Below are 144,179 nucleotides of genomic sequence, written 5' to 3'. Positions count from 1 at the left end.
TCGTGCGTGTGCGTTGAGCTGGTGGTGAGTCAGACGGCTGTTGGTAACGGCAGACCTCGACGTGTAGGCTACTCATTGTTGGCGTGCTAGTGTAGTTTTCGTTTACAAGTGTGTAGTGCATATGGCTTTCTGCGTACTTTTCTGTAAACCTGTAAGTATATAAACACAATAATTAACCAATCCAATGTAAAAATATGGCCGCAACAAAAACTTTTGGATACTAATTAAATTATTCTGTTATAAATCATCGCTTTAACGTTTTGAGTATCATCTTAACATTATCAAGTAATTTCTTTATAATGCATGTTAGTAAACTGTATGTAAAGTACTTAATGAATTCTGATGCCAAGAAACCTAGAAGTAGGTCAGTAGGTGGTTCACGGTTACGATGGACTAAGCCCAGGTTACGTATTTATAAAATAACATTTTGCACAGTGAAACAAATGTATTGTTAGGAGTTTAGAATTTTAAAACATTCAGTTTGGCATTGCACAAGTACTACCATCTTGGGCTTGGTCAAACAAAAGTATTTCGCGCAATTATAAATTGCCGGAATTAAAATGATGACTATTAATGCCCCTGATTACAACCAAATCGTTTAACAATAGATAGTGATACTATGAATTATGTTTTTTTATATGTGCTGTTCATATTTAGTGTTTTTAGGTAGTACATGGTGATATTTTGACAGCCTAAAAGAGTGTTTTATTTTTTTTTGTAGAAAAGTGTTTTCTCTCTTTTAGCTACTTCTTAAGTTTTGTCACCCCCAAAATTTTGCCACCCTGCTCATTTATCCACTTCTTTCTGAAAAGTAAAAATCAGTCAAAATGTGTGTGGATGCTGTGCGTGTTAGATTGATATTCTTCACATAATGCTGTTTTAATTAATAGTTTATACTGCCAGTCAGTACCAGACTATCTCCATTAAGAGTTACCTCTTTTGTTTTAGTGACTTCGACATGAAAAGAACAATAGACTCCTATTTTAATGTCGCAGCAGGGCCCAGTCGAAAACCGCGAACTGAAGCAGGCCCATCACCATCAGTCCAGCTGACTGAACAGAAATGCTTTGAAAATGAAAGTGCAGAATTATCCAGTCCGCATCCAGCGAAATCATCCGAAAAAGTTTAACGTCACTACAACAAAAATTGGGAACAGAAATACAGTTGGCTGATCTACAATGAAGAAAAAGGAGGTGCATTTTGTAAACTATGTGAAAACTTCATGAAAAATGATGCAAAGGTTCTGCAAAAAACAGGCGGAGTGTTTATTACTACTCCATTTACATCTTTCAGAAAAGCTTTAGGAAAGAATGGAAAATTAGAGAAGCATGAACATTCTGCAGCTCACTCAATAAGTGTAGAAATGGAGAACCTCAGAAGACATGCTACGAGGAAACCTATTCATACTCAAATGATTCAACAGAGTGAAAATGAAAGAGACATAAATAGAAAAGGCTTAAAAACTCTCTTGCGCGGCTTGTACTTTTTAGTAAAGAAAGAAATAGCTCACACTACTACATATAACAGCTTGATTGAAGGTCTTCTCGACAAACCGAATGAAGATTTTAGTAAATGGAGAAATTCTCTAAGTGACAGATCGAATTATAGCAGCAAGGACACCGCCTGCGAGCTTTTGGTCTGTATGGGCGAAATTTTGAGAGAAGAATTAAAGGCAACATTAAAACACAAGAAATTCTCTGTTCTAGCTGATGAAAGTACTTCACTACGAAATGAAATGGAGCTCAGCATTATGTTTAGAGTTGTGGAAGATAAAGTACCAGTGGAAAAGTTCTTAGCAATAGTCAAAATCCCAAATGGAAAGGCAGAAACTATTGCAGATGCAATTGACAAGGAACTTGCTGCTCTTGATTTAAATTATGAAAATATTATTGCCTTTGGATTTGATGGTGCTTCTAATATGGCTGGAAACATTGGAGGTGTAAGAAGGAAGCTTTCAGAGAAGGCGAACAAGGAAGTTATTTACATACACTGTAGAGCACACATCTTGTCCCTGGCAGCAGCTTCCTGCAGGAATAAAAATCAGAAAGTCAAAAGGTTTTTCCATGTTTTGAAAGACATTTATAAGCTGTTTAGTAAGTCACCAAAAAAAGAAAACATTTTGCATGAAATTCAAGCAGTAGTAAATGATCCAGTTCTCAAGATTCCAGAATGTATTGAAGTGAGATGGTTGTCCCACTACAAGGTAGTGAATACTGTCTTAAGATGCTTGAAGTCTATTTTGATGGCTTGTGAGCACATTCATAAAGAAGGAGCAGACCTCGCGTCATTAGCTGGGGGAATTTTGCTGGAAATCAGAAATGAGAGTTTTCTCATAACTTGTCATGTGATGAATGAACTCCTCAGTGCACTCTCTTACCTGAGTAATGCTTTGCAGAGAAAGTATTTGAGTTTGATCAAAGTCATTCCTCTAATTACTACAACAAAACTTCACTTACGAGATATTGCAGACCAGTGTGGAGACATCAACAGCGACTTGCAAAAAAATGTCCGAAGCGAAATAACAGAGAAGTTTGGATCTGAGGTGTGCCTAGTTGCTGATGAAGATTCAAAAAAAACATTCAAGGGTATGAAAGAATACAGTGAAAGTATCCTCCAAGAAATTGAAGACAGGTTCAACGACAAATCGATAGATATCCTGGTATTTTCAAGCCACTTTGACACATTTAAATCATTATTAGAATTAAAAGACAATGATGCAAGTAAGTTTTGCGCACACTTTCCTATGCTCGATGTCGAAGGTGTACTTGCAGACTTAAAATCCTTCCAATTTTTTATACGATCCATGATTCATAGCGGGCAATTCAAATTGGACGAGAGTCCAGTGATAAAACTCCTTGAGGCTGATGTAGGCTACTGCGAGTTACAAAAACTTTGCGAAATTATTCTTACCATTCCTGTGACTACAGCTTCGGTGGAAAGATCTTTCAGTACAATGAACAGAATTTTGAATAAGACAAGATCTAGAATGCTACCGGGAACCCTATTTCATTGCATGATGATAAGTATCGAGGCTCGTGAGATTCCGACTGAGGAGTTTCTTGAAAAAACAGTTGATTTGTATGCAAGGAAAAAAGGTCGTCGGATATGATTTCTGTAAAAAAACAATCAAAGTAGGCTTTAGCATTTAAATATTTAGTTTGTTTATTAACGTTCATTATTTTGTAATATGGTAAATTTTTTTACATGAAATTGAAGTTTAAAGGTCTAATAATAATTGCTTGACCTAACAGACAAAATTTTTCTTCTCATTCCTTCCCCATCTCCCCCCCCCCCCCCGAAACTTTTAACTGCCACCCCGGGGGAAAATGTCTGAAAGAAAGCCTGCTCGAAACCTCATGGCTCGTAGTCTCGTAGACATTATGTATTGGAGCCTCGTAGACTTGAAGCTACGTAAGCAAGTAGACTTGTAATCTTATAACATAATGAAGATGAAGCAGTTGGAACAAAAGAGAAAATTCCGCCGAAGACAGATACGGCAACTGGAGCCTTGTAGACGAGTAGCTTCGTAGTCATGCAGACTTGTAGTCCTGTATCCTCGCAGTCACGTAAACTTGTGTACTAGAAGCTTCGTAGCTCTAGCCTCGCAAGCCATGTATAACTCGTAATCAGCTAGATCATTTTAGACTCGTAGCCATGTGGCCTCATAGTCTCTTAGACTCGAAGAATTCTAGTCAAATATATTTGGAGCCAAAAGACTTTTGGAACCAAAAGATTGTTGGTGTCAATGACTGATGGAGCCAATGAATATTGAAGCTAATGAATATTGGAGCCAATGAATATTGGAGCCTGTGATCATTCCGTTTCCTGCGTGTACGTCCCGTTTCCTGTGTGTACGTTCCGTTTCCTGTGTGTACGTTCCGTTTCCTGTGTGTACGTTCCATTTTCCTGCGTATACATTCCGTTTTCCTGTGTGTAAATTCCGTTTTCCTGCGTGGACATTCCGTTTTCCTGCGTGAACATTCCATTTTCCTGCGTGTACGTTCCGTTTTCCTGCGTGTACATTCCGTTTTTCTGCGTGTACGTTCCGTTTTCCTGCGTGTACATTCCGTTTTTCCTGCATGTACATTCCGTTTTTCCTGCGTGTACGTTCCGTTTTACTGCGTGTACGTTCCGTTTTCCTGCGTGTACGTTCCGTTTTCCTGCGTATACATTCCGTTTTCCTGCGTGTACGTTCCGTTTTCCTGCGTGTACATTCCGTTTTCCTGAGTGTAAATTCCGTTTTCCTGTGTGTATATTCCGTTTTCCTGCGTGTACATTCCGTTTTCCTTTATGTACATTCCATTTTACTGTATGTACGTTCCGTTTTCCTGCGTGTACATTCCTTTTTCCTGTGTGTACTCAGTTCATGGTCTATATGTCTGATATTGATATGACCCGGTCTTGCGGTCCGTGCCTTTTCGTTGACGGTGCTTCCAAATGTGCTGCCTTTTCGATGGCGGTGCTTCCAAATGAGCTGCCTTTTCGTTGGCGGTGCTGCCTTTTCGTTGTCGGTGCTTCCAAATGTGCTGTCTTTTCGTTGTCGGTGCTGCCTTTTCGTTGTCGGTGCTTCCAAATGTGCTGTCTTTTCGTTGGAGGTGCTGCCTTTTCGTTCTCGGTGCTTCCAAATGAGATGCCTTTTCGTTGGTGGTGCTGTCTTTTCGTTGTCAGTGCTTCTTTTTGTTGATTGCGCGTAGTACAAAATGTAGTGATTGAATATTTACTAATTTAAAACCTCTTGGTGTTACTAAAATATTTTTCAAGGTCACTTGGTCCTTTAGTATGTATAAAAAATGTCACGATGGATTAATAGAATATAATTAGATATCGACGAAGGTCATGCGGTCCTGAAATGACTAGCCTATACGTCTGATAATGTCATGACTCGGTCTCATGGACTGAAGACAATTGATCTATATGTGTGGCTTTGTACATGAACGGCTTATAGGTTATTCAGATTATTGAAAAATTAGACTTTCATAATAGACTAATCGGCACTGTATTAATTCGTTGGTCAGGTATATTGACTTGAGTTGTTTTTCGTAGAGCGAATGATTAATAAACTCCGCGAAAGGTAATGGAAAACAGAATCTAAAATTTATTTAATAATTAGTTACAACTGTCACTGGTCAGGAATCTAACCGTGGACAGGAATCCATCGATTCAATTTGTAAATTAATAATTGATTTTTTCGGAGACTTTTGGAATTCTCCCCGCATTTCTAGCTAAATAATTACAAGATTTCAAGATAGCGGCCAAATTTCAAAATGGCGGGCACCTCAGTAATAATAAATGATTATTGCACTGTAGCAGGTTATAATAAAACTAGCCTGATGGTAAGACGAGTACACACAAGATGTTGTCCTCCCGAACAGTGGCGTAGCGTGGGTGGGGCGGAGGGGGCGGCCCGCCCCGGGCGGCAGCCCGCGGGGGCGGGTCGCCGGTGAAGCGGGTTGAGATCTGATCTATGATTCATTCATTACATGTGTCAGACACACTATAATGTCACATTTTTATCTAAAATTTTGCGCACCAACTATTTTTTAATATTTATTTAAAAGAAAAACTGCGAAATCACTGACAGAGCTCTTTATAACGTTTGTTTGTTTACATACGAACGGCAACATCGCATCACGCCGCGCCGCCCGGCGCGCGCGAGCCGAGTTCAGCGGCACTCCTTATTATGTTCATTACTCATACAAAATCTTTTGTTTCACGCGTCGGCCCGTGTCGATGCCTCTCTTTCGCACTCATTGAATTTAGTACTACGCATTGTACTGTAAAGTTTGACCTTAACCCAGGGCAAACCAAACAACTTCCGCAAACCGGGACACAGTAAAACTCCTATATTGCCCCGTACCGCGAGCGCAGGTAAACCCAAAAAAAATATTAAAACCCAAACTATTAGCAGGCTTAAAAAATACTAATAAGGTTGCGAACAGTGAGAGGAGGCAGCAAGCTAAAAAGACGCATAATTTATATGACAAAATTTAATAAATAAATAAAAATATATATCATAAAATCGTTTCATCACAAATCGGCGCATCCATCATAAAATACATACCCTATTACTACTTATAAAAAAATAGCTATATAATAATACTAAAAAAATACTTTAACATTTCCCCCCAAAAATTATAATTTGATCATATACTTCGGAGCTCCGAAAATTAAATATAATTACCAACAAGGCATTAAAAATATATAAGAACATATTAATACAAATACAAATACAAATACAAATATAGATACGCACCGGGCGTATCACCGCTGTAAATACCAATTAACATAGTCGAAATATAGCAAAAAATTGACACACCTTAACATGCAAATAAATATACCAAAAATTTAGCAAATTACAAATTATGGGTTTACAAGCCCTTCTCAGTTAAGTCATTTTCTAACGGTCGACGCCTTTTTTCTTCTAGGTCTGGCAGGGATTGGGTGAAACACGCTGAACGTAAAATCCCAGTTTCAGATTTATTAGTCCGTTAATTTAAATCCCAAAAATCCACAAATTATAGTTTCGCACCAGGGGTCAAAGGGGTCAACGGGGCAGTGGCACGGCTGGCACTTACTTACTTAACATAAATTACATTGAGTTAAGGTACATCTTTTTAAGTTTACGACTGAATTTTGTCCTGCTACTTGAATATAAAACTTCAATAGGGGATGTTTTGTAAATCTTGTAGTAGTCTATGAATATTTTTTTGTTTTGTTTTTGGATAACTTGATTATTTATGGTACCTGTCATACAAAGAAAACATAATTTTTCATTTAGCTCAAAAAATGGCGCCAACGATTTTTCTCAAATTTCTCGTCATTTTATCTTTTAATAACATCTATAACATGGCTTAGTCAGTTTTTACCGGGAAACTCTAAAAAAGGTAGCTGCCATACAAAATTAATTTTGTTTGTAAATTTTCCTATAAGCCCGGCAAACCGCGCCGTCACCAAAACCACTTTTTTTTTGTGATAGATAAAATACTTATTTGAAATTCGAACGTGTCCTCCGGCCAATATTCATGGGAATACATAACTTATTTTACAGGTACAAGAAGAAGACGTACCTGCCGTCGCAGTTGGAAGTAGTTCTGGTCCCACCACAGAGCAGGGTCAAGACGAAGTCGACTCATCAAAAGTACCTCAAGCATCTAGTCATAAGCCTGCAGAAAAAGTGAATGTTGCCAAAGAAGACATAATTGAAATCGTGCCTTCTGCTCCTGCCAAAATCAAAGATGTGAATCTCGACGATGTAGGTTGCTGGCTTTCTCCTATGCTTCTAGTACGTCGCGGATCTGACTCAGTACAGCACATCGATTCCAAATTTGCCGATGTTGTTCGCTCAGGGACTTCAACGAAAGGCGGTACCCGAAAACTAACCAAAGAGGTTCTACAAACCATTATCTAACGGCGAAAAGGTTCTCCGAACATGGATGGTGTACTCGCCTTTGAAGCAATCCTTGTATTGTTTTTCTTGCAAGCTGTTTGGCGATTCCGGCTCTAACTTCGCATCTGAAGAAGGATTCAACAAATGGTGGAAGCTAAATCCAAGAATAGGAGACCATGAAAATAGCCTGGGCCATGAACAGAGCTTCTTGAAATGGAAGGAGTTGGAAGTTCGCCTGAACTGTAAAGCAACCATCGATCAGAAACAACAAGAAGTTTTCGAAAGTAAGGAGAAGAAGTGGAGGGATGTACTGTACAGGTTGCTGAATATTATCCAGTTCTTAGCCAAACAGAATCTGGCCTTCAGAGGACATCGAGAAGACATTCGAGGAGATGATAGTGGCAATCGCAAGAACTTTCTGGAGTTAGTGCACCTCCTAGCTAAATACGACCATCTTCTAATGGAACACCTGACAAAGATAAAGCTGGGACAAGAGTCTCAGTTTCGTATCTATCTCCAGAAACCCAGAATGAATTTATAAACTTACTGGGACAGCAAGTTCGATCCACCATCATCCGTCGTATTCAAGAAGCTAAATATTATTGTGTAATCTTCGACAGTACACCAGACATCTCCCACAATGACCAAATGAGCCAAGTTCTGCGATACGTACATATCGAAGGAGAAAAAGTCGCCGTGGTAGAATCTTTCATTGACTTCTTCGAACCAAAAGGAAATAATACAGAAGATCTCAGCAACGATATAATCGCGAAGATAACATCAGACGGACTGGACATACAGAATCTGAGAGGACAGGCTTATGACAATGCTGCCACAATGTCAGGGATCCACAATGGAGTTCAAGCCCGGATTAAAGCACTGAATCCGAAAGCTATATTCGTTGCATGCACAAACCACTCACTAAACTTGGCTGGGGTACACGCCGATTCTGAATCAGTGGATTCCGTGACGTTTTTTGGAACTCTGGAGAAGCTGTTTGCTTTCTTTTCCGCATCAACTGTTCGATGGAACGCTTTGGTTGCCGTCATAGGTCAAGCAGTAAAACGAGACACTGAAACGCGCTGGAGCACTAGACATGTAGCTGTCAAGATGCTTAAAAATAAGTTTGAGGTAGTTCTTGAGGTACTGGAACAATTAACAGATTCATCTCAAACTTCCGAAACAAGATCGGGAGCCAGTTTTCTCCTGACAGTCATGCAGTCATTTAACTTCCTAACTTTTCTTGGCTTTTGAGCTGCAGTGCTACCTGAAGTAGATGACGCACAGATTTACCTGCAGCAACGAGGACCAAGTGTGGATAAGTGTGCTCAGAAACTCTGCGCTTTGAAAACCCTCTTAGTGGAAAGTAGAGACCGTTTCGTGCAAGAAGCAATTGACTTTGCTAAGACTCTCTGCGAAAAACTCGGAATCGAACTCAAAACGAGAAGAATTCGCAGGAAAAAACGCATGCATGGCGATGAATCTTCTGAAGATGCAGCTTTGTCTCACGAACAGGAAATCCGTCGAAAGATTATCGCATCATTCGACAAGATCATTCAAGAAATGACGACTCGATTCCAGCAAATTCAAAAAATATCGGACAAGTTCGGATTTTTGATGCCAGCGAAACTTTTGGACAGCAAGTTCGAGTGTGATCGTTCCCATGTATTAGAAGACATCGACAAGGACGAGTTTCAGATGGAGCGGAAGCGTCTTCAGCAGTTTGTTGTTGTTGCCTGTTCTGAATCAGAGGAAGATATAAGTGGTTTGGACCACTGGAGCTCCTCCAGTTCATTCAAAAACTGAATCTCGGAATTTCGGTTCCAAATATAGTCATCTTGATTCGTATATATTTGACTTTGGCGATTAGTGTTGCAAGTTGTGAGAGAAGTTTTTCGAAGTTGAAGCTAATAAAAAATTACATCAGATCTACTATGAGCTCCGCTAGACTATCAAACTTGGCTATATTGTCGATTGAACAAGAATTGGCTGCTAATATTGATTTTGACAAAGTTATTTCTGACTTCGCTGCTCATAAGGCCCGTAGAATCCGCTTGTAAAACCGCTCATCCTATTTTAACTTCAATAAAAGGTACTTGATTGCATGTGAAATTTAATTTTAATGAAGCACCTATGGAATGGGGGCGGCAAAATGGGTCTCCCGCCCCAGGCGCCGAGATGGCACGCTACGCCACTGCTCCCGAAGACGAAAACATGATGGTGGCAATGACCACTAGCATGTGGTAGCTCCTGGTAGCATTTACTGAACATACAATGATGGATACATGACGTATGTCAAGATCAAAGTCAAAAATCAAGGTCATGGTCAAATTTCAAGGTCATGGTCAAAGTTCAAGGTCAAGGTCAAATGTCAAGGTCAAAGTTCAAGGTCAAGGTCAAAGTTCAAGGTCAAGGTTAAAGGTCAATGTCAAAGTTAAAGGTTAAAGTCAAAGGTCAAGGTCAAAGTTTAAGGTCAAGGTCAAGGTCAAAGTTTAAGGTCAAGGTCAAAGTTCAAGGTCAAGGTCAAAGTTCAAGGTCAAGGTCAAAGTTCAAGGTCAAAGTTCAAGGTCAAGGTAAAAGTTCAATTTCAATATACAAGGATAAAGTTATGGTGAACAGAACATTATACTAACATGTCGCCAGCACACTCTAGCAGACGAAAACAAGATGGCGGCCTCCAGCGGACGAAGACAAGATGGCGGACATGACGTCATACCAGCTGATGGTAAATACCTTGTTATTGGTGGTGGTAGGTCAGTTTGTAGGTGGCTTCTGTGGAGGAAGGATCTGATGTGTTTTATTTATTTTTTGCCCTGACTGGTTTCTAACCTAGGACGTAAATCGATATAATCAATCAGAATTCTATTAAGTTAATTTTATGATGAATTTTGACATTTTTCCCGATTTTCTAACATAAAAATTATGGATTTCCAAGATGGCATCTAAATTTCAAAATGGCGACCATAACAGTTATTGCAACATTAATAGGATCCAATATGATGGTCGTAATATAAAATGTAACGATGACATAGTACTCAACCAAGATGACGGGTGTAACGAAATATGCAGCATTTATATAATTCAAGATGGCGACCGTAACGATAAGTCCAACCGTGATTTTTAAGATTTTTATTATTTATTCGATTAAATAATTGTTTTAATGATTTTTAAATATTTTCCCGATATTCTAACATAAAAATTACGGAATTACAAGATGGCGGACATGACGTCATACTACCTAATGATATATAAGCATGGTAAAAAGTGGTGGGGGTCAGTCTGCCTGCAGCCACCATTGAGGAAGGAACCTGTCGCCATTTTTAATTTTTTTGACCTCGTCGGGTTTGAACCGAGGACTCCGAGCTCCGTGTCGAAAAAGTAATTTTTTTATTATTTTTCATTAAAATTTTGTTAAATGATTTTTTTATAAATTTTAAAAAATTTTCATTAAAATCGGATAATAAATAAAAAAGTTAAAGATGCGGGCATAACGGAAATTGCAACGGTGACGTCATAATTCAAAATGGTGGAAAACGAAATGGCGGAATGTTCGAGAAAAGGTAATGACGTCATCCAAGACGGCGGATCCAAGATGGCGGATTCAAAATGGCCGCCTGGGTCAAGGTCAAAGGTCAAGGTCATTCAAGATGGCCGCCGTGATCTACATGTCCTGTTACACTGTGTCCTGTTACGCTCATCCAAGATGGCCACCGTGATGTCACAATCCAAGATGGCGGCTCCGACACACACACCGCTACCTGAATCCTGTTTCCGGAGGAACTATTATATACTACTAATATTAAAACCTGTAAAGACTTCTCTGGGTTCTGTGCCATTTTAAGGTGTAGCGAGATTCATGAGTGCAGACAATAATATAAACTGTTTTTCTTGTAGGGATGTCGCAGCTCGAATTTTGTTGAAGTGTGGTTTGAGTTGTGCGATGAGCTGTGTAAAGTTGCAGAGTTTAAGAATTTCTGCCAGCACGAACATGTCACTAAAGGTGTTACCTTCAATTCTGTTTTGTGCTGGGGTGTGCGTGTTAAGTGTGGGTCCAGCCAGTGTTTCCGAGAAAGTCTACCTGGTGTGCACGAGCTCGGTTTTTGTCTGCTGGCGCTGCTGTGGCTTGTTTGTTGTTTGTGCACGTGGTTGCACGTGCGCGGGGCGGGAGGGGGGAAATCCGCCTGACTGAGAGTGGGTGCCGCCTGTCTGGGTGTCTGCGGTGTGCTGGATTGTCTCTGTTCCCTGCTTGCCACGAGTTTCAGGAACACGGGGCACTGCTTCCATGCTGCAGTGTGGCCTTGAGTGTTGCAGTTAAAGCAGAACTTGTCTGCATGGTCGTCCTTATTGCAGTCCCCCTCGCGTGTTTTTCCCCGCACCTAACGCATTTTAGTGGGTTATTGCAGCGGGCCTGTGTGTGGTCGAATTCACCACAGTGTTTGCATTGTGCGATGTCTTGAGGGCGGGATTTATATTTCTGCACAACTACAGAGGTGTAGTACAGAGTTTTGAGCGACGTGATGTTCTTCGCGGGGGCCGCGAGTGTCACGCAGAAAGTCCCGGATCGGATTCGTTTCGGTGTTCCTGTGGCATCGGGCCGGCTAATTTCGAAGTTTCGCACATTGATAACTGTGAACCCCTTATCTGATAGTTCGCGTTCGATTTCGGCTTCCTCTACTACGGGGTACAAACCCTTAATTACCTTTTTGGTGTTTCGCTCTTCTGGATGTGTGAAAGTGTGATGGTGGATGTTGCTGTCTTTCAGGAAATTTAGGGCTTTTGCATTACCTTCCATGTTTTCAAAACTGAGCCGGAGCTCCAGCCTGCGTGTGATGGTGTTTTTGAACGGGACTCTGTGTAGGTACAGAAACGTCGCGATTTCTTTTAATTTGTGTGTCTCTCTGACCATAATAGGCACGCCTTTACACCTAATCGGAGTTGCGCAGTGTTGTGAAGTTGTTTGTGATGGTGTTGTATTTTCCGGCTGTGGGTTTGCCAGGGGGGCGTACCTGTTTGCCATACTGACCGTGGCTGTGACTGAGCCGTCTGCGCTCTTGTTGTAGTGCACGCTTTCATTATTGTTCAGCGAGACTTTCCTGCTCCCCCTTCCTCTGTCGAGTGAGCTGCATCGCGGAGCTCGCTTCCCTCCGGCCTGCTTGAAGTCGTGTTCGTCGTCGTCCGCTCAGTCGCGTTTGAGTTTCGCACTCTGTGCCTCCATTGGTGTGTGTGTCTGGTGTCCCTTGCCCTGTGCGTCCGCCATTTCCCTGTCGCCAGGGCCGGTGCAAGGAGTTTTTTCGGCACATGCGAGATCTGGATTTGGCGCCAATATATATATATATATATATATATATATATATATATATACACACACACACATATTAGTGACTTCATATATTGGTGCAAACGCACATATATATATATATACTTATACACACTAGCCTACTGTAGTAATAAAAACGAAGGAAATAAAGACTAAAAATTTATGATACAACTATCTTATTTTATTTACAGTTTCTTGAAAAGTCAATAACAAAACAATTAATAAGGTCATCATCATCAACATACTCATAACTTCCTAACTACACTCGTTCATCAGCAGTGTTCTACTTCAGAAAACCTTTCTTTCTTGATTTAGCTTTTGCAAAATCCTTTAAAATCGTATCTGTATCTATTGTGTTCAATATTTCATTTTCAATGGCCAATGTGGCAAGACCACTAAGACGTTCTTGTGAAATGCTAGATCGAAGGTAGTTTTTTATTCTTTTTAGTTTTGAGAAGCTCCTTTCTCCACTGGCCACTGATATTGGTAATGTTAGTAGAATCCTCAACGCGATGAAAACATTTGGAAATATGTCTATTAATCTGTTTGTTGTGAGATAGCTCAGTGTTGTGTGAGGGGAGCTCTCTTCTTGTGACAACATTGGAATTAATATTGATATTTCCTTAAAAAGATCTTCTGCGTTAATGTCTCTTTCATCACCTGCTGTCAGTACTTCGCTCAAACGTTGACAATTTCCTTTGATAGTTTTTTCTTCACCATTTTCTAATTTTTTCAAGTCATAAAGAAATTGGAAATGTTGGCTATGGTTGTGCATAAGATCAAATCTCTCGGACAATGAACTGATGGCTGTATCGAGAATCACAAAAAAGAAATTTATTTTGAAAGAATCTTTTCCTGTCTCTGTCTTAATTGGTTCGTCGACACCTTCATACAAAAATTGACGTTTAACCTTTCTTGCCCTTACTACCGTTTCATTAGGAAACTCAGAGCTGATTCCGAGTTTATCAGCCAACTCCTTTGCGTCTGTAACAACATTATTAAATCCATTTTCTGTTCTCATTTTGATCAAAAACGACTTTACGCTTTCAATTAGGGTCATGGCACTCTGCAGGTTGACTTCTTTTGCCTGAAGGGTTTTGCTTACCAAATTTATTTTGAACAAAACCTCATACCATGTGATCAAGCAACAAAGGAACCGAAAATCTGTTATTTTTTTGGCAATACCAGTGGCTGTATTTTTTCCAAAAACATCAATCTTGGCATCAGTAGAGGCTGCGTAAACAGCGTCGTATATTTCATCAATATGGTAGCGCAGAGGTTCAAGAGCGTCAATCCTACTTTCCCATCGGGTTTCACTTAAAGGTTTTACTGTTAAATTTGTTACGTGATGTTTCAATATGTCCCATCTATGGATGGATGCCGAAAAATAGTTATAAATCTCTTGAACGTTACTGAAAAAGTTCACGGCTACAGTACAGGAAAGAGCAGCGTCGTTTACTACTAGGTTTAGTGAGTGACTTCCACAAGGGACAAAGAAGGCTCTTGGGTTGAGGTCTAGGATCCTTTTTTGAACCCCAACATGTTTTCCCTTCATGTTAGACCCGTTATCATACCCCTGGCCTCGCATGTTGTTTAAAGATATTCCTCTTTTTGACAACTCATCCAACAAAAGAGCTGTTAGTCCTTTTCCAGATGTATCAAACGCTTGCAGAAACCCAAGGAAGTATTCTTTGATTATTGCGTTTTCTCCTGGTATAGCGTGAACAAATCTGACTACTAGAGTCATCTGTTCTTGGTGGCTAACGTCAGGTGTACAGTCAAGAATGATGGAATAGTAGGTAGCTTTATGCAATTCACTTAAGATGAATTCATTAACTTTACGAGCAAGTACATCTATGAACTCATTTTGTATCTCTTTGCTTAAATAGTGTACATGAGTTTCTTTCGAAGTTATCCTGCGAAGATGTTCAGAGAGAACAGCGTCAAATCTGGAAATGTGCTCCACTAGTTTCAAAAAGTTTCCGTTATTTTCTTGGAAAATCTTATCATCAGTGCCACGAAAAGCTAATCCTTGAGCTCCAAGGAACTGCACTATAGTAAGAAGTCGCTTCAAAACTTCATACCAATGCTCTGTTTCTGATTTAATGATGCGTTGGTTTTCGTCGTCAATGGTTTTCCCTGACTTCAATCTCTGGGAAAGTTCTCGATAAGAAATGGCAGCTGTTATATGATGAGGTGACTTTTCGTGTTGGCGTAAGAATGTTGACATGTTTTGCCAATCAGAGTAACCCTCTGTTCCAGAAACAGATATAACTTCATTACTGAAGAGTTTACAAAAGAAACAAAATACTGAATTTTTCGATTTTGAGTACACGAGCCATTCTCTGTCGATTTCTTCTCCATTTGACAATTTTTGTTTATAATTGGCAACTGTGAAGCGTCTGCCAGATTTATGGTCAACAGGAAATTTAAAATGTTTAACCTGCACAGGGCCTTTCTCGACGAGAACTTGACGGGTGTCATCGGTGATTTTAGCCGGCCATTCTCCACAGTCGTCAAGATCGTTCCTGTTTTCCTTGAGATGAAAATCCTGAAAACACATCAACACAGTGGTTAATTTCAGTGGGAACGCAACATAACGGCGTTCCCTTACCTCCCAAGAGTGCCGGAACGCAAGGGAACGCACGTAATTCGTAACTTGTAAAACTACAAATAAAAAAAAGTATATGGTTAGGATCAATTTTAGGCTTTGCTCGCGATCAGGGAGGGAAGTCAGTCATCTCGCCCGCGCTACACAATAACAAAACAAAAACCCCCGCCACTCTATTAAAACAGCTGTTTGTAAATGTTTGTTAGAAGTCTAGTCGGAAACCGAGAGGGTCAAAATCAGCACTTTAAGTATGTGTAATAATATAAAAATTGTTGTGATTTTTTTACATCGTTTTTTGATTTGGATTAACATTAATAATAAAGTTAAAAACGAATTTTTAAAAAAATAATTTTTGTTCATCCTCCCTTAATTGTGTGCTATAAGCTACGATTTCATGATCGGCTACTTACCAAATATAGAAACAATTGAACAAAAAGCACCTAAAATATATTCAAATTTACCTGCAGTGGATGTTGTTCGATGTTCTCAGATTCAATTTGAACAGTTGGTCTAGATGATTTGGGTAATGGAATAACCAAAGTTTCCTCGGAATCATAATCCTGAAACACATGTAACAAATGTTGGATACTAAATCATCCCATAGAAAATGCACAACAAAAGTTGAGAAAATTTGTAAGTAAGATGGAGAAAACTTAATTTTTCGTTTAGTTTAAAAGTACAGATAAATATAATAATTGCTCTCTTACCTGCATTGTTTGTTGTTCTGCGGTGTCGTTCTTATGAGACTCAGACTCTACGGAAGAGCCAACTTCAGATCTAACAAAAAATTTACTCATTGATTTCGCCTGTTTTTCGTTTTCTCTTTCCATGTCCTTTTTTCTTTTTCTATAAAAAGTACCCGTAGGTTTCTTCTTGTCCGCCATGATACCACCACAATAATAATATCAAACTGGACAGTGGCGTGTGCATGCACTTGTCGAGTTGACAGATAGCACTAGCACTGAGACTGAGCGGTGCAGTGAGCAGGCACTTACCAGGGGTCGGGGGCAGCGGGAGGAGGGTGGGGAGGGCTTCACGTTGTGACAGGAAAGCAGGGAAGCACCGCGCGGCGCGCACCACCACCACATGTCATCGCCATCGCATCACCACCGATGTTATCTTTAAAAGATTTGTGCAATGGGAGTGCATGACTTGATGTAAGTTTTTGGACATACGCCATTGCTGAGAACTTTTTCTGTTGAAGAAAAACTAATAAATAAAATAAATAAAAATACACAGGAAAGACAAAAAACACACAAAATTAAGCAAACAATTGCTGTTGTCAACAAGAATATAAACACCACAAAATATTCCGAAACAGAAATATGGTCAACAAACAAAGAAAAAACAAAGAAAAAAGTATTAAGTGAACAAAAAAACACACAAATGATGACAACACAAAAATATTGAAACCAAAATAATTCAGCACAACAGTTAAAACGAGACAAAAACACGACAAAACGAAAAGACAAAAAAAAATAAAAAATAAAAATATATATATATATATATATATATATATATATATTTGTCTTTTCGTTTTGTCGTGTTTTTGTCTCGTTTTAACTGTTGTGCTGAATTATTTTGGTTTCAATATTTTTGTGTTGTCATCATTTGTGAGATTTTTTGTTCACTTAGTACTTTTTTCTTTGTTTTTTCTTTGTTTGTTGACCATATTTCTGTTTCGGAATATTTTGTGGTGTTTATATTCTTGTTGACAACAGCAATTGTTTGCTTAATTTTGTGTGTTTTTTGTCTTTCTTGTGTATTTTTATTTATTTTATTTATTAGTTTTTCTTCAACAGAAAAAGTTCTCAGCAATGGCGTATGTCCAAAAACTTACATCAAGTCATCACCACCGATGCTCGCATATTGCTGTATTAGCAAACAGAAACACTCTATCTTTTATAAAATTATAATCATGTTCATGGCGTTTATTTATTTATAAAACTATTTTGCTCAAATAAATTAAATTTTTTTGTATTTTTTTTCCCGATAGCTCCGTTGGCGCCACTGCCCGCGTGGCGCCACATGCGGCCGCATGTGCCGCATGGGCCTGGCGCCGGCCCTGCCTGTCGCGATACGCAGGCTATCCGACCCGCAGGTCGCCTAGTACCCAAAAACAGCGATGGCTGTCCAACACTCGCTGATGAGAGTGGCTAGGCCTTAGGGAGGCTGTCCTCCCTGCACCGCTGCCTGGTGAAAAGTGTAGAAAATGATTGATTGAAGTTGTTATTTTTACATAAAAATATATTTTGCACCACCCAGGGATTAAAACAAGGACAGAAGTCGATCGAATCAACCAGTATATTAATTGTAGATTTTTTTATGAATTTTGGAATTTTCTCTAATTTCTAGCATAAAAATTATTGTTTTTCAAGATGGTGGTCGAATGTCAAGATGGCGGCGCCACAGAAATATTAAATAACTACTACACTCTAGCGGACAAAAATTAAACTTAGCCTATATGTTGGCAATACATACTAGCAGATGGCATGTGTACTATGTGATACTAGCGCTCCTAGTAACTAGTATTGAAAACAAGATGGCAGCAGCACTCTCTAGCAGACACCATGTGCTCCTGGTAGCAAGTACTGAAAACGAGATGCTATTATTACTTCAAATTAAAAACAAATTATAAGTCCGTACATGTGTGTTATTTTTATATACCTTATTGTTACGATTTACCTGCGGGTTCGTAAAGGATAGCCCAATTAAAGATTTTATTTCACACACACAGTTTTATTTATTACCACTACTTGTCACTTACAAATAATCTTCTAAATTGGCAGATATTTAATTACACGTAAAAAAAGGCCAATTCCCCAGTCACTCGTTTCACACACCTCGCTGGACCGCACTTCCGGTGCAACTCTCGCCGCAGCACCCCTCGTGGGTCTCCGCCGCGGGACTCCGTCGCCACACTCCGCCGCCGTTACACCCTTCGCCGAGATCCCACACGACGACTCACTCGCAACTTCGCCCGGGACTCCGCCGCGCCCGCGACTCTATCGCCCGGAACCTCCCGACTCCACTGAACTCACTCACTCCCTGCCCTGGAACCTTCGTCCAGGGACTTCGCCACTCTGCCGCACCCGCGGCACTATCGTCCGGAAACTCCGCCGCGGGAGAACTCCCCACTGAACTCCTCAGACTCTGCCCTGGAACCTTCGTCCAAGGACTTCGCCACTCTGCCGCACCCGCGGCACTATCGCCCGGAAACTCCGCCGCGGGAGAACTCCCGACTCCACTCACTCAGACTCTGACTGACTCGAAGGTCGGCCCAACCGCTTTATATAGCCCTTGGGTTCCCGTCCAGAACAATCGGACATATCTCCGAGATATCGCGCGACCTTCGCCGTCGAAATGCCCAGAAACGCGTCGTGAGTCCTCGAAGGACGCGGCGGCTGCTCAAAGAACGCCGATAAACGCAACAAACATCGGGTTCCCACAAAACGCGCCGATAAACATGTCTGAATCCTTTTATTCCGCAGTGCGGCCTCTTTTAAGTAACTCGATCTGAGGCAGGTGCGCGCTGCGACGGTCAGGATGTTGCGAGACAGTATGACACGAGATACCAGGGAGAGGATGCGGGTGGATGGGAGCGCAGACAGGCCGAACGAGTGCGGGGATGCCAACCACTGCAGCCAAGCGCGATCGTAACATTATAAATTGTAGATTTTTTTATGAATTTTGGAATTTTCTCTAATTTCTAGCATAAAAATTATTGTTTTTCAAGATGGTGGTCGAATGTCAAGATGGCGGCGCCACAGAAATATTAAATAACTACTACACTCTAGCGGACAAAAATTAAAATTAGCCTATATGTTGGCAATACATACTAGCAGATGGCATGTGTACTATGTGATACTAGCGCTCCTAGTAACTAGTATTGAAAACAAGATGGCAGCAGCACTCTCTAGCAGACACCATGTGCTCCTGGTAGCAAGTACTGAAAACGAGATGCTATTATTACTTCAAATTAAAAACAAATTATAAGTCCGTACATGTGTGTTATTTTTATATATCTTATTTAATTCACAGTCTAGTAAATGTCTAGATGGTCGTGCAATTAAAGGCGTATGTTTTCCAACTTAGAGGTCATAGCTGTGATAGTTCGAATCACAGCACTTCCATTGGAGGCCTATTTTGCATAAAAAATTTAATTTAATATGTCGATAAGGACCATAATAGCTCTGGTAGGTAATAGAACATCAAGCTTATGTGATTAGACAGACCGACGCAGCCGCTCTCTAGGAGTAAACGGCAGAAACAAAGACTTCGGTATCCAAGGTGGTGGCCTCCAGCAGAACAGAAAAAACTAAGATGGCGGGTGTATCGTCATCCAAGATGGCAGCCTCCAACAGATGAAAACCAGATGGCAGACATTTCGTCACAATCGAAAAAATGGCTGTGAAATCAAATCCAAGATGGCGGGCATGTTGTTGGAATTCCAGAGGGTGGCTGTAATGAAAATTGCAATGTACTTGAATCTAATATGGCATCCGTAACGAAAAGTGCAATGTTCTTGCATACAAGATGGCGTGCATAACGAAATGTGCTGCACTAGTGAGTCGGGTGCTCGATTTAAAGATGGCAGATAAAAAATTATGGATCTAAGATGGTGGATCCAAGATTGCCACCAGGGTCAAGGTCATCCAAGATCGCCTTCGTGACATCACGATCCAATATGGCAGACCTCTGCACCGGCACCACAAGCTTGAAGCCAGGCACCGGAGGAACTATTATACACTATATATAACCCTTGGCTGAATAATTTAGGCCAGTATTCCAAGACACAAAAATAAGTATTTAGGCATTGAATTTGCCTTAAAATTTACTCTAACCGTACTCCTAGTGCATGATATGATATTGCCAGTCCCTTATTTTTACGGAATGGATTTCTGTGTCTCACATGTTGCCGAAATTCTGCGCAAACGCAGAGCTCACCTTTTTAATTGATTTCATCCAGATGGTGTATCCGTGTCTGGACTATCAATGCGTATATATTCAATACTGTGAAAATTTGGGGATGAACCATGCATGTTGGTGTGTAAGATTAAACTTTATTGTGGGAAAACTATTCTAGAATACATTTGGTACCTACACTTTAATTATCATAACAAGAAATAATTGCCACTTAAAAAGTATGTGAGAAAAATTAGAATTACACTATTTAATTCATGCGATGTTGCTGCTATCTCTAGGATTTTTCCATAACAATTGTATCGACAGTTACATTGAAAACAGTTTCTAGCTTCGCGCAGAGGACCATTTATTAAAACTTTTGCCGATTTGAATCCTTACTGGGGTTTGGTTTGTACATGTTATGCAATACAGGCAGCGAGTTAGGTTACATTTGTATCCCAGTAAGGCAGTGCTTATTCACTGCCTTACCCAAACATCTTGGAATACCACTCTTGGTCCTGTCTGACCTGGCCATAAGAGATTATCCCCCCACCACCCTGTTGATCAAAGCCATATCCAGGCTGATTATCATATGTGGCATGAGTAGATGAACATTGGTAAAATCACCTCCCCAGTCTGATCTTGCCACTTTAGATCATCCACCACTGCCTGGTTGATCTAAGCTATGTCCACGCTGATTATAGTATGTGGTATGAATACAGGAACACCGGATAAATTTTCATAGTAGTTCTGTCCGGGCTGTTATGAATCAATGGCAATGATATGCTGATTATCATATATGGCATGAGTATAGAAACTTCAGCCAAAATCAGCGCATGTAAGCTCTTCTGTAAAACTAATAATGGAAAGAATATTCTAGGCATTTTGGCATCATTTATGACATACAATTGGCTGGAAGCTGTACACGAAAATCATTAATACAATTGCCCTAACAAAATGATAAAATTTCATGTAAGGTGAAATTAACTTATCAAAAGCAATGTATCAGTAAGTTGGGTTGTTTAACTAGGTATTTAAAATAATTTCTACTCTACACCATAATGTCAAACCTCGCTGTTAGATAAAAACTTTGCCATCTAGACATGTTGAATGCGTAAGGACAATATAGAATTCAATTGTTTAGAATTCACCAATTTTCCATACAGCAGTGGGACATTAAAATAAATAGGTGTTGATCAAATCACTGCAAATTAGAATTGTCACAAATTATAAAATGGTTAAAACCAGATACTACTTTATTTTTGGCAATATTAAAAAGTCGTTCCATTATCACCAAATATCTAGGTAAACAGTCCTATAGAATTAAAAATTATATTTTATGTGAGAATGATGTATAAAATTTCTAATCGCATGTTTTTTTTTCTTCTGACGATGGTAATTCACACACATTTCTTGCTTTTCCACATTCAATTCTGGTTGCCACCTTGTAGTACCAACATATAGACCTAACTTTTAAAAGCACATGGACTTGCTATGCAGCAGGTGATTAGGCCAAAAGTAAGTAAGCCAATTTACATCGCTCAATGTCAACAAAATGTTTCTAAAGCTATTAATTTAAGTAGGTAATAGCTTTGACATGTGTCACATATCCAACTACTTAAAGGTGTCAATTCCCTTGCTCCCCCATCTTATCCACTTTCTTTACAGCCCCAGCACTGGCTGCCCATCTATATTAGTGCTTAGGTACGGGCTGCTGTATGGTTACTATCCCAATAAATGCTTGACTCAGAACCTTGAACCACCGAGACTCGCCTGGGAGGCTAATCAACATGTACCACCAATCACCATAGTGCTCATTATCCCTCATCCCAACCAGATATGCCATAAAAGAGGTATTAGAAGATGTTATTCTAACTGCCTACTCAGCTCGATGTTCGATTCCTCGACTCGTCTATCCTATACCCATCGGAACTGCCTGCACTTCAAGACCAGCGACCTTCAGCTATGAAAGACTGCCCACAGCTACTACCCAGTGTTACTAACTCATGGACACACAATCCCCACCAAATGGTACTTGAAAAACCCTCAGATGAGGCAAAAAAATAAAAAATTTAATTTAAGGAAAAACGTTACAAGAACTAAACACTTCAACGGTTTTATCAACTAAACACCATACACACATGTAGGCAAATCACCTCACCTGTATAATGTAGTCCTATTTTCGTTTGCAATTTTTTTATGCAAACACACAGACTAAGTCACTTCGAAACATTTTTAGCACTCAGTTAACCAAGAGTCCCAGGCCATCGGGTCCAGATTGTCTGAATCATCTTCATTCAGTAGCAGAGTCAAGTAATCAGTTCTAGTTGATTTTTCCACACTAGGTGGTTCTTTTGATGAACTTCCCTGTGAAGCTGGAGGGTCATCACCATACGCTGCCATTGTTCCAATTTTTTCCAGCACATCAGTTGGGAATGTGTAATCTTTGCAGCATTTCTTTTTACGTCTGAGTCCAGCACGAACACACAAAATCGCATTTAGCATACCAATTTCCATCTTGTTTCTTTGGCGGTTTTTAACCAAATTCATTTGGCTGAAAACTCTCTCTACCTCGCCATTGGACCACAGAAAAGCAAGGAACTGAATTGCCAACTCTGCAAGATTCTGAAATGGATTAATTCCAGATGCATCCCTGTAGCCTAGAATCTCTGCCCACAGTGCTGTAGTACTTGATATATTCTGCCATTCCACAAAGTTGACTTTATTCCATTGATTTTCTATTAGTGTTATTTCTGCATTAGATTTTTTCATCAGTGTTGCTAGTGGAACTATGGGTTGTTTAATGGTTCTCAAGCATTTTTCAGGAGCAAAAATAGATACTTTAGTAAGAATATCCACGTTTTCTGGCAGTCTCTGTTGAAGTTGGGTGACTAAAGTAATCAGAAATTCTTTACATCGCCCCCTGATTCCAGTTTCTTCATCAACTTTCAGTACTCCTTGTTTTCGAGCTTCCCTCATCTTAACTTCAGCAGCATATCCTAAGTTAACAGTATTGGGGCTCAAATAATCATTAACATTAACTTTTAGGAGGTCAGGAGCATTGTATCCTTGCAGTAAAACTCTTTTTCCAAGACTCTGAATCAACAGTACAAGATCATTCAAAAGCTTGCTGGGATCTGCTGTATTTGACTGGAATGATTGGTTCACATGCTGTGCCTCTTGTAGAATAGGCTGAAGGAATGACAGGTATATTTCATTGCATATGTCAGAAAACATCTGAAATAGTATTTCTGCTGTATAACAATTTTCACTGACTCTTCATATTTCAAAATGCTTTTTCAATTCAAGCCACTGTTGCAGTATACGCGATACAGACAACCACCTTGTTTTTGCTGCCTTTACAATTTTGAGAGGGTTTGCACAATCATTAATGGCATTGTACAGTAATTTGTAAGAGAGCTGACGTCCTGAAGACCTTGAAAACCATGCGTAGGTATTGCTCAGAAGAAATTCAAAGTTCCTGGGCATACAGTCAGAAACTGCCTTCGATACAGCTAGTTGTACTGAATGACAAACACATTTTATTAAAATAAGATGAGGTACAACCGATTTAATTTTCACATACAGTCCAGAATTTATACCAGTCATTGTAGTTGCATTATCGGTCCCCAGTCCACATAACTTCTGCATATCTAAATTTAATTCTTCTATGACTGCCTGAAGAGCAATAAACAAACTTTCAGCATCACCTGCATCCAGCAAAGAAATCTTTAAGAGAGTTGACACCACAATATTTTCCTTTTTTTGAGAAATAAATTACGCAAACTCCAAGCTGCTTATCAACACTTAAGTCTGTTGACTCGTCAACTAGTATGCTATAGTAGCTGTCCGCAATATCATATTTCAGGTCATCAATGAAATGGGAATAAATAATATTTTTAATCACACCACTACATTTTGTGCGATGAATTTTCACCAGTTCAGCATTGGTAGCACTAGTAAATATGCGTTTATTTAGTTCACCAAGATGATTAATAGATCTGGTAGAACAGTGACAGATGGTAAACAAACACATACCAGCTTCCGCAGCGGCAGTTACAAGGTTTAGCGTTTTCTTAACAGGCTGAAAAGTTAGCTTGCCTTGTCTCGAACAAGAAAATGGTTCTGCGGCCTTTTTATGTTTTCCGGTTTTAGCATGGGCAGATAAATAATTTTTTTGTGCCTTCAGAATACACATGCAGAACTTACATTTAACCTCGCTCGGCTGTCCTGTAACTTCCTGAATCCAGTCCTTTAGTTCATTATCAGAAAACCACTCTGGCCTGAATCACTGCAAATAATTATGATCAACTTTTTTGTTCGGCATAATAAAGGCTAGATTTACCTACAAAATTACATCACAAAAGACTGATTTTAGTTTTTGTTCACTTGCAGAATTCAGAAGAACACTGTAAGATTACTATATAAATCATAAATAATGCAGAATTGTTGAACAACACAATAACAACAGTTTAGGAAACATGCAAACATACAGCCAACTTCAGAAATAAACATACATAAATATACATGTAATTCCCCCAAATTTCCCCCGAGATATGCGGAAAACCCCCAAAATTCCCCCTAGCCCCCAGATGTAAAATTTTGCCCGCATAAGCAACCAAAAAACCCCAAATCTGGGGGAATACCCCTTAGTTGGCAACACTGCTACTACCACAAACTGCCTGTAACCGATTATAACAACCTTTACGTGTGCCCCGTCACAAAGGGTAAAGGTTGTCTGATTCTGCTTGGGTCGTGCCTGTAATTGAAAGGAAACAGCTGCCGATCGTCTATTTCCAGACATGTCCAAACTGTTTGTCTACAGATGCCTCTTTGTGGTATTTTGTGGCTCGTGCAGCAAGAAGACTACAAGATCGTCACAGGCAGTTCCACTTCCCATCAGTTATGAGTCATTAATCATTTGATACTATATTTGCAGCTGTCAGTCAGCTAGAGGCTCAGATTCAGTGAATTGTGTTGGGTACAATAAACAGCCTTGCAGCGGAAATTGTCTCAAAGAGTCATTTACCGAGTATAACCTTGTGAATGCTCTAAATAGGAACCCCTGCAAGTTACTGGTTCATGCCTCTGGCGCCACCCGCGCCTCTTGCAAATCGACCACCTTGTGGCAGAGTGGCAGTAAAGAACTCAACAAGATCTTAACCTTTCGTTGCCCCCTTCCCGAGGAAGGGAGCTCCAGAGCAGAGAGGCCAGTGTCGGGGAAGGTTACACGTCTCAAGTTTGGCATCCAATGTGGGACCCAAAGCCACGCCTTCGAGGCGTCACCGAAACCCCGTGGCACCCAAGAACTACACAAATAACAACCCCAAGATAGCAGACAGCGAGCTACCATTCAACAATGAGAACCAATTCGAACACTGAACCTGCACTGTTGCAGATTGCCAGGGCGAAGGAAACATCTTAGATTGCACCCATTTCAAACAGATGTATCACTTCTTGTGATTGGGTTGGCCATACGAGCCGAGAAACACAGCTAACCTTGAGTTTCACTGCGCTGATTTCAACAAACAGGATGTCCAGGCCGAGGAGTGCATCGGATCGTGTGCGACGACTGCCAAGGAATATTTCATGATGTTTGCCTTGGCTGGGTGGACCTTTATAGCTACACTCAAAATCACCTTGAGTGGTGTGAAGTATGCATCCTCCTCATGGCTCAATTTCACCCCCGAGTGCATCTTGAAGGCACTGAGACAGACTGGATCAGTCCCATCATCAGCCTGTTGAGGCCCTACATATGCTCGTTCTTCAGTGCAACAATCAATCAATCAAATGGTCGGTTGAGAGGACATGATGAGTGGAACAGGGCCTCATAAGGCCTGTTAGCAAACTGCACACTTTAAACCAGATTCCTATCAGCAGCATTATGGAACCAGACAGAATTCACTCACATCAAACACAGCTTCACAGGCAATGTTGCATTCTGCCTCTTCACCACAGTCCTGGTACTGCCCAGGACACCACTTACATCGCCACTGTCATTTCTACAATGAAAAATTGGTGGTGAAGGGAACAACTCCCAGAGTCTCAGGGAAGAAAGAAAAGGTGCCAGCCGAGGGAAACTCGACAATAAAGAAGTCCAGCAACCCTAATCATACAGAAGTAAATGTTCACCTGATTCAGGATGCAACCCTAAAGATCAGCCATTCATTGTCCCCAAGGATAACAGTCACCCTAGTACGTCACAGAGTACAGGCGATCCTCGACACTGCTGCACAAGAGCCTCCTCTCTGACGAGCAACTACAATAACTGGACTCCTCCAGTGATAGCATCCATCCAGATCGAGTCGACAACAACATCTCATTGAGTACCTAGGGCTCGATTTTGAAATGCACACTGCCAGTAAGTGGCAGACACCCAGAGTGCTTTCTACAACCAGAGTGCAATATTTCAAGATCCCTTGATGCGAGGCTATGTTCATTCATGACAGTGCCTGTGGATGGTTCAATTTCAGCTTTTCATTCATTTGTCAAATGATTGTAAACTCTTGCACAGGAGCTAGGAAATTGACAATATGTTGTCATGAGCAACGAGTTATGGTTGAACTCCTGCCTGTGGTTTGTCATTAGTATTTGAAAATACCACAATGAATCTCACAGGCGATAGAACCCATCATCGCCACTGCTGAACCGAAGTTTTCAACATGGCAGATCCAGAAACAAGTGCAGGAGGCTGCATAAACAACGATTTCGCCCCATCCTGTGGTCAGCGAGGGGGTGAGGATCTCACAAGAACATGCTGTGGGCAAGAATCCACCCAGTAACGCCTCGCTGGGGGACCCAGAGGACCATGCGCCGACACCCATCAGCTGCAACTTTTTTCAGCACCCAGCAGCAGCAGCGGAGATAGGGGTCCCTGCACAGCCGCAGCGAGTGTGCTTACATCCGGGATACCTGGCATTGTAGCACACAGGTAGCATCCCAGGGGCCGCGTCCGGCAATGCCGCAATTAGGTGCCCACTGCGGGACAACCTGTCACCAGGATGCAGGTCATATAAGCAGCGGCCAACACAAGCGATTCAGGTGTGGAGGTGGTGCCCGTCATGAGTGTGCGATCACACTGCGGGGAACCGATCGCACCGCGGGAACCGGTCGCTGGGCAAGACCGGACTTCTTGAAAAGGGGGGGGGGCATTCGATGTAGCTCCTATGATAGTAAAACGTGGTCTTCACCCTGCTAGTACTAGAACTCGCTGGCCGAACACAACTTTGCATCACGTCCTTACGAGCCAAGTTAGTGATTGTGTCCGCAAAATAGTATGTGGTTCGTGTCGTGTGTTAGCCACCTGTATGATTACCAGTGTATTTTAATAACTTAAAATTTATGTAAAGTAATAATATTCACAAGACATAGTGCATTGTTTAGTATGCATGTGGACACTTAAGAGTACCTGGTTTTACGAAGGCCTTAATATATTTTGCGGCTCCAGGCGAGATTTAATATGTAGTGCTCACTGAGTGAATTTAGTCTGGCTCTAGGTAATGTAGTAGCCCACAAGCAACGAACAATTTCCAGTTTGACTGGTGTTTTTCAAGTAAAAAACAAATTGGTTGTCTGTAAAGTCGGTTTACGGACGATAGTTTAACGCGACAACATCATAACAAAACATTGATGAAATGATTGCATACTTTTATGAATAAAATTGAAATTTTTTTATTGAATTATCACTATTTGGTATGGATACAAAGAAGGAGTGAAATGAAATCTACAATTTAATTGATAAATTTACTTTTATTTGCATTCATTAATTCAAATATGTTTATTACTTCAACGAAGAGATTTTTTTAAACTATAACTTTCATAAATGTTTGCTATTTAACTTCTTTCAATATGTGTTATTCTGTTAAGGATAGAACGATAATAGGAAAAGTAGGAAACGAATGGGAGTGTTTCAAGTTTAATGTGCCTCGAAAAAGTCAAATCGATGGTTGTTCCAATCGAGTGGAAGAGAGATAGATGCAGCGCAAGCGTACAATGAGTGTAACGGCACACAGCATAATGGGACAATGTGTGTAACGGGACACTTTTTCGTGCGTGCAGCTGGCGTTCATCGATTTATTAGATGTCACATCAAAATTATATAATCATTACACACATATTTAGACCGTCTACCCGTCGTTTCCCTCATGGGGAAATTAACTAAGAAAATTTAAGATGTTATATGTTAAGTTTTACATAAAACATTTATTAGTGCTTTATGGATGTAGCATGTGATGTTCCTTCACTTTCCCCCTCCTAAATATGGCGGCAGTGTTTAAGGGTTCGCAGGTAAGGCGAATGTGACCGTCATATATGGAAGCTGCAATGTTTACATCACTAAGATCTGCGTGCCAGTAAATCTTATTAATCAACCTTAATCTTCGGTTCTTAATTACCACGAATACCTTGACCAGTTTGCGGAAAAGGGTGTGACCCTCTTGCCATAGCTTCTCCTTTGCCATGCGATTGCACCATGGAGTTCGAAAAGAGTACAGGGCAGACTAATTTGGATTGCAATCTTTCCAAAGCAGGACAGCCACCAGAGGACGTAGTTGAGCAATGTGAAGTGCATAATGTGTTTTCAGTGTTTACAGTGTAATTTGTAACAACCCACTCGGGCTTAGAACCTGTCCATCGCATCTATGACCAAACCGGTGCCAGGCAAGACAGCACGGTCATGTTGTACCAGCTGGGGAGGGAGAACTCAGAGTGGTTGAGTACACCAGCGCTAAAATTGGGCCTTGTGAGTGCCTCTATTATGTAAAGGAACAGGAGTGCATGTCAGTCATTTGTCAGTGCACCGATACCAGCACCATCTGGAGGGATGTCTTTTCACCTTGTGGACTACCAGCTAGTGGTTGGACTCAGTGTGGAATCGCGAGTCAAAGTTCACCAGGTGGCACTCACCTTACAGAACTTCGACTTTGCAATAGAGCATGTACTAGGATGGGAGAACCAACTGGCGGACGAGCTGCCCCACCACCCCGACCCAGCAATCACATAATATAATGATAATGACCGAGATGATTTGTTACCACCACCAGGTAAACACTGTCATAATGCACACAATTTACAGAGGTGCCATAAACTCTTCGCCAGTCTGGTCGCACATGTATGCTAGCCTTGTTCTGAGAGTGCGCCAGTCACAGCTGACGAATGAGACTACACAAGCCGAAGTGGAAGCCTGCGGGGTGCAAGTACAGGCATTCAATCACTGTGTAAATGGGGTACTTCAGACTCGGGTCCCAGGACATGGAGGCCTCGCACACCCACGTGATAACGGACTTCGGCCCGAGGTACTCGGATTTTATCACAACTATACCTTCCTGGCCACCTAGGGACCGAAAAGATGCTGGAGGAGCTCCACTGTACATTCCACTGGCCGGGAGTCACCTTGGATGTCTGAGACTATGTCCGTCAGTTGCGGTGGTCAGATAGGGTGGAGCAACAATGCCATGGATAACCTCGCGAACCATTCTACATGACATCCATAGATATCATGGGACCCTACCCCCGAACCTCGAGGGGAAAGTGGTTCCTGGTTGTAATAATGTACTTTTACACAGGGTATGTAAAGGCATTCGGAATGTCAAATGTCCATGCCAGGATGATGGCAGCAGTAATGAACAGTGAGATTTTCCCCTTTTATGGACTTTCCTGGGTGCTCTTGATGGACAATGGCTGAAAAATCGACGGGAAGCATTTGCGAGCAGACTGTCGCCGATGGGGCCTGGAACACCACGCCACGCCCACTTACCATCCTCAAGCCAAACCTACAGAGTAGATGAACCAGAGGAACCAGGAGATAAAGATCCAACTCCAACTTACATTGGGGAATGACTATTCGAATTGGGATATACATTTGCCCAAGCTTTTGTACTGTCTGAGGCGATGGAAAAAGTATGTCACAGGACACAAACCCGCCGAACTACTGCTTGGGCAGACTCTAGCCTTTCGAAGCGAAGATCCGACCAGTCATCTAGAAGATGTAGGAACAGGCCAGGCAACAGAAGGCGACATTTCTGTCGGAACACACCCTACAAACCAAATGCTCCCCTACCCCACTCCAACCAGGAGCCGACAATGGATGGATCATTTCTGTACATGTTTGCAGTACTTTAATAACATCAATCGCAAGTTTTCCACTGGTAGTGGTACTAACTCCTATATGTGGTAAAAGTTCAATTTTGTGTATCAAAGTAATATTCCTTAACGCCAGCCGATAGTGCGCCTCTTAGTCGCACAGGCCGCGATGCCTCTCCGACGCCTCTCAAAGCTGTGTGCCACGAACACACCCGCGCGTGCAACATGGTGCAACGAGTGTGAGTGCACCGAACGACCCGTAGCTAGCACCACTACCGGCCACCTCGGCGGAAGCACTCCGCCGGGTGTGGCAATGTGCTTCCGCCGGACTATAGCATTCAAGGGCACATGTTTTCTCTCACAGACATAAACTATGTAATTTATAATTCATCAAACTTTTTATTTATTAATGCAATTGTTCAATGTGTGAATATGTCCTAAACTTGGCCGCGTCTGTTCCCCGCGTGCTGCGCTTCTGGCGCGCAATTAGCAGGCCTGATGTAGCACCATGCTACACGAGCAAGTCAGTATCCAATGGGAGCTCGGAGAGGCTGGTTGTATTCGCTAAATGTTGAGAGGCCACCTTCGCGCCAGTTCCGCAACCTCATCTAGAGCGTGAGTTATGACCCACACTGGCCATGCATCACTGTGCAGGTCTTAGCAGCCGTCGCGCGCCTAGCGCCATAACAGCAGCAACGTCCGCCACGTACTGTTCTCTTCAAACTCCCCCTCTCACCATCATAAGCGGGGTCATCACCTTACAGCCATACACGCGCAGAGCTCACTAGCCCCGAACAGTCGCGGCCAGGGGATGGATAGCACCATGTAAAGGTTGATATGTAATAAAAACCACACTTTACGTAGCGGAGTGTATCATTTGTAGTGTAAGGCATCTTGGGTGGCCTAAACAGCCCAAGGATCACCTCTACGGATACATTCCTGCCTCCCGCCACATGGCCAAACCCAAACCCCGAGACCCATTCCGCAAAAACTTGATAGCTTTGATGGGGAGGCAGCCGGACCGGTGTCAAAATAGCGCATAACTAGTGTGGCGACCAAAGTTCGGACTAATTTTACAAATTTAACGACATCAGAAACGGGAAATCTAGCAAAAATTCAGCTGCGGGAGACGCACAACGCAAATCGGCGAGAAAACGTGGGCGAGAACGGCATAACTCGCAAAGAAAAAAAGGACTTCGGGCGCGCGTCATTGGACGGGCCAGCGCGGGGTAACGGGACGCGCCAGCTAAACCAGGTCAAGCCACCCCCACCCCTCCAGCAACGCACTCCGAGCAGCCAAGCTCAGTATCAGTGCTTAATGAAGCACCCCCCCAGCAGACTCTCGTCTGACTGATCAGGGGATAACATCATCGCCAGTGAGGGCCGCGGGGCCCGAATGCCGCAACTTGGCATCGAACCCCGCGACCCTTTAGGAGTACCAGGTCGCTTACTGCCACCCCTAACCTCCTGTTTTGTCTAATGTGAATTAAGTTTTGACTTTTCTGTTAACTGATTTCTACTAAGCTGCGAAGCTGTGTTATATTGCAAATGGCCTGTAATAATCTACTTTAATTTCGTGTGTTGATTCTACTCTAAACTCGTGTGTTTTCCAGCCCTCCCTTTTAGTTTAAAAATTTAAATTCAAAGGGGGGGGGGAAGGGGGGTGAATAATATTTGAAGCTGAGCAGTTGGCCTTGGCTGCTCAGTTTGTTTTGATTATTATTTTGTTATTTAAAACGTGTTGATTTATTTATTGCGTGTGGGCAAAGGCTGGACTAATTTACTGTGTTTGCTAAGTGTGTTGTCTGTGTGGCGAGATTCCTAGACCGTGGGCTGCTGACCCCCTCCCTTTAACGGGAGAAGGGGCTAGGCCGGCGGAGAGGACGAGTCCCCTCTGCCCACGGCTGGCTCGGTGTGTACCTAGCGCGGCTCAGCACCGCAGTTAACATTTCTGCCAACTGCAGCACTGCGCCGCGCGGAGTAGACTGCAGCTCGGTGCGGCCCCAGGCCCTGGGAAGCTGCGGTCTGGTATTAGCTGGTTCAGCTGCAAGCTGGGCGCCCTTGGTGGCTAGGCCGGCCTCCAGGAGTCGAGTGGCTTCTTCGGGTGTAGCAAAAGCCACTCGGTGCAGGCCGGTGGGGCGCCCTGTTGCCTTGCTGCGTATGCGCCAGCACTTGGTCGGTTTGTGGCCGGCCTCGCGCAGTGCAGACTCCACTTCTTCGGTCGGTACCCCAGCCCCTCCGCCGCCCCGAAGGACGACAAAGTGCCAGGGCACTCTCTTCAGATGCGGAGGCTGCTGGCGATGTTCTGCAGCAGGCTGCAGTCTTGGTTCCCGCGCAGCAGTGGCGGCCGCCTCCCTCTTCTTGGCTGGGGCGGCCGGCGTCACTGGGCGGTCTCGAGGCATGTGCAGCTGTTGTTGATCTGGTGCTGGTGCTGTGGTTGCAGTGCTGGTACCTTTCTCTGCCGTAAAAACAGCGGTTTGGGTGCCAGAGTGTTTCCACTTGGCTGGGGCGGGCGTCTGACACGCGATGTGTCGTATTCCCGCTTGCTGGTCTGTCTGGGTGCTGCTGTGACACAGCCTTGGGGCAGGTGGGGCTGTCGAGGACTGCGTCCAGCCATCCCTCGTCTGCCATGGTGCTTCTTGCGGTGGGCTCCCTGGGGACTGCAGCCCAGTGTCCGCCTCAACTGCCAGCATCTTCTCGTAGGTATCCCACGATACATACTGGACAGGACGCGAGCAAATGCGGACTGCAATCTCTTCGACTTGTAGCATGTTCAGTTTTTCTTGAATGAAGTTCCGGACGCTGCGCATCTGTTGCGAGGTCCGCACCCAAATTCTCACCCCGCGCATGTTCTCCGGGCAGGGCAAGAGGCTGACCCCACACAGTGTGTTGTGCTCCTTGAACTCCACCCTTATGTCCATTGGAATGGCTCTCAACATGAGCAATTCCACAGCGAACACTGGGCCCTCGTAGCTCTTGTCGATTCCGCTTTCGTAGCGAGCCTCAAAGATAAGTCGCTTAGGCTTGGGCATGGTTCTGAGGATCGCAGGACAGGTCAGCATCCGTCAGAAACTAGGGCAGGAATGCCGAGCAGCCAAGCGCGCACCGACCCCCCACCCCCCTAAATACACAAGCGCGACCAATAGCAGCCTCGGCCGAGCATCACCGCACGAGCCGAGCCGACATTAGCCGAAGAAAATTAGTCAGGCACACCGAGCGGCCACGTGAACGCCAGGGAACACGTGCGCGGGGCCATCGGGTCGTATCACCACTTCAACCCGGCACACGGGCCGGACAGCCGCGACCCGCGATCGCGATGCAAGCCAACTAGCCCAGGAATTTAAGGTTGTTACCTCGAAAAAAATAAGGTAAATCTGAAATTTTGGTCATTGATACTAAACACCTTGCTGAACAACATACTGAAATTCCCCTATTTTCCCATGTCAGCGTCATAATTTTTTTTGTGCAATAATGTTGTAAGGACACAAATGTACATCTGAAAACTATTTGCATCAACTGACATCCACGGGGATCGATTCAAATTAACCACTGGACTCAGGGCCGCAACTAAGGGGGGGCAAGCGGGGCATACGCCCCGGGCGCAAAGCTGTGGGGGCGCCGAAATCGCTTGCATTGTAATTCCTACTACAACTGGTAACTGGTAAAAAGTTTTTTAACTTGCACGCCAGGAATGTCTAATCTGATTTACATTATAACGTCTCAACATAGTTACAGTAGCACAGAAACTGTTACATGTAGGTATGGAAAATGCTTAAATAGCACCATTTTTCCGTGGGAGGGCCCCCAGACCACCCGCTTTATTGGTGTAGTATGTGCAAAAAAAGAGGGGGGGGGGGGGGCGCATGAATCCATTCATGCCCCGGGTGCCAGAGACTCTAGTTGCGGCCCTGACTGGACTACACCAATGTTATATATAAACAGACACAGGAAAAAAATATACTTTAAGTAAAAATATTATAGATCGAACATTGACAATCCTCCGAAAATCATAGAATTTATGAAAAAAACTATCCATAGGTTAAAAAGTACCGCAAATAACAAAAAATAAGTTGCACAAAATCAATTCCTTAAGATTTTAGCTTTTCAATGGTGTATCTCACACTGCTCTGTGACCAACAGTTACCGAGATGGTGGCTCAAGTACCAGCGTGCGCCATCAGATATGACTCGGACGGAAGGCGGGATAAAATTTACACCCGTCAATATTCTGCTTTTGGTGCTTCTAACGAGCCATTGCTCTAGTAAGGTATAAACAGCTTTGTAATACTGTGTAAGTAATTTTACATATGATTTAATTATTTACTACATTTATGATATTAAAATTATGCTCCTGCTTCTCAATAAAACATCTAGTACGGTTGTTATAGTGCATGACATTACAAAGAAAAACCCGAATTAAATTTTTTTTTCCTAACCTAAATTAAAACTAAGTGTGTTTGGGAGGGGTCTGGATTAGGGACAGACTCTAAGTGCATCTCAGGCCGAAGCCTATACGCTCTAATCATGCAGGGGTTAGCCATGCGGGAGAGGGTGCATGCATCGTGTGCTAGGAGGGGGATTGGCCAGCCATGGCAGCGATTGACGCCATGACTAACTCCCCTCACTGACTATTCTAGACTAAAACTAGATAAGTTGGGCCCAGGTAAAACCTGCATAGACACAGGGAAAACCCTGGGCACTTACATGCGGGATGCAAAATTTCATGCATTAATTACATGCGGGTTGGCTACGGGAATAGAAGGATGGCTCAGGAAGAAGAGTTGGAAGAGTAGAAAATATCTACTAAGCAAGGGCGGGCACTTGGACATTTTTGTCCGCATTTGGGGGTTTGGGCATGACTGGTTTTTAGGGGGCGACTTTCGTCGTTTCCCGCCAGGCTGCCAGCCAGCCAGGTGAGCTGAAAGAAAAGAAAAGGTACATCTTACAACTATAAGTTATATGGCCGCAGCACCCAGGTTGCCCCAGTTACCACGGCCATGTATGCCCGACACATTGTGCTGCCAGCCTGGGCATGTCAATCATTGGCTAGTCCAATGTTGATTATTTGCACCGCAGGACGTGGTCAGGCACATGGTCGGACACCTATTCATCGATAGTGAGTCTGCTCACTTAATAATTAAGAAATAAACATTCCTATAAGAATGGGGAATTTGTGTGTTGGTGTATTTATTAGAGCCCCGCTGGGCCAAAAATTCATTAGAGCCCCGCTGGGCCAAATCGCTGGTGTGTCTGGGTGGTGCGGGAGGATTTAATTCTGTCACAATGTGCTGCCAGTCTGAGCATGTCAATCATTGGCTAGTCCAATGTTGCGTATTTGCACTGCAGGACGTGGTCAGGCACATGTTCAGTATTCTATTACTTAATGCTAATATTAGGACTTAAAGTTATGTCTTAAAAAATAAAATACTTAATACTAAGTCTGGAGCTGCCAGAAATACGAGTGTAGAAACTGCGCGATTCTTAAGCAGAATTTTCTCGCCAGTCCGCAACCGCGCTGTTGGGGTCGGGCCTCGGCTGAGCGCAGGTGCGCTGTGATTGGCCGGAGCTTCCAGCCAATCACGGGCCACTACGGTGGTCGGTGCGCCAGGATGGATTTCGGGCGTTTGTATTTTTGTGTTTCGTCGGGATCATAATTTCCGAGTGAGGAAATATGCGGATTTAAACTATTTACGCATTTATCGTAAAAAGTTTGTGTTGTACGAGTGCAAAAGTCTTGCAAAGTCTCCGACTCGGTTTCACGATGCAATGCTTCTACAGGGCAGTATCGTGGGGCGTCTGTGGCGATTCGAATGCACCTATTCTGAATCCGCTGTAGTTTTATTAGGTGTGTGGGGGCAGCTGTTGCCCAGACTGGGGCTGCATACGTAATTATTGGGCGTATTAGAGCATTGTACAGCAGTAGGCCGGTTTTAACCTTGCTGCCGCATCGTCTACTCATTACTGGGTAGAGTGCACTGATCCTAGCCTGCGCTTGCGCTCGCCTAGTGTCAATGTGATTGCGCCAGAGTAGTTTCCTATCCATGTGAACACCTAGATATTTCACTACATCCTTATGCGGTATTTGTTCGTCAAACAAACGTATTTGCGGCCTGTGTTCTACAGGCGGGAGATTTTTACGAGTAAATACAATAACCTCTGATTTCGTTGTATTTACTTTTATACGCCAAGTCGTGCACCATTGTTCGAACTCAGTGAGCGCGACTTGCAGTCTGTTGGTAGCTAGCCGGAGGTTGTGGGACCTGCTATACAGCACTGTGTCATCTGCATAACAGCCCAGCTTTACTAGTCGGTGTGCGGGGCGTGGCATGTCACTGACATATATATTAAAGAGTACAGGGCCTAAGATGCTTCCCTGCGGTACACCTGCTCTTATTTGTTTTATGTCTTATAGAGCTCCTTCAGTAGATACTCTAAAGGTTCTGTCTGCTAAATAGGACGCGACTAGTTTAATATAACAGTCTGTAATTCCTGTTTGGTAGAGTTTGTAGATTATCCCCGCATGGAATACTCTGTCGAAGGCTTTCTCTACATCTATAAACGTAGCGACTACGTAATCCTGTACGTTAAATGCACTTGTGATTTCTTCAGTCAGGCGCACGAGCTGATGTACTGTCGAGTGTGTACTGCGAAAGCCGAATTGTTCATTCGGCAGTATGTTATTCTCGTGAATGTGTACATTAAGGGCCATATTCCAATACACAAAAATAAGGGTTTAGGTATTGAATATGCAATACCTGTACTCTAACCATATTCCAAGTGCACGATAGGACACGGCCAGTCCCTTATTTTTAGGGCACTGATTTTTGGTGTCCTATCTGTTGCCGATTTGATCCAAACTGTATATATATTTTTTCCCCTTTTAATGAACTTTAACGGAACTTTTACGATTACAATTTCCCCCCTTAATATCTTAAAAAACAGCAAACATAAATACGGCCAAAAATTCATCGTTTATTCTTGTACAACCAAAATTAAATATTTTATTTCACATTATAATTCCATAGTTTTAAAAAATAAGCTAAAATAACGATGGCTTCCACGAAGTACAACTGTTTATAGCCTCGCACATGTCCTCGTTTATTAAAACGGCTGCCGATCTGATACCTACAGGGGTTCAGTTAGGACACGTTTTGGAATATGACCCGAGAGTTAGGGTATGGCATTTGCCCAACAAGGCAGTGCATATTCGCTACCTTACTGAAATGTCTTGGAATACCGCCCTAAGTCTGTGTAGTATAATACTCTCCACGACTTTAGACACAGTACTTAGCAGACTGATAGGTCTGTAATTCTGTGGCAGTGTTTTATTTTTACCTGGCTTTTGGAAGACTATAACTCTAGCCTCTTTCCACTGTGAGGGAAAAATATTCAACCAAAACATTGCATTTATGCACTCGGCTAGATATTCGAGTGTTTCGTACGGGAGTTGTTTGAGAACAACAGCCTGTATGCCGTCATTCCCGGGAGCTTTTCGCGGCTTCATTTTTTTGATCGCGCGCTTTATTTCTTGCGCTTGTGTAAGTAATGGCTCAGAGGTTGTGGGCAGTCGCAATTTAACACGGAGTTCGTGGTAAATTTGCGCCGCAAATATCCTATCGCAAGGCTGCATGTTGGGCTGGAATGCTGCTTCCAGTTTGTCGGCGAAAGCGTGTGCCTTATCACGGGGCTGAAAAACGACGCCATTGTTTGTTTCAAGGGGCGGGATTTTGTCCGATTTATTTAAAATCCGCTTCGTCATTGTCCAGGCACTTCCGTCCTTGGTGTCGAGTCGCGCGATTTTAGTTTCCCACTGGCTGCCTCGCCAGAGTGAGATTTCGTCTGAAATGATTGTTTGTACTTAGTTCGTTTATTCGGCGTTTCGTCTCTTGTGTACGACGCCGTGTGTATTCACGCCGCAGTCGATTTTTTTTGTGAAATCAAGCTGCGGATGTATTCTGGCAGCTCGTCGTGTGCTAACCTAACCTCCTTTTCTGGGATGCACTGGCTAATACCATCCTGGATTTTTTCTGTTAGTTCTAATATCGCGGAATTTAAATTATCGCTGTTTTCAACGATTATTTCGGCCGCGTCGGGGAGATTTATTGTTAAGTAAATTTTAAATTGTTGCCAGTCCGCATTTTTATAGTCCCTGATTTTTCGTGGCTGGTTGGAGTCTATATTTGCGTCATCGAATATTAAATGAACAGGGAAATGATCCGATGACATGTCGTGTACAACCTCGAGTTCGAATCCCGTGTTGACACGTTTGTTCAGGGCGATATCTAAAATATCCGGCATGTCGTTCAGTCGACCAGAGTCATGTGTGGGCTCTGAGGGAGCATGTACAGTGTAGTTTTTGTTGAGTTGGTGAGTGTAGAGTAGTCTGCCGTTCGCTGTAGTGCGCCTGCAGTTCCACTCTATGTGTTTGGCATTTATATCGCCTACAGCAAGGAAGCTCGGGGCCGCTCCATATAAAGTATCCAGATCTGCCTCGCTGAGGGACCTGCCTGGTGGGGCGTCCATTGCAATTAATTTAATTTGTTGCCGATTTATGTTTAAATTAATTCCTATAGCCTCCAGTTGTTGGAAATCAGGGAGCTGGCAAGCAGTGTGTTGTACACTAGTGTGTACAGCAAGGGCTACTCCGCCGCCTCGTGCGTCTCGGTCGCGCCTATGTATGACATAATTTAATATTGTCAGCCTGTCTGTCGGTTTTAAATGGGTTTCATTGATCGCAGCTATTTTTATTTTATGTTTATCCAGGTGGTTAATAAGTTCCGGTAATTTATTTTTAAGGCCGCGTGCATTCCAGAATAGGAGGGAATGTAACTTATGTCTAGTGGCCAGGGTTGTGTTGCAACTCGGGGCCGAGTTAAGGCTGGTCATTTATGACGCCAGCAAGCGCATACACGCAAACCATGGTGGCTCGTATTTTGTCGGCCATGGATTTGGATGTATCCAGCCAGATGACCAGAAGCTGGCACAGAGGGCCGATGGCGCTCTGCAGTCGGGCGACTCCACGAATGGCTTCGTGGGAGTAGATGACCGCCTGGATGTACCCGAGCTGCGGCGCCGGTGCGCTGGTGGGGGGTGTCGGCTGGGCAGTGGGCAGCTCTGGCGCTGCGTCAACAGCCATGGCAGCCTCAGGTGCGGCCTGCGGCTGTGCGGGAGCTGGCGTCCTCTTCGCCGGTGTTGGAGCTGGCTTGCTGGCTGCCAGCTTGTCCTGGGCAGGCTGTCATGGCCTGTCCTGGGCGGGGCGCGGGGGCTTTCATTGGCCATTTTTGTGGCCCGTGGGGTTCTTTTTGAACCCCTTCTTCCTCTGCCATGGGTTGTTGGCAAGCACTGGGTAGTCCAGCTCATTGTGGCTGGGCTCCCAGTGCTGCTGCAGGGGCGCAAACTGGATCCCACTGGCCTGCGCCAGATAGTCGCCGAAGCACGGCGGCGGTGGGCCCCACCAGGGGTTGTTTCACGGGGGGGGGGGGGGTGGCGCCCCTGTGGTGCCCGCTGTTGAGGTGGCTGGGGCTGGTCCGTGGCGCGCATGTTGTCGCGCATATCGCGGCGGGACTGCTGCTCCCGCTTCTTACGCTCTTGGGGGGGAAGGTGCCTCCGCGTCTCCTTCTTGTAGGCACTGCACCCTTTGAAGTTAGCGCAGTGCTGCTCGGTACAGTGGGCACACTTCTTGTGCTCTTGTTTGCCCCCGTTCGGGCAGTCGGTGGTACTGTGCAGGCCGCTGCACCATCGGCAGACTGGTGCTGCACTGCAGCCCTTGCCAACGTGATTAAAACGCTGGCAGTTGCTGCACTGCGCCGGGCCCTTCGGACGTCGGTAGTCGTCTATGCGAATCCGCATTCCTGCGAACTCATGCAGAGCCTGTATGCGAGCCGTATCGCACGATTGAGGGACCTCGATGACGAGGGCGTCGCACTTTTCCCGCCGCTGCCTGTTTTCCAGGAACCAGTGGTTCTGGACAGGCAGGTTTAGTGCGGCGAACTCCTCCTGCAGGAAGTCCGTCGGCGTGTGTCGGTGGACGCCGCGCAGCAAGAATTTCTTCGGCACTTCGTGCTGTTGCAAGAGCACCGAATGCTGTGCCCCAATGGCCTGAAGGGCCTTAATCGCGCGTGCGTAGTCTGCGATGGAGGCGGTGTGCACCATGAGTTCGTCTTTGCCGCGGTTGGTACATGTAAAACGCTCGGTGAGAGCGTTTAGGACTACACAGAGTTTAACATCGTGCTAGATGTTTTTTTAGAAGAAGGAGCATAATTTTGATATCGTAAATGTAGTAAATAATTAAATCATATGTAAAATTACTTACACAGTATTACAAAGATGTTTATATCTTACTAGAGCAATGGCTCGTTAGAAGCACCAAAAGCAGAATATTGACGGGTGTAAATTTTATCCCGCCTTCCGTCCGAGTCATATCTGATGGCGCACGCTGGTACTTGAGCCACCGTATCTCAGTAACTGTTTGTCATAGAGCAGTGTGAGATTCACCGTTGAAAAGCTCAAATATTAAGTAATTGATTTTGTGCAGCTTATTTTTTGTTATTTGCGGTACTTTTTAACCTATGGATAGTTTTTTTCATAAATTCCATGATTTTCGGAGGATTGTCAATGTTCGATCTAAATTATTTCTACTTTAAGTATATTTTTTTCCTGTATCTGCTTATATATAACATTGGTGTAGTTCAGTGGTTAATTTGAATCGATCCCTGTGGATGTCAGTTGATGCAAATAGTTTTCGGATGTACATTTGTGTCCTTGTGCCATTTAGGAGCACTTACAACATTATTGCACGAAAAAAGTTATGACGCCGATATGGGAAAATAGGGGAATTTCAGTATGTTGTTCAGAAAGGTGTTTAGTATCAAAGTCCAAAATTTCAGATTTATCTTATTTTTTTTTAACTTTCTTTAAATATTAACCTAAAACTCCTGGGCTCAACAAGGACATATCCATTGACATGGGAGATCTGTGCGACAAGTCCTCCCGACCGCGTACACTGGTCAACAACGCGGGCGCGTGCGCGATGTACATGTGTGGCATGGGCATAAAGACTGAACCAGAAGAAAGGAAGGGCACAACGGGAGCACATAAATGCAGGGCGAAAAGATGCCACAGGCAACTGGACGAAGATGCGTATTGTCACCATTGCGGCACAATGAAACACCGCAGATGTACAGAAGCACGGGAATTTCTTAACTTCAGAGACGGTCTGTTTATGTATTCTGCGTGCGAGAACATATTTCACGCGGACTTGCCGCGATCGTCTGACCCGGTTCGCAGTGCCGCTCAACGAGTGGACCGAACGAGTCAGCAAGCGGTTGCGGGGGAGCGCACTCGACTGGTGGAGAATGATTCGTGAATTTGAGATGGAGTGGGACGACTTCATGGTCCGATTCGAAGGGCGCTTCGACGGCGCACGCGCACGCCCGCAGTGTCAGCGCCAACTATTCTGCTATCCGCAGGCCGCCGATGAGGACGTGGAGACGTTTATACGCAACAAAGTCCGATTGCACAGGCAACTGGTCCTAGGGGGCCACATCGGCGCAGCTTTGGGTGTAGTCGTGGAGTTAATGGTCCCCGAACTATGGCTGTTCCTGCGGAGCACCACCGGCCGGGGTCAGATGACTTCGTACAACTGGTAAAAGAGGTAGATCATGACCTGCGCAGCCTGCGCCGACCAAGGAGCTCCCCGGTGCAGCGACAAGGGACATACACCGCGGAACTGACGACACCTGAGGATGCACTTGCAGTAGTCTCCTATGAAGTGCTGGCACAGTAAATGGGCCCACTCAGGCAAACAAAAGGAGCGCGGGAGCGCGGCAACCCATTACAGAGCAGTCAGAACTACGACAACCAAGTACTGCCGGACAGAAGAGTACCACTGGCATGTCGTCTGCAGGACCGAAGAATCTACGGCAAGAAATACAAACTGAGGTACCAAAGCACCCAGTCAGGATGGACGGGGGCGACCATCGCCACCCATCAGCGGCCCGCACCAGGTCGCTGGCGAGGTACACCAGCCACCGGGTGCCTCCAGCAACCCCGGCAGCACCTGCGGTGCCTCTTATTGCACCGGTGTACCCCATCAGGAGGGACGGGGGTGACCAGCGCCACACGTCAACGGCCCACACCAGGTCGCCGGCGAGCTACACCAGCCACCAGGTGCTCCTGACGATGTCGGCAACGCTCCTGGAGCAGTTGGGTGAGTCGCCCCACATGGGACAGCTGGGACCTGAGGCTGGGTACCTACTAAGGATACCAGTGGTCATGAATGGGCAACCTGTGCATGCATTAGTGGACATGGCTGCCAGTCATTCCTACATGTCAGCTCAACTCATACCCGAGGGGGACCGATCCCAGAGCGTGAGAACCTACATGTACATAGGTTCACACCTCTTAAAACATTGATACTCCCCAGGCAACTGATCCCGTTAGGGCATAATCCTGGTTAGAAGAATGATGGGTCTTTTACATGCCAGACACTGTTACCAGTGCCTAACATGGGTTCCGAGAACCTGGAAATAGATTCACCATTTCCAATCGCGGCATGTTACTGGAGAGCGCCCGGCTAAGTTGAGAGGTTGAGGACACCCATCCCAACTTCGGCCCCACCGACCCACCCCCAGCTCCGCCGTTCACCCCCGGACCTCCTACAGAGCCAGCCCCCTCTGTGGGATCTGAGTAGCTACAACACGGAACCATACCTCTCACATTCTTGGGACCCCTCGGTCGGTGAGAACCTACATGTTTTCGCAAGATCTATTAGCTGCACTCATCTGTGGTTCTGTGCCTGCACCTCAAAGGTAGTATCAGAATAAGCCAGGGGATGGATCTGTTTTACATGGTAGTGAAGCTGCCATGGGCCCCAATGGACCTGGAATATTTACGATATTCAGGCGCGGCACGGTTCTGGAGAACCCACGGCTACGCACAGTGGTTGAGGAGACCCATCTCAATGTTACGCCACCGCAGACCTCCAGCCGCCGAATACCCCAGGTCACCACCAGTGCAAGCCCCCCCACTGTGGGCCTGGTAAATACCGACACGGCCCGTACTTTTCACATCACTGGGACCCCTCGGTCACCCAGATGCTCGTGATCCAGCCGAGGATTATCCAACCTCTGCTAGCTTTGCAGGCTAGTGCCCGAGCATTAAAGTAGCTCACGACTGCCACTCGTCATCAGAGCGGGGACTCCTCTGAGTGTGCTCCAAGCGATCGGTGAGAACCTACAATTAGCCACCGAGGGGGCGAAGGCACTTACGGTCGCCCGCACCCAAATCACCATTGCCATTAGAGATCACACCAGTCAAACCACCATCCTCGTGATGGATGGGCTCAGGGACCAGTTGATTTTATGGTTGCCATGGTTAGCCCAGCAGGATGCTTCCATAGAAGTGTGGGTGGGGAGTGTGCACGATGGCAAGCAGGGGAGGCGTACTGTGTATAGCCTGGGTCAGCGGCTTCCACCTCGGTGAGAGAACCCCATCACCCTAGATGAATTGCAAAATGGCGTCCCACCCGAGCAGATAGACCTAATTAACCGGGTATGTGCCCAGCAACCGCATGTGTTTGCCGCTACTGATATGCTACGACGCTCCACAGTCACTGAGCACTCCATTCCGACCAGGCCACATGTACCCCGGTTCGTCAAACCGTTCGGGTTCGCTCCCAAGGAGAACGAGGTCATCCAGACGCAGATGGCTGAAATGTTGCGCGATGGTGTCATTGAACCAAGTGAGTCCTGTTACAATTGTTTGATTGTGATGGCCAGTAAGAAGGACGGCTCAATGCGCTTTTGCGTTAACTTCAAGCCAATTAACGCAGTCACCATACCTGTCCCCCTCCCCTCATGAACATCACGGACGCCTTGGCGGGGCTGGGCGACGCATGCATCTTTACCTCGCTCGAACTAAAGTCAGGATATTGGCAGGTGCCGGTACACCCAGAGGACCGGCACAAAACAGCTTTCACGGCGCCTGATGGGAGGCGATCCAGTTCTGTGCCATGACGTTCGGACTGATGGATGCCACTGCGACCTTTCAGGCCATAATGGTCCGCGTCTTGGATGGCTACACCGGCGAGTTTGCTGCAGCGTACCTAGACGACGTGATCATCTGGTCGCAGTCATGGGAGGACCACGCACGCCACCTAGGCCTGGTCTTTGAGCAGCTGGCCAGACAAGGACTCACGTGCGCCCCCCACAAATGCCACAAGGGTGCGCGAGTGATTGAGTACCTGGGGCACCTTGTGGATGCCGAAGGCTGTCGACCGCTGCCCAAACACCTGAACCTCATTGAATCCAAACCTGCACCCAGCACCCGTAAGCAGCTACAAAAACTCCTAGGTCTCTTGAACTGGCTAATATCCTTTGTACCCCACTTTGCCAGCATAGTTGCCCCTATGGACGACCTGTTGTCACCGAATACCCAGTTTCGGTGGACAGAGGAGGCAAATCATGCACTGGCCACCATCAAGCACGAGTTCCGGGAGTGCCACCGACTAGCCCACTTGCGGCCCGACTTCCCCGCTGTACTTGCAGACAGATGCAAGCCAAGAGGGGATTGGAGCCATCCTATACCAGGTAGGGGAAAACGAGGAACGCCGGGTAGTGTGCCGTCGTCCCGGTAACGTAGGCTGCGTTAGGGGGTGAGCATAGTAGGGAAGTCGGTTGGTATACTGTTCGGTCCGGATGGGCGCCAGGCTAGCTTGCAGCTAGGCCACGGTGGGTGTGGGTCGTCAGCCCCTGTGCAGCTCACTAGGCTCGCCGGCGGTGCGGAGTTCGTGTCCGGAAAACACTCACATATATCACTCCTCACGTCTCACGTCTCGCGGTCTCACATCTACCGGGGTCTCACAGGGTCACACGTCCATCCTGGGTCGCGCTTAGGTGAAGAATGGCTAGCGATGGTGACTGCAGGGTGGAGGGGTGTGAGGGTGCATTCCGCCAACGGCAGCTGGTGCTGGCAGGGTGGGGACCGGGCTTTACTGCCCATGGAGGTACAAAGTCAAATGCCCCCCCCCCCCCGGAAAAGCGTTTTCTTACCATGCACTCGGGCCCCTGCGGCGTGTTCGCACCCTCACTGCTGGCAGCAGGTCCAGGTGGTAGACGCCTGTGAGAGCCGCCGCTGGTAGGGTCTATGCTCTGCTTCCCCCTGTGTCCCTCGTGGTGTACCTGGGGGCGGCGTCTCCAGACGAGGGCCCCTGGGATGTTTCCCATGTGGTATGACTCCAGGTACATTGGTGGCCGTTGTACTCGGCGGGGGTGGTCAGGTCGACCGTCTCCTGCCCGACTCCCCAGAGGCTGTGGGCTGTCATTGGTCTTTACGGTGGTTACCCCATATTCGGGTTGCCCCCACTTTTGTTGCAGTTGGCATGTACCCCTTTCCTGCTCTAGGCTTCCTACCGAGGGGCCCATCCATGGGTCCATTGATGCAGCTGTTTCTCCGGGCCGATTTGGACTGACGATGACCAGTAGGGCACCCTCTCCCGCTCAGGGATACCTGGTGACATGTCTGCATTGTTGGTTTTTAGCAGCCTAATAGCACTGGGGACTCCCTGTTTGGCCAACGTTCGCGAGCCTCGGGCCTCGCCATGGGCAGCTCGGGTTTTGGCCTCTTGGTCCGGGTGTTGTGGGCCGGTCTCCTGCATAGTCTTTTCACAAATTGGGGGGGGGGGGTGGTGGTGCGGTGACTGTCGGTGTGGTCCGATGGGTGGTTCTTCCTCCGGGTCGCTCACATACATTGTGAAGGTGGCTCCTTCTACGGGCGCAAGGTGGCCCCAGGCACCGCGAGTTGGCGACTACAGTGTTTCTGGGACTAGCTCCTCCGGCTCAGTCACGACCGGTAGGGTGGGCGGCGTGCCATCAGCTTCGGGATCAGATTCCTCTGAGACATCTGTGATGCTGAATTGCCCCAGGTTTTCTTGTTGAGACTGCGGTCGGCAAGGGGTATGTACATCGGGTAGTTCGCTATTCCTCCCAGCGGAGGGTGTTTGCGGTTAATCAGGTTCCCCCTGTGACCTCGTGTCGACGGATGGGCAGTTGGGAGTCGGTGTCCCCGGGAGCCTGTCTTCTGGGAGTGGGGCGAGTTGTAGGTCATCCGGGTATACTTTCTTCACTCTGTGCCCGCCTAGGCATACCTGGTATGTCGTCCGGGCGAGCCGTTTCTTAACGGTGTAGGGCTAGCCCCTTCGCGGGGCTAACCCCGCGCAGTAATTGCGAGGGGCAGCTGACAACGGGTGGACCCGGACATAGACTTGATCCCCGGCCCGCACCCCAGGAGGGGGTTGATTTGTTATAGGTGTGATCTCCTGTGCGTATGCCCATTGCCTCTGGCGTGCGCCCTCGTGTGTGAGGTTGCGATGCTGGGCCCGTTCCTCCAAATTTTCCGCTGTGTGCGGAACCCCATGAGTGGTCCACTCCCAGGGCAGTGGTAGGTTGCACCCCTGGACCATCTCGGTGGGTGTCATACTGGTGGCAGCGTTCGTCCGGCGCCGGACACAAATGAGTGCGTCTGTGAGGTGTTGGTCCCACTGGGCATGGTCCTGGCCCAAACAGATGCGGAATTGCACTTTCAGCTCCTGGTTCCTGCCTTCCGTGGGGTTGGCCAGCGGGTGGTAGGCAGGTGTAGCGTGGTGCCAGATTTGTTGCTCTCCACACCAGGCCTTCCAACACCGGCCCAGGAACTGACTGCCGTTGTCAGTGAGAACCGACTGTGGGTAGCCCCAGCGTGGCAGGAACTCTGTGCTCAAGATCTTGGTGATTGTGGCCGCCCGCACATTCCGACATGGGTAGGCCTCCGTCTAGCGTGTAAAGAGGTCGGTTACTACGAAGATGAAGCGGTGTCCTCTAGGAGTTCGTGGGTAGGGGCCCATCACGTCGAGCACTAGTGTTTGGAATGCCGCGATGGGCTCGCGGGGCTGCTGTTGTTCCTCCCCGTCTCGTCTTCGAGCCTTCTGCGAGTGGCATATATCACACTCACGCATGTAATCTCGTACATCGCGGGTGACTCCAGGCCAGTGAAAGAACTGACCCACTGCCCGTCAGGTTTGGTCAGTACCTGGGTGGCCAGCCAAGTCATGGTCATGGTGGAAACGTAGCACAGCCTCTCGTGCCTCGGGTGGTACATATGTTTTCAACTCGACCTTTTCCCTGGGTTCTCGGTTCATCAATATCCCGTCCTGGGTACTCCAGGTCTTCTGATTTCCTTCGGTCACCTGCTGGCGCCGATGGGCAGCTTCTAGTGAGACTTCTTGTGCCTCTAGTACCCGTAGGTGGGCGTCGTTATACGTACACGGAGGATTGCCCTCTTCCAGTGTGTCGGCTGTGATCCGAGTGCAAGTCGCATCTGGGTGAGGTAGCCTGTCTCGGCTGTTGGGGGGCAACATGTCTTCCCACTCTTCTGGGTCGACCAGCTCATTGCACTCGTCCGGCTCACGGGACAGCAGGTCGGGCAGCTAGTTGTCTGCTCCGAGGACGTGTTCGACGTTGAAGTCGAAGGATTGTAAGAACAACGCCGACCAGATCAGTTTGCCATTCCTTCCCTGCATTGTATGCAACCAGGTTAGGCACTGGTTGTCTGTGCGAAGTGTGAAGGACTTCCCTTCCAAGTGTGGGCGGTACTACTTTATCGCCCACACAACAGCCAGGCACTCCTGCTTGTTACTATGATAACGACGTTCTGCCGAGCCGAACTTCGCGCTGGCATAATCTGTAACTTGCCGATCCCATGCTGGTCCAGGTGGAACAGCACGGCAACTACCCCCAGGGTACAGGCGTCGGTCTGCAAGTACAAATGATGCTCTGGGTCGACCCGTGCCAGAGTATGGCATTGTGTGAACACAATTTTGACCTGGCTGAATGCTTTCTGAGCAATTGCATCCCACCGGTAGCGGTGTTGTGGGGACAGGTGGTCAGTCAGGGGGGCAATGACGTGAGAGAAGTTCGGCACATAACTCCTCAGCCAGTTGACAAGGCCGATGAACCTCTGCAATTGCTTGCGGGTCCGGGGAACCTCGGCCTCTGCGATTTTCCGCAGGTAGATGGGCTGTGGGCGGTTGCCCGCTGCGTCCACGATGTGTCCCAGGAACTCGACTTCTGAAGCGCCGATGTGGCATTCGAGCGGGGCTACCGTTAAGTGGTGAGTGGCCAGCCACTCCAGGATGAGTGCTAGGTGTTGGAAATGGTCTTCCCATGTCTCAGAAAAAACAATGACGTCGTCCAGGTAGGCCATGGCAAACTGCCGCAAATAGCCCTCCAGCACTCGTGTCATCATTTCCTGGAATGTTGCAGGCCGAAAGGCGTGACTCTAAACCTGAAGCGCCGCCCATCCGGGACGGTGAAGGCCGTCTTTTCCCTGTCCCCGTGCTGTATGGGCACCTGCCAATAGCCGGCCTTCAGGTCAAGGGTTCTGAACGCCTTGGCCCGTCCTAGCCCAGCTAAGGCGGCCTCGACACTGATCTGAGGGGGGGGGGGAGCACTGACTGTGATGGCGTTCAAGGGCTGGAAGTCGACGCAAAACCGTATTGAGCCATCCTTTTTGGGGGCCAACACCACACAGGAATTGTAGTGACTACTGGATGGCTCGATGACACCATCTTGCAGCATTTCCGACACCTGCTCCCGGATGGCACGCTGCTCCCTGAAGCCATAGCCCCTAGGTGGCTGGTGGATAGGTCGATCATGGGTGGTCGCTCGCTCCGCTGGAATGTTGCGAGGATGGGGAGGGGTGCTCTTTGTTCACTGCGCTGGTCGCGCCGGCCTGTCTGACCCTAATCATGTCGCGCGAACGAAATAGCCATTTCCCCCATACCGCTCAGCTTGGATGTTGAAAAGTTGCTGTAGAACACTGATATTTTCTTGATTTTTGCCAAACGCAGGGGCGCCAAATGCCGTTGTCCCGGTAACGGAGGCTGCGTTAGCGGGTGAGCATAGTAGCGAAGTCGGCTGGTATACTGTTCGGTCCAGATGGGCGCCAGGCTAACTTGCAGCTAGCCCACGGTGGGTGTGGGTTGTCAGCCCCTGTGCAGCTCACTAGGCTCGCCGGCGGTGCGAAGTTCGCGTCCGGAAAACACTCACATATATCACTACTCATGTCTCACGTCTCGCGGTCTCACGTCTCCCGGCATCTCACAGGGTCACACGTCCATCCTGGGTCGCGCACGGGTGAAGACTGGCTAGTGATGGTGACTGAACGGAGGAGTGTGAGGGTGCGTTCCACCAGCGGGGGCTGGTGTTGGCAGGGTGAGGACCAGCTTTACTGCCCACGGAGGTACGATGTCAAGTGGAGTACGCAAGCGCCAAAACCGGGCAGCCCGAGCAGCAGTACCATGTGAACAAACAGGAGTGCATGGCCGTCGTTTGGGCGATGCGGCGGTACCGACACCACCTGGAGGGCCGGCGTTTCACGTTGAGGACAGATAGTGTCTAAGCTGGCTGGATTCTGCCCAATGCCGCAAGTTGAAGTTCACGCAGTGGGCACTCATGCTCCAGAGTTTCGACTTTGCGGTCGAGCATGTGAAGGGGCAGGACAACCAGCTCGCTGACGAGTTGTCACATCACCCCGACCCTAGGTCCACTTTCCAGGACGACCACAGCTGGGAGGGGCTGCTACCCCCACCAGGTACCCTACCTGACACCGCCGGGGAGGAGACACCAGCGGTGTTGTGCACCATGACCACGCCCCCGGACATTGCCCCAATCCAGGTGTTCGAGACCCTCACCGCCCTAGTGGCGGCCGTGCAGCACACCCAGCAGACGGACGAGGCCACTCAGACCGGGCGACATGGAGGCATGGCGTCTCTACGTACCCGGAGGTGCACGAGCTGGCGTGCTACATTTTCACCACGACCATGACTTGGCTGGCCACCCCAGGGCAGACCAGACACAGACGGACATCCGCAAAACATTTCATTGGCCAGGCATCACCCGCGACGTTAGGGGTTATGTGCGACAGTGTCAGCGCTGCCAACAGCAGAAGGCACGGTGGACGGAGTGGAGCCACAGCGCCCCTGTCGACCCTGTGACCCGTTCCACACGCTGGCACTCGACATCATGGGGCCATATCCCCGGACCACTTGGGGCAAAAGATTGTTAGTGGTCATCACGGATATCTTCATCCAATGTGCGAGCTGGGACCATAGCGGCTCTACTGGACCGGGAATTTTTCCCGCGCTATGGCTTCGCGAGGGTACTACTGATAAACAATGGGTGCCAATTGAGTGGGAAGCGCTGGCGAGCTGACTGTCCTCGGTGGGGCCTAGACCACCACACCACTTCCGTCTATCACCCCCAGGCTAAACCGACCGAGCATCGGAACCAAGAAGTAAAAGCACAGTTAAGATTGCGCCTGGGGGACGACCATTCTAAATGGGATATACATATACCCAAGTAACTGTATTGTCTTAGGCGCCGTACGAATACCGTCACAGGCCACAGCCCGGCCAAGCTGCTGTATGGACAGAACCTCGCCCTACCAGGGGAGTGCTGGGTGGCGGCGGCCATCACGGACACTCTAATCCGTCCGGAGATCGAGGAAGGGAGGGAACAGGCCAGGCAACAGCAAAACCAATTCCTATCGGAGCACACACCACAGACCAGTCATCCCCAACGCCCCTACAACCTGGACAGTGGGTGTACGTGAGGCAGCACCATCTGTCATCGGTAGCTCGCAATTTCTGTGCGGGACTGGCCCCCAAGTGGTCGGAGCCAAGGGAAGTGCTCTGGAAATTCAGACCCCCTGGGGACGTCCTGCCAAGGTCCACAGGGATGACCTGCGGCTGGTAGCACCCGGGGCTCAACTCGAGGGTGCCTCAATCAGAGGGCCAGCAGGTAATGAACCAGCAGGTTCTGCCAAAGGGCACCGCCCCACCATCTGATGTTAACACAGGACTTGAGCCCATACATATTGCCCCCCCCCCCCCCCGAACAGGAAATCCCAACCGCTGGTACACTGAGCCCTCCGATCGAAACCGCGGGCGGCACCCATCAGGACTCCCCGATATGGCAACAGAACGACGAGGAGACAGAGGAATGGGATGAGCTATCATGGATGCTGAACATGAGTTTGGCAGATGCCAACACCCAGATGTCTGTCGACGAGTCAGGTAATGAGTCAGAAGGGGGGAGTAACGAACTGACATTTGAGGAAGGTACCCATCACGCACACGGCGGGCTCCGGTCCGGACGTGCTGTCTAGACGAACATGAGTCCATGAATATCATGCCCCTGGACGAGCCCGGGAAATACATAATTGAGGATGTCACACCCCTCCCCCCCGGACGAGCCTGAGAGAGACCAAGTTAGCCATGCCTACACCCTGGCCGAACCTGGGAAACACGTAATTGAGGATGTCATCCCCCCTCCCCCCCCTGCACGGACGAGCCTGAGAAAGACCAGGTTAGCCATGCCTACACCCTGGCCGAGCCTGGGAAATACATTATTGAGGATATCACTCCCTTGGACGAGACTGAGGACAATACCTCGGACAAGTTCTTGCCCCTGGAGGGGTGCCTCCCGCCGGACATCACACCCGAGCATCAGCAGCCCCATCCCCACCAATTCGACCACAGAGGACCCGCAGGGCTCCGGTTCACCTGGCTGAGTACGAATGGACCAATCATCAGGGCCAGGCCAGGGACCCTACAGTGCCACCACAGTGCAACTCAATGGAGCTAAACCACATCAAAACATCATTGCCCCTGAGGGGGAACGAACATAGTGAGGGAGGCACACAGTCATTTTCTTGTTTGAAGAGGGATGCTCGCGGCAGTCAGGGCCTAGAATCTCACCCCAGGCATAGTACACCACCCCAGTGAAGTGCTTCGAGTGCATCACTCCTATGCGATCATTGTGAGGCGTCGGTGCACATAGCGGCCTGAGCCGATAGTGCGCCTCTTAGTCGCACAGGCCGCGATGCCTCTCCGACGCCTCTCAAAGCTGTGTGCCATGAACACGCCCGCGCATGCAACATGGAGCAATGAGTGTGAGTGCACCGAACGACCCGCAGCTAGCACCACTACCGGCCACCTCGGCGGAAGCACTCCGCCGGGTATGGCAATGTGCTTCCGCCGTACTATAGCATTCAAGGGCAAATGTTTTCTCTCACAGACATAAACTAAGTAATGTATAATTCATCAAACGTTTTTATTTATTAATGCAATTGTTCAACGTGCGAATACGTCCTAAACTTGGCCGCGTCTGTTCCCCGCGTGCTGCACTTCTGGTGCGCAATTAGCAGGCCTGCTGTAGCGCCGTGCTACACAAGCGAGTCAGTATCCACTGGGAGCTCGGAGAGGCTGGTCATCTTCGCGCTGCGCTTCTGGCGCGCAATTAGCAGGCCTGCTGTAGCACCGTGCTACACGTGCGAATCAGTATCCACCGGGAGCTCGGATAGGCTGGTCGTCTTCGCGCAATGTTGAGAGGCCACCTTCACGCCAATTCCGCAACCTCATCTAGAGCGTGAGTTAAGGACCCCCACTGGCCTTGCATCACCACGCAGGCCTTAGCAGCCGTTGCGCGCCTAGTGCCATAACAGCAGCAACGTCCGCCATGTTCTGTTCTCTTCAAACTCCCCCTCACCATCACAAGCGGGGTCATCACCTTACAGCCGTACACGCGCAGAGCTCACTAGCCCCGAACAGTCGCGGCCAGGGGATGGATAGCACCATGTAAAGGTTGATATGTAATAAAAACCACACTTCACGTAGCGGAGTGTATCATTTGTAGTGTAAGGCGTCTTGGGTGGCCTAAACAGCCCAAGGATCACCTCTACGGACACGTCCCTGCCTCCCGCCACTTGGCCGAACCCATTCCGCAAAAACTTGATAGCTTTGACGGGGAGGCAGCCGGACCGGTGTCATCCTTTCATCTGGTGGCATGATACTGAAGATGTTGATCCTTTGGTACAAGAACACCACTATCCTTCAAAATTTCCCATAAATACATATATCTAACAAATCCATCCATCTACACTATTTCTATAGGCCTTACTAGTATAAAATACCAAAATAAATGGGCAGAAATATGTATAAAATTTATTACAGAAATTAGAGAAATAATATATCAGTTAAATTTTGCATAATGTACAGCTTATATAATGCAATAATGAGGTATACAAAAATTAAAACATGAAATACAATTACAGGATTTGAACCACATGTTAGGTAGGCTCTTTACTGTTGCGTTACAGGCACACACAACCTAAATCATTGAGACATTACATTCTGAATGTAATAACGTTAGTTTAATCATGAATTATTAGTGTTGTAATTATTCATTATTAAATTATTTAAGTTCACAAAATATATTTCAGGTAGTTTTACAATAAAGTTTCATTTGACATACTAATATTTGTGGCACATATCCCGATGTCCACAAATGCGAACACATATGGATGCAGGCTGACATGCGAGTCCGCCACATTGACAACTTTGGCTCATGGGAAAAGCAGAAAAGAGTGCAAGTTCCTAGCATTCAACAGTAGTAATTTCTTCCTAGTTGGCAACACTTGGAGGCTACAAGTAGGCAGGAGTCTTAATGTTGCCCACCCATGTTTTGAAATTGAGAATACGGATACTGTTGGAAGGTGGGTAGTTGTGAGCTGTAATTATGACAAGGGGAACCCTGTGATGAACAGTAACAGGAGAGACCCAGCTTCGTGCCATTTCCAAGTATCCAGCCAAACCTTGTGGAGCATAGCTGTTTCACCTGCCATGGCAACAACTCTCAGAGGGACACAGCTCCATGATGTGTCTACAATACCAGCATCCAGTGTGGCCCAGCTACATGCCACAGCCCATGAAATGGTCAAGCTGTGTGCCACGGCAGCAACCTGCAGAGCCGACTCTGCAATAACAGCCTCTGGTGTGGCCTACCTGTCAGCCACCTCCACAAGCTATTCAGCAGCCACCTGCCACATCCCAAGCCGCTCAGTTCTGTGCTGTTAAAACCTGCCAGCCAACCAGGTGATCCAGATTGCCAGTTCTATCAGCCAACCAAGCGATCAAGATTCCCAGTCTACCAGCCAGCTGACGGATCCAGTACCAGCTCTGAGCAGGACCAAGTAAGGATCCTGCGACCTAGTGCCTACCCAGCAGGCGCAAAAAAAAATTCCATTTACATATTGACTACCCTTCTTACATCTTCAGTGACTAACATTTGAACTTTTATGTCATAATCAGTCCTTCTGCCATACTGTGCTTGTCACAATTACCTCTAGCTTTACCTCTTGACCTGTAATCTTTTACCAACCATGATCTGGCCTGAGAAACTTCAAGATATTAGAAAGTGCACCACCCGAGCCCCTTCAACTATGGGAGGAGACCGACCTCAGGTCTGAGGTAATTGACATCACCAAGTCGGGGGAAACTTGATGCATATCACATATGCAACTACAGACAGACTACTCTTCATGGTTGCGGCACCACCTGCTCATCTTTATTAGCACCCGGTTATGGACTGCTGCATGGTCACCATTCCAATACACACCCAGCCCAGTACTACTGTGTGACCTTGAACCACCGAGACTTGTCTGGGTAGGGAGGCAGAAAAACTTCCCCAATTTCAACATGCACCTCCAATCAGCAGCACACTTCTGGTAAATATGCAATAAAAGAGGCCACGGAAGCTGTGATTACCAATCTCTTGAGTCGTCGACTCGCCTCGATGCTTGACGCCTCTGCTCATTTATCCTGTACCCATCAGAGCTGCCTGTGACCTTCAGCTACAGGAGACTACCCACTGCTGCTGCCGCCACACGCTTGTCTTTACGGGTGCCCTGTCTCAAAAGATAAAGGTTCTTGATGTCCGTTTCTGGACATTGAAAGGGAACTGTTGGCCATCGATCTTTTCTGGATGCATCCAGCCTGATTGTCTACAGAAGCTTCCTTGCTGCATTGTGTAGCCAGCACGGCATAAATAGTACAAGGTGTTCCGTCTCCCGTCAGTTGTGTGTCCTTAAACCAGTTGGCACTAGGGGGTAGCTGACAGTGTGTATCAAGGGGGTCAGATTCTGTGATTTGTGTTTGGTACAATAAACATTTGGAGCAGCGATTGATCTGATCTCTGTTTTATATAACCTAAAATATTGAGATTAAAATAAATGTCGGGGTCACTCCTTTAAAATTAACCTTAAGTTTTATTGACAGTTTTATAGAGGCTGTATCAAAATTCATGTTACAATGCTTGAGGGTAAAAAGCTCTTATTATATGCAACCATTTTTGCCAATAAACATGTTGCCGGAAATGCACAGTTAAGCCCCCGTAGCCCCAGAAAGAGTCAGCGTAGGCAACCCGTTGTAGAGTGTTATGTTGTGGATGTGCGGGCGTTCGAGTAGAGAAATAACCCTTTTAATCGTGGCACAGATTTTAATTTCACTCTGAAATCAATCACAGCTTCGGCTTTGTTTCACAACATAGAAAAAGTTGCATACATTTTAACAACGTGACAGCCTAAAGCAAAGGCTCAAAAACACGCCCACCTTGAGCGACACAGAGGTGGCAACGGCGAAACATGTTTTCACGAATACGCTGGAGCATGTGTGGAGTCGACATTATGATTTCGAACGCTTCAATGATTCGCTGTGTAAGCTCTTCTACCGTTTCTACTGGCATAGCATTGATAAGCCCTTTTACGTAACCCCACAGAAAGAAATTTAACGGGGTTAGGTCCGGTGACCTTGGCGGCCATGCGACAGGGCCCGCTTGACCAATCCCACGGTTTGGAAATGTTTGGTTTAAATACTCTTGCACTTGCAGGGAAAAATTAGGTGGTGCCCAGTCATGTTGGTACCACATCACACGTCGGACATGCAATGGAACCTCTTTAAGAAGACCTGGTAGTTCGTTCTGAAGGAAGTGGAGGTATCCGGCGCTGGTAAGTCGTGGCGGACGAAAAAAAGGCCCTATGAGTACGCCGTCAACAATACCGGCCCACACATTAAGTGAAAAATGTTCCTGGCGAGCTGTAACACACGTTGCATGCGGATTGATATCATTCCAAACATGACTGTTGTGCTAATTGAGAATAGCGTCTTGAGTGAACTTGGCTTCATCGCTGAATAAAACCGCTAACTCGGGGTTCCTCAATACTCTTCGAATGTACCAACGAGAAAAGGTCATGCGAAGAGGATAGTCCGCCGGACCCATGTGTTGCACTTTTTGAAGGTGGTACGGGTACAAGAGTTGCTCATGAAGAACTCGCCAAACAGCCATGTTGTCAGCGTCCATATCGGAACCTTCTGCCCTTGGCTTGTATCCGGACTCTCCTCAAATCTCTGAAGTACATCTTCTTCAAAACTGGGAGTACGAACCCTGCGTGGAGCACCAGCATTTGGTCTTGTGACGGCACATGTACCAGTATCAAGCATTCGCTGAGTAAGTCTTGCAAACATGGTGTGAGCTGGAATCCTACGACCCGGATATCGTTCTTCGTACAGACGACGGGCGGCTCGTCCATTTTGTCTAGCTTCCCCGTAAACAAGCAGCATGTCCGTGTACACACTAAACGTGTACTCCATTGAGCTCCACTAACACGTTGCCCTTTTCAGAACCACAGCGAAAGAAATGACGCCACGAGTTTGCTTGTACGACAGAACATTCAACGACAGACCACCAGTGATATCAAAACACACTGCGACACTGGATGTCACGCTGCGCAGTGCTATGGCACGGCACGAACGGAAGAAAAGAGGTGAGGGCGCCACGAACGGAAGTAAAAAAGGGGCAGGAGTCAGCATTCAACATCGTACAGTCCTCTCGAGCGCTGCCCGGCGTCGTAAACACGTAATTCACCACAGCATCGTCTGTCTCGCACAAAGCCCAACGGGTTGCCTACGCTGACTCTTTCTGGGGCTACAGGGGCTTTACGCGTTTCTGGCAACATGTTTATTGGCAAAAATGGTTGCAAATAATAAGAGCTTTCTACCCTCAAGCGTTGTAACATGAATTTTGATACATCCTGTATATAGAACCAAATCCCATAAAGGTACGTATCTACCAATAGGAATTTAGGATTCTGGCATCTTAACCGCCATTCTCATACAATTACTTAAATCAGCAATAGCTATCTCTGCTTATAACCCAATTGTTTGAACTAAAATTATCTTAACGAGTCATTTACCGACCGAAACTATGTGCATGCATTGGCAGGGAACCTTGCCAAATTAATGACCCTGAAAGACATTTGGTTATACCTCTTGCGCCTTGGCTGTGCCTTCTGCAAACCAGCTGGCTTGTGGCGAGTTAGCCACCGAAACCCCAATGACCGTCTCGACCGTCGCTGCACCATTTCCGAGGAAGGGGGCTCAAGTTAAGAGGGTCCAACGTTGGGGAAGGCAACACATCTCAACTTATTCATCAAAAATACAACACTACAACATGAATTTAAAATAAAAGAAATGTTTAAGATACAGTTCAAGAGCAAGAGAAAAGTAAGGTACATAGTAAATGATAAATGATTATTTTTTAAAACTATTTTTAATCTAAATTAGAAAAAAAATTATTAGGATTTTCAAAAATTGCAGAATATTATTTACAATTCCCACACATTTAAAAACAAAAATTCATGTACAGAAAGCATTATGTCAAAACATCACAATCTGCTTCAGTCTTGAGGTGCTTTGCAGCACTAAGTCCATCTTCGTCTTCACTGGGAAGGCTCTTCCTCTTCTCTGTGCTTGGAGCAGCAGCAGCATCACTGAACTATCAAAGGAAAGTAATCATGTTATTTGGAATAGGTTTGGAGGTTCAGGATAAATAATAGTAACAACTGATTATGGATAAATATTTCAACAATATAGCTGCAAATCAAATCTACAAAAATCTATAACATTCGTAACAAGTGAATTTTGCAACATTATTTTCACAATTGGGCCAATGTTTGTTTATTTGGAAGCCATGGCCATTAGCCATGTGAATATATAGATATTTTTTAGTTTTATTCGAACACACTACCAAATTATTCTCAAATACAAATCCACATACTACTATACAAATACAATACACTACTATTTTAGTAAAATACTAAAATTAAATTTAAAAAGTAAGAATGAGAATCATTGTAATGCTGCTTAGTTTTTTTATTTCACTTTGACAAATTCGTAAAGGAAATGGTAAATATATCGAGTAGCGGGCGGCTTCTGGAAAATAACTGAAGTAAATGTTTGGTTAAGTTAAGTCAGTTACAGTAGTAATATGTTAATATACTGTATTCACCCAAACAAGCAGCACCCCTCCATAAGTCTTGCGCACGTAACATTTAGACCATAACAAAAAAATTTTGGGTAAGAATAAGCCTTACACCAAAATTTTAAAAACAGAACTTAAGACCAAATTTCAAGTTTCCATTTAATGGTTATTCTTTATTCTGGACTTGGGTAAATACTCAAAATTAGAAATTCCCATTAAGATTTTCTGTTAACAGATAGCATTCTTGGTACAGATGTTGATGTCTACTCGTTTTTTCTTTCGTTCTCTTTATTCTTGCCACAAAATTGTATCAATATGTATAAATCATTAAGTACCTACATCTAAAGATATCTGACAGTATTTATTTTTTAAATTTATGTATTAAGTGATAATGATAACATGTTTAGCCTACTTAGGAGCAAGGAAAAAGTGATATGCAAGTAAAATGGCTATCAACTGCAACGGTTTTGCTTCCTGCAGTGGAGCACCTTTAACATCTCAGCAAGGAATATCCAAATCCAATGCTATTTTACAAAGATTATATACAAAATAAATTGGAATATTGCTGAAGATGAACACAAAAAACTTTCTAACCTTTCAAAAAAAATCTATTGCAATACCACTATCACTCAAAAACAATTTTTTTTCCAGTCATGTATAGAACTTTCCATGACAACAAACTTACTTTTTGGATCACAATTTTCCATTTCCTAAGCATTTTAAATAATTTAATGTTTTTCAGCAATAATAGATAATCACAACCACAAACCTTTGATAATCATAACGTCTTTCTCAAAGAAACAAACACAAACTACGTGCAAGATGTCCGTTGTCCACTAAGCAATAGCAGGTGAACCAACCTCAGAGCCTGAAGGAACTTACCCTATGGAGTATTGCCATGCAGAATTGACAAGTTTTGAATAAGTTGGGTATCATGCATATTTAAACACACATTATATGAAAAACTGTGTGCAGTTTGGTAAAGTATATGAAGCCAAAAAAACATTTAAAAAATTTCTTTAGTTATTATTTGTGTACCCAGAATCCGCTACTCTACATACTGATCCAGGCAATATTCGCAGACCACAAAATACCACAATTACTAAACAATAGGCTATAATGAGAAAAACTTTGGGGGAAAAAAAGCTCTATTTGCTATACAAATTCACACTTACATTTTAAACCCCACTTATTCACCCGTTTTCATTGTTAACGACAACCAGGTAAAACTGTATTTTAGTTCAGGAAAATTACAAACACATTTTCTGCCAACTTTCTTTGGAAACCAGAACCATAATTTAAGTTTGTTAACTTGGTTTTTGAATTTCAAGATCTGTTTTATTATAGATAAATACAGCATGTAGCTGTTACTGTGTCCTATGGTGGTAGAGTAATTATGTTTTAACTTTTTTTAGTGGCCATCCCAACTGTCTGTATTTTATATTGTATACCATGTTTGAAGATGTTTATTTATTTCTTCTCACTGCTGGAATGCAAGTATTTTACCTGCAGAAGGGTCACCTCTGCATATGCATATTAATTTTGCGCAAAAAAATCCAACATTGTTACAGCAAGGATCGCTCCATGTCTAGCTTATTGTTGCGTACAAACTACAGCCCTGTTGTTGATCCGCGATTCTTCTTTGTCTGTTAATTATGGGAGAATGTGAAGCAGCCCACTTCTCTCTTCACCCCCTTCCCCGGCATATTTATGACCCATCCAATTTCTGCACTACCTAACAAAAAGACAAAGGAGAAGACTGGTATTTGTTAATCACTTGTTTCTTTTTCCTCCATTGCATTTTATTATTTTGCCCATCCCTTTGCCGCGGACAGAGAAGAGGCGGCAAGCTACTCTTTGTCAATTACCTTCTACAAAAACTAGCACTCATGTTACCGGGAGACTGAATGAATATAAAAGATAAAAGGTGCACTTTGGCAAAAAATGTTCAGATGAAAGGGTGGGAAATCTCATGCACAAAGGATATTGTTTGGTCACAGTTGCATCATAAACCCTTGTCAAGATAGACATGTTAATTGTGTGGGTGCCAGTTCATAGAACATTTACAATGATAAGGATAGGGAGAACCATCAACACGGCTACATGGTCTCACACAGACCCATACACACATGCACACACACACACAGTGCAATATTATTATTATTATTTTTTACCCAAAGTCAAGTCCAGCATGTGGACAGCACTACATTTAATTACACTAAAAATCAGCATAAAATGTGCTACCCATACGTGGTTAAATACTGTAGTTTGTTTTCAAATTTAAAATCTTAAAAATAGTCTGGGGATTCAATTGTCCACACATAATACATATAATAATAGTCTGCGAGACCATAACGAATTAACTTTGAATACTCGAGTGTTTAAAATGCTAACTATAGTTCATGTTTTTGAATATGCTGCCCCATAAAAACATATAAACTTAGTATTTCTATCACTAAAATGACTTAAATTGAACAGTGAACAATTTATATATGAAGAACACACAAGGTATAATATGTCAAATATCCATAATCAAATTAATATATGTTATTTGAAAGTTGGATCAAATAAACTAATTATAATTGAAAATTTTAATATTTGCACAGGCCTAATGGCCATAGACTGCAATAACACGTCAACACAGCAAAACTATGTTATCTTCTGTGAGCAATAAATCAATTGCTGTGGAAAGATGAGTTTCACAGACATGGTGTTGTCAGTGATTCTAGCTGTACATTTGATGTAGCATGCATGTGGCATGTCTTACAATTCCAACATACGAAAAATCAATGATGTTTATGTTGCTACAGAGAGCATGAGTGGGTTAAGGTTAATTCAACTACATATCTGGAACATATGGTTTATTTTTGGCATACTAAAAAGTTTCCTCAATTCACATTCCCTTGCTTTTTTTTAATGTAAATTTACTAACCATACATGTGGAATGTTTAAAGTAGTTTGAAATAATACCAACTTAAAATTTAAGGTTAGTCAAGGAAGGTGAATTAGTACTCACAAATCAAGGCTGAATGCCAACTCCTTAAATTCACACCCATAATAGTCTAATACCACAACTTATAAAGGAAAAAAAAATATTTTTTTTTTTCAGTTCTTTTAATTAATGTAATTAATATGCAATTATTCTTTAAAAGCAGAAACAAACATTATTTCTTAGATATCTATGTGTCAACAATCTGCTGAAAATACACTTCCTGTCTCAATCACTGAAACTACGTATTTATTGGTCATTTATAATAATCTCATTTCCCAAAACTGTCAATGATGACCATCCGGGCAACATGAAACATCATTATTTTCAAGATATTTTATAATGTGATCAATACCTTTCCAGTGTCACAATCAGTAGTGTTTGTGGCTTTCTGAACAGCATATTTTATAGTCCACTCCCTCGCCTTTCGCTCATATTCTGCTCTATTGTAGCGATACTCTTCTGCCTGAAAAAGTCACAATTCTTTATTCTAACACAGCAATTGTATCCATTAGCAATTAACAGAAAATGGTTTGACATGGTGCTGCATGTAAACTTTATATATTCAAGTTTTTTTTTTTTCCAGAACTACAGTGAAACTTGTTTTAAACACTCCCGCACAATAAATTTCCCATCTCATAAGATCAAATGTTTCAGTCCTGCCATTTTCTCCATACCTATGTTGTGGGTTATTATTTTCTAAGAAGTTCCTTATAAAATTAGTTTCCTGTACAAAAATTTTTTTTGTAATGTATTATTCTTTAGGAAATTACAATTTTCTTCTTTAATTAACAACACTGACATGTAAAATCTCTTTAGGACAAGTTTTCAAACGTTACGATCTTGATTTGTTCTATGTCCGCCCTTGATGTACATACAGCTCATATAAATGTAGCCAGCGCTGGTTGACATTCTGCTAGTTAGGTTGATGCCTGTACAGAGTGCGTGCAGAAGTCGATTATTGGTATATTGATAGCTCGCTGCTGTGCAGCGGTGGTTAGCATCATGTTTGGTTAGGTTGATAAGTGCGTGCACGTAGTTGACTATCGTTATGGGTAACTCGCCAATTGCTGCACCACACACACTTTGCCTTTTGCATAGTAGTATTATTTTACCGCCCATTACGTTAATGCCATCTTGCACTGGTGTTATGGATTTTGTTAATTTAAAGACAAATTAAAATACGGTTTTTGTTTCGTAATAATGGTGTTAACTAAGAATGTGATTAAACACAAAGCGTTTTCATTAAAAGAAAAGGTGGACATTATAAACAAAGTTAATTCCAACCCCAAGGTTCCACGAATGGGAATGCCACCATCAACACTGACTACTACGGTTGCCAAACAAGATGAAATATGTTCAGAGGCCGGCAATATTTCATCGACATTTAAGAAAAGGAAGAGTAGAAGATATGAAGAGATTAAAAAACCATCGAGTGACATGATTAAAGAAACAGCACAACAGATAGCTTTGACACCTAAGGGGTCGTCCATTAATCACGTGATTTTTTTAGCAAATTTTTAACCCCACCTCCCCCCCCCCTAGTGATATGTGGTGAGGTTTTAGACTACACCCCCCCCCCCCCCCCCAATAAATCACGTGTATTTTTTTGGTACAAAATATTTATAAGAATTTCAGAATATTATCTTTAAATATATGTATGATCTAATTTAATTCTGGAAAATTAAGCACAGCATGTATTCGGCACCAAAATAACAGTCTTACTGGCGACTGGCAAGCCGAGCCGGGTGGTTCATGTTGCGGCAGGCGGGGATATTGTTGCCTGGCTACGGCGAGTCAAGGTCACGCATCGCTTTTCGGTTTAGTAGAAATCACGCGAAAAAAATAAATACGCGTGAAATCTCTCTACAACCCCCTGATTTTTCCCGACCCCCTCCCACCCCCTTTCGAGCCTCACGTGATTAATGGACGATCCCTAACGTTGAATTTAAAGCATCAAATGGCTTGACCGATTTAAGAATAGGACTGGCATTGTGTACCGAGTAATAAGTGGAGAATCTGAAAGTGTGAGTGGAGAATCAATAGATGCAAGGAAAGTATTATTGCCTAAAATTCTATCTGAGTACGAACAGAAGGACATTTTCAATGTTGATGAGTTTGGCCTCTTTTTCCAAATGGTGGCTGATAAGACATTTGTTTTAAAAGGAGAGACTTGCCATGGAAATATGCAAAGCAAGGAGAGGCTGACTGTTCTTGTGGGGGCCAACATGGATGGGTCCAAGAAGCTTTCACTTTTTGTAATTGGGAAGGCCAAAAATCCATGCAGATTTTAAAATGTGACAACTTTACCATGTAGGTACTAGGGGTCTGCGAATATTCAAAATCGAAAAAATATTCGCAAATAATTTATTATTCGATTCGAGATCTCAAATCAAATTTTTTTTGGAAAAAAAAAAATAAAAAAAAATAAAAAATAATAAAAAAAAGATACTTGTTACTTTTTATCTTGTACATTTTTGATTGGCCGATATTAGTAGGACGTAAATATTAAAATCCCGTTAATCTTACAATAAGAATTTAGTTACATCTATTATGAACCGCGTTTTTAACTTTCGACGCACGCAGCCAAAACGAAAATAAGCAGAAAATTACGTATTGTTTGTTTACTTCATTCATAAGTAGATTCTGCCAATGGTTGAAAATTATTATCGAACGCGTGATTGTCACACAAGAATCGACTTAGTATGATGTCACGCATGCTTCACAAAATCTTTAAAAACAGTGTGTAAATATTGTGTTTTATTTGGGAATTCTCCAAATTTGGCATATTTTTAGTGAACTAAAATGGCAGACAAAGCAAAACGTAATAGAAGTGGTTTGTGGTTATATTTTGAGCAAGATGACGGCGAAGCAATTTGCTTGAACTGCAACAAACGGTTAAAGACGCCGACAGGTTCGTTAGGCCAGCGTACATTGGTGTTTAATAATGGGTCAATGTAATTGGGTCGTGTCCTAAATATCAGATTTAAAAAAAAAAAATTATTATGTGACGTGATATTGTGTACAGATTTATGTCATGCTGTGCTGTATTTATCAATTCGTACGTCCAGTTTTGTATGTAGTGGATTTTTTTTTTTTTGGGAATAAACCACGCCATATTGTTAACCTTCAAAACACATGTATGGCGGTAAAATAAACGTGTTCAGGAGTAAACCGTTGTTTGTCTTGTTCTTAAAACTTGATAATAATTAAGTTTTGTAACTTGTATACCATGTTGCTATTATTTTCTTAAAAATTATTGCGGTAAATGTATCATTTTCAAAAGTAGACATTTTTGGATTTAGGTGTCAAATTATTATTATTATAATTAGTGCTACGACAAGTGCTAAAGAGTGACTGTCAAAATACATCAAAATAAAAAAACAAACATAAATACCGTGTTTTACGCATAATCGTCGCACATTTTATACTAAATCAAGTTTGAAAAGTAAAGGTGTGACTTTTGTGCAAAAAAAAATTTTGTTGGGTAAAGTTAATCATAAAACCTATTCACGTAAATTACGTTCATTTAAAAATTAGGGTATACAAACTCACGCTAAAAAATTTTAATTAATAAGTTGTGCAACCAAAACATTTTGTTTAACTTTAAATAGAAAAACGAAAACCATGAGCAGCAACGAACGCTAAACTTTTGTCGTAGTACGCACGGACCAAGAGTGTAGAATGTAGTTAACTCGGCACTCAACAGAGCGCGCGCGTTGCATGCATTCGGCGAGCTATCAATATCGATCTTCGGCTACATGCGCGTGCTCTATACGGGAATCAACATAACTAAACATGAATGACGCCAACTAGCGTTGACTGCATTATAAGAATGGGGGAGAAACTCTAATTACCGAGACTGAGATTTAGTTTTTTGAAGTAGTTATGGGCCCATCTGCTAGATTGTAGTTTTCATATTATATTGCTGACATAACTACATTTATTTATTAGGAGAAGTAATGTATAAGCTATTATCAGGCAAACAAACCAGTGAAAATTCACTCTATTTAGGTAGCCACTAATTTTGTGGTGTGTAATACAATGAGTTTTTGCACCTCCTACTCCTTTATTTATTACATGATGGTTTATTACAAAACAGCATTAAGTATTTTCGCATCGATTAAATTAGTTTTGTGCCACCAAGGAGATAACTTAATATAACCAAAAAAAGTATTAACTAAAAAAACTTTGTATGAGAACCTCTATTCCGATTTTTTATTTGCTGGTAGATATGGGCCCGGCCAACAGATAGCGACACATGTTGCGTGAAACATGGTTTCAGTTTCCACTGTAAGAGTCGCACTTCTTTATTTCCCTCCATGTTCTGTGATTATAAGCGGTACCCAGCTGTGATGAAAACGGAACACACAAAGTGCATAACTTTTGAAGTTTTTAAAAGAAAATTTACACGTCAGACAACTTCGTATATAATTAATTCAATTAGTAAGCTGTAATATCCGAATTAATATTAAATTTAAACTTTAAAATACTAGGTTTTAGACGAGAAACCTACCTACACAAAGCGCTCGGAATCTAACAGCGGGACCAAAAACATTATGCGACGTTTATGCGAGAATTTTTTTCTTCACATTTTGATGGCCTAAAATTTTGGTGCAACGATTATGCGATAAAACACGGTACTCATAACGAATCGGACACGACCTAAATCTACGTTCACTTAATCTGGGGGTCCACAATTACCCTTTTTCCTCTTTAAAATCAATTGAGGTGTGTAAGAGAGAGGTAGTAGGTACAATTGCATATATACTTTTTTCTAGGAACAACCACCCAAGAGTCATTTTTCCCAGGCATCATCTAATAGTTTATGAAGAGTACATTAAATCACTAGCAAACCCAGAACCAGAGTCAGTTTTACCTACAAGTACAATCACATTGAAACAACAGACAGTGTCACATTTTATCCAAGAAAAACAACCTCTTCCATCCCAAGGAAAAGAAGCAAAAGCTATTTAAGATAAAATTGCAAGAATGTTGGCATTGTGCCATCTGCCGTACACTTTTGTGGAGGAAAACAGTTTCAAAGATCTGATGAAACACTTGAAACCCAACTACAAATACCTGTTAGACTACATTTTCACGGAACATTATTCCAGAACTTTACAAAACTGAACACAAAAAGCTGGAGGACATGCTACACAAAGATTTGTGTTTAGATGACGATACGCAAGCCACATGCTGCCAAAGTCTTGCATTGACTACTGACAACAGGTCATCCAGAGCAGGTGCTGGGTACATGTCCCTTACATGTAATTACCTTTCACAGCGTTTTCAGTATAAGTCTTTCACTCTGGGAAACACTGTTATGAAAGGTTCTCACACAGGTGAAAATCTTAGACATGTTCTATCTGACACGTGTCAAAGTTGGCATATATACCACCTCCCATGCAGGATAGCAATATAAAGATTTATATTGTCACCGATAATGCTAGCAATTTGCACGCTGCAATTTCTATTACTCAGTGGAACCAAAGACAATGTTTTGCTCATACGTTACAGTTGGCAATTCATGACGCAAAGAGTTCTACACCTAATGTAACCGGGCTCATTTCCAAATCCCGTGCAATTGTTGGACACTATAATCGAAGCAATGCTTCAACAATGAGACTGAAAACCCTACAAGAAACCATGAACCTCCCACCATTGAAGCTCATACAAGATGTTGAGACACGTTTGTGCAGTGAATTCATGATGCTTGAAAGATTAATATCTTTGAAAGAGGCAATTGCTGCGGAACTGACAGCATCTAATTCAGACAATGAGTGCCTTTCTTCGTCACAATGGAAATTAGCTGTAGGGGTTGTTGATGTACTCAAGCCTTTTGCTGAGGCAACACAAGAATCTAGTGGAAATTCATATCTTACATCAATGATCATACCAATGATTCATTGCTTGCAGGCATCAACTAATAATCATAAAAGAAGGAATGAAAATGGCACCTATATACCATTTGCTCGAAATTTGGTGAAATCAATAAAAAGTAGATTTCCTCTGTATAAACTGGACACTGTAAATGTGCTTAGTACATTCACAGATCCTAGGTACAAACTTGCAGTCTTCAGTGAAAATTAAAAAGACCATGCTATAACTTTAGAGAAAAATGAAATATCAAGGTTAATGAATGTAACTAAAACCTTATGCATCGATAAAGTGTTCCCTCAGCCAACAGAACCAACAACATATTCAGCAGTGTCACTGTGGGATGAGCTAGACAAGTTGCCTCTCACAAGACAACCACAGATGAAATTGAAAAAGAAATTTTGGAATATTTGTCAGCAGCTCGTTTACCGAGGACCACCAATCCATATAAATGGTGGGGAAAAAAACAAAGATCACTATCCACATTTGGCTGCTGTAGCCCCAGCTACACAAGTGGCAAGTGAGAGAGTGTTTTCCACTGCAGGGAAGATAGTCACAGATCGTCGTGAAATGCTTCTGCCGCAGCATGTTGAGCTACTCACATTTCTCCATGATAATTTGAAATGAAATCACAAAAATCATCTAGGGCTTGTTCCAGTTTGTTTTGTTTTAAGATATGGATGACATAAAAATGTTTATGTATTTTATGCCTGTCATTTAATTACATTTTACTTTGTGTAATTTTTTTTAAATATTTTGATAGGTATGTGAATTCTTCTTAACTTTTCAGCAAATAACATTTGTATGGATCTGAAAATCAGTGTGCTTAATGTCGTCATGGTTTCACAATTCATTCCTTGTGTACATAAATATGTGTTAAGTGTTAAGCTTCAAATAAAGCTTCCTTGCACTAGTTAGGTTGTATGTATATAAGGTCATACATGTTAAATTAATTAGGTACTGACTATTTACCTAAATAATTAATATCACATGTCTAAAAATAATTTAATTTTGCTAACAGTGTGGAATTAGTAATCATGGGTCAAACAAATTTTTTAAATACAATAAGTAATACAATTTTTGATTCGAAAAAAATTCAAAATTCGGAAATAATTCAAAATTCGATTTGATTTTTAAAATGCTGATACGCCGACCTCTAGTAGGTACACAAATAAAACAGCATGGATGACTTGTGGCATCTTTGAACAATATTTTCACTCCCTGAATGCCAAAATAGTACTAAAGAACAGGAAGATTATTGTGTTTATGGACCACTGCCCTGCCCATCCGAAGAATGTAGCAAACTTGAGGAACGTGAAAATACACTTTCTTCCTGCTAATTCCACATCAGTGCTGCAACCCAAGGATCAGGGTGTGATCAAGGTATTAAAGCAGAATTACCGCAAGAGACTTGTGTGCAGACTAATCACGTAAATGAATCACACAACACCCAACTCTCCACCATATAGTGTGACTATTTTAGATGCACTGCATTTCCTTGCAGCTTCTTGGGATTTGTTGGACCCAACCATTATTTCAACTGCTTCAAGAAGGCAGGCTTTGGAGGTGACATTGTAGTCCCAACTGGTGAGGGTGATGTTGATGATGAGAGTGCATGCAATAATTCATGGAAAAATTGATGTTGATGATGAGAGTGCATGCAATAAATCATGGAAAAATTTGCATGACAAATTAAAAAACACTTGTAGTTTCGACAACTATGTTGAAGCTGACAGTGATGTCCTGCCTTGTGAGTCACAGAGTTCTGAAGCTATGGCAAGTAACAGAAACAATGACGTGGTTGCAGTAGAAGATGATGACGAAGATGAAGAGGATGAGGACAGTGAAGCAAGAGCACCACTAAAACCAACCTGTTTTGACGCCTTAGTGTATCTGGAAGGACTGCGAGACTCCATTCAAGGAATTGCAAATGTGCCAGACAGTATTTGGCAAAGTTGTAATGCCTACAGGCATAAGGACGGGGTGGGACGGCATAGCATGGCAAGGATTGTGAACGGGTATTTGTAACACAACAGCAAATTTTAACAATAATTAAATTTTAATAAAACTTAACAAAAATAAATAACAAGGTAATCATTTACGTAACAAATAAACCAAGTGCTTAACACACACAGCAAAAGAGAACATGCCATTATCAAGGCTACAAAAAAGGTGAGATTTTATGCCGGCGCATCGTGGTACAAAACATGCGCGGTAGACACATTGAAACTGCCAAATTACAAGATTGTCAAAACGCAGGGAAAACCCACTGCCTTATGCGGATTACGTGCGTTACAAAAAGTAAGTTACATTATCTTAAAATGAATAATTACGTTACGTTTTACGTACTTCGACGACTCAGGGGAGAACAGTTACAAACAAGTGAAGTTAAATTATGATTTCCAAAAGTAATTTTCCAGGTGGCGATCAAAAGGGAATTTAGACAAAACATACAAAATTCAAGAAACGTTTACATTATGGCAAGGGCCACCGCCTCACTCCAACTTACATTTTCTTTCCCCCGAGGTCGCGCACGTCGTTCAAAGTTAAAGTCTAACTGACTGACTACATGCTGGCTAACAACCACTCGAGCTCTAAACGAGGTCAGGCAAGCTAGTTAATACTAGGAGAACAAGACCCAATAATTCGAAATCTCCAGGTTTTATAACATATGTGCCGCGCAGCGCGCATGCGCCGAACGGAGGAGGGGAGGCGAGAAGCAAGCCAGCACACACTAGGAGGGGGAAGGAAGGAGGGGACGACGTGCCGCCGCCCGCACAGACGCGCGGTTTTTAAACGAAGCGGCAATCCTAACGCTTCAAAGTGCCTGGCACACTGAAAATTACATAATGCAGCAAACCAAGAAGAACTCTGTGCAGACAAAACCGGATCACTTTTTTCAAAAAAATTAATTTAGAATACTATGTATTATTGTATTTTTTGTACAGACATTTATTATTCAACATACATATATGCAAGTTAGAAATTATTACCATTTGTAAATTTGTTCAATTATACTATTAGTAAACTGATGTCGACAGGGCTACGCCCTCCCTAAGCCTGATGTGAAGCACGCCACTACCGACCCCCTCTGTTTCAAACCTCCCGCCAACAAGTTTGTTTGTGTATGTGTGAGCACGCGCGCGTTCGGCCTACAGGCAAAAGGCGCTGTGTTAGAGCCTCATACCATTTACAATTTAGTCAAATTAATAAGTATCTATTATTTTTTTCCCGGGTAATTGTTTTCAGCTAATTATGAGGACGGAGCAGCGCCCTGCGTGACACCTTTCGGCGCACACCCTCAGTTGAACTTAACAAATAAATAATTATAATACACCTATCCCTCACTTAGCAAAACTAAATCGTTCCTAAAAAAGCTGATGTTATTCGAAATCGCATATTCTGAAGCATTAGTTTCCATAAATAGCAAGGCTAATTTATTTAATGTGTTCCAAAATTGTGCAGGAAAATATACTGTTACGATCGTGCTTGGCTGCAGTGCTTGGCGTCGCCGCGCTCGTTCGGCCTGTCTGTGCCCCCTTCCACCTGCATCCTCTCCCTGGTATCTCGTGTCATACTATCTCACGACATCCTGACCGTCGCAGCGCGCACCTGCCTCAGATCGAGTTACTTAAAAGAGGCCGCACTACGGAATAAAAGGACTCAGACATGTTTATCGGCGTGTTTTGTGGAAACCCGATGCTTGTTGCGTTTATCGGCATTCTTTGAGCAGCCGCCGCGTCCTTCGAGGACTCACGACGCGTTTCTAGGCATTTTGACGGCGAAGGTCGCACTATATCTCGGAGACATGCCCGATTGTTCTGGACGGGAACCCAAGGGCTATATAAGGAGGTTGGGCCGACCTTCGAGAGAGTTCAGTTCAGTGGGGAGTTCTCCCACGGTGGAGTTTCCGGGCGATAGTGCCGCGGGTGCGGCAGAGTGGCGAAGTCCCTGGACAAAGGTTCCAGGGCAGGGAGTGAGTGAGTTCAGTGGAGTTGGGAGTTTCCGGGCGATAGAGTCGCGGGCGCGGCGGAGTCCCGGGCGAAGTTGCGAGTGAGTCGTCGTGTGGGATATCGGCGAAGGGTGTGACGGCGGCGGCGGAGTGCGGCAACGGAGTCCCGCGGCAGAGACCCACGAGGGGTGCTGCGGCGAGAGTTGCGCCGGAAGTGCGGCCCAGCGAGGTGTGTGAAACGAGTGACTGGGGAATTGACTTTTATTTACCTGTAATTAATGATCTGCCAATTTAGAAGATTATTTGTAAGCGACAAGTAGTGGTAATAAATAAAACTGTGTGTGTGATAAAAATCTTTAATTGGGCTATCCTTTACGAACCCGCAGTAAATCGTAACAATACTTTACGTAATATAAATGCGTAGAATAACACTCAACGATAAATATGTCACACCATTAATGTTTATATGCCTCCCATCGCACTATGTATGACAAATACAACACCGTGTAACGGGAGATATGTAGTTATGTACTTTATCGTCAGTCAGCTGGCTGACTTGCCCGTCCGGGCGTGCCCTTCAACTCACGTCGCGTACCTTTCCAAACCATCCTTTACTGACAGTGAAACCGATATTACTGTCCGGATAATCACATTTTAATTTTTAAAAAATTGAAGTGTTTATTTATTCGCGTATCACCACCTGGTTCACACCAATCCTGTCAGGCCAATATTATTTTTTTTCCTTGCAACATTCATTTAACAACCTTTTCCATTTGAATAATCTGTTTATTTCTTTTACGGTGTCTAATGACAAATAAATTCCTGCTATTACAACCAACAGTATCAGACATGTGTGGCCGTCATGACAATCTGCATGCCGTAATACTTCTAGTTTAGGCTCAAATACTTTAACACAATGCATTACGCTTTCACTTGGAAGCCTGATTCCACTATGATACCAACTGCAGGTGATTACGCACTTACAGTTATCGGCAGATGAATGGGCAGACGTTGCTTTTGTTCGAGTGAATTCCCTGCCAATGCCTAGACTGAGTTCACAGCCCGATCTGTGGCTAGGCGACGATTCGGCACAGCGGCATACGCGCGGATGTAAAAACATTTAGTCCTTTAAATTTTATAGTCGCAACTTACCATAGCTGATGCTTGTACAACAGCCGATAGCGTAGAAAGATCTGCGCCCGCATCTCTTCCCCCTTGTTTGGCTATCCCACGACACATCTGTTGTTTACAGAAGTTGAAACAGACTTAGCGTCATGCACAACTTTTTCTTGCCTGTGGATATTACGTGTTAACTGAAATTTACAGACGTGCTATTCAAGGTTGGGGCAGTAAAATGAACATCGCGCTAAATGAATTCACACAATATGAAGACGTGCTAAGTGAGGGATAGGTGTATGTAGTAATTAATCCTAAATTAGCGTGTAATTTTTGAAGGGTTTAAACACGTTATGTATATTTGCTTTGCTATATTAATCGAGCTAACGATAAATTCACCACTTCCTGCGGCCATGACACCCTGGCTGATGCTAGCGCTTCTGTTCTCCGCACCTTGTCGACTTCAAACTGTTGCTCGTTACTAAACTGTTAACATCCGCCGTTGTTAATTATCTTTAAACCTTATCCATTCATCTTTGAGGCCTACCCTGGTGGTAGAGTGTTTTACCTAATAGTTTAAAGCTACCCGGAGCATTTTAAATAGCATGACTATCTTTGTACTTTCGGGGCCAGGTCATGCAGTGTCCTTGTCAGCATTTAAGGTAGACTACTTGCCGTTGGCAATATAAATTATTTTATACGTAAAAACTCCTCATTGTGTGATTACTCAGAGTCTTGTCAATGTACGTCCCCAATAAAACTAATAGTCACCCTGACTCGTTTGTTTTCATCTCTCGACCACGAGCTTACCAGTACAGAGACTGAGGTGTGTGGGGCACGTCAAGACCCCACTGGCAGTCATCTTCGCCAATAACATAGCGTGTGTGATCGCCGCTGAGAGCGGGCCGGTGAGTTCCAGAGTATCTGTGCAGGGGGAAATCGAGCCTAGCTCACCATGGGCCACGTTATGGCCCAGGGACAGATTCAATAGCTGGATCCACGTGCCCATCCACGTGGTGGCACCCAAAATCTCTATTTACACTGACTCAGAACCCCCCCCCCCCCATGATAAAACTATGAAAGAGAGTAAATTAGTCTTAACAGAGTTTCACTGTATAACATTGAAGTCAACTGGGCCTGCGCCCCAGAAGCCTGGTCAGCTTCCGCCACCTTTCCCCTCGCCCCCCCCCCCCCCCCCCGTCCCACTTCCCGTACTGGCAGCCGCTCCGTCACGAGTACGTAGTCGTGTGTGTGTGTTTAAATAGCGCGCCACAAACTACCTCAAGAGGGCACTGTAGCAGCAGTACGACGTCCCCCTAAATTTGTAATAATTATATTGTAAAGCTTTTTATTTTTTCCCCATTCATTTGTGTCGCCACTGACGGGCGGGAAAGTATTTGTTTTGTTTAGAATATAAGTTTTAGTATGTAAGTTAAAGACGTTGCCGGGCGGACCCGAACATGTAGGAAGTTGACATGTATACATAATTTAATTAATTAATAACTCTAGGTTAAATAGTAATAGAGCCGTGGGAGAACGTGTATTAATTTTAGGAGTGTTTTTGTATTTCTTTATATAAGATTACAAGGCACTTAATCAGAAAGGCATAACGGTAAACTGGCAAGGCGGGAAGGTGCCATGTTGCTTCAAGGGAGCCCGGTGCTTAGCCAGTTCTACAAAACCAACGATCGAGGTAAGACGCTGCCTTCCGCACCCGGAGACATCACTCTTTGTTCGCTGACTATTAATTCCATTTTCTGCTTAATTATTTCAAATCTCTTTCACGTATCCCAGGGGCCTGCCTCGGTCGGGGGACTGTTTAACATAATCATTTTTCAACTCTTAACGAGTCTTCTCACGTTCTAAGTAGGGATGGGACGAATCCACATTTTGGTCGAATCCGAATCCTCAGTGTTTGTCATCGAATCTCGAATCCCAGTCCCACACTAAACTTCACCACATGTTATTAAAAAATATCACACATTTATTTTAAAAAATTACATAGGCCTATGTATTAAAAGAAATCACATGTGTATTTATAAAATTATAAAATAAGTGCATAGTATATACACCTGATATAAAATTGAGACAAATAACCTCAAAAACCACACACGTAAGTTTGAATCCTTCCTATGTTTTCAATAAAATACGTTTGTATAACAGACACCACTTAAAAAAAGTTACGTTTTTTTCTGCAATGTTATATTATTGAAGGTTGGAAATGATCAAGTAGTTATGCTAATTGACACGATGCAGCGTAGTTTATCTTATGTTTGTGCTATTTCCGTTACCTTCATAATATAGTTTAGGTATACAATTTTCTAGAGCTGGGCGAACCTCAGTTCTCTGGTTTCAAACCGAACCGAATCGAACCATAGCAAAAAAATTTTGAACCGAGCCGAGCCGAGCCGAGCCGAGCCGAGCCGAGCCGAGCCAAGCCTCATACAGAAATAATTGTTTTGAATTAAAATGAACCGACGACCAGCATTTTGGTCTTTAACTGAATGGTGAGAATGAAAGGTTCTCCAGCCATATGTAAAATTAAAACATTATATAGCTTAGCTTTACTAAAACATTGCAAAACATTTTATAAGTAAAGTTTATGCAATAAATAATGAAGGAAAGAAAACAGTTTAGAGAAAATCATTTGTGTGTGTGTGTGTGTGTGTGTGTGTGTGTGTGTGTGTATATATATATATATATATATATACACACACACACACACACTTTTAATTCATGAAGAAGTTCCATCTAAATTTCAAAAAGACTATCTTCCTTTTTCAGTGTACACTAACCTTCATTAAAAAAACAGTAGAACCTCATTTTTACATATTTCAAGGGACCAGGAAAAAATTATGTAAAAACCGGGAAAACGCAAAATGAGGGAAATGGTTAATTTTTTTTTATCATTTCACTATATGGGAAACAATAAGAAAATATATACCACACTAAATAATATATCAGAGATGGTTACGTTTTTATATATTAACTAGAACTTCACTATCACACATAATTAAAATTATAAATACAGTAAAACCTTTTTGTTGCGACCCCATTTATTGCGACCACCTCTCTATTACAACCCGATTTCGAGGAACCGTGAAAAAATTACCGAAAATCCGAAGAAAAACGGACAGAAAATAAGTTTCTTGTGGTGAGTAGCGTGTTACTGCGTTTCTCTTGCCGAGTGCTGTACTGCCGTAGGCAGCGCATATCTAAAAATAGATACCACTTCCTGTCCACCGCTGTCAGCGCTTAACAACCCCCATTCCACATCCCTTTGCCAGCAGGGTGCAGATAAAGGTTTTTGTGGCAACGTGTTTACGCGCTTAACAACCCCCATTCCACGTCCCTTTGCCGGCAGGGTGCAGTTAAATGTTTTTGTGGCAACGTGTTTACGTTTAGCTTTTTGCGAGTGTCTAGTGTGGTATGCAGTTAAGGGGCCTCCCTAGTAAAAATGTTTAGCGCGGTGGGCCACTGGCCACGTGCTACGGCCAGTGGTTGGGCGGGGCGATATACCTGAGACTGTCGCCTGCGCCGAGGTGGAGGGGGGAGAGGGCGTTTCAGCGAGGGGGGGGGCGGAATAATGGGAGGGTTGTCATTGTGTGGAGTCCATTTGCTACTTATACCTGCGTTATCTGCGAACAAGATCGTGGCAAGAAAGATGACTGTTTTTCCCTTTCGCTACATTCAACCAAAAGATAATGTTCTCATATTGCCTTGCTTGCTTCCTGACAGTGTTTATTAACTTGAAACATTAAATTAGTGTTGCGATCCAGTCCATATCCATGAAATGCAAACAATCGTCAATTCTGTTTAAAACAGGTATTTTTATTTTAATTAACGTTCTACATAATTAAGAGATTTACATACATTACAAAAAATGCTGTCACCAACAATCGATGTGTTAGCTTGTGTTTTCAGGGGGGAAAAAATGCAAAAATTATATCATTAAAAAAATTTCCAACATTATACTTTCGAACTGACATTTGTGTGATGAATGGTTTTGCACGAACAGTTATGCTTTCATTCATAAAAGTATTCCGCACCGCGACGAGAAATCACGTCCTACTAATAATTGAGTAATAAAACTGGGAATAAAATGATGAAAATAATATTAATTATTTTTAATCTTAGACACAAATCAACTTTTTAAATCGCAATAACGACAAATAAATTTTTAACTTACTTCCTGAATAAAAAGTGCATGTCAAACTTACTTTTAAATTCTGTAAAGAAAAAAAATGTCAGGAACAAACAAGTGTTCCCACCAACGACACATCGTCAACTTTGTATTCTAGGGTTCACGTCGTATTTAGTTACACTAAATATTACTGCATATTATTATTTTCTGGCTCTTATTACACGTTTAGCATTTTATTTTATTTTTGCATATTTTTTTAATGACTTTAACGTTGCATAATATGATGAATAAGTATACACGAATGAACTGGAATCACGTTTCGAGTTACATACAGACTGTTCACTACGAGCAGTGTTAATTTCTTAGCTGTTGCAACAGCGGCCTACAGGTGGATTCAGACTGCAGGCTTAGTCAGTCACGCTGAATCCACCTGAGTTCAGATTTTATCGAAGACAAGTGCGGGTGGTATGGAAGAACTCAGTGTGCACTGACTGTTGTGCTCAAGGTGTCAGTGAAATGTATAGCTGGAATCACGGGCGAAAATTTGTAGGATTCCCATGAGGCCCACGGGATAACGTGAAGATTTTGCAAATGCAAGCGGGGCCCCCTCAGACGGACTTTTTTATTTCAGGGAGGTTCGGGCCACCCTGAGATTCTCCCCTCCTCCCGGAATCTACGCATGCAGCTGGAATTAATTTTTAGCCAAGTACGTCATTTGGTGCTGTATTTAGGCTGTCAAAGAAGATACGAAATATGGCTGCTTTGATAATTGACGATAACTCCTTTTTATTGTGGAATAGTACTTACCCATCTACAAATAAATCCCTAAATATACCACCACTACTGTTGGGGATTTTCTATACAAACTATCAAAATAATTTTGGTTTCGTCACTGTCACTAGCTATTATTGTATCATACGAAAACATGTATGTTTTGTGTATTAATTTACGGTATTCATCTCTGTCAAAAAAATATATTTTTCGATAATAGAGTGTAAGCAAGGTAGAATACAATGGCTAATTTTAAAATAAAAATGGAATAAAGTATTTTTTGCTTGCAGTAGTTCAAATTTTTGAATTAATTTAGTTGTTTGTTTAAAAAACCCTTCTAAAATCAAAGAAACTACCTACTTCCTTAATAGATAAATAGTGCTTTAAGATCACACGCTTTCATAAATATTTAAACGCCAACATTTAAAATGTAGATTTCACATAATGATAAAATCTTATCTATTTTCATGGTCACGCCTAATGGAAATAATACACAACAATTCGTCATATATGTTTTTTATGCTTTTAATAACTACTCTACACATGAGCAAATTTCAATATACATAAAACTGAGGAACTCTGCATTACATTTTTAATCTGTGTACGACACTAACAGAAATTGAAGCATAAAACAACATTTTAATTTTTTAATTAATAAGTATTTCATCAACGTGAGCTTTGCTTTCATCTCAATGAAGCCACTCTACATAGAGGAAGTGCACATGTATTCAGTCTTAACATTAGACCCTCCGGATCACAGAGTAAACGAATGAATGGAATTCATAACATTACGCAGGGTTTTATGACATATTTTCCCTTCTACTCAATCGCAACATCTCACTTAGCGCGTAAAATGGTTTCAGTAAACATAACATAAAAAATATTCCCCCCATGTACAGTAGAGGAAACTAAAATGTTTGGAACACTGTAAACTAATTGTATTGTCATTTCTGTAGTCGCTCGAAGTGGCAAACTATGTATCTTTGTTCAATAAAACGAAATATTAAAACAAACAAACAATAACATTACGTTCAGACAATTCGTTACGTGAAGTGAATGTAATAAAATACACAAGACAGTTACACACACCATTACCAAAACACAATCCCATAAAAATCAAAATATTACATGTCGACTTAAAATTATTATTATTCACCATGATAATTTCTTGCGGGTAGCCAGTAACAAAGGGACACAATTTTTATTCATTTAATTAACTTTGACAAAACTTGTAAAACCTGGCATGAGCAAAGTAAGCTGATTCACAATTTTATTTTGCGTCAAAATATTAAACATCAACTAGTAATGAATTAAGAGTATGCTTCGCTTGGTAGAACACCGAATATAGTCATCTCCAGGTATTAAACTGAATTTTGAAAGAGGGACTCAAGTTTCTGAAGAAGTTGTTAACTTTCCTGATGATCCATCGACAGTTCGTAAACGGTCTCATCGTCGGGATGTCGAGCTTGGGACCTTTTTCCTCACCATAGTCCCGTGGTCTGTTCTACCATTCGCACAGCTATCCCAACCTATACAAATAGCCGAGTGATACTACTCCCGTTGCTTCTATCATGGAGCTCGCCCGCAGTCGTACTTCCCTATCCAGCCTGCGTAATACACGCGTCCTACCTGCTAGCCGCCAAGAACCCGTCCATTTGTGAAAAAGCCTCACCCGCCAACAATACTAACTCCTTAATTATAATATGCAAAACATAAAAACATTACATATGCGATAAAACAAAATTTGCTGCTGTCATAAGCCGAAGAAAAAGAATCAATTTGAAATATAACACAGACAGATAAATCTAAAATGGAGTTATCGATAGTAATGTTTTAATAAACAGAATAATATATGTCGTATTACACTAAATGCGTGTTCTTACTGACAACCGAATTTAAAAATAAATTAAATTACTTTTTTTGTTTTTAAACCATAACCGCATAAAAGAAACAATACTTTTGATACAATTTTTTGCATAACTATACGACAGGACTAAAAGTACATTGTACGTAATAAGTATTTGCTTATAGGAATTAATGCTGCAGAATATACGAATAGATTCAAATGCATAGAATTTAATATATTGTCAAATTTATTTGGAAATATGCATGTAACAAAAGATTGAATTTGAAATGAATTATCTGTTTTTAACTACAAATATAATTTTATCATATCTCACTTTCATTCAAACTTAAGAGTGTCATTTTCAACAGCAAAATAGCCACAACTACACTTAAAAATATTTTAACTTGATACTTATATTGTATAACTTTTGATGAAATTAAATGTTAAGAGGTTCATTTAAGTTTGTAAGGAAACATAAATACAACGTTCAAAATAAATAACAAAAATTTTGTGTAGTTAGGAGCTCCGCGTCATGCAAATAAAGGAAAGTTAAACTTTTCAGTATACGGCTGTAATAATTATAGAGGAAAATGTTATTTATTCTTTACTTTTAATTCCCGTTTGGAGAAAATAAATCGAAAAGTACTATACCGAAAGTATAAAGTTGAAGTTCAATATCGCTTGTCAAGTAAGTTCAAGAACAAAATTAAAAAAAAGAAAAATTGTTTTCTTGAATCTACTTTTTTCAGAAAAGTATACATACATACAATATTATTATATTATAAAAATAAATTTTTTTAGTCCTTAAGTATAAATTACTGAAATATTTTTTAGTTAATTAATTTTTTCATGCGAAGAAATATTTAATTGTTAAAATCACGAGAACATAATTTATTATATTTATGTATTCCAAAAGCTTATGTTAAAGATCGACTATATGCTATTCAATTTGCCCAAAATTTTACTGAAATAGGAGAGCATTACAAAAACACAATTTAACTAATGTAGGTATTATAACAATAAGTTATGTTCATAAACTATATTAATGGGAAACAAATATTTATCATTTAATTATATGCAACTATTTTCCTTTGAGGTAAAAATTGAGGTATATTTAATGTAATAAGTAAATCATCTCATAAAATTTACTGAAACTAATATTCTTCATTGTCCGTCATATTATGATTCCAAACAGTTTAAATCAACTGAAACATGAAATAAAATAGTAAGGTTAACCATGAGGTGTGGAAGAAATTAGAGATTACTTTGTAAAATGTTTTAAAAATTTCTCATGAAATATTGTGATTATTATGTTCGTACATAATGTAAAAAAAAATTCAATACATGAAATTCAACACATACTTTGTATTGCAAGTTATTAAACATATATTTTAAAAACACATGTGCGTATCTAAGTCGAATTGTTATGTAATACATGAACATTACCGATACAACTTCCCTTACAAATAACTTTCACCCAAAGATAAGGCCGCGGACAAATTAGGTATACACACTGGTCGCACGAGGAGCTGAAATAAGTAATATAAGAAAGCCGGCCGGAGTAATTCTTTTCAAGCCAAAGCTAAAAGTAATGGATGTTGTTTGTCTAAAGCAGGCAGTGAAATGACATACAAGTTTACAGAATATCCATATAAGATCTTTGACGCTTCTAATCCCGTCAGTGGACTGTACGCGAAGAACCAACTGCATCATGGCCCGCCGCCAGTTTTATACTTACGTATGAATACACTTGTAAACGTTGGTTTGTATACTTATGTATGTTGCCGACATCGATAGGTATTCTTTGGCAGCTCCATGTGGATTCATTCGAACACGTTTGCGCTAAACACGGCATATTTTTACATGAGAGTGACATCGCGCACTGAAAAAAGTTGCAGGTCTGTAACGCAACAGTGATACAAATATTACATAGTTCGAACATTTTCTGGAGCACGACATTCACTTTGGGTAATGCTAAGCTACTTGATAGGTACCCTTTACCCGCTTTAAAAGTGATAACTTAAAAAAAAAGTGTACATGAAAGCAGACTCAGCCATATGTTTATTGCTGTTGTATTTGTCATAAACCTACCCTACGTTCAATACGGCCTGTAAGTAAAACCATGTTTTTTTTACTTGTGTACAAGCTGTGGTTGTAAAGCGAATTTATATTCTTAGTTAACTAACGTCTATATTTGGAATAAGGCTACCTTAATTTTTTTCTAGATTGCTATATTGTTATATATATAAGTATTACTTAAACGGAAATATCTGGTAATAAAAATAAATGAAAAAAGCATGAAAGGTTAAGGATTATTTTTTTTCAACAACAAATAATTTATGGTTTAACTGCTTTGTGTACTATATAAAAACATAACAAGCTTTCAAAATTTCAAAATTTCTTTGATTATCCGTTATAGTTATGTTTGGTTTTAACTCATAAATATTTAAGTTGATTGCCAACGTCACGAATGTACAATAATTTATTTCACACCGCTCCGGGTTGCAGGTAAAGTAACAGGCGTGCAATTTGATCAGAAACGCGTTCTACTTATTCAGGCCCTTTAATTGGGCGTGACGGACCATGTGCCAAATATGTAACAATTATAAGTAGGTGAAGTATAAAAAAATAAAGAACTTGAATGCAAAATAATGCATATAACAAAAATAATTTGCAAGGTTCTTTCGTGGATGTTGTAATGTGTGGGCAATATTTACTTAATTTTGGTTTTTGGATAAATTAATTGTGGTTTAAATTTTTTTAATAATTTTGTATAATTGCTGTAAAAAATTTATTTCCTGCCCTTATTAATTAATTGAGCTGTAGAAATAAGTTTATCTGAAAATTTACGTCATCTTTATTAAACATTGCCACTAATTATACTTTTTAACTTCAAAATGGTTTTTGAATTTTGTAATTAATAACGTACCATCCATAACTACATATGTGAGCGATCGGTCACTGACCTCATCTTCAATCCTCCTCGTGATTCCTGCGCCAGGAGGAACATTTACATAATTCTGACTAGCTTATTTAATATAGAACTTCCCTAGTTTTTATTTTTTTATATTGTCACGTGCACCTAGCCGGTGCCACCGCCATTTCTGTCACGTACCACTTTCGGAGGGGGGAGAGAATCGTTTCGTCATCCCGTACAGGATGTCTGGTGAGAGCTGAACTAAGGAGATTTTGCAAAATAACATAATACTTAATTAAAATTATTTTATTCTTAAAGTCAAATACTCAACATCATTTTAAAGAACATTTAAATAGCAGGATTACAATTTAAAACAATAATCTCTTTACTTCCTTAACGATTGAACGACCTTACAAGAGAGAGAATGAGAGAACTTCACTAAACACTTCCCTAGTCCTTCCGAATACCTCAAATCATAATTAATACTTAAAATTAAAACAAAGATAAGTCCATACTCACATTTTCCGAAAAGCCTTTCTTGATCGATTACTTTAAAAAAATAACGTAGGGGCCTCTCCTGCCCTTGAAATCCCGAACGAACATTACATTTTAAAAACTATGACGCGTGACCCCTGACGAGGGCCATAGCCTCCGCCCGAAAGCTTGACGACTACATTATGACCTAACTTAAATTAAACGACTCGTGGCCTCTGGCGTCGACCATAGCTTCCGCCCGAAAGCTTGAATTCCTACATCACGAACGAACTAACAACTCGTGACCACAGGTGAGACGCATAGCCTCCGCCTGAGTGAGCCTGAATTCCTACATCACGAACGAACTAACAACTCGTGACCACAGGTGAGACGCATAGTCTCCGCCTGAGTGAGCCTGAATTCCTACATCACGAACGAACTAACAACTCGTGACCACAGGTGAGACGCATAGCCTCCGCCTGAGTGAGCCCCGAGTCACCAATCACTTGCGCTTAAATTCGCGCGCCCTGCCGCGCCTAGCATAACAAAAGCTCGTTATTGAAGTCAAATTTACTAAACAACTAACTAGAACATCTGGGAAGACTACCCCCCCTCTACCCCAATGTGCAGGCCACACCGCGCGGCTTGTTACGACAGCGCGCCCCAGTAACTGCGGCCCGTGGCTGCGCCAGCGCGCGGCCAAACAAACAAACAAAATTCTGCAAGCCCGCAGCGCGCCGCGCCGGCCCCGTGCCCCAATTACATGGTCACGCCACTTGCGCTGACGAGTGAACAGAGCAGCCAGCCCAGAGTCCCGTCAGTAAAGTCCCTAAATTTGATTTCAACAACCCTGCAAAATTTCAACCCGCGACATAACCCTCCCCTCACAGAGCTCGAGCCCCATCGAGCTACCTCAAAATTACAAATTGTCTTTTTCCATTAAACCATAACTATAAATTCCTCATTTCACAAAAATAATAATTTTCTTAGTTCCTTGCTGTCTGAACATACATTTAGATTCTGCATAAGATTTATTTTAAAACAACAAGTATTCATAAAATTAAATGTAAAACTTTTATCTGGTTTGTTCTCACAGGAACCTTCAGAGGCTCGAGTTCTCAATTCTAAAAAAAATTGTTCTGTTAGTGAAGCTCTCTTTACAAATTAAATTAATGTTCTTAGTTTCTCAGTATTCGTTAAACAATGTGCAAATTCTTGATAATTATTATTATTTTTTTTTTTCAGTTTCCGTTTATTACCATACTTCTTTCGTTCTTCAAAAAAAATTAAGTGTCCTTACAGTGTTTCAATTAATTAAACTCTTATCTCGTGAAGGTTGGTGCAACTCCTCGAAGTCAGTGTTGTCGAGAAGAGTAGCTCCCTGGGCTGGCCATCAGCAAACACCACTCAACTCCAACAGCTACTGGACTGGCTTCCAGGGCAGCTCACAACTTCTCCCCACATCTGCTTCGGAGTTGTGCCATCCTCATCACGAACAGATTACAATTCTGAAACATCATCAACAGGCATTACCATCACGCCTGACAAATACAAAACTAACTACTAAACTGCAATCGATGGGCAAGGATGCAAACACACAAAAAAATAAAATTAATTAATTCAACTGCTAACATAAAGTATCCCACCCTTAGCATAATCTAATCAGGCAAATAATTTGATAGGAAAAACTTAAGGAAGGGAAACATGACCTCCAATGATTTTCCCTAACTCTTGAGTCTTGATCTTCTCTATACAGCAAATAGTCCCCACGAAGTAACTGGGTTGAAGGTCAGTTCACATGACCCACCCATAACCTCTTCTACTCTTCTTTTCTTCTGGGGGCAACCACAATGCCCACCAATCTCTCTCCATGGTGCCGAACCAGCTATCCCATGAGAGTAAACAACGTAGTCAATAGAAGCGCAGAGGGGAAACACCAATCTCTGGCTTGTCGAGTCATAAAACTGCTTTATCTTCTTCTTCTTCTGAGTAAAAATATCTGACTAACCTTGCTTCTATTCTTCCAAACAGTAAAAGTTCATCAGGTATCTTCATAAAAAAACATTCTAACTAATAATAAGTCTTCTTTTTCTTCTTTTTTTTTTTCTGTTAGATGTAATAGAAGGCCATGTTAGGGAGGTTATAGGGAAAAAGAGTGGCCAATTCCCACCCCATCACCCACCTAGATCATGACTAATTAACTTTTAAACTTTCTATTTCAAACAAATAAAAAAAAAACATTTTTTTTTTTATTCAAACTTTTAAACTATAATTACTTTTACTTCATAACCTCAAAAGCTAATCAATAATTCTAAATGAAATTGTGATTTACTGCATCCTTGTTCCATCCGATCTGTTTGTTTATAACCTTTCTTGTAAAGTATAAAATTTTCAAACATTACTAATTCAAAACAAATTTACATTCTGGTGTCCTTTGAGTTACAATTAACTTTACTATTTCTTAGCTTGAAATAATTTAAGTTTTCAGAACTATTTCATTGTCTAATTCACAACACCTAAAAATCAACTCAAAACAACAAATCATCAAAATCAATAAGATCATCTGACCTACCTATCAGTACTGTGAACTTGAACTGTTCGTACACATTTATAATAAGCTATTGTATTTAAATTCCAACCTAAATAAGGTTTAAAAAAAACTACTAATCCCTCTGTAAATTAAGAAAATTAACTTTAAAAATTAAACTTAAGGTATTAGTTCTTTTTGACAGCTACCACAACTCACTAGTTCCATTACATTACTATAACCTAAAAAGTTCTGTAAATAATGTTTATAACAAAAAAAAACTCCAGTTACTGTCTTCCATAAAAAAAAATAAAACTTTACATGACCTTATTAATCTCCACTTGTAAGTCCATGGCTGCCAGCTTTCTCTTCTCTTGAATCTTCAGTCTTGGCTCTTGTTTCAGTGATCTTGTATCTTGTCTCTCGAACTCTTGTCATCTTGTAAACTGGACTGCTGCTCAGCTCATCTTAAGGAATCTGTAACAGTTTCAAAAATACATGTTAATTTAAATTACATAATTCCTGTTCTTTGGTCCTAAAAAAAAAATTGTATTATTAGTACACATTACCCTGAAACAACATTATTATTCATTGTTTATTACTTAAAAAAAATGCTTTACCATAAAATCCTTTTTTGTTCTTTTCATTAGGCCTATTTATTTTCCTTCTTCTTAATTAAATTCTGCTTCAAATGTTAATCCTAACTTAAGACCTACCATCTATTTATTATTCATTACCTACATTATTTATGTTACCCTAAAATTCCCATAAGTTTCTAATACTTCCTATCAAAGACATTCTCTCTAAAAAAAAATTTACTTGTGACTCTTAACTTAACAAACTTAAAAAAAACTTTTACACTAGACTTAACTTATTATTCATTCTTAGTTACTAAATTTCTATATGTAAACTTTAGTACTTACAAACAAAAACTGCCTATTTCTCTCTACCTCTTAATCTCTTTCAATTATTACAATAATAATGTTACCTTGCATCTTTAAACTTTCTTCTTTTCAATTAAATTAGACATCTCATAACAATAAAAATTCTGCCTATACTCTTCTTATGGGTGTACAAACCAACAACAAAATTTCAAATTCTCAAGTTTCCTTATATTTAAATTATGCAATACAAATAACCTCTGTGGTGCCTGTACCCTTTAGGCCTACCACCTTCTCCTCTCACAGCATAACTCTTATTCCTCGGGGTCTGTATTCACTGTTCCAAATCAAATATCTCAAATAAATTAAAAACAAATTTATTATTTTAAGAAAACAAAAATTTACATTGAATTTACTATGGAGCCTGGAAATCTCAATGTCTCACAGCAGCTAACATGACTAAATCCCATGGAACCCCAGGTTTACATAACCTGTGCCCAAAAATTTAAGCATACCAGGCTTTCTCTGCACTGGTTTTACAGCATCACACACTATTTAGGGCCCCTGATCTGCCATCAGTCCCAAGGAGCTTTCCCACAACCCCTCTCTACACAAGCGCCTACCGCATTCCTCTCAATTGGCTATCGGTTTTACGGCATTCTTTTGGGATCCGACCATCAAGTTAGGGCTAATCGAACACTAAACCTCCATACTTCCAAACTAATGTAAATCAATTAAATTTTCTCTGTAATTTCTTAAAATCCAAATAAAAATTATTCAAACATGCCCAAGAAACTTTCAAAAAAAAAATTCATAATCTTATCTTCAAACCCTTAAAATAAAAATAAATAGATTACTCTGTTTTCTCCTTAATAACTGTAAACTGTCAACAAATATTATGTCGTAAATTTAACTATGCTTACTGACTCTAAATCATAAAATCTCATTCGTCCTAATTAATAAACAACCAATTTCCTTGAAATCTCACTGTATCTCTCATACTCAAACTCCACTGGCTGAATATCTCAATAAATTCAAAAACAATTATCTAAACTCTTAAAGAAACTCCTCCCCAATTATTCAAATTACTTCACCTTATTTTATTTCATTACTTAAAACACCTTACTCAAAAAAAATTAATTAATTATCTAGCTATCTTCCATTATTATTTATTTACCGAACAAAACTTTCTCCTAAATTAATTTAGTAACATTCAATTTCACATTAGGCAAGTACACTAACTCTCTACAGCAATGTTTCTCATTTCCCTCCTTCCTAACTGAATCCAATCTTACTTAACCTCCAGGGAATTTACCTCACAAAATAACCAAATTCACTGTAGTGCCTATCTGCTATAGGCCCACTACACAGGGGGCTCTAACCCCACCAACAAACTTCATTGAAATGGTACCCTATCCCATACAGGATAGCCACTTCGGTACTACCATGGGGAACTCCTGCCCCAAACTACTCACAACTCTCAGGATTCTCCTGACCCTTAATTCCGTAGTCAGCCCATCTCCTATGGTCTGCGCTACAATTCCCTTTCTTCCCAGGGACACAACACCTCACCTTAGGGTCCCTCGCCTTAAAGAAAACATTAATTTTGTCTCTCTGTTCCCTTGGAGTAAATTCCCTCTACACACAAAAACTATCCTTCCCACTTTTCTCAATGCTTATCGATTTTATAGTGTACCTCCTTAATAATGTTTACAAATCCCAAAAAAATATTTTTAAAACCGAGGTAGAATTTAACTAACAAAAACATAAACAACTTACAACGAAACACTTCTAGCCTATACATCATACACTTCTTAAATTAAATTACTTACATACTGAAAGTTCCTCTTCTCCTAAAACACACTTAAATTTAAATGTATTTAACCAATAGTCTATTTTCTTATCGCTAAGTTACCGTACAGCTGATCAAAACAAGGTCACGGCCTGTCCACGTCTCCGTATGAGCCCGTGACGTCACCGAATTCCATCAGGTGCGCCAACCCTCGCTTGCGGTTCCTCCGTTCTCCGCTAGGTCTCAGCACCTCCCCGTCACGTGTTCATTCTGCCACGTCCACTGACGTGTCGTTCTGAAACAACTCTCAACATTTTTCTAATTAAAACAAAACATCACTATAAATTCTATAACTCTCTTTTACATAAACTCTCGTTTTCTCTTTAATTCCTTTCTAACGTTTATCCTTCCCTCGACTGATTTAATTCGTACGTCTCGTCTCCTACGCGCACGACAGCAAAACAAACTTCACTTGAAAATAATTCCTATTTACGAAAAAAACTTTATTTTAAATTTTAACTCTCTTAACCTACAATCTTAAAATTAATTTCAATTAAATTAAACCACTTGCATTATCTCTATTAATCATTTAAATTATAACGTATTCTCCTCACGTAAAAATCCCCGATATAAATCTACAATAAATTCAACGACTTAAAACAACTTATCACTATAAACTTTATCCTTACAAGTATCCTCAAATAAACATCTGTTACGTCAAAAAAAAAATCTCAAAGACTTCCTCCACTATAGACTAAAATTCCGTAATCCTCTCCTCAAGTAAACTCTTAATAACCTGCTATCAGAAGCTGAAACTAACTTAATAATAAACATAAAAATCTACCTCTCTCTCTCTCCAGAAATAGAACCTATCCGGCGAACTCTACCATTTCTATCACGTGCACCTAGCCGGTGCCACCGCCATTTCTGTCACGTACCACTTTCGGAGGGGGGAGAGAATCGTTTCGTCATCCCGTACAGGATGTCTGGTGAGAGCTGAACTAAGGAGATTTTGCAAAATAACATAATACTTAATTAAAATTATTTTATTCTTAAAGTCAAATACTCAACATCATTTTAAAGAACATTTAAATAGCAGGATTACAATTTAAAACAATAATCTCTTTACTTCCTTAACGATTGAACGACCTTACAAGAGAGAGAATGAGAGAACTTCACTAAACACTTCCCTAGTCCTTCCGAATACCTCAAATCATAATTAATACTTAAAATTAAAACAAAGATAAGTCCATACTCACATTTTCCGAAAAGCCTTTCTTGATCGATTACTTTAAAAAAATAACGTAGGGGCCTCTCCTGCCCTTGAAATCCCGAACGAACATTACATTTTAAAAACTATGACGCGTGACCCCTGACGAGGGCCATAGCCTCCGCCCGAAAGCTTGACGACTACATTATGACCTAACTTAAATTAAACGACTCGTGGCCTCTGGCGTCGACCATAGCTTCCGCCCGAAAGCTTGAATTCCTACATCACGAACGAACTAACAACTCGTGACCACAGGTGAGACGCATAGCCTCCGCCTGAGTGAGCCTGAATTCCTACATCACGAACGAACTAACAACTCGTGACCACAGGTGAGACGCATAGCCTCCGCCTGAGTGAGCCTGAATTCCTACATCACGAACGAACTAACAACTCGTGACCACAGGTGAGACGCATAGCCTCCGCCTGAGTGAGCCCCGAGTCACCAATCACTTGCGCTTAAATTCGCGCGCCCTGCCGCGCCTAGCATAACAAAAGCTCGTTATTGAAGTCAAATTTACTAAACAACTAACTAGAACATCTGGGAAGACTACCCCCCCTCTACCCCAATGTGCAGGCCACACCGCGCGGCTTGTTACGACAGCGCGCCCCAGTAACTGCGGCCCGTGGCTGCGCCAGCGCGCGGCCAAACAAACAAACAAAATTCTGCAAGCCCGCAGCGCGCCGCGCCGGCCCCGTGCCCCAATTACATGGTCACGCCACTTGCGCTGACGAGTGAACAGAGCAGCCAGCCCAGAGTCCCGTCAGTAAAGTCCCTAAATTTGATTTCAACAACCCTGCAAAATTTCAACCCGCGACATATATCATCCCATGAACATTTTTAAAACAGTGCAGGCAATCAGATATCTATCTAACCATAAAGCATAGCAAAATGACATTTAGTTTTCAAAATACAATTTTTCTTTTAATTTAAAATACATTTTATATAAAACCTACATTTTTAAGTATCAAAACTTTTGTAAATAATTAATTTGGTTAATACCAGTATAAAATTTTTCCCCGGCATTGTAAGATGTGTAAAATTATTTTGGAAAACTAAAATAATTTAAAAAAATATTGGGTGGTATAATAATTGTTTCTTGAATTTTTATTAAAAATAAAAGGAAAAACAATGAAGTGTATTTTCATGTTAAAAATTAAATATAAATTTTGTCGAATTAGCTAGCGAGACTGTAAAGCCACCAATAAATAGTTTGTAGGACAACTTTCAATGTGTTGATTGATTAGTTTCAATACTTTATTTCGTAATACATGATCTAGTATGGTAAGCTTTAGGATATTTGTAGTTTAAACAAAAGCAATGTTTTAGAGATACACGAATATAGTCACAGAGTAAGTCGAGCACATGGTACTGTGGCGAGGCACATTAAAAGCAATTCTGAGAATTTCTTTCGGTCACGGGATTATCTTTTACCGGTGCCGGTTGTGGGTTGTCTCCCTCTCACGCACGCACGCACACACAGGTAGCCTGCCTCCCCTCCGGCCACGTGTTCCTCCACCCGGCTACCTGAGCTGTGTGGCCTGCGAGCTGGCTTCGCCGAGCGGCAGCACGAGACGGTGGAAAACTTTCAGGATTTGCGGAAATTGTGGAAAAGATATCTCGGAATTCAAAGCGATGACTATATGTTTTAAATACATGAATTTCTTCAGAAAAAAATTATCTTTTTTTCTAGACTTGTACTTTTTTTCTGTCATTCTCCTAAGCAGTATAAAATGGCCCCAAAGTTGGACAAGTTGGTGATTTTTTATTTCATATTTTGATAGAAAAAAACAAAAATGTAAAATTATACAGACAATTCGTGTATTATCTTCTCGTGGGTGAAAAATTTTCAGATTCGTAGTGTCGATTAATAAATCCCATCATTATTTTAAAAACATAGTGTTCCGCTAACTTCTGATGCTACTAGGGAGGCCCCTTAAGGCAAAGCTACCTGCTGGATTTCTCTTGATTTTCATTACTATCGGTTGACAACACACAGCGACCGACTGGATGCACGCCCGCCTCGACTTGTTTTAACTGCCGCAGCGATGTTTATTTTGACAGCTCAAGCAATTATCTTTTCCCGTGGGTTATAAAAAAAGGTCGCTTCACCCAGCATAAAAAAAAAAAGGCTACGCCACTTATTCCCCAAGCAGGAAACACACTGGCTGCCATCTGTCTCCCCCGCATTTATCTTTCTTCTAACATTCCACGTCTCGCCTCTCGCGCGAGCAATAACGAAGCGACCACGCATCGGGCTGTTTTATGCTTTGTTTGGTGACAGCAGCTTGATTTTATTCAGTATATTCCTTTTCATAGGACCCTTGCTATTAAAATACATTTATATTTAAGTTTGAAAGCTTGTAAATTCCTTGCCAGAGATGACTGAACTCGAACTTGGTGTGAAAAGTGACATATGTATTATGACCCCCCCCTCACCGCTTTAGTACACCATTCATAATAGCCCAATTTTACGGGAGAAGGAAGGGTGAAATGAGCATTTTCTCACTGAAGGTTTTTCAAAGGAAGCGAAGTTGGGGTGTTACAAGGGAGGACACTAGATGGTTTGTGTGTCTGGGAGGGATGAGCTAGCCTTGAAGAATGTGATGGAGGGAAGGGAGGGGTGAGCTTATGCGTCATGAAGCCGCTGCCGCCAGCCGGCCGAGCGAGCTTAGAGTGCGCCCACTCGCGTTGCAGGACCAACCGCTGCCATATTTTTAAAGGAAACATCCCATTATTTTTTTGTTATTCTTACAGGAACATTATAGGAAGTATTAAAGCCGACACAAAAATACGCCGTGTGTTAAAATTAACAGATTTCAATGATCTTTCATTTAATTTTTTCTAGTTTTTTTTCTGGTTTTCGCATTTTGGTCAAAATGTCCAATTTTTTGACGGTTCCCGAGAATGTATTCGTTAAATCACTGCTTCGTTAAATCCGGGGTTCGTGACATCGGGGTTCTAGTGTATTTAACTACAGCAAGCAAGCAGAATACGTACATGTAAACTGAATACGTACATGTAAACTAACCAGTAAAAATAAACTGTCTTTTGACATATTTTCTTTAGAGGTGGCCTGTAGGGCGAGGGACTTGTCATGAAGGTTGAAGTGGGTTTAAAGAAAAGCCGTCTAGCATTGTGAGTGACAGCATCCTGCCATTGTACGGCTGGTTTCTTAGCGAGTAACGGTGTGGGAGGGAGGGGGGGGGGGAGGGTTTGAAATTAACTGAAAATTTCGGAAAACATCTATTACGACCCCCCCCTCCTCCATTACGACCCTATTCCTGGGAACCGTGAGGGGTCGTTTCAGAGAGGTTTGACTGTATATCCAATATTGCCATTCTTCATTATTGCTGAAAGTTAAACATGAAATTTGCTGTTCTTGTGTAAGAGATGAGAATGTTGAAGCATCTTGATATAGCCACTTGGTTCTGAAATTTTGTAACACAATTGATTTTTGAACTTTGTATTTAATTACGTGTTCAAGTTTTATTAATTTCAGATTTTTTAAGAGATAATACTATAAAACAATAGCTACCACCATCAATATAATTGTTTACGTTGAGGAATAGAAGTTAAATTGCCATTGCATTGTTTGGATATTCATTGCAGCCATTTGACTTTTCAGAAGGTTTCTAATGTGTTAAAATGAACATCGCTGAATATGCATAAAGACGCCATATTTATAGGAAACTTGTAGGTTGCTTAAAACTTATTTTAATAATGGAACAGTAATCCACTCTTTTGTGTATTTAAAATGTGAGTTTTCACCTTTATTTTCATGCATAATACATTTAAGATTAAAGGGGAACGCTAAGAAAAGTACTTATTAATTTTCATGTTTATGTCACCATACGTTTGGTTCATGGCCGTATGGTATACAATAGCACGTGGCACAAAAAAAAAGTAAGTTGTTTACAATGGCGAATGAAGCTGTGGTGACCATACACTCATGCAGTAACGCTTAATAATTAAACTTCACGCTATTCATTTTGAGAATGTATTGTTTTCTCTAAATTTTACGATGGTTTGCCACGAAATACAGCACTAATTCTACGTAAACAGTGGGAAATGCTTTTGCACAAGGCGGGAAAAAAATGCATTATTAGTATAGGGAAATTGACGTGACACGGGGGCAGGTCGATCGATTATCAGCGGGAGAACTTACAAGGCCCTGTGGCCTCAGGAACCTCCACTGACAAGGAAGGACATGTTATTACGCACCTGGTCCATCGAATATCTACAGGTGATGGGGGTTATGGAAGTTGCTGTACAACTGAAGGGGCGTGAGTCAGCGGTACTCCTAGAGTTGGTAGTGGTGGAAGGACAAGGGCCGAATTTGCTGGGACGAGATTGGTTTGCACCTCTGGGAATTAAGTTAGTGGGGGTGAACAAGGTTAGGGAAGACTTGGCAGCAGGGATTGTTAGGGAGTTTCCGGATGTGTTTAAGGCAGATAAGCTGGGAAAATATGTAGGACCACAAGTGACAATAACAGTTCCACCAGAATGTGACCCTGTGTTTAAAAAGAGCCGGCCAATACCATTTGCTTTGAGAGACAAGGTGAGCCAGGAAATAGATAGGTTAGTGCAGCGTGGAGTGTATGAACCAGTGGACTTTTCGGGTTGGGCGACTCCAGTCATACCCATTTTGAAGAAAGACGGGTCCATTCGGCTTTGCGGGAACTATAAGGGCACTGTAAACAGCGTGTGTGACACTAGTGTGTACCCATTGCCCACTGTCAGTGAAGCACTAGCAGTACTAGAGGGAGGACAGCTGTTCTCAAAACTGGATCTGGAGGAAGCATATTTGCAGGTAACTGTAGATGAGGGCACAGCAAAATTGCTTACGGTAAATACCATGAAGGGGTTGTTCAAGGTTAAGAGATTACCATTTGGCATAAGTAGTGGTCCAGCGATATTCCAGCGGTTGATGGACACCTTGCTTGCTGGCATACCTGGTACAGTAGTATTACTTGATGATATATTAATATCCGGAGGAGGTGACAATGAGCACTGGAGTCGTGTCCGTGAAGTCCTGGGACGGTTGCAAAGTGCAGGGCTTAGGTTAAAGAGTGAAAAATGTGTTTGGGGGGTGGATTCAGTTGTTTTCCTGGGACACAGAATTGACAAGATGGGTATCCATCCACTTTCAAGTAAGGTTGAAGCAGTTCACGATGTGCCAGAACCTAGTAACAAAAAAGAGCTCCAGGCATTTTTGGGTCTCTTGAATTTTTATGAGAGATTTCTTTGTCACAAAGCAGATGTATTAGAGCCTCTTCACAGACTGCTGGATGCCAACACTCCATGGTGCTGGACAGATGCACACGCAAGGGCGTTTGAAGAGGCCAAGCAGCTTTTACGATCGGAGCAAGTCTTGATACACTATGACCTAAACAAACCCTTAGTTTTAACATGTGATGCATCTGAGTATGGGGTAGGGGCGGTGCTGGCCCATGATCTGGGAAATGGGACGGAAGCTCCAATCGCATTTGGGTCTAGGACACTACAAAAGAGCGAACGAAACTACGCGCAGGTGGACAAAGAGGCCTTGGCTGTCATTTTTGGGGTGTCCAAATTTAAACAATATTTGATCGGAAGACAGTTCAAGATTGTGACTGACCATAAGCCACTCTTGCGCCTTCTCCATCCCAAGCAGCCCGTTCCAGATACCATTTCACCGCGATTGTTGAGATGGAGTTTGATGTTAGGAATGTATGATTTTGAACTAGAATTCAGACCAGGGACCCAAATACAGCATGCTGATGCCCTTAGCAGATTGCCTCTGCAGTCACCTGCATTCCCAGTTCCAGGTCCCAGTGAAATTCTCATGCTGGAAGAAGCGGGGGAAGTGTTTGTCGATCCACAGACAATAGCAAGAGAGACTGGGAAGGATCATTTACTGTGCAAGGTGTTGACATATACACAAAATGGATGGCCAGATCAAGTGACAGAGGAGATGCAGCCCTATGTTCGACGGAAGCTGGAACTGTCTGTTCACAAGGAGTGTTTGTTGTGGGGATCCAGGGTAGTAATCCCACCACAGTTACGGACAGAGGTGATGAGCATGCTTCATGCAAACCAAGATGGGGTGGTGCATATGAAAGCGTTGGCAAGGAGTTACTTTTGGTGGCCAAAACTAGATGCTGCAATTGAACAGGTTGTGAAGGCATGCAAAAGTTGTCAGCAGTGTCAAAATAATCCACCTAAGGTTAAAGCAGTAGCCTGGCCCACAGCTGACAAACCATGGTCTCGATTGCACATAGATTTTGCGGGACCATTTCAAGGAGCTAATTTTCTCATTGTAGTCGATGCGTATTCCAAGTGGCCAGAGGTCAGGCAAGTGGGAAGTATGACTGCAACAGCCGTAATTCAAGAATTACGAGACATATTCAGTTATCATGGACTGCCAGACACTGTGGTGGCAGATAATGGGACAGCCTTCCGATCCCAAGAGATGGCACAGTTTTTAAAAAATAATGGCATTGACATGGTTTTCGCACCACCCTATCATCCTTCGAGTAATGGGTTGGCGGAGAGGACGGTGCAAACTTTCAAGGTGAAACTCCGTAAACTGGTATTGGGTGACTGGCGAACTCGAATAGCGCGGACGCTGTTAGCATGGCGCACTACGCCAAGACAAGGGGAAAATAACACTTGGAAAACTCCCGCGGAGTTGTTGATGGGGCGATCATTACAGACAGCTTTGACAAAACTCCATCCAGCAACAGGTACAGTTCAGAGAAGTCAGGCGGACAATACGGTAGCAACGCGGGTTCGACACTTCAGAGAAGGTGAGGCAGTGTGGCTGCGGAATTATAGAAGAGTCCCAAAGTGGATACCAGGCTGGATCTCTGGGGTAGAAGGGTTGCTGATATATGGGGTCAAAGATGAGCAAGGAGGCTTACACAGGAGGCACGTCTATCAGTTACGTCGAAGAAGTAGCCAGCCAGACAGGGGACAGTGTCCTGGGGAGGCAGTGTCCTGTAGGGAGCAGACGTTTTTGCAGCAGCCACACCGGGTTGCATCCGGAGTTCGCCCCAGCAGTGAAGGTACGCAGCAGCCAGCAGCGGCGGCCATAACAGCAGCAGAACCAACTGGCGAACGGGGTCGGACGACTGCAGATGAGTCCACAGCGGCAGCAGGGACACCCGTAAAATCAGCTTCCGAGATGCCTGGATATGGAAACAGCCCGGGGATCTCCCAAGGATCTCCTCCATTCAGGGGTTTTCCTTCCAGTTCGGTACTAGGCCGTACTCAGGACAGGTCCTCGAGGAGACATCGAGTGCCACCAAGAAAGTTAGATGATTACGTGACAAATTAAATGGGGGGAAGTGTTGTATATAGTATGGATGAGGATATTTGGTGACTCAGGTTGGCAACACAGACCGATGCGCCACTCATCCAGTCGAGCATCAGCCGCCGCCATGTCCGCGTGGTCTATACATAACAATGAACATCGCTGAATATGCATAAAGACGCCATATTTATAGGAAACTTGTACGTTGCTTAAAACTTATTTTAATAATGGAACAGTAATACGCTCTTTTGTGTATTTAAAATGTGAGTTTTCACCTTTATTTTCATGCATAATACATTTAAGATTAAAGGGGAACGCTAAGAAAAGTACTTATTAATTTTCATGTTTATGTCACCATACGTTTGGTTCATGGCCGTATGGTATACAATAGCACGTGGCACAAAAAAAAAGTAAGTTGTTTACAATGGCGAATGAAGCTGTGGTGACCATACACTCATGCAGTAACGCTTAATAATTAAACTTCACGCTATTCATTTTGAGAATGTATTGTTTTCTCTAAATTTTACGATGGTTTGCCACGAAATACAGCACTAATTCTACGTAAACAGTGGGAAATGCTTTTGCACAAGGCGGGAAAAAAATGCATTATTAGTATAGGGAAATTGACAGTGCATGTAAAAAAATACGTTAATCGCGGGAATTCGTATATCGCGGGTACGTAAAAATGAGGTTCTACTGTATTATAAAGATGACGAACATTCAGCATAAGGCCACATAACATATTTTTGTGGTAGACATAACATAACATTTTTAATAAGTAAAACTTTTTAATAGGACATTAAAAAAAAGTCGAATGTGAATTAAGTTACCTATCTACATTACAAAACCCGCTGACTGCAGTTGCTGTTTTCTTGGAAGAATGCTGCTCGTCAGAAGAAACTTCAGACATTTTTTGGGGTGGTTCTGGGTCATCTGGGTCGTCATTATCTTTTCTCTATTTGCAAAACTTAGACGTAAGCCTGGTCATCGCAAGTCACCTCAAGAAACAATAATATTGTAAACGTAACGTAAGAAGTGTGGTTATAGAAATTTGCGTCGGAAAAAAGAAAACACGAGAAATAATGATGGCTGCCGCGACTACGCTAGTCAACTTAGTACCGTACTATAAAATTTACTGGACCAGTACTTTTAATACACATGATTAAATTAATATTTTCAGCACCTGACTGTTATAACCAAAAAGGCCAAAGAAAATAAATACATCCCAGTAATTTAAAATACGTAATTTACGTAATCATTTCCTACCACATTTCTCTTGTGTTAACTTGATCATGTTAGTTTTGCCGAAATACGAGAGTTCTCGTACATGCGCTTTAGTTTAACGTATGGGGTACGCAATCTTTAGTGATTTTACAACACTTCTCGTACACGCACTATAGTTAAAGGTATAATATACAATACCTTTGGCATTTGTACGATAGTTTATATTACGTAGTACGAGAAATGCATACATACAAAATTCTCTAAAGTAAACAAAAAACAAAGCGCACCTATATGAAAAAATGCTATGCGAGGTATGCAACTATTAATAATTTTTTTTTTTATTATTTTGTCTGCGCTTGAAACTGTTGAGGCGACGATTATGCGATAAAAGTCTGAATATTACAAGTAATGGAATTTTGTTGTGCTGTTTTGTGAATGGTCTCAAATAGGGGTTAGAAAATTAGAAAAACGTAATTTTTTTAAACGAACGTTCGGTTTTTCGAATATATTTTAAGAGGTTTCGAACCGAACCAAACCGAACCGAAAGTAAGGGTTCGGTTGTGTTCAAAATTTTCGAACTTTGCCCAGCACTACAATTTTCAATTACTACCTAAAACTCTTAAAAACCCACCTCCAATCCCACCTCGGATCCTACGAATCCTCGAATCCATAGAATTCGGTATATTCGATGAATCCAAGATTCAAAAATCTCATCTCTAGTTCTAAGTAATCGCTTGTGCAAGCCACGTGCATGGGCCTTATTCCCACGTTCCGATTAGGTGCCTGAGATCTTGGAGACGCACCTCATGAGACCGTGTACGAGAGTACGCGCACGTATTAAACGCAGACTTGCCAACTTGTAAAGTTGCTTATCAGTAAGATTTTAAAATTTTCCGAAAAGTGCGTAAATAGGTCGCGGCATTTCATGTCAGTTATACACACCAGTTGTTCACCATAAACAAGTGGGAAACATGTGTTATACACATAATTACACACAAATATCACATATAATGCAAATGAATGCTATTCTCCGTAATTTAAACAAACAAGATGAAAAATAATTTTCAAAACTTAATTTTCTTATGCTGAACTTAAAATTCCCTTTTTCTTTTAAAAATTCTTGAAAACCAATTTATCTACCTATCTTTTGGATGATGTTTGTTATTTTTCCCTCTGAATTTTGCCACACTCAATTTAAAATTATGCCATTGCAAACACTTGTAAAACCTTAAAATATGTCACCACGAGGGGATAAAGTTTGGAACAAGAATCTGTGAAAGGCAAAATGGCCCAGTTTGCAAACAGTCAACAATATTAGAAACTGCATCTAGTCATTTCATTAACAATGGCAGTTGTCTTAGTTCTACCACAGCTATATTGCTTAGCCACATCACACTTAGGAAACATTTTTCTAAGCAGTGGGCCAACATGATTTGCAACACTAAAGGGTATGTTGTGTTCCACTAAAAAAACCAGTGAACAAACACTCAGCCTGAATAACCTCATTTTCAACAGTATGTAAGGGTTACATATTTTTATTTTTCTGTTGGTATTTGAAATTACTTACATGTTTCGCACACTTGATATGGATAGTGATATCATTTTTGCCCCCATGAGAAATATTAATATCACAGCAACAGACGGAACAAAACGCATGCTTCTCACCTTTCTCAGATTTCAGGATACATGAAAACTGTGTAGAGTATGCCGATCTAAACACTTGATCGTATTGTTTCTTTTTATCACACATATTATAAATTTTGTTGGCACATAATGAATATATTTATGCAACAAAAAATAAAAATAATCGAAGCCTTGACTCAAACGACTTTATTTCTTTCTTGCTTCACTACACAACGAAATGTATGTGAAACTCAAATATACTCCCAAACATAACTGTATCGTAAATATTTTGCTTTAACTGAACAACTATAGTTTTTAATTAATGCAAACCAAACCACTATTTGTTATCAAACACAATACTACACGCGTGGACATAACCTGCAATCTCGTACACGACGGGCCCATCCATAGAGTAAATAAAGTACACAATACTACATGCGTGGACATAACCTGCAATCTCGTACACGACGGGCCCATCCATAGAGTAAATAAAGTACACAATACTACACGCGTGGACATAACCTGCAATCTCGTACACGACGGGCCCATCCATAGAGTAAATAAAGTACTAGTACAGAGAGGACACTCAATGCTGTTGCAGTTCAACGTTTTTTTTTATTCAGAAATGCTAGTTACTTGACAAACATTAAAACGACGTTACAATGGCTTAAAACCGAGATAAAGTACCTTCTCGAGTAAAACTTACGTTTCAAATTATAAGTACATTTTAATTTAAATAGAACATTTATCCTAGAAAGTACAATTTGCAGTTATTATGCTTAAAGCACTAATTTGAATAGTAGGGAAATTTGCAGCTTCAACTGAATGTTGGCTAGCTTGTGACTTCTTTCGTGCACGCATTAATATTTATAAATATTGATTTTATTTTTTTTCCTTATAAAAAAGGCAAATCATTTAACTAAATATTGGTAAACGTAACATATAATGATTTAGGCGAGCAATATTTTTAAAACAATAAGTAAATTTCATACCTTCGGAACTGTTTGCCTTAACCTCATTTCGGTTAAAAATGTTTTTGTTTACGTAGCATAACATGTCAAAATGCATAACATGTAACATATTTTCGGATTATAATAAATTGCTGCCCCTTTTTTATGTCCATCTTACTTGTCTCAGCGTTTACACAAGTAATCGTAGTACAACATATAGATACCTTAACCAACATAAAATATGTTCATTCAGATAGGCAACACATATCTGTTGGTGTTACTCAGGGTTCTGCACTAGGACCTTTGCTTTTTTTTATATACGTTAAAGATTTGCCTAAAAATGTTAAGAGTGGGAAAATTGTATTATATGCTGTCGACACTAATATATCTATACATGGAGATAACCCTTTAAGTTTTAATTGCAAATATCACAATTTTAACTAGGGACATCATAGATTGGTTTAAGGCTAGCGAATTAATTATTAATAACACAGAAACAACGTGGCTGCATTTTAAACTTAATAACTTATACAATTTGCAAGACCCAACTGTATCGATAAATGGTGATGATATATCGCCATCAAATTCAACCAAAATACTAGGACTAAAAAAATGAGCTCAATATTATTTGCCATGAGAACATTTTCAAAACTGACTAATCTAAATGCTTTAAAAATTATTTACTTTGGTTATGTTGAACCTCACTTATGATATGGAATAATATTTTGGGGTAATTCCACGGACTCATCTAAAATGTTTCGAATACAGAAAATATTTGTACGTATAATATCGCATGTAAATTATCGTACCTCATGCAGACAACTTTTCAAAAGTTTAGTTGTCTTAAAACTACCATCGTTATACATTTATGAATTACTTATATTTGCTCATCCACAGTTGAATGAACTGCAGAATTTCAATTTACATAATTATTCGACTAGAACAAAAAATAATTTTCATATATTACAACATCATACAAAATGTTTTGCAAATAGTCCGAGATACTCTGCTAAACTTCCACCACATTTTAAATCAGAAAACAAACTTTGTGCATTTAAAAATAAAAACTGAAAGATTTGCTGTTGGTTTTATTATATTAATGATTTTATGGAAGCAAAACTATGCTAAAAATGTATTATTATTATTATTATTATTATTATTATTATTATTATTATGATATGATGTACATTATTTGTTTTTTACTATTATTTTACTTTATAAGTATATGACTGTACTTAAATGTGTATTCATAATGTTCAATATTCTTGACGAGTCCTATACTACATGTACAATATAATTGTATATTTTTGTAGTTGACTTGGACAGTAAAACTACTATACTACTAATTTCTGTTCTAGTAGAATCATGTTGATTGAAGTTAAGGTTAGGATTTTCGTAGGTACCTACTGAATTGCATTACAAATCGCAAACAGAACTAATGCATAAAAAAAGTGCACAAGTATCTAATCATTAACACAGGCAATGTGAATTTCTGGCAAATTTAACAGCCTAAGATGTACAATTTTTCCACAAAAACTGAAATGAAGCTGTTACCAATGGCATCTAATTCTTTATGGATTAGGTGAAAGTACAAATCTTTCTCCTATCTTCACTTCTTGAAGACAGGTGTGTAGGAATTGTTGAATTGTTAAGGGGAAAAAAACCTTAATTTCAACATCAAAATTTAAAAGACAGTTCATGGTAAATATGTAGTTGAGCGGTAATTGCGAAAAAAAATGTTAAAAATCCGAAAATACCTTTATTAAACGCTCTTCAACTTCCTCTTTTCATTAAAAGCGGCAGAGGTAAGAAATTCCAAATACTTTAGGAGATATCGAATTTTTAAATTTCATCATATGTAGTTGAGCGGTATTTGCGAAAAAAATGTTAAAAGTCCTAAAATACCTTTATTAGATGCTCTTCAACTTCCTCTTTTCATTAAAAGCGGCGGAGATAAGAAATTTCAAATACTTTAGGAGATATTGCCGTTCTTATTTTGCATACAAGACCTGTGTTTATCATTGGACCGTCGCCATTTTTTTATTTTGCCGTGTGTTTGTGAATGCCTAATTAATGAAAATGGTCGATTAGGTCAGGTCAGTTACATTATAAATACTTTGAAACTAAGCGTACATTAGAAATAATATGAAATTATTTCAATGGTTATTTAGTTTTAAAGTATTTATAATGTAACTGACCTGACCTAACAAACCGGGACAAAGAATGAACAGAAACAACTCACGTAAAATTTTTTTGTTACTTATTACTTGCGCAACAGTAAAAAATAAGACTTCAAAATTAGATTTAAAAATTTGATATCTCCTTAAGTATTTGGAATTTCTTATCTCCGCCGCTTTTAATGAAAAGAGGAAGTTGAAGAGCATCTACTAAAGGTATTTTCGGATTTTTAACTTTTTTTTTCGCAAATACCGCTCAACTACATATGATGAAATTTAAAAATTCGATATCTCCTAAAGTATTTGGAATTTCTTACCTCTGCCGCTTTTAATGAAAAGAGGAAGTTAAAGAGCATAGAATAAAAGTATTTTCGGATTTTTAACATTTTTTTTCGCAAATACCGCCGAACTACATATTTACCCAGTTCATTTTATCGCAACCCTCACCTCAGTAATTGTTCCGTATCACGTATCAAAGTTTATCCCTTAATCCTGTTGGCATGATCATGTATGACACATGCATGGCACATGATGCTTGCTGTTTTAATTCAGTACTTCGAAAGATCTGGACATAACAATGATATAAAATACAAACCATGTTACGAAGTAAAACAAAGTTTTTTCAGGATTTTTTTAAATCTAATAATATGATCATAATTCTTTGTTACATCCGAATTTTTTTTATATTCAGGATCTTTCGATATACTAAATAAAACAGCAAGTATCATTACCACAGGATCAATGTATTCAGGATCATGCCATTAGTATCAAGGGATAGACTTGGATACGCAATACAAAATTTTTACCCCACCTCCCTCTCGACCTAAAAATAAAATACATACAAAACATTTAGAATAAATAAAGTACATAAGCAGCAAGTTTGAGCAGAATTTAAGACTCATTGACATTTAGAACAGTATCTAAGTATTAATGTTGTGTGTGCTTGTCCTCAATGTGCAACTACACACTACCTAAAAAGAGGAAATTCTGTAGGGCTTGAAAACAAAATGCTCATCACTATTTTAACTATACAAAACTTTTATTTTGTTTCGTTTTAATAATTTACACATACCTAGTTTCGTCAAGCGGAAACTTAAAAGTAAAGTAAATTATTATTATCTCTTCTCTTGTAGCAGTAGTTAACACAACACGTAACCGAATCAGGCATGTTTCATTACAGTGATTTATAAAGTAGTTCATGAAATCATTGATAATATTTAACGAGATTACTATTTCAAAAAGATTGAAACAAAATTTCCTTAGAAATTTTTTATTAAACATAATATTGCTTAATTCAACACCGACGCCATTAATTATGTTGTTGTTGGATAAACAAGTGGTTCAACATGCCAACGAAAACTTGTTTATTTTCTTTTAAGTAAATATATTATTTTCATTTCAACACTACCAATTCATCTCATAAATTTGATAAAATGTTAAAACAAATGTAATATTTATTTAATCAACGTGGTATTTTGATTATAATTTTCGTGCTCAGATGTTGGATAAAACTGTATAGCAACTAGAAAAATGTGATTGCCATGCCCTATGAAGTGTCCCCCCCCCCCCTTGGGCCCATCTACAACAGTCCGAACCTGTGGCCTCTGGGCGGTCCGTGTCATTATCCCATAGATAAAGGTTACTATCTTAAAATGAATGAATGACGTCACATTGTCGCACATACGACTGTCCAGTCTACAATTACGATGTCTGATGTCTGAATCTAACGATTTCTAAAGTATTCACCACAGCGCAGTACTGTCGAAGCACGGCAAAAAATGTCGCCGGGTCAGTGCAAATATATGGTATTCTGTACTGTAAACTACAGTACATGTACCACAAAATGCGGTTAAAACAATCTTGCAGCACGTTAAAATCGGTACTTCCTTTCTTCTTGCCATAAAAACCATTACAAAACTGTGGTATTGTACGTCACATTTACGGCACTGTTTTAACAAACATACGGTACAAAAACCGTACATATGGTATTTACCGATGCAAGTACACTATTTTATGGCACGAGATTGAAAACGCTAGCCCATGAGTCAATGTAGAATTTCAGGCCAGCAGAAACGTAATGCGTAAAATTAATGCCGCTACCCGTAAAAACGTAAGAATTGCAATTACCCGTACAAATTACGGCAGAATCGTACAAGTTGGCAGGTCTGTAAACGTATTAATTCTAATTGTCTCCTTGTATTTTTTTTGCACCGACCACGTGGCGACCTATACCTCGTGAGCAGGCGTGTGGGATGCCTGGAGAGCCCACTATTACTTGGTATAACATAAGCGTGCCCGACACTGAGAGCGGGCCAGGTCTGAGTGTACTACGGGAGTTAACCGAGGGTCCAGTCTTGCCTCACACGGGCGACGTCACGCCCTGGGGCGGATGATAGCCGGGTCCACGTGCCCTTCAACATGGTGGCGCCCATTTTCAAACAATTCTGTAGCGACCCTCTCAAAACCTGAACCGCGACAACATATATTTTCAAACTTCCTATATGCATCAATGTATGGGACATCTAATTCCTAATGAGTGAATATATAGCTCGTTTTCCATGTTAACGAATAAGTAGGTAACTTTTCTTGAAAAATTGCCACAAAATTAGCTGACAACAAAATAAATATCCGATGAGTTGAATCAAAAGATTTTTTAACAATTCAGAATTTTTTACTACAATTTTTACCATTAATTTATGTTGACCTTCACATTTCCTGGTTAAAAAAATTCTCTCATACAGCCCTAAATAAAATAAATGTAAAATATTAAATTTTTCATTGTCCTCCATAAAAAAAACACAGCAAATGTGTATAAATTTATTTTCCAACTGAACAATCATCCCGCAGAACTCACACATCTCACATTACACTGGCAGTCGCCACGAGCAGTTTGTTTTGCGTAACTGTCACTGTGTGAGCATGAGTCTTTAAAGAGGTGTCTGAGTGGGAGACTTACGATGTTCGCCCTGAGAGGATCGTCAGGGTTCGGGGTGGCCAGAAGCACCTGGATGGACTGCAGCACACTCGACAGGGTGAAGACCGGACTCCAGGTGCCATCTGGAGGCCACTTCAACATGTCCATGCAGATGCGCCCCGCTTCGTCCACGTTCGGGTGGTAGACCGGAGTCACGAACTTCATGTGGGGAGGCTCCAGAGGGTACCTATAGACACACCAGGCTTTATACCCTACAAATTGTAGTGATTAAAGAGGACCCTAAGAATTTTTTTTTAATTTGAAGATGGCTGCAATTGGGAACAGGCCTGGTGGCAAGCATTCACTATACTTTCCTCTCGCTCTTCACCTGAACTGAGCCACACTCCTTGCAGTACACACTACCCATTCAAGACATTCCATTCCCCTATCGTTCTCTCCACCACCGACATTTTCCCTATTTCCATTCTTCTTCTCTCTTTACAAGCTTTCCTAGAGTTCTCCCTTCTACTTCTAAGCTTTCCCTTCCTTGGCTCTTCCCACCCTCCCACCTGCTCAGTACTTCTCCATCTGCCATCTGTCCTTTAGGCTATCCTCAACCTACTTAGCTGCCTTATCCTGACAGAGAGTGTACTTAGATACTAATAATCACTCAAAATCTTCATTATGTATACCCAAAGTAAGAATGACCTTTTGTTTAGATTAGTTTAAAATGTTAATAAATTAGACAAATATGGTAGATAGTGAACTATGAACAGAAACAATAATAAAAATTAGATAAATAATAACTCTACCAGTAACTATCATGTCTCAGAAAAAATTGTATCAACTGAATTCATTTATGTCACTTCTATTGATTTGTAGTATGTTTGTGTTTATTTTTATTTCATTTAGTTAGTATTAACATGGTATAGGTATAAATGTTTTTAGTTTCATCAATGAAGTATTACATACTCTGAGCTGTCCATTTGTAAGTCTACTGTCCAACATATTTTTTTCTGCCTGTTTTTGTGCGATTGTATGTGTCGTGCCTAATTCATAATAAAGTTTTATAACTGTTGATAGGCACGTTAAAAATATATATAAAATACTTTCCATTTTCATTGTTACCAATTATCCTCTGCTTTCTTTTCTTCAGCCACGTGGTGCTCTAATCTGCACTCTCTCCAGTTCGCTCTCAAGCACTGTTGTATAAAGATCCCATAATTCTGCAGCATACTCCAGCATGGGGCATACCATGGTGTACACCTTGTCCTCCTCCATAACCCTGCTTCCTCTGTAAGCAGTTGTCCCACCATGCCCAAGGCCTGTCTGCTCTTAACAACCTTCTCTACCATCCCTCCCCCCCCCACCCCCAAGGCTTCCTTGCAGCACTATCCATAAGTACCTACTTAAAGCTTTTAGACTTACCTATCACGTCTCCCCTTTAGTGTTATACCCTCTTATCCACGTTTGTTTCCTTTATCTTACCCACATTTATGTTAATGTCATTCCTTTCCACCCATTCTTCCAGTCTATCCCCCTCTCCTCTGCATCTACATGCCACACAAACATCCACAAATGGTCTCGTGCACCCATTTATTATGCCCTTCTCCAAAACATTCACAAATATGGTGAAGGGCGGTGGATCAAGCACACTGTCCTGTGGCACTCCAAACACAACACTTCCCTTCGCAGACATCACAATAGCTATAATCAGTTCTGCACCGCAAAAATCAGACAATATTACACAACATATCTAATGCAAGTATTATTAAAACACACAGTATTTATTAAGAAATCAGGGGTTCATAAAAAATTTAAATTTTTTATGAATAATGAACCTTGAAATACTTTCACACAAGAACAATTTGAAGACCAATATGAAGCTCAATTTAAAGTGTGTTCAAGAGAGAAAGAGGGATAAAAAATAGTGAAAGCAAAAGAGATATACAAGGTGTGGCTATTAAATAACCGGACTCATACTGCTCCCAGAAAACTGTGAGCGTGCCGCGACATGTTTGAACATGACCGTGTCTGATGGTCCTTCCCCCACCCTGAGCTCGCTAGACAAGCCAGCAGGTTGCTCAGTTTGACTGTAGCAGTTGAGTGAATTAGTCTAAGCACTAGTGACGTGTTGGAAAAATACTAAGTGGTCAGACGGAGCAACGGGTTGTAACGTTGCAAGAACCCTGCCCTCCTAGCTAAATAATTTTCTTTTAAACTTTTTTTCTGTATATGTAAGTATTAATAAGTCAATGTTTTTTGAGTGATGTATATGTTATGAAACAGTAGAATCAGACGTTATGAATATTAATATATGTTATTTGCACGTGGTATGTGTTTTAAGAAGGTATTTTGTATTTTATTAGACATTTTTAATCATTACTATTTTTTATGTAATTATTCACAAAGAAGTTGCTGTACTAGAATTTTGCCTGTTTAGGCCAATTTTTTCAGGTTTTTCACAATAAGTTGAATTTTTTCAAGTAATTTGTATTATGATTGCTGTTCTTAATTTTAATTAACGTGTTGCAATATAATTATAGATCACGGGACTGTGTCTGGGCTGGGGTGATGTGTAGAAAGAGAGGCATAAGAGACATGTAAGTGTGAGTGAGAAAGAAACAGTAATTCCCCTCAGAGATAGATAAAGATGGGAATTCCCCCACTGCGTGGGAACTGAGTGATAACTGCTGTCTCACGGTGTGGGAGAGAGAACGAGAATGGGAGTCCCCGATTTTGATGTGAAATTGAAAAGAGACAGATCAAGGGAAGCCCCGAGTTATGTGTGTACAGGGTTTTTCATGTATTGTAATTTGTTCTGTGATTGGCTTGTGATTTGTAGAGTGAATGACGCGTGCGTGTGATTGGTCGGTGAGGTCATGTGACTTCTCCTCCCTGCGTGGAGGAGGCAGTGGCAAGAATTCACCAGTCATCCGTCGAACGCTGCACGAGTAGGTCGCGTGCGTGTGATTGGTCGGTGAGGTCATGTGACTTCTCCTCCCTGCGTGGAGGAGGTAGTGGCAAGAATTCACCAGTCGTCCGTCGAACGCTGCACGAGTAGGTCGCGTTCGGTGGCTTCTCGCCATAAAATGAAGTAATTTGCTGGAGAGATAATTTAACGTTGGTGGTCAGAGCCAGGCCGAGTATTAAGTTAACCTAATTATTTTATTTTCATTCGGACAGTACCAAATTAGAAATTGTGATCACCTTCGTCGGCGTTTGGCTCGTAGCGAAATTAGTTTTCGCTGGGTGCGGTCATGTTTAAGGCCGCACTAATTTCGTGTACTTGCAGTAAAAGATTACTGAAGGACGTTATTTTTCGTTAATTCACATCGCGCAAACTGTGAGCATTTTTCGATGGGCAGATGTACGTGTTGAACGAGTGAGAAAAACTGTGAAAATGATTGGATTCGTCTATGCATTCTAGTTTGAAAAATAAAACAACAAAATTTGCAATCGGCGTTGAACATGTTTATTTTTGTATGTAACGAACCATTACAGGGTTAACCTCAAGTTTCTTGTTAAACTAGGAAAAACTGCCACAGAAGCTTATGCAATATTAAAAGAAGTCTACAGGAATGAATGTTTATCCTGCAAACAAGTTTTTGAGTGGTTTAAACGATTTAAAGGGTGTGAAACGACAGAAGATGATCGCGCTCAACATCAAAAACGGACGAAAAAATTGAACTAATTGGTAAATTAATCCGCGCTGATTGTCATCAGAGCATTCGAGGGCTTGCTGAAATGACAGGAATCATAAAAGAAAGTGTTGGACAGATTTTGCATGAAATCATTAACATGCGGAAGGTTTGCACAAAAATGGTGCCGAAATTCCTCACTCCCGAGCAAAAGGAATCAAGACAGAACATTTGTACTGACATACTAAACAACATGCCACTAATCCAGATTTGTTAGACAAGGTGATTAATTGTGATGAATCGTGGTTTTTAACTAACAATCCCGAAACGAAGAGGCAATCCGTGCATTGGAAGAGCCCAAGCTCGCCAAGGCAAAATAAAAAAAGCCAGGATGAGCAAATCCAAATTCAAACGATGATTGTCTTTTTCGACATTCGTGACATTGTCTACGTTCACTGGGTACCCCAGGGTCAGACGGTCAATCAACATTTCTACATCGAGGTTCTGACGGCCCTACGTGAGCACGTGAGAAGACGAAGACCCGATTTGTGTAAGACCAAGTCCTGGATCCTTCACCAACCCATTCTGCCTTGTCTGTGAAAGCATTCCTTGCAAAATACTGCATCACTGTGTTGGAACATCCACCGTACTCGCCCGACCTTGCCCCCTGCGACTTTTTTACTGTTTCCCAAGGTCACGTCGGCGCTTAAGGGGACAAGATTTGAAAGTGTGGAATCGGTTAAAGCAAAAGCGACGGAGGTTCTCAACCAGCTGACAGAAGAGGACTTCCAGCACTGCTTTCAACAATGGACACGTTGTATAGAACGGTGCAGGGATCGCCAAGAGGAATACATTGAAGGCGAAAGAACTTCGGCTGTAATTGGTGACGAATAAAAAGTGTTATGACTTCAGTCCGGAATTTAATAGCCATACCTCGTATTATACCGCACACTATGGGATGATTTCGCAACACGATTATTTGGTGCTCTCTCATGATCTCGCTGTTTCTTGTTGGGCAAATGCACTTTCAGCTTGGTAAGCAAAGAAAACTTATGGAGATGATACACGTGAAATAAAGGTTTTAATAATTGCCTAGATATACAAAGACTGCTAAAATAATCATTTAAGATGCCACAATGTCTAGTTTCAAATATTATGCAGGCTTTGTCGGTTGAAACTGCTGTCTGTGAATTCTCGAAACACAAATAATAAACACTGGTAAAAAAATATTAAGTTCTGATTTAAAATTAACTAGGGTTAAAATCAAATACACTTCAATCCTATAGTTCATGGATTCAGGCATCTGTTAACCTGCAATAAGTTCAACGTGCAGTCGTCTAGAAACATGTCATGAGCGCGAGAAAAGTTTTGTGCTTTTTTTAGCTCTCAGAAAGAAACTGAAATGTCGAAAGAATGTGTGAGCAAGAGCACGAAAGAGCACTCTTCCAGCTAATCCAAGTGAATAATAGATTAAAGAATCTCTGAAACAAAGAATAAAGTATCATAAAAAAAAGTGAAAAATAATTACATACGTGCAAACAAATAAAAATTAATAAATATCCACACACCATTGCCCAACTTAAAAAAACCAATACGGGTGCAATCAATTTAGGTACTGTATACTTATACACCAATTAAATTCCAGGATTTAATGCACAGTAACAACTTTATAAGTTACTACTTGCCAAAATTACTCACTTTTCCGGGATTTGTATCTGTATTCGGAAGATCCCAGATTCATATGGAGTGCCATCTAATCCACGTATGCCTGCCGGAAACCAATACAGAAAAGAATTTTGCTGGGTGATGCTGTCAAGACATGTAAAAATTTATTTTCAATACAGTTATAGGTACATAGTTTTTTTCACAACCACCTTAATTTCATTCCATGTCAATAATAATACTTGAGATTTCTTATTCAATCTGTTTGTGGCATTATGACTACCTAGAAATCTGCTAAGAAAGGATTTTTCGAAAATCAGCTCCCAAGGGGGCTTACGGAGGCGTTTAAGATCAAAATTCCTATTTTTTGGTTGAAAATCTCAATGGTAATGACTATTGCACTAATGATGCATTCTTTGCTTTCATTAAAATTTTGTGGAGGTGTTAAAGATCAAAATTTTTCATTTTCCTAGTATTTTTCTACAGACTTAACACTCGGCAGTGATGTTCCTTATATTATATAGCCATCAACTGAGAATAAGGTATTCTGAAAATCAGCCACCAAGGGTGGTTTAGTCCAGGCAATGCCGGGTACTTCAGCTAGTCTAAATATACAAAGTAAAGCTTCAGTTTGTTTCTTTCTTATACGAATCTCCAGTTTTACTCTAATCTTGATAATTTTGCACACTTTAATTTTGGAAAAAGAGGAAGGTCACTGCATACGTGATAATTTCGGAAATGGACCCATTCCTTAAAGCACAATTTTGGTAGGGCTATATCTTGATGATGAAATTGCACTATTGCATTGCTGATGCTTTCTTTGTCTTCTGGCAATGGTCATTGCATTGTTGATGCTCTCTTAGTCTCCTAACAACAGTTATTGCATTGTTACCCTTCGATTTTGAATCATTTGAACGAATTTAATTATTACAACAACACCTACATTAACTAAAGTTCTACAAACAAAAAATTAAAAAAAAAAAAGACTTACGTAAACAATGAATGTTGGCAATTGCAATTGTAATGTAAGCTGTAAACTGTTGTTTTTTCACAAACCAGTAGGAATTTAAAAAACCTTCCTTTCAGGGTTAATTCAGGAACGTCTGAAGTATATGGAAAACATATATTCCTTTTTTTTTTGCGGGTACACAAAGAATGGCAGCAGCAGCAGCAGCAGCAGCAGCTTAAAATCTCTGGTATTGTAATGTAAAATACAAAAACTTAATTTTTTCACAAACTAGTAGTAATTATAAAACCATCTCTTCGGAGTAAATTTAGGGACGCGAGTAGTGTGTGAAAGCAATGTTTTCCAATTTTTTTCTTTCCTTTCTAAAAAGCCAATCTGTCTGAGTATTACTAATCAACAAGACACAGGGGCAATCTTTATGTGGGGCATACATTAATTTGGAAACGCTATGTTTTACACATGGAACAACTATAAGTGGCTTGTTCAAGAGTCGGTGTTCATATTGCTTGTTTGTTTATGATCCAGATAGACAAACTAAAAACAATTTGTTATCCTCAAGCTCTGCTATGAAAGAGTCAAGATAGATAAAAAAAAAGAAAAGATGTTTGTTTCCTATCTAAATAAAATGTACTGTATTACATGAGGTTTAGGGGAAAAAAAAAAAAAGCCCCCTCCCCCTCCAATTCAGAGAAGCATCTTCATGCTGCGTAAAGCCCGAGCACCGCTGGGTACTTCAGCCAGTACAATGATAGAAACTGGATTTTGAGAGGAGCTTGCTTCCAACACCGGTACAGCCATTCTGATTTAAGTTTTTCTACGTTTCCTGAGATCTCTCTTGAATGGTGTGAGCCATGGCCAATTCCTTCTTCAATATCCCTCGATAGAGTTTTTTTTGTTACTCCATCTCTATAGAGGAGATAAGCATGATTATAAATAAAAAGGGCCTACATAACTATGCAAAATGGAAAAGAAAATTTTTTTTTTCGCATTTGCTATTATCATTTTTTTTTGCAGACATTGTGGTATTACTTGCACGTAGTTTTTTTTTACCATTAGATCTTAATGGTTTTTCCGTCTGCTCTTACGTTTTTGTACAATTTCCACCATAAATGACTTTTCAGTGATTTTCATGTGTCTCCTTGGAAGGAAAAACAGAGTTGTGATTACTACCAAATGGTAGTGGTATGCGATTTTAAACACTTTATAGAATAAATTTATGTATTATTTTGTGTGTAAAATATAAGATGTATTTTTAAAATACTTTCTTTAACTGAAAGTTTGATAAACAATTGGACAAATTATAATGAACATTCTCGAGAATGTATAAGTTGGTACAAATTTCCCATTCTGATTTTTAATATTTCTTCAGTTTAAAACAGTTGTCAGAGTAGCATGTGCATGCTGCAACAATAAAATAGTTTGTGGATTCAGAACATGTAATAGTATGTTTAAAATCTTTTCATGAATTAGTTATTTTGTGATATTGCATATTTATTTCAATATTTCACCAAATTTATGTACGTATGCATGAGCCATTGTAAGTATATTTTGAAAAGAAAAAAAAAGAGTAAATTTTGAGTGTAATTATGTAATTTTTATGTTTTACTTAGTTGTCTATTTTCTATTAGGCTAGGACTAAGTTATACCACAAAGACTATGTTTTTGCAGGTATTAGATATCACGACTAAAATGAAACATTTTTTGCAACTAAATTAAAAATATGATAAATACATTGGGATTTTTAAAACTCTTACATCAAGACTTTTCCATAACTCAAATTCCTAAAATGAGGTATTTTAGTACCACAAATATTTTGTGTTTCAAAACAGCATTAATAAGTTCCCACTAGTTTCAGAGATATTAAAGTTTATACGTTACATTACAATATTGTGCATTGACGCGGCCACTGCCATTTTGTCGACTCTGTGGATAGCATATAATATTAACTATTTTCATTAATAATATAACACCCCTATTGCTCAAGTATTCCCAAACAAACATGCACACAGACCCACAATGGAAACCTAAGATTCACAACAGTTTATTTCAAGGCAGTGTTCATGCATGTTCAGTATTTTTTCACTGGCCGGTTAGGTTAGGATAGCTAAATTGAAAATGCTTTATAATATTGTGGAAGGTTGGTTTGGTTAGCTATATTTTAAAAAGTTTTAAGTAGTGAATAGTTGGTTAGGTTAGTATAGCTACATTATTTTATAGTATTTGTAATGTAGCTAATGCAACCTAACCAACCAGTCACACTGTTTCACAGAATTTTATTGTAACTAACTTATCCTAATTAGCTGTTCACACTATTTTAAAGTATTTTTAATGAAGCTTGACAATTATCTAATTTCTTTGTCACTTAAGTCTAAAAGATGTTATTGACAAAATTATTCTGCATTTAAGGGCCCACGCACACGAGCGACTCTGTGGCGCGACTGCGTGGCGCGAACAAGCCACCGTGTGGCGCCACTGAGTGTCGCCACTCGGTGGCCCGTGTGAATGACAAAGCTGCAGAGAAGCGCCACAGAGAAATACTGTAGTCTGGTCATGGACTCCGACGAGGAAGCTCTTCTCATTGTTCTCCTCGTAAGGCGTCGTCGTCGTAGGCAACAGCGATCACTATGGATGCACCCTATAACATCGGAACGGCTGGCTAATGGGCAGTTCTATACTATTATGAGTGCGCTTCAAGAAGACACTTCGAAGTTTTTCAACTATTTTCGAATGAGACAAGAATATTTTGCACAGCTTCTTGCCTTGCTCAGAGTTTATATCGAGAAGGCTGACACCAATATGAGAAGAAGAATACCTGCCAAGGAGAGATTTGCAATCACACTAAGGTAGGCTTTAATATTTTTTTCTGAATAGTTTTATTTATTTTGAGAGACTAGGAAAATGTTTAAAAATAAAATATATATTGTAACTAGTTTCATTTTACAAAACGGCAAAATCTCTTTGACATTAGTGTACATTCGTATAGTTATATAAATTATTATCATTAAAACCATAAAAAAAACTAGTTATTCAATAAACAAACTTAATATTTCAATAAAAAATTAATACTTTAAACACAACAATAAATGTAGTGATCACTGCATACCATAAAACAATCTTGAAAATGTTAGTATTGATAGCAGTTATTGCAAAATTTAATTAAAAAAAGTCTTCACATATATTTGAATCATCAGACTCTGCTTGGGATGCTACTGCTGATGGTGGTCGAAACTGCTGAAAATGGGTTGTGGCGGAAGAACCTGCCGTTTGATACACTGGTGAACTGAATGAGTTTTGGTTGATTGGAATGGCTGGAGCTTGAGGTCGCCCAGTTGTTGTTGCATGAAGACCTGGATGTTGGAGAGGAAGAGCATGCGGAGTTATCATGCTCGATGAAGGTTGACATGGGTTTGAGTGAGGACCTAGAAAGTGGGGATATGAAGATGTAGCCTGTTTGTACTTTTTTAGAGTATGCATGATTTCTAACTGAAAATCCAGCTTGGCATCATCTGGGAGTGCTTTCAAGTGAGGCAGAAGGCTCAGTAAAAAATGTCTGTCACTGTCAAAATTTTCTGTCTGTGCCATCTTCTTTTGTAAACTCTGCGAAAGTGTGCGTAGGAGTTGTTGTTCTTCTGAAGCGCATGATTGCTTCCTCTTCGAAGCAGGAGGGGTAGAACAATGCCTATAATCTTCACTTGTTCCATCCACTTCTTGGCCAACAGACATTTCATCTTCTGGTTCCCGAGGCTTGGTTTCACATACTGGCAGCAGGAAACTCATCTGCTTAAAATAAATATATTCCTTACGCCCAGTTTCTGCTGAAGAGCCTGACTTGTTTTTTTTACTTTTGGACAATTCTCTTCTAAATGAATATCTCAAACTTTTCCATCTTCTTTGTAGGTCGATAGCTGAAAAAAAACAACTTAAATAATAAAAAAAAAACAATGGAGTCATATAGTACATGCCAGAGATGTGTAACATCTAAACTCGGTAACGAGCAAATTCATGTGTTCTCACATTGCAAATAGGCCTATATTTATAATACGAAACTCGGTAACGAAATTTAAGGTAAAATTCTTTGTAATAATGCCGAGCGTGATAAAGGTTTCTTCAACGTTTCTTGACACGAACCACACGTAGTTTCCGCATCCTCCGCTAGAATTCGCTGCCAGAGAAGCTACATCAAATATCAAATCATTATATTGTAGACAGAAATTCTAATTAATCTATATGATAAAACTGTTCCCATAAAAGTTAAAAAATACTTGATGAAACCCGGCTTTAGACCTGTTTTTTCAACAAGTAATTTAATTTGAATACTTCGCATATTGTTAAAATTCATTAGTCAATTATTACTTTATGGTTCACTTGGTTTGGCTTTATGAACTTTGGTTCACGTCTTGTGCCGCAGCACAGTATTAACACATTTACGTTCGTTCCATTCACGAAATTACTCCTAACAAATGCCATACACCGAGAGCCGAGATGTTACACATAAAAATGTTTAAAGGCGTACAGTTAAGACGCATTGCGTATAATTTACCAACGTTTTCTAACGTTTTGTAATCAGTAAATTAAAACATTAAAAAAAATCAAAACAGGTTTTTCATACTAAAATGAGATTACCACTCTCAAGATGAACACTACCACACGCGTATGCATAACCTAAATATAATTTTTCTTTCTTTCAGATATCTTGCTACTGGATGCTCTTTCATGGATCTACACAACACTTTACAATGTGGGCAAACTACTGCTGTGAAGATTGTCGGAGATGTCTGTGAAAAACTTTGGCAGCCTCTACATGAAACCTGTTTTCCACAATTGACTCAGGAAGAATGGCTCAAGATCGTAGATGGTTTTGAGACTCGTGCCAATTTCCCGAACTGCTAGGAGCAATAGATGATAAATATGTGAGAGTCATTCAACCAGCGGGCAGTGGATCTACATACTTTTTTTACAAGAAACATTTTTCCATGGTATTATTAGCACTGTGTGATGCTAACTACAGGTTCACATTTGTTGATGTGGGATCATATGGCAAGGCATCTGATTCATCGATATATTAAAACAGTGAGCTCTTTGGAAAGCATCAAACAATACTTTGAATATCCGTAACAACAGACCAATATCCAGGGATGGAGATCCACTTCCCTTCACTTTTGTTGGTGATGAAGCATTTGCTATTTCTACCCACATGCAGAGACCATATGGTGGAAAAAAACTTTCACAAAAGAAGAAAATATTTAATTACAGACTTTCGCGAGCAAGACGATACATAGAATGTTCGTTTGGCATTCTCACCAATAAATGGCGTATTCTTCATAGGGCACTGAATTTAAACGTGCGTAATTCTGAAACTATTATAAAAGCGTGTTGTATACTACACAACTTCGTAAGAGAAAGGGATGGCATAGACTTTGACAGCACCCTGAATGTTGTGGGACTAGATGAAGGTGAAACTGAAGTGCAAATAGGTGGTCCACGATCGGCTTTAATGATCAGAGAAAAGTTTGCGAATTACTTTTGTAGTGCCGAAGGATCTGTGCCGTGGTAGAATCGAATGCATGATTGACTTTTCTTTCAAAAACACAATCTGAGTTTTATCGTTGTATTCTGAATTTTTTATTACTGAAACAGCACAGTTTTTGGAATGATGAGTGCTAAATTCAGCTACAACTAGGCCTACAAGATGTTATTTTACATTGATTAATAAGCCAAAATATGTGCTAAAATATGATGATGCGAGTTATTTAATAAATATCTCAGTTTCAATATTTCAAGAAACTTTTTGAAATGTATTAATAGTACTTGTTCATTTTTGATATCCACATTATATCAAAGTTTTATATTTTGTGTAGATTGTCCAGTTGATAGTGTCGTAGAGAGGAAAACTAATGTAGTTATTGATTATTTATTTAGGTTGTCTGACTAAATAAGTTTTGTCTCTACTATAGGTGAAAGAAGCTACCATCGTCATTGTCCCTATTCAGGGTTCCTACAGCCTGAGTCAAATTTATTTCCCTGACCATTCATTGAAACTTCCCTGACCAATTACGAAAAATAATTCAGTTTTACAAAAAAATATTGATTTTTTAACTGTGCCCTAATTATATTGGCCTCCCATCCCCTTCAGCTAACCGTACCACACCTTAAACATAAATATCAGAAAGCAGACACAAACTTTACTAAAACTTCCATTTTTGACATGAATATTAAAAACATTCAAAACACTGTGGTTCAATAAATACGTAATTCAATTATATGTTAACATGTAACAAATAAATTCAAAAAAATTTGAAATACTAGTTAGAGCAAAGCTCATTTCTTTTTCAAGTTCTTTTAATTCCCTTTCTATTGCTTCCTTTTTCTGTTCTATTTCCCTCATAAATTTTTTTCTTTCTTCTACTAACTCTTTTACTTGTGTTTCTAAGAATCTTTATTCTCCCTTTCTTGTTGATTCCTCACTTGTTTTCTTTTTTCTTAGTTCCAAATAATCTTGATATCGTTTTCGAGCACTTTTCACATAATCTAACATCCTTTTATCTATTTTCACATTCTCAATCCCTCCTGCCTGTTGCACTTCATCTTGAATATGGCGTTGTGCTATCACTGTCTTTTCTAGCATGTTTTCAACCAATAGTGACTTATTAATTGAAAAACCCCCTTCCACAGTTGCATTACCATGGGAGAGCACAAGACATATCTTAATTACTTCCCACAGGTTTTTGTACACTTCACTTCCTCTCGTGAAGTTTCCATAGGAGTTATAGAGTCTTGCCTCCTCATTAGTTTCGCAGTGTTCTTGAAACCTTTCCCTAAGTACAGTTTTCTTCACATCACACAAGTTACAGTATTCTTTTTTAGCCTTTTCTGCAACTTCATCATCTATTTTGTTTGAAGCAAGTAGCTCTTCTAAAAGAAAAGAAAACCTTTTCTGACCAATCGAAGGTGAGTGTTGAATAATCGAGGGATCTAGAGAAGACAATCCTCTAACTGCTTTGTACTTCAAAGGACATCTTTCTTGAAGTTTGGCAGTCATGGCTGTCAACATACCACGACATTCATGCATAAACTCAAACTTTTCTCTTTCCGTTACAGAGGTTGATACTTCTGCAAGAAAGCGTTTTGCTGCAAATCCAACATCAACTTTATTGCTTAGGATTAAATTTTCTGATTTTTTTACATCAATAGAGAGCATATTTGTGCTAGTACACTTCATCACTTAGGCTTTACACAGCGGTTCATAATTTCTCTCAGAAGTTTCTCCACTGCTTCAAAAATAAATGGACTCATGGGTTTTGAAGTTTGAAACTTCTTAAGAAAGGGCTCACACTCATCTGCAATTGTCTTGCAGAATGCCAATTTACACTTTGCAAATGGATCACAAGCTGCTTCAATCAAGGTTTTTGCAACTTTTGTCTTCGGAAGCTTGGCTACATTAACAAATTTTGCAACATGATCCCACATCTCTAACGCTCTTTTAAGGCACTTGGCATTGTCTAGCCAACGTACATTACAGAACTTCAAAGGAAATATTGTGCATTCCATCAGCTCTGTAAATAATTCTCGCCAAGCTGGAGAATCATGGAAAAGAAAATATACCTAAGTGTAGCAACAAGGTACTTATGTCCCATCCAACATATTCAATGCCAGTTTTCAAAGCACCATGAACCACATGCAAACTACACGTTCCGAGATTCAGTAATGTGAAAGTTTCATTGCTTGTGGTGGATCTGATGTGTTCTTGGAGACATTTGAACAATTTCAAATTGACGTTGGGGCCATTCATAGACACCTGGATTATTTTGGAAGGTGACAGAGGAGCAATTCCATCCAAAAAATGCCTAAGCAAATGTTCAGCTATGCTTCTATCAAGAAACACACTATTCAAGTATCTGGTAATAACCATTTGCTTTTCTTCATCCCAAAACCTGATTACTATGTCCATTTGTCCTCGCTGAATTACTTTGTTCAATGCTTCATCAAAACATAATACAAAATTTTCGCACAACTTCAGGCGATCTAGCATATTCTGCTGGAAGTACAGTGCTAGCCCATGAAGAAGAACATACGCAACTTTATCTCCTCCTAAAGTAAATGCATTGGCAACTGCACTATCGGGAAACATCATTTTAAATACAGTACTTATGTTACTGCAAGAATTAAAAGACATTTTCTTGCACACAACCTGTAGACTCCAAATAATCTCTGCTTTCATTGCATCTTCTTTTAAAACATAATTGTTGAGATTTCTTTGAGGCACTACATTCTGTAGACTAGTGACCGTGTTTATCTGAAGCTGAGTGCATTGTGACGTGAAGACAGTATTTGAGCAAGAAGAATCACTACTCTGTTCCTTGTCTAGGTTAACGTCTGAAATCGCTGTTGATCCAGAACAACTTGCAATATTACCTGGCGTCTTTATGAAAAAAGAAGACAAAGAAGTCTGACTTGTCGCACCTCCCAACATTTTCAAATGGGTTGGTCCTTTCCCATGAGAAACTAATGCTTGCTTTCCCATATTGCTCAAGTTCAAAGTCTTTTTACACACACTACAAAATGCTTGAGTATTATGCCCATCTACCGGACGCCCCCATGCTGAAAAATCTGGAAACAGAGCTGGGTTCAGCCACAGCTGATTAAATACAGTTTTTTTTTCAGACATAATGAACTGTAACAGTCTTTACATAATCAACCTGGAACAAAACAAAGTAGGTGGATGGTTACACACAAAAGCTTACTACTCCACATGCAACAAACAGGTAGCCTTCTTTTCACAGGCAAGAGAGCCACAACCACAACCCGAACAGTTCTGAAGTTTACCAAAGTGAAAGGTTAAGTTAGGTTCGGTCAGTTACATAAATAAAACTTCTTTCTATTTTTATTTTCTAGGAGGTTAGGTTAGGTTCGCGTTGTTTAAAATACTATATCACCGTAAAATATATAAATCCTTGAAATATGGTGTTTTTTCATGGGTGATCGTTCCATGTAGTGAAAATAACACGTCCACGTAGCAAATAGAGTTTCTCACTCCTTGGCAAACGTTGACAACACATACTGCGCACCGCTGTGTTGGTTTGGTACCAGTGATTTTGGGCTTTGTTTTTGTTTACCTTGAAGTAAATTTTCGTGCTTTATTGACACGTTCTATAGATATTTTTTCACGTTAATGATTAATTTTCGCGATATTCGTGCAATGGCGAGTGGTCGTCAAAGAAACGCTGTAACAGTTAAGCAAAAATGGGTTATTTTGAGGTAGTTTGACAACCATGTTGGATCGCGTTTGGCCTTAGCCAAGGCATTGATAATTTCTCGTGTCTACATTAAACACAATTGCTCATAATTGAACGTCCATCGAAAATGCCGCAGAACAATGTGGACCAATGGCAAAAAAAAATTAAAAAATATCAAGTTGTTAATGTTAGGCCTATAACATATTTTTACTTAAGTTTTAGGATTGCCATTAAATACTAAAGTTAATTGCAAACAAAAATAATATAGTTATTGTTCTAAAACTTTATTACATCAAGCGTTGACTTGAAGAATAATTATATCTATCATCAAGTAGTTTTTAGTAAAATTTTACTTTCCCCTCAATTACACTTTCCTCCGAATTACACCTTTTTCAGTTTTCCCCTTGAAAAGTGTAATTCAGGGTTACACTGTATTTTGAAACAAACTAGTAAGTGTGTTGGCAAAACACTATTAATGGTAAATATAGCGTAGGCATAATACTTAATATTTCTCAAAACTTAAGACATACAAGCCGAGTTAGTGAACTTCTTTACTACTTTCACATCTTCATTCACCACTGCATGCAGAAGACTGCAGTAACCTTCAAAAGATACAGTGAGCGAAATAGAATTTATTGCAACTAGAGATGATGTATGATGTTTTTTTGATTAGATATATTTCTTTCAGAGTTATTTTTTCGAAATTTTACTTTCCACTACATTTCACTGACTTTAAAGCTATCTCACTGACTTTCCCTGACATCTTTATTTTTCCCTGACTTTCCCTGACTTTCCCTGACTATCCCTGACATTCCAGATTGTAGGAACCCTGCTATTGTTCGACCTGACGCCGATTAAAATTTATTATGCCTACCGCTTCATAAATGTGAACTACGTCGCTGGCACAGTTTTTTATGTGATTAAATCCAGTAAAAACCAATTTTATCAAGTAACAAATAAGAAAATTACAGGACATTTAAATTAGCCATTGTTGCCAATCTAGCCCAACCAGTGGTCTTGTGTGAAAGGATCCGTGCTTACCGCTGAGGCTTATATTCGGATATTTAATTTTAAATTATTTATTGAACCCCTTATGAAAACCTGCGTTGTGGATCAAATTGTTACTGAACATCTTGGAACTAATTGTTAATGGACTATCGTTGTAACGAGCGCCGAATATAACATCCTGGATTGTACCTTTCATATTGTTGGCACTGACGATTTTTCCGAGTTTCAAATATTGTTGCACACAAATAGAAATCTGAACAAGTTAAGTATTGCTTTGTGCTATTGTTGTAAAGATATTTAGCTCTCGTCATACTTGTGATGCAATACTATGTGTTGTTCTTTTATTCTTGTTGATTGGAGTCTTTCATGATGAGTAATAAAACTAAAAACAAAATTTTGAAACATGGTAATTGTCAGGAGTATTCATTGTTGGTGGTGGCTTCCCTACGCTGTTGCTTACATTAGGTATAATTACGTCCCAAGGGTTGAACAGTGTTTCTGGAACCCAGTGATATATGTGTAGTAGGTACTGTCTTTGTTTCGCAGTTAATAAAACAACCAGAACTTAGCCGGAGCCCATAGGGATATTTCAGACTAGCCTAATATTTGATTATTCTATTGTGTGTGTATTATATATGCACCTACATACGCTATCCTTCCTAATTTATATAAACCTTTGTTATGATTACAAAAATCCCTAAACTGATATATTGATATTTGAAGGTTGTGTCGAAAAAGTTTTTTGAATGTTAAAATACAACTTAATACGCAGTTAGGGTTACCAGACACTGATAACAAAAAAGGAGGACATTCACCTCGAAAAAGGAGGACATTTCATTAAAAAGGGAGGACAATATATTTTTTCTAAAACGCCATGAATTAATTACAATGGAGTACGCTATTTTACAATGTTTTGGCATTTAATACAGTTTCAGTATAAAGAATCAAACAAACTACGCATATACATCATATTAAAAACACGTGCTTCTGCATGTGCTGCTACCTGTCAAGCTGTCATAGAACTACTAACTAGTGGGGTGACTGCGGACAGCGTATTAGCGCGCACCACGCGCTTTACTCAGAGTGTAACTGCAGGAATTATCTCACTTTATAAAAAAGCCGGACATTTTGGAGCATTAAGGAAAATCCGGCCGGACGCAAAAAAATACATAAAAAGGAGGACATGTCCTCCTTTTGCCGGACGTCTGGTAACCCTATACGCAGTTAGGTATTAACTAGAGATGGGTCGAGTCTTGGTTTATCGAGTCGAGCCGAGCCGAGTTGGGTCAGATTGACTCGACTCGAAAACCGAGTCACATATTTTATCAAGTTCGAGACTCGAAACACGTTTCGAGTTAAGTACCAGCATCGTGACATTATAGCACTTTATTATAGGTTGTCTTAACGTTTTCGCCAAATTATTAATACAGCAAGAAATGATAATGACCTTTAAACAAAACAAATCCCGTGCAAACCTAACCTTGCCCGCTACCGTGCTACGGCGCTATAATAGGTACAAGTGCAACCAAACCTAGGCCTACCTTCATTTATGAACGTGACGTCGTAACGTGATTTTGTCGATAGTGGCGACAGTTTATAGGACAAAATTATGTCACATGACCATTTTATAAAATAAAAAAAATACTTGGAAAACAGCGTGCACTGTTTTCATTTTGTTTTTCATCCTGTGCTTACTTCAAATACGGTACCGCATTTGTTTACAAAATACGTCAATGGATTTTCACTGAAGAAAAATTTGTTGCAAAACGCACATATATTAATAATCATCACGTTTATCGTGCCCCGTTTATAATAACTCGTATAAACAAGAGATTTCCGTAACCTAAACATAAAAACATAAAATAATTATATTGTAATATTTAGTAAATAACACCAAGCCGTGATGCGTGAAAATAGCTGCGTGTTAGGCCAACCAGCCTTGCATTTTAGAACTAAATTTAGCTGTGATCCGCTACGCAGCGCTGCGTGTCAATAACGTTTAGGATAAAATTACTTTCTTTTTGTTTGAATAAAATATAATAACAACGCTCATGCATTTTATTTGGCAATCAGTTACTGATCGCCAAATCAAATGAATGAAATATTTATTTAAAAACATATTCATATTCTTGTAGTTGTAACAAGTTCCGGGCGAATAATCTTGCCGCGGAAAGTGTATTTACATTGAGAATGTGACAATGTGACAAGGCCTATATGCCTTGAGCTGTTTGTTCATGTGGGGATTTGCCGGTGGATCGGAAAAAAAAAGTTACGTAACTCGGGAAGCCTTCTTTTCACATACGAAAGAGCCAAACTCCCGATCGTACATCTTCGTTTTTTTTGTTCATTGTAAATAAATATGGCGGTGTTGATAAAAGGAAATACTATAAACAAGGCAACAGTATTTATTTGTACGCCGCCATATTTTTCGTTTGCAGTGTGTCCGTGAACGTTTATTTTGGACAACTCATGATAACTATGGTCAATTAGGTTAGGTTAGCTACATTATAAATACTTTAAAACATTGTGGACGGTTTATTTGGTTAGGATAGCTACATTAAAGATACTGTGGAATCATGTTGAAATAAAGCTTAGTTTTTTATATTTAAATAACATAATGATTTGAATTAATCATTTAAAATATTTAAATAACATAATGATTTGCTAATTAATCATTTAAAATATTTAAATAATGCAGATGCATCTTGGATACACAATTTTTATATCAATGGGTGTAGTAATATTTTATTTATCATATTCGACGCAAAAAATTATAAAATTATGAAACACGAACTGACTCGACCTCTTCAAAAATTTTGTGACTCGAACTCGACTCGACTCGAAATATGAATTGCTAAACTCGGCTCGACTCGACTCGACGCCAAAAAACCTCAACTCGTCCATCTCTAGTATTAACAAAACACATTTTACTTTGTAATGCACCTACACATACCTGCTTGGTTCTTTCTTGCAGCATCCATGTCAACAAAATCTTCAACAAAAATTGCACACATTTCTTCCCAAGCCTTTCCTCGTAAAATTTTGTTGCTGTATGCATCACATCTTGAATCCCAAATTGCTGGTCGTGATTCTATCGCCATTATAAAACGGCCGGAATCGTAAGAAGCCATTGGAAAACAGTCCGCGCGGGTCTGTCGCGTCACAGGAAGTGGCCCGTGTGAATGCGTACGCGCCACTCTGTCGCACCACTGAGACGCGGGGACCCGCGTCAGCCCGCCACAGACGTGCGCGACTATCGCCCGTGTGCGAGGCTCAGCGCGTTTTCAATGGTGGCTTATCTGCGTATACCTCCTCGCCACGCAGTCGCGCCACAGTCGCTCGTGTGCGTGGGCCCTAAATGCTCTCACCTGAGAGAGGAGTGTTTCTGATTGGCTGCAGCTGTGGGCCAATCCGAGTAGGAGTACCTACTGAGGTGAAGCTACAGGCAATCAGGAAACACTCCCGACTCAGGCAAGAATATTTAAAGGTAGGAGAGTTTCAAGAACCTGGTTGTGGAAGGGGGGCTAAAGCGTTTGTGGGCTGCAGGCAGTTACAACAAAATAAATAAGTTAACAACTTCCCTAGTATTCTACAAAAATTCACAAAAATATTTTCTTTTTTCTGTTCCAGGTCTACTACAAGCTTCCCACTGAGGGAAAACCTTCTATGTTATATTGGCTCGTCCTATATTTCACTGATGCTTGTGAATGCAGTAGTTTACGTACCTAGCGCGGCCAATCATTACTAATATGTAAATTTCTCTCTACACCAACACGACCACACGATAACATACCTGTGTGAGTGTCGGCCTCATTCACTGGGGCATGCACATGCGTGTGTCTAAAGAGTTTCCTTGGAGCGGCTTGTACAGCTGTACACTACACGCCAACCCTTAGATTAATTAGGTCATTTGCTTAGATCACACTTACAAGCCTATAATAGCTCACGACATCACGACACTAAAACACACCAGTTAGCCGATCTAACTGGTGGGGGAAGTTTTCCTTTCTTTTATCCCCCCACCATACACCAACATATATTGTGCCGTGTATTAGGGATTTAGGCACGTTTTATTTAAAATTTTGTTATCATAAATATATTTTTGTAAATTTATTCTTTTTTTCTCTTCTTATTTCTTTACGGCCAGGCCCTCAGACTCTGTTCTCAGAGGCGAGCAGATTTTTTTTCCAGCCTAATGCTAGCTTAGCATTCTGGCTAATATTTATCCCGCCTAGAGGCACGTCGGAGGCCGGTAACTTAATTTCTCCGCATGACTACTTTTTCCTACAGCAGCTTGTGAAGCAGTGCTGAGCCCTGCTAACTCTGTCACGAATTGGTATAAGGTTCACTAGCAGCAAGACACGACAGCAGGATCTCGTGGGCCTTGCGTCCCACAGACCATGCGTTTTTTGAAGCCAGTCCCCCTTCCCTGCTTCCCCACCCTTTCTTCTCAGAAGTGAAGCCAGGAACGATGACCGCTTGTGAACTCATGGGAACGGTAACCGAATCCAAGGCCATCTCAGGCTTGACAGCCGCAGGTACGATTCTGGACTTTAACGACATCTAGAGACGGCTGGGGTCACTAACGCCACTTGTGGGCATCGGCAGCGCCAACACTACCGCGCTCGCGCGGAGGTAACGACAACCTTTCTCATCCTTATATCTCGGGCCGCTAGGTGGCAACACTGGTGGCCCCATAAACCTAAACCATAAACATAAGCAGTGACACTCTCGTCGGCCACAAGTCGATTTATTAGTACTTCTTCTCGCCACCAAAAGATAGCGCCTCAGTCGCGCAGTCACTCCAGTAAGATCTGATATTTTTTATGCCGAACACCTTCGGGTGGGCTCGGTAATTTTCAGCTCAGAGCCTAGCCCCCCTCCCATTCTCTAAAGATCCTGCGCTTATTATATACTGATGATATCCCGCTCTGAAGGGACTTCGGTGCGCGCCTCCTAACTGACTGGTACCGTTTGTAACTGCGATCTTCATCGACATCGCATCGTATATTATGTAGTCTTCTCAGACTAGAGGGATGAAGTTCCTATCTAAAATTAAGAGTAACCAGTCAGTAGTTTAGTTAAAAGTAGAGAAACTTAGTGTGTATATATATATATATTTTTAATCGGAGACGAGACGCCCTCTCCTGAGCGCCAGGACCAACACCCTGTTTTGGTAAGTCTTCACGTCTTCCCCCCCTTTAATTTACCTCTATTGCTATTGGCCTTTTGCGCTATTTAAGTATACTGTCTGGAAACAGGTCTGATTCTTTGGAATTTGGACTTCTGTTTCAGACAGGGTTTCAAGTTTGAAGCAACCAAAATCCTCTCCCGGAACATCTAGAGTCGGATCCTGACCAGAATCCACCATCTTTAGGCCTACTACCTCGATCACCGTCAACATACAGCCCCGGGTAATACCCGCTTCATTCCATTATTTTCTTTGCGAACTCAAAAATAGTGTAACCCAGTTATGACAGTGGACAGTTAAAGCAGTTCGAGGAGAGGAAATTTATATAATGTTTTGCAAGGACTATATGTACAACCTGTAAAGTTAGCGATGTTAATTTCATTCATGTTTTTAAATATTGTAATTTTTGTTATACATTCAGGGCCGGCCCGATAGTAAATAAGTTCAAAGAATATACTATAATAAGTGTAATTGTGAGGAATTTAAGTAAGATCACTTATCAATGAAAAACAAATGTTACAAAGGAAAATTTAATCTATATAAAAAAAAAAAGAACACTGATTAATAAAATAAGGAAGTCTATAGACGTAACTGTTTTTATTTAATTGATCTATAATAACGATCCCTTTTTCTCCCTAGTGTTCGTAGGGAGTCTCTAAATTTGCTTTGTTTACTCCTAATGTTGCCTCTGATGTTGACTTTTAATAGCTATTAATTGAGGGCCCCAGTATTGAGTTTATCCAAATCTTTTTATCTACTTATTGAATAATTCTTTAAGACCCTTGGGGTATTACAATATTCATAAATTAGCATTACACTACAAACTAAACCATAAGGTACACATCATGCCCTTGTACCAAATTATCACAAAAGACACGCATCCCACCCGATGGTACAAGTCAGGAGCGTAGGAACCAGGGGGGCGACCCAGGCGACTGCCCGGACATAACATTTCATGGTCAGGCAAAGTGATGGTTTTGCCCGGCCATTGCATCAGATGAACAAGAGACATTGTCTTCATTGCAATGCTAAATGGTTTTGTGGGATTTTCTTGTCTGTGCATTACTTTATCCTTAAAATAAATTGAGACTTTTCGATAAGTGTACAGGCACAATAAATACGGCGCGGCAACTGTTCTTGTTTTCTTCTAAATATTCACGTTTCACAGTGCTGATAGCGGAAATATTATTGTGGGATATAAGACCAGTAAATGTTTCCGCTCGTTGCATTTTTATTTACGAAAGATGCTTAAATAGCACCATTCGGCTCCTTAAAATACATTTTTTTTTCTACCGGGGGAGAGCCCCCGGACACCCCCTTTGTTAAATCCACCACTTATTATGAAACTCTCCTTTGCCCCCCCATTAAATATTTGCTTCCTACGCACCTGGTATAAGTGATTCTATTTAAGTATGTGGTGCATCTTGAAATAAAATGCACAAAGCATGTTATGCAAATTGAAAATACCACGGATGTCAATATAATGGATCAGCGACAAGAACCTGATGGCGACTGCAAAGTCGGAGAAATCTTCACCTTTGACACAGCTAACACCCAGAAGCCAAGGAACTTCAGACAATGTTTACGAAAGCCAGTGATCTACATTTACATTTAAATACTGTAGTATGTGTTAATGATGGTTAGGAATAACAAACTGCACGCATTATAAACAGTATTTAAATGTCCCTACCAAACCATTATCAAGATTTTGTTTAAAATGTAACTAACCTAACCAACCCTTCAACCATTAAATTACCAAAAAACCTTCTAATATTTTACAATACCATTTTACAAAATGATTATAATATAATCATAACCTAGTAGACACAATAGCGGATTTATGTTTGCTTTCTCCTTGACATTACCAAAAATATTATAAAGACCAAACAAGAATTATAACCTACAAGCATCAAGGATATCCAAGTTTGATTCATCTTTCAACCAACACGAAACACCAAACGGTGGATGCCTGGTTATCCTTTCTAATTCTTTCTTGACTCTAGTTGATTTAATCATTTCCTGCTATAATTTCAGAAACAACGTAAACACTTAAATATATTTTAAATTTTTTTTTACTTTATTGACAGTTTGAAACACAACCCCACAAAGCGCGGCACTCCCTTAGAACAGGGCGGGAGATAAAGACGTGTGACTCGTAGAAAAATGAAACCATGTTTTATGACATGTAGTACTATCTGTTGGGTGGGTACATAACTTCCAACAAAAACTCAGATGGAAGCAGAGATTTCTCTAATCTCTGGGTGGAAGTATTAGTTTTAAAATGATAATTTAACTGAGTGCAGTTTAATTGTTTAGTAGAAGAGATACAAACACGCAAAAAATTAATATTTATACCGTTGTTAGTAAAAATAAATTTATGTGTCAATGAGTACGTAATGCAGTATTTCTATTATGTGATACCACAAAATATGTTGCTACCAAAGTAAAGTGAAAAATGTTCACTGATTTATTTGTATGATAATAGCAGGTACATTATTTCCTCCATCAGTGTAGCTATGCTAGTAACATATTATTAATGCTAATTTAAAAAAATGCAATTTTTGCTTTTAATAGTTGTTAAAACATAACAATTATTTAACTGCACACACATTCTTTGTATACTATAGTTATGTACTTAAGAGAAAAAGTTATCAATTTATGTGGTTTCGTCAAATGGGGATACTTGAGCCACTTCAGAACGTTCAGCTCAGCAAAAATTAGTGCAATTTAATTTATAAAATACACTGTATTGGTTATATTTTGAGTAAAGCTATATAGAATAGACCCCCATATTGATATATTACCTGAAAATATTTAATATGTATTTATATTCATTTTTATGTATGGCACAAGTTAAACAGGGTTTAGGGTAACTTGAGCCACCCATTCAGAAATGCAGTTTTTTTTTACATATTTGACTTACATTGTCTAACTTAATCCACATAAGAAATGTTTGTTTTTAACAATTACAACTATTAAAATTTATAGATATAATTTTGTATACATGAAAAGTTTATTAGATGAAATTTATAGGCTTTGTATAATACAAAACTTAAATGTACATTTGGTTTATGATCCACATCACAAATATTGAAATTATTGTCATTCAACCTAAGCTAATTGTAAGTAGGCACCTAATACAAAACCTACTAACAAGTTCAACCATCACTCTACAACAACAGGAAAATTATACTTGAATTTATGCCTTCCTCTAACAATGACACGAGATGGCAATACCACAAGAATGTCTTCCATTTTCAAAGTCCACTGATCTTCGACAGAAGAGAAGATAAATGTTTTGTCGCATTTTCCACTTTTCCTCAATAGTTTACACTGATACTGACTTTGAAGCTCGAAGTCAATTTTAACGACATAGTATTTGTCCACAATTTTGTTTGAAGAGCAAGCAAACTGGATTCTTAAAACAACAAAATCACCAACTTGAACATCTCCTGTGTAACTAACTTGGCACCTATGTTCTTCTGTCGCTCGGGTTACTGAAACTGGAGTACTGCCTTCACCTTCTGAAGATACCAAGTCAGGGGTGTCAGGATCATCTTCTGACTCGAACGATGTTCCGCTTACACTCTTCCCAGGAACAACACACAGTCTTCTTTGTTATGGCTTTGGGGTGGAAGTGGCATTTCTAGACTCTCTCAAATAGCTTTCCAATGCCTTCGAGAATCCATCAGAAATAAACATACCTATTCCCAATAGTCATAGCAGGCAGTTTTTTATACGTACTCAGAATTGTAAGGGTAAATTCTGGTCGCTCGAAATCCTGACTTTAAGTTCTTTTCGATTGATGGCGACAAACTCTTTAATGTACTTTTCAGGAGACGTGGAAGAACATTTTTTGGTATGGTTCCTTTGTGTTTCATTTTCCAGACCATGAGGACTTGACACCAATGACACTTTAGTGGACGAAAGAAAGCCACATCCAAAGGTTGACAAAGGTGAGTACTATTGGGAGGGAGTAGGATGAATCTAATATTGTACTCCTAACATTTTTGGATTGACACTAAGAGTCAAATGGCTTGATAAAATGTCCCCGATCAACGCTTTAGGATGGTCTTTAGTTGCTACCTTCTTTAAATAAGCCAGTGCAACTGTCTCGAACCAATCCTCAAATAATGCTGCATCAAATCATCCACTTTTTGAGGTATTATACCTTGCCCCTTTTGGTCCTCCTTCCTGCAATGTGTTATATAAGTGTTCTGCCTTGTAGACAAGGTTTGGTGGAAGAAGAATTCCACTTGACGTCCCTGCCTACATCAAGGAACTGATTGCCTTGCTGGAATCCATGATGAGCTCAGCACATTTGCAAACTCTTCGCTCGCGGCACGGAAGATCGCGGTAGTCATGTTGAGAGATAATGAAATAATTTAGATTAGCAAAAAAACTATTGCGGGCAGCAAAATTTAAAAATTAGAAGATTGAGGCCTCTATATGCCTTGACGTTAGCGACTACGTGACATAGTGTCGAGTCTTGGACGAACACAGAGATTGACTCTCGCTAATCGCGACATGTGGTCCTCACAGACCAGATGCTGCCCGCCGAATCCTTTAAAAATGGCGTCGGGGTGCCTAATTAAAGGAAGCAACTGCCCCCAGCCAAAGAAGGGGGGGGGAGGTGGTGGTGATTGCCCGAAGGTGTCCGGAAATGCCCGAAGGGGCAAAGCAGACTGCAAAATGCTCGCCGCGCTCTCACGCGAGTCGCAGGCGAACTAAGATCGCAATCGCACTGCGACTGCTGCCAAGGTCGATTGTGACAAGCTGTCTCTTATGGGAGGGATGAGTAGTGCGCTCCGGCGGCCAAAATGAGAACCTGCCTGGAGGGTCACCGAAACGTCCGCTAGAGAGCACTGAGCGCGCTCGCGACCAGCGCTCAGAGCAAGGTTAGAGATTTTTCCCGCCGCTAGGCTTCGCTGAGGGCTCTGTATGACAAGGGCGAATGTCCTTGAAGAGACAATGTCCCCGCCTGGGTTCACTGGGGGTCGTTGCTCCGGGTTGGAGTTCTTGTGAAGCCACAGGTGGGTGATGAGGGGAGGGGGGTTTAAATTTGCTAAATCGCCTGGGAAAGGTGTCATGTGGACTGTCCCGAGGCATCGCCCGGGGGCTGTAACCTGGTCCAGTACGTGCTGGCCAAACCCTTACCTATGCTTGCCTCCGAGAAATGAAAGTTGCTAGCAGTAGGCTTGGGGTAGCATTCGCTAGCACGAAAAGTCATTCTGTTACAAGGAGAAAACGTGATGCGAACCACGGCCGAGATGCAGCGATAGCCAGTCGTCAGCAAACAGTATCTAATTGAAGCCTGCGAACAAGCGCAGGTGCACTGGGTTGCACAAGATTATTTCGGAGTGTACATTAATGGAAACAAAATTAAATGAAACTTAAAAATGCAAATTTATTATTTGGTTTCCTTCTTTAAAAATTAAAAATTAAATTTAAATTCGTATATTTGTGCCTGAAAGTAGCACTGAAATGGCTCATACTTCCCCCCTGAAAGACGGAGTCAGGGTGGCCAACTTGAGCCACCAAAAACCTAAGTGACTTACCCTGTACCAGGATCAACTGTAGTAAACTACCTACACCCGATAAAAATTCTTACACTTTTAAATAAGAGCTGAAACTTTCAGATAACTTATTGACTAAGTGACGCCACTTAAAACTAGACATCTTAATATAACACTTCATAACTTAAATATCTTATGAACTAGTACCGTGGTTATTTTTTACTTATAATTAGGACCTAGCGCTGTTCCTTGTGTAAGGAAAGTAGTGAAGAGTGCCCCTACTTCATGTCAGGGTGCACCTTCTTCACTTGGGAGATGTGGGCGCGCGCGCGAAATTCGCCAGAACTCGGGTCGGCTAGAGCGACGGTTACTGGCGTGAGGAATCGTTATATCTGCCAGGGTCATTCCAACGATACGAAAGCTTGGCTGATCGCTTGTCGATAGCCTTGCTTAAGGTGTGTGCCTTGCACAGCACCAAATCACCTAGTCTGTAGGGATTGGGAGAACGTTTTCTGTTATATTTCTGTCTACTTGCCTCATGGGCTAAGTGCAGGTTTCTACGAGCTCTACTCCAGACTTACTTAATGTTCCTCGGGTCGTCTGGTAGTAACTCTTTCAAAGACCATTGATTAGAGAGTGGGATGTTGGGCTGGTAGGTATACATGAGTTCAAACGGTGTTGTTTTGTGACCTTCATGTCTGGCCGAATTGAAAGCCATCTGTAACCACACTAGGTTAGAGTCCCATTTATCCTGCGAGTTCGCATGAAATGCTATGAGAGCAGATCGGAGGTTTCTGTTGAAACGCTCCGCATGCGAAGGCTGGGGATAGTATGGTGTAGTGGTTACATGCTGTATTCCGTGTGAAAAACACATGTTTTTGAAAAGAGTCGATTTAAAGTTTGTGGCATTATCGGAAACGATGATGGAAGGAACTCCAGAAATTTTGAAAATGTTGTTTTGTAGGGCTCGAATGGTAATTTCGGCCATGGCTCTCCTGACTGGAATGAGGGCTATTCTGAAACTTTTTCCTTGTTGTGTCCTTCGGTAAAGTATGCCTTTTGAAAGTTTATAATATTTTGGAGGTGAGCCTGATTTTATTTGGTTAATTATTTCTGACAATTGTGGATCAGAATTTTGATTTGATTGTATGTATGAAAATGCTAGTGGAAAATCTGTTAAAAATGTGTGGCAGACAATGAGATTTTTTTCCTGAATATCGGAGTTGGAAGGGTTCTCGAACATTCGAGAAAGAGTGTCTGCCACGATGTTTTGTGAACCACGAATATGTTGGATGTTGAATTTGAGGGAAGCAATTTTTACAATCCAGCGACCTAATTTACCTAATTGCTTCGGATGGGCTAAAAGCCAAGCAAGGGCCTGGTTGTCTGTTTCTAGTAGAAATTCTTTATGTTCTAAATATGGCCGAAACTTGTCTATGCCGAAAACTACGGCAAGGCACTCAAGTTCGTATACCGAAGAGGCTTTTCTCTCCTGGTGTGTTAGGGTGCGGGAGGCAAAAGCTATAGGTTGCCTGCAACCATCGAACTCTTGGGATAACACTGCACCAATGGCCACACTGGATGCATCGGTTTGCAGAATGAAAGGCTTACTGAAATCAGCCATTCTGAGCACTGTTTTAGGAAAGCAAAGGCTTTTTCCTGTTCTGGACCCCAATTGAAAACTTACGTAGAGCATTCAGTGGTTCTGCATGCTCAGCAAAATTAGGTATGAATTTAGCATAGAAATTTGCCATGCCGATAAATCTGGAAATGCCTTTAGCATCTTTAGGGGGTTGGAAATCCTTTATCGCTTGTGTGCGACTTGGGTCTATGGTTACTCCTCTACTTGAAATCAGGTGTCCGAGGAAAGAAATTTCCTGCACTGCAAATTTTACCTTCTTTGTAGTGACTGTTAGGCCGGCTTTACGTAGTCGCTCAAGAACTTCTTGCAAATGAGCAATATGCTCTTCAAAAGTTTCTGAATAAACAACAACGTCATCAAGATAATTAAAAACGAATTTGAATTTCAGGTCGCCGAAAATTTGGTCTAGAAGGCGTGTTAACACTTGCGCGCCTGTGGCTAGACCAAAAGGTACTACTTTGTATTGGTAGAGATTCCACGGAACGCAGAAACCTGTGACGTGTTTTGACTCTGGAATTAGTGGTATTTGATGATAGGCCGAGTTGAGGTCAAACACACTGAAAAATTTGGCTTTACTAAACCAGTGACATGCCGAATTTAGATCTGGTAATGGCGTCATTTCTACTTCAATTTGGCGGTTGACACGGCGAAAATCGACCACCATGTGGTGACCTTGACCTTGATCTTTGGGTACCAAAAATGCCGGGGTGGCGAAACTGGAGGTGGAAGGTTCGACGACATCTTTGTCTAACAAATTCTGTATGTGATCCCGCATTATCTGCATGTTAGGTCCTAATAATTGATAAGGATGACACCTAACTGGGGTTTTGTCCAAAAGCTTAATTTCATATTGTGTGAGATGGGTGGGTCCTAATTTTTCACTCAAAACACCGGGAAAGTCCCTGCATAACTTTTCTATTTCTTGTCTATGTTCGGAGTTAAGGTGGGTTAGCGAAATGTTGTTTTCACCTTTAGCATCTGCGTGAATGGCATTTACATTGCTCTGACGTTTTGCGTCAGGTGACACAAAAGAAACAAAAACTTGGTTGTTAAATTTGAAGTGAATTTTAGTGCTTTCAAATCAATTATCATGCCTGTTTTAACAATGAAATCTGAACCAAAAGTTAATAATGTGGCTAAATTATCTGCTACTAAGAATGGGAGGGAACCACACATAACTTAGAAAGTCACAACTTAGAACTGTCATAACTTAGAAAACTTGGAAAAATCCACGTAACTTAGAAACACGCAACTTAGAAACACGCAACGTAGAACCACACAACTTAGAAACGTCATAACGTAGAATGTCACAACTTAGAACTATCACAAATTAGAAACACACAACTTAGAACTGTCACAACTTAGAAACACGTAACATAGAAACACGCAACGCAGAACCACACAACTTAGAAATGTCGTAACATAGAAAGTGATAACTTAGAACTATCACAACTTAGAAACACACAACTTAGAACTGTCATAACTTAGAAACACGTAAAATATAAACACGCAACGCAGAACCACACAACTTAGAAACGTCATAACGTAGAAAGTCACAACTTAAAACTATCACAACTTAGAAACACACAACTTAGAAACACACAACTTAGAACTGTCATAACTTAGAAACATGTAACTTAGAAACACGCAAAGCAGAACCACACAACTTAGAAACGTCGTAACGTAGAAAGTCATAACTTAGAACTATCACAAGTTAGAAACACACAACGTAGAACGATCATAACTTAGAAACACGTAACTTAGGAACACATAACGCCGAATCACGTTACTTAGAATTTGAATGAGAAGTCGTAAATATTTTGAAAGGACTTTAGTGAGAAAAATTTTTGTTTGCATTCCCTGCATTCAGAGCTGCACTCTTGTGGCAAAATAGTTACTTTCGCGTTCAGTTTGGTTCTCTCTGTATAGATGGCGCTGTTAGTTACACACATGGCTAAATTGACTTCAGCTAATGGTTTTCTCGCCACATCTGAACGACACGTTTATTTTATTCCTGTTTTCAATGATTAAGATTTAATTTGTGTTGGTAAAACAGTTTGTTTTGTTTGTATAGCTATAATAAATTAAGTTGATTACATAATGAGCGTTGGGCTAAATTCACGTGTTTAAACAACTACAAGTAAAACCAAGATGAAAAAAAAATTGAATTAATTTTTTCCGTTTCTATGACGTCACTGTTGACGGAATTTTTAAAGGAAAAAAAAATATATATATATAAAAGAAAGTCGTGTTAGTTACACTATTTATAACTCAAGAACGGCTGAACCGATTTGGCTGAAAATTGGTAGGGAGGTAGCTTAGAACCAGGAGACGGACATAGGATACTTTTTATCATGTTCCCGGGAAAAAAAAAATAGTTTAAAAAATCTAAAAAACTCGCTTTATATAGAAAACCAAACTAAAAAATAGAAAACAAGAAAGTTTATTGTTCACAATAATCATAACCCACTCTCACTTTTCATTTAACTAAATGTTACATTTCATTTAATTAAATGTCACAATATTTAGTAGACTTTGTTTATATCGCGCCAAAGACAAACTGAAAGAAAAGAGTTCGCACATGAGCGAAATGGTTTTCTTTAAAATGTGGGAACTCTTTTCTTTCAGTTTGTCTGTGGCGCGATATAAACAAAGCCTACTAAATATTGTGAAATTATATAAATTGACGAAAATCTTATTTTGCAATTTTAATAATGGAATAATCTTATCAAATTAGTGTATTGTCATCGGTCCTCGATAAATCTACAGAGTTTGAATGAAATCTGGCCGTTTAAAGTGGGTCAAAATCGCACCCAAAGGAGTCAGTTACAAACATACAAACAAACATACAGGTGAAGCTAATATAAAGCGTGTAAATAAAATGGTATAACAAAACGCAACTGAAAGCAAAACGAAAAATTTATCAGTCAAAACATCAGTCTAGCCGTTCATTTGTTAAAAAAGGTATAGCAAAACGCAACTGACATGGAATAACAAAACACAACTAACAGCTAAACGTAATGTTGTCTATGGTTAAGTATGGTTGAAAATTTGACAATGTAAAATTTTAAAGTTGACCGGTTGATGTGTTTTTTTCGAATTTCTATTGGCTTATCGTGCCGATATTATCATTAACAATACCATGCCGCGACCAAGAAAATCAAATCTTTCCCGAAAAGGCCGTAATGCAACTAGGATTTGAAACATTGGGAATGAAAGGACTGAGGAAGAACAAGAAATTGCACGTGGAGAGCGCCGCGTTAGTATGGCTCAGTGTTGCCAACCAGACAGATGTGAAATTCCCATGTTATGGCAAAAAAATTCCCATTTTTCTACAAAAATTCCCACATGCTATTTTAAAAAAATTTTAGTAACACTCTTAGAGCTAACATTAACGTAAAGGTATTTATTTCAATTTATATTTACACAAACACATTCACTGTTAAATAAAAAATTAATTTTAACTTTCGTCATTTGTAGTGCAGTACAAATTCTTCTTGTTATGAAGTTTTAGGTGGCTTTCATGCACTTTGAAAGTTGTGCAGTCAATGTCATTTGTTTGAAATGCCGACCTGACAACACAAACTGCATTTAAGGTCTCTTCGCCCATCCTGTTCCTTTTTTTTGGTTTTTATATCGGTCACCATTGAAAAAATCCTCTCTGCTTCTGCGTTGGAATGAGGAAGAGAGAGAACACATTTAGCCAGTCTACTTAAGTTTGGAAAACACAATTTGTCACTGAAATCTCTTATTTGAGAGATATTATCCCACATTGTGTCAATATCCATTTCTAAAAACTTCTTTTTCTGATCAGCAGTTATACTATGTGGCAGACTTCTCCATTCGACAGCTAAATTATTCAAATCAAATCCGCCTATTTGCGAAGCTAAAGCGCTTAAATCCTTAACTTCATTTCTCTCTGACTTTTCAAGTGCAACAGCTGGATCTACAAATTTCATTTCTCGAAAGAGTTCACTGTCCAAAGGCAGACGTTTTTTCATTTCATCTGTAGCACAAATGTAGAACTCAAGGCACTTCAGTCTGAACTGCTGGACACTCGAGGCACAGTCTTCCGGCAATGACTACAAAAACTTCTCACACTCAGGTCCGAGATAGATAGACTCTAAGTTGAGAAAATTTGAAGGATGGTTCACATGTGTCTGTTTCAGCTGATTGAGACACTCAGCTTTCAAAAAGTTTTGTGCAAAATTGTTTATCAGGGTGCTAGATGCTTCCAACAACTTGTGTATAAGTATTTTTCTTGACTGAATAAGTGCATTGAAAGAATTAAAATAAGTCAAAACATACTTGAGAAAAAGCAAATATGCCTTGGTGTAGTGGTTCTGTAGTTCATTAAAAATGAACTCTGCACTCTTAAGTTTATCTTCAACAATGGCAAGTTGGAAGTATTGTTGCAAAGGTTCCCAGTTCTCTAGAAGACGAACAACACATTGATGCAATACCAACCATCTTGTACCAGATAATTTGAGCAACTTACGCTGTTCAGTGTTAAAAAACTCTTGAAACTCTCGCAAAATGGCACACCGTTTAGCACTTCCAGAAATATAACTGCACACACGTCGCAATAATTCTTCGCATGACTGGGGAAGTTTCTCGCATGCTTTGCTGGCTATTATAGCCGATGTATGACAGATACAGTTAAGAACTATCAGACCTGGTGTTACAGTCTTTAATCTTGTAACAAAAGAGTTATGTGAACCGACCATGACAGGCGCATTGTCACATGCCAATCCAATTATATTCTTTAAAGGAACATCCTTTGCCTCAAGAGTGTTACAGAAAGCAATAAACAAATTATCAGCAGAGCAATCTGTAGCATCTAGCGAAACCAACTCAAGCAATTCAGTTTTCACTCGTCCATTAAGGGGTGAAAAGTACTTTACCAGGATACACATACATTTCTTGTCTGCGATGTCAGTAGTTTCATCAATCAAAACATAAAAAAGGTACAGTTTTAAGTGTCTCGGCTGTCTTTTCTGTTTCTACTTGTGCAACAATGTTTTTTACTACTTGTGTGAATTTTGTGCGACCTAGTGTAATATCGGCAGCTATTTTCGAATCACTAAAGACTTCCTTAATCACTGGAATTAAATGCTCAACTACCTGGAATGCAACATTATGTTCAGCGAAAAAAGTTGCTAGTTTTATTTCTGCAGTCTTCACTTTGTCAACATGCACCTTGTTTTCATCTGTTTTTGCAAAACAGCTCAAAATGCTTTGGTTACTTCCTATTTGTTTAACATTTTTGACATGCTTACCTGTAACTGCGTGTTTTTCCAATTCACTTTTGCCACAAGAAACAGCCACATTACAAGCTCGGCAAAATGCTTTATTCTTGTCACTATCAACAGGCTGCAACCAACCTCGAAATTTTTCTTCTTGCAGCCACGAGTTCTGAAATGTTTTGGCAGATGTGACACGTTTTTTAACATGTATTTCACTATCGTCTTCATTGTTACCTGATGAAAGTTTTTGTTTCTTTGTGTGAAAAACACTCTCGTCACTTACATCACACATGCTGTACAAACTACCAATTATTTACGTTTTACGACATGTAGCGCGATTTTAAAACCTACGCAACTTAATAATACGAAAAATGCCACCAACCTTTATCTATGAAAAATGCTCTACCAGTTGGCAGTCTTACAAATGACGTACTAGAACTCTATCTTTGCTCAACAATGAGAAGTTCACAAGCTAGCAGAATCTGTTTATGTATTTTTGTATTTTTTTTACATTTTAAATTTTTTATTATTTATTTGCTATTTATAAAATATTTTTTCCTGTAATTTTATGATATCAAAGAAAACGCGTGGTGATTTTCTCCGTGTGCTCCCGATTATTCTTGTCATTATGTTTGCTCATGAATATTCTTTTCAATATGTGTATGGTTTTCTCCGTGTGCTCCCGATTATTCTTGTCATTACGTTTTCTCCGTGTGCTCCTGATTATTCTTGTTAATAATTTGATGGTTTTCTCCAAGTGCTTCTGGTTATTCCTGGCTAGACATCTAATGATTTTCTCCGAGTGCTGCTGATTATTTGTGAGAAATCGATCTCTGCATGAAGGATATTTACTGAATGAGTCATGTCATTTTATTCAGAGTTACATTTAATTAGTGAATTTCTGCTAATAAATTGACACTAGCAATAATTTTACCAGGTGGAATTAAAGAAATAAACAACCATTACTCAGTCAAATAATATGCCATGAGACATCAGCGAAGCATTAACATGTAAGACGAACTTCCTTCTCCTTGATGTCTAGCGAAGCCCTCCTTCTTTTGCGATCGTTAGTGAGCATCCCGCATCCCACATAAAATAACTAATTAATATTTACCTGCAAGAAACACGTGGCTACATCTGTTGATGACAGCCAGAACTATTTGCATCAATTTGCTTTGCATTAGATAACCTAACTCTCACCACTGAATGGTGCTATTGTAATCAGTTAGAGTCATGTAGTCTTGTAGCCATGTAGCCTCGTGTCCTGGAAGCTTCGTAGTCCTGTAGCCTCGCAGCCTCGTAACCTTGTGTTCTGGAAGCTTCGTAAACATGATGCATTGGAACCTCGTAGACCTGTAGCTACGTAACAAAGTATCCATGGAATCATATAACATAATGCTGTTGGAGCAGTGGGAGCAAAAGATAAAATGCCGACGAAGACAGATGCTGCAATTGGTGCCATGTAATCTTGTAGCTTCGTAGTCAAGTAGCCTTGTACTACTATAACATAATGCTGCTGTAGCAGTTGGAGCCAAAGAGAAAATTCAGTCGAAGACAGATGCCGCAATTGGTGCCATGTAATCTTGTAGCTTCGTAGTCAAGTAGCCATGTACTACTATAACATAATGCTGCTGTAGCAGTTGGAGCCAAAGAGAAAATTCAGTCGAAGACAGATGCCGCAATTGGTACCATGTAGACTTGTAGCTTCGTAGTCAAGTAGCCTTGTACTACTATAACATAATGCTGCTGTAGCAGTTGGAGCCAAAGAGAAAATTCAGACGAAGACAGATGCCGCAATTGGAGCCTTGTAGACTTGTAGCTTCGTAGTCAAGTACTCGTGTAGACTTGTAGTCCTGTATCCTCGCGGTCTCGTAAACTAATGTTCTAGAAGCTTCGTAGCTCTGTAGCCTCGCAGCCTCGTAAACTTGAAGATTCGTAGTCGTGTAGTCTCGTAACCTCATGGCTCGTTGTCGCGTAGTCATGATGTCTTGGGACCTCATATAATTGTAGCTATGTAGTTAAGTAGCCTCGTAGACTTGTCGCTACGTAAACAAGTATTCATGCAATATAATAACATAATGCTGCTGGAGTAGTTGGAGCCGAGTAGACTTGTATTCTTGTAGCTTCAAAGACATGTAGTTTCGTAGCCACGCGGTCTTTTAACCATGCAGTCTCGTAGCTATGTATAACTCGTAACCAGCTAGATCCTATAAGACTCGTAGCCTTGTGGCTTCATAGTCTCTTAGACTCATAGAATTCTAGCCAAATATATTTGGAGTTGGTGAGACAAAAGACAGTTGGAGCAAATGACTGTAGGAGCCAATGACTGATGGAGTCACTAGACTGATGGAATCAATAGACTGATGGAATCAATGAATAATGGAGCCAATGAATATTGGAGCCAATGAAAATTGGAGCCAATGACAAATGTGCGGCCTTTTTTATGATGGTGCTGCCTTTTCGTTGTCGGTGCTTCCAAATGTGCTGCCTTTTCGTTGTCGGTGCTTCCAAATGTGCTGCCTTTTCGTTGTCGGTGCTTCCAAATGTGCTGTCTTTTCGTTGTCGGTGCTTCCAAATGTGCTGTATTTTCGTTGTCGGTGCTTCCAAATGTGCTGCCTTTTCGTTGTCGGTGCTTCCAAATGTGCTGCCTTTTCGTTGTCGGTGCTTCCAAATGTGCTGCCTTTTCGTTGTCGGTGCTTCCAAATGTGCTGCCTTTTCGTTGTCGGTGCTTCCAAATGTGCTGCCTTTTCGTTGACGGTACTTCCAAATGTGCTGCCTTTTCGTTGATGGTCCTTCTATTTTTAATGTTGTTTTAACTCTAGTATTATTGTAAATGGTTCTTGATTTGACTAGCGTATTATTCCATATGGCGCATGTATATAAGCGAGTCCTAGACAGCAGGACGCTCAGTTTGTTACTGACGTCAGCGGTGTAAGGATCACCTAGTTTGTTTAATCTGGTGCATAAATCGCGTAATTACCTGTTCTTGCGAACTCGATGGCATATTTACCGACTTTAACGTCGAACTCGGAGGTTGTACCATCGTCTACGGGAACCTTGACGACAGCTACGACGGAGAAGGTGCAGATCCCGTTGGCAACGACGACGACGTCAACATTGGAGGAGATTTCAACAGATGTGATACCACCATCATCCGAAGTTTCATCATCAGCAATGGATACTTTTACTAATGAAGAGCGTACATTGCGTCAGTGCAAATACTGTGACGCATAATTTACTATCACCTCAAATGCTCGCATACATGAAAGAAGCAGTTGTTCTAATAATGTTAAAAGAATAAAATTTTAGTGCAATAAGTGCAAAAAACTAATTTCACGTCTTGATAGCTTACATCTTCATTATAAAAAATGCTCCGAGAAAGTTAAGTGCGAGTATAATGAACATGGTTATTGTTTTGACTCTTGTGTTGTACCGGCTGATGAGTCTATATAAGTGAGACCCTGGTGATATGGACTTCAGTCCGTCTCTGGCTGCGGTGATGAACGGATCGGATAGTTAGACTTGTATAACATAATAGACCGGTATCTAGCTATTCTTGAGAACTCGATGTCATCATTACCACTATCTACACCAACCTGGATCGAACGTCTACCATCATCAGTGCAGAGCACGATGACGATGTCTACAGCTACACCTGCTCTCTCAGCACAGCAGGAGATTTCGACGCGTGCAACATCTTCTGCAGAGCAGACCTCAACGGCTTCAGAATTTAACATGTCAGCAGTGTTACAATGGTTGTCAACAATTCCAGTGTCATTGATGAAGGAAGGAGCATCCAGCAGTGTTCCATCACCCGACTGCACGTACTGTGAGAAGATCAAAAACTTGGAATTACGGGATCATGTAATACACAATTATAGTAATAACTCTGAACGCATTAAATATCAGTGCAACAGGTGTTTAAGCAAGTTTGTACAATATGGAAGATTAAAATGGCACCTCAGGAATTGTGATAGACTGGCTGTACATTCATCGGAATCAATCTGTATATTTTGTAACAAAACATTGGCAAATATTCAAAGTGCACAACGACACGAAATATATCAGTCCTTTTAATGAAGTCGATAATTCGTCTTTGTGTGAAAATTGTGGTGTACCAATATGTAGACATGATAAACTGAAGAGACATTTAAAGTCATGTAAAGGACTTGGTCCATACAACAAGAAGACTGTTTGAATCAAGGAATCCACAAAACTTTAGTAATTTGTCTGTGTATTTTTTTTGTACTTGTAATAGTGTAGAATTTATGTACCTAATAAAAGTTTTTTTTAATATAACTTGTGGTGTTTTTATTTTCTCGAACCTTACACTTTAGTGGTACTTTTTTAAAATATTAAAGTTGTTTTGTATCGGCCAGGGATCGAACCAAGGAGCTTAGTCGATCTAATCAATCATTATATAGATTACAAATTTATTTAATGAATTTTGAACTTTTTCCCGCATCTCTAGCATTGAAATTACGAATTTCCAAGATGACGGTCGTAAAGGATTATAGATTGATGGTAGTAGAGGATTTAAAGTCTCTATAACAATTGTGAACATGGTTTATTGAAATTATTATTTTTTATATAAAATTAAATGTTTTGCATCATCCAGGAATCGAACCAAGGACATGAATCGATCGAATCAATCAGTATATTTATTGCCAATTTATTTAATGAATTTTGGAATTTTTCCCGAATTTCTAGCTTAATAATTACACAATTCCAAGATGGCATCCATATGACAAGATGGCGGGCACCTTAGTTATAATAAATGATTACTGCACTCTATTGGGTAAGAATTAAACTAACATGATGTCAGCACACTCTAGCAGACGA

The 144,179-nt window shown here is 40.9% G+C and overlaps 1 protein-coding gene across 4 annotated transcripts; it reads right to left on the bottom strand.

Annotated features, from left to right (window-relative positions):
- Positions 1-57,800: 57,800 nt before the first annotated feature.
- Positions 57,801-129,071, bottom strand: LOC134541750 (ubiquitin-conjugating enzyme E2 T-like). 4 transcript variants are annotated; one of them, XM_063385411.1, is made up of 5 exons: positions 128,838-129,071; positions 110,571-110,640; positions 105,274-105,478; positions 61,834-61,944; positions 57,801-58,003 (listed from the first exon to the last, which is right to left on the bottom strand). In XM_063385411.1, the coding sequence occupies exons 1-5, from the start codon at positions 128,947-128,949 to the stop codon at positions 57,881-57,883; spliced, it is 621 nt and encodes a 206-aa protein (XP_063241481.1). In that variant the 5' UTR covers positions 128,950-129,071; the 3' UTR covers positions 57,801-57,880. The 4 variants fall into 4 exon arrangements, with proteins under 4 accessions (XP_063241481.1, XP_063241480.1, XP_063241483.1 ...); XM_063385410.1 differs by having other exon boundaries at positions 124,696-129,050; XM_063385413.1 differs by lacking the exon at positions 61,834-61,944.
- Positions 129,072-144,179: the final 15,108 nt, after the last annotated feature.

Source organism: Bacillus rossius, assembly GCF_032445375.1.
Source record: "Bacillus rossius redtenbacheri isolate Brsri chromosome 4 unlocalized genomic scaffold, Brsri_v3 Brsri_v3_scf4_1, whole genome shotgun sequence".
Classification (NCBI taxonomy): Eukaryota; Metazoa; Arthropoda; class Insecta; order Phasmatodea; family Bacillidae; genus Bacillus; species Bacillus rossius.
The sequence above is the reverse complement of the archived record's forward strand: the minus strand, read 5'-3'. Positions and strand labels throughout refer to the sequence as shown.

What these genes read in the sequence shown, in the direction of transcription:
- LOC134541750 (XM_063385410.1), bottom strand. Translation starts at nt 124,873, where the DNA reads ATGGCTTCTTACGATTCCGGCCGTTTTATAATGGCGATAGAATCACGA. An exon ending in CAGATACAAATCCCGGAAAA is followed by an intron (nt 105,479 to 110,570) that starts GTGAGTAATTTT and finishes GTGTGTCTATAG; the next exon opens with GTACCCTCTGGAGCCTCCCC. An exon ending in CTGATTGTGACACTGGAAAG is followed by an intron (nt 58,004 to 61,833) that starts GTATTGATCACA and finishes TTCCTTTGATAG; the next exon opens with TTCAGTGATGCTGCTGCTGC.